Source organism: Ursus arctos, unplaced genomic scaffold (assembly GCF_023065955.2).
Source record: "Ursus arctos isolate Adak ecotype North America unplaced genomic scaffold, UrsArc2.0 scaffold_24, whole genome shotgun sequence".
Taxonomy (NCBI): domain Eukaryota; kingdom Metazoa; phylum Chordata; class Mammalia; order Carnivora; family Ursidae; genus Ursus; species Ursus arctos.
In genome coordinates, this window is record NW_026622919.1 from 22,150,834 (window position 1) to 22,269,290 (window position 118,457).

The window sequence follows — 118,457 nt, forward strand, 5'->3', positions numbered from 1 at the left end:
TTGTAGTTGTGATTTTTTTCTTCGTCTTTCTACAGTCATTTTGTATCTTTCGCTTCATTTTCTTTCGGTCCTGGATCTGTGTCCTGTACACCAGGCACCTAATGAGTACTTGTCCAATGCAGAGTGCATATTTTAAAAGGCTTATTTAAAGGACAGCAGCGTGGGAGGGGCACTTGGCCAGGATGCAGTTCTAGAGCTGTCCACTAGATGCTGCTGTCTGCTAGTGCCAGAGGATGATGCCAGGCTGGAGAAGGGTGGGTGGGGGAAGGAAGTCTTCCAAGCAATTGAGCACCTCCCAGTGCTGGGGCCTGGGGAGAGGGATGTGTTGGACATGGTCTCCACACACAAGGAACTAAGTCACGTGCTTTGTGTACATTATCTTGCTTTCATAACAATAGATGGGCATTATTATCTTTGTTTAGTAGTTGAGAAAATGAAGGCTCAGAGAGCTTAATTAATTTTCCTGAGGTCACACAGCCAGTGGAGGTGCAGTTTAACTCTGGTCTGTCGATTGGGTTTTCCCCTCATAGCAATTGTCATAGCAAACACATGGCACTTGCTTGGAGCCGGGCACTGTTCTAAGGGCTTTATGCCTAGTCACTCATCTAATCTGCAGAACAACACTAACAGGGAGGTACTATTATTATTAATTTTTTAAAGATTTTATTTATTTGACAGAGAGAGATACAGCAAGAGAAGGAACGCAAGCAGGTGGAGTGGGAGAGGGAGAAGCAGGCTCCCCACTGAGCAGGGAGCCCGATGCGGGGCTCGATCCCAGGACCCTGGGATCAGGACCCGAGCCGAAGGCAGACGCTTAACGACTGAGCCACCCAGGCACCCCAGGGAGGTACTATTATTATCCCCATTTCACAGCTGGGGAAACTGAGGTATAGAGAGGTTAAGCCGACACAGAATTGTGCCGTTCGAGTTTGTGATTTTTTTTTAATTTTAATTTTTTATTTATTTACTTTTTAAAGATTTTATTTATTTATTCATGACAAAGAAGCAGGCAGAGGGAGAGGGAGAAGGAGAAGCAGGCTCCCCTTAGCACAGGGAGCCCAATGAGGGACTCCATCCCATGACCCTGGAATCATGACCTGAGCTGAAGGCAGATGCTTAACCAACTGAGCCACCCAGGCATCCCTGTGCTCTCCTTTTTTTTTTTTTTTTTTAAGATTTTTAAAATTTTTATTTAGCAAGAGAGAGAGCATGCGCGCGCACGCACACACAGGCAAGTGGGGGGCGGGGCAGAGGGAGAGGGAGAGAGACAATATCAAGCAGACTCCACCCTGAGCTGGGAGCCCGATGCGGGGCGATCCCACTACCCCAAGACTATGACCAGAGCCGAAACCAAGGCTTGGATGCTTCACTGACTGAGCCACCCAGGCGCCCCCGAGTTTGGGCTCCTAATGACCGCACGGCGGCCATGTTTCACCACCTCAGCGGCAACCAGCTACAGACCAGAGGTAGCCTCCTGCCGGTATCTGGAAGTCACGGAGCTCTGTGCCAGAGACACAAGGACACAGGACCACAGAGACCCTGAGCAGCCTAAAGGCGCATGGAGAAAGGAGGCCGTGCAGCCTCCTCTGTGGGGTGTGGGCTCTGCACAGACGTGCTGTCTACCCCAGCTCAGTGGTTTATCCTTTCTGGGCTTGGGGAGCGGGATGTGTCCTATCACCACCTAAAACCAGGGGACTCTCTAGCAGGAAGTGACTCAGACACAGAAGGTGTGTGATCCCTGATGATTGATTGCAAAATTCTAGCACTTTAAAAAAATAGAGGGAAATGTAGCTACGTTAAAATGCATGAAAATCCGGCCTGATGAATGTTTACACATGTACACACCCGTGTGATGACCACCCGTTCCTCGTCTCGGCTTCTGGGAAGCTCCGTCAGGCTCACTCCCAGTCAGTCCCCTGACCCGGGCGGAACCCCCTCGCTGGCCTCTATCAGCTTCACTCGGAATGGTTTTAACCTTCACCAAAGTGACAGGTACTTTTTTGGTCCTGGCTTCTTTTATGCAACATTCGTATTCCTTGTGCTGTTTTATGCGGCATTTATTCTTTTCATTGCCATGTTGTATTTCTATTGTATGAGTAGTCTACAATTCCTAGATTCTGTTCATAGATCTGTGGGTCATTTCCTGTTTTCAGCTTTGTGTATAAAGTCGTGTGGCCCAATGTTAAAGGAACTGGGAGGGGCAGCAAAGAAGCGAAGGGCATTAACACTGACTCAAGCATTAACTGGACAGTGGGCTAAAGGTTGGAGACGAGAAATAGCTAAAACCTTGTATTTCTCTCCCCAGAGCTTGCAGCTTGGTAAGGGAGAAAGACAAGTGAGCAAACGGCCACAGTGTGGCAGGACAAGATAGAGATTCTTCGTGAGGCTGAAGGAACAATGGAGCTTGTAGGAGCCCTGGGAGATCAGGGAGGACTTCCCAGAGGAGGAGAAATCTGAGTTGTAGCTCAAAGGTAGATAGGAATTCATGAAGTGAAGGTCAGGGAGGTGCTGAGGACAGAGCACAGAGTGGGCAGCTTGAGTGAATGGGACTCTTAAACAGATCGCATTACCTGGAGCACGGGGTACTAATGACAAGAGATGAAGTAGGCAGAGGTCAGATCACAAAAGGTCTTGTGTATCAGGGTAAGGAGTTTATTCTGAAGGCAACAAAGAGCCCTGAAGGATGGCCCAATCAGACTGCGGTGGCCATAAACTCTCCTTTACTTACTTTTTGTTCCACAAATATTAATCGAGGCCCTACTATGTGCGGGGCATTGTGCCAGGCATTGAGAGACAGCATGAGCCAAACAGTCAGGGTCCTGGCTTTCTGGAGCTTGCGGGGTGGGGGCCAGACAGATCGTTGTAGTCAACAATCACACAGCTGAGACAAGTGCTGTGAAAGAGATGTGCATGGGGCCGCAGGCTGTGCCCCGAGGATCTGACCTAGTCCGGTAGAGCAGAGGCATCTCTGGGAAGCAGGGCTGGTGATGAGCTTGGAAAGATGACCAAGGGTTCACGCCAGGGAGAGGGGAGGGAAGTGTTCCAGGCGGCAGGGACAGCTGGATCAAGGTCTTGGGGCTGGGGGAGCCAAGTGAGCTAGGTGTATCCAAGAACGGAGTGTGGCCAGGGCCTAGAGTAGGGGGAGAGGGCCTCTGTGCAGGGGTAGGGCTGAATCTCGCAGGGTCTGTGGGCCGAGGAAAGGATTTTGGCTTGTTCTCAGAGCACTGGGGAGCCAGAGATGGGTCTAAGCAGAGCTGTGACCAACAGATTTGTGTTTGGAGAGGATCACTGTGTCCTCAGAGTGGACAGAGGGAGCGGGAGCAAAGGCAGGTGGGGGGAGGTTGGTGAGGAGACAGTTGTCACGGTCCAGGCAAGAGGTGAGGGTGGCAGGGCTGGGGATACAGACATGGAGCAACGTAGACGCACGTGCAGTACCATTGACCAGATGTGGGGAGGGTCAGGTGGGGGATGGGGGAGAGGGCAGTGATAACAGCAAGCGTCAGGGCTCTGGCCTTAGACCCTGGGTTGACAATGAGACAGGGAACACTGCGCTGGAGTGGGAGCTGGGGGAACATCCCGAGCTCGGATTTGAACACGTGCAGTCCGCGATGCCTTTGAGACATCCAAGTGGGTGTTTGGGTCTGATGTTCAGTGAAGAGGAGAGGGCTAGAGATACACTCGTGTGAGTCACGTGTGTGTCCGTGGGAATGGAGGTTGGGGGGCTGGATGTGGGATTCAGCGAAAGACTGAAAAGGGAGAAGAGAAGAGGGCTTAGGGCCTTGACACATGCCCACGTTTCACTGGAGGAAGGTGCAAAGTATTGGAGGGCGTGAGGAGGCAGGGAGACCAGCTTGGAAGCTGTGAGAAACGATGAGAGAGTCAGCAGCGAGGAGGACAGCAGAGTCCTCGTTGGAGAGGCCTTTATGCCGTAGAATTGCCAGCATTGAGTGTGGGGTGAGGGAGAGGAGGAGTCTGGGAGTCTGGCTTGGATCCCAGATTTTGGCCTCTGGTGCCCAGGTGGGTCTGCTGCTCAAGAGGGAAATCTGGGCCAGAGATGGAAATGTTTGGAGTTGTCCGCATATGACTGGACAAGAATGACCAGGCAATGTGTGTCAAGACAAGAGGGCGCCGAGAAGAGAACCCTGAGGGCCATTAACCATAAAGTGAGAGGGACAGCTGGGAGGTAGGACAGAGGCCGAGGAGGCCCTGATGATCCCTGTTGGTTGGCCACTGGAATCTGTGCTCAAGGGCTGCCAGCTGACTCGCCTCCCAGCTTCCCTCAAGGTCAGGTGTGGCCATGTGATGTCATTCCCTCCAGTGGGGAGCCAGGAGGGGGTGGTGTGGCGCTTCCCCTTCTGGTCTTTGAGACCCTACATACACCTTTTCTACATTCCCTTTCCCCTTCCTGCCCCAGAGCCCAGCATGGCGGCTACCCAGGCTTGAGTCACCCATAATGCCCTAGGGGGCAGTACAGCAACACCACAGAGAGAGCCTGGGTTTCGGAATGCCTGCTCAGTGGGTCGCCACTGCCCTGGAATGCTCACTCTGAACCAGAGAAGAAAGAAACTTTACATTTTTAAGCCACCGTCTTTTTTGGATCTCTTTGTTACAGGAGTTTAGCTGAGCTAATACGACTTAGCCTAACCGAGCTAATACAATTTAAGTATAGCCCAACGAATACCATTAATTAGCCGAACAAAAATTAGCTAGGCTACTGTTTTATTATATTGCAATTTATTTTATTTTATTTTTTTAAAAAGACTTTATTTATTTGCCAGAGAGAGTGCGCGAGAGTACAAGCAGGGGGAGCAGGCAGAGGGAGAAGCCGGCTCCCCACTGAGCAAGGAGCCCAATGCAGGACTCAATCCCAGGACCCTGGGCCCATGACCTGAGCCGAAGGCAGACAGTTAACCAACTGAGCCCCCCAGGCGCACCATATTATATTGCATTCTGATCTTATATTGTGTTAGGCTACTAGCACGCTATAACTTATCCTAACTAACACAAGAACCAAGGGAGGACAGTGCATCAAGAAACAGAAAGAAGGGAACAGTGTTGAATGTTGCACACAGATTGGAGAAAACAAGGGATAAAGAAGGCCCACTGGCCTTGGCAACAAGGAGGTCACTGGTGACTCTATTGAGAGGCAAGGCAAGAGATGGAGAAGGATCTAGAGGGGGACTTGCATCAAGCATGATCATGGGGGAAAGGGGGGTTGAAGATGCTGGAAAAAGGACCAGCTCACTCAGGAGTGCGGCCTCTCTGAAGGGGCAGGGGCTGAGACCCTGAGCTCAGGTGGACTGGAGGCAGGGGAGGGGGGGCGGTGGGGTGGGGTGGGATGTGTGTTCCCAGGCGAGCTCTGACTCATGCACATATGCGCACAGATAGACACGCACACGCGAGAGACAGAAGAGCGGACGAGCGTGAAGACAGGCAAGTTGACAGCTGTGGGAGCAGGGAGGGAAAAGAACTTTCTAGAGAGCTTCCATTTTCTCTGAGAAGTAGGAGATGAGGTTGAGGAGTGCTGTGGGGGAGGGGAGAGACTTGGGTAGAGCTTGGTTGAGAGAAGGAATCTGCTAACAAGGAGGATGCAGTTGGAAACCCAGAGTTGGGAGAGCCACCAGATTTCCTGGGGGTGGGGGGCTTTTTCCAGCTGAGCTTAGCCGCTGGTGTCTAGGAGTGCAGCAGGAGGGGGATAGGCCCAGGGTGGGAATTCCTCCCATTACAGGCAGAAGACGTCAGGGGTCACGAGAATGAGGGTCTAAAGGGATGGATCCAGGGTTTGGACAGGGAAGGAAGTTGAGCCAGGGGTGGGGGGCAAGAATTCAGCAGAAAATGGAGAAGCATGGAGGGTGTTGGGGAGGGCACAGAGCCGCTGCATGGAAAGAAGGAGGCTTGGAACAGGGTGGGGGGTGGGGGTGAAGGCGGTTGGCTAGTGGAGGCTGCTTACCTTGCCAGCTTTGCAGGGACCCCCAAGGCCACGCACGATGACAGCAGGACTTGGGTTGCAGAGGCATTCTGGGAGTTAAGAGCCAGAGTCTTTAAAATATGAGGGTGTGGGTGGGGCAGATAGTGGCAGGAGCCTGCCCTCTGCCTACCCTGTCTTCCCCGGGCCTCAGTCCACATTTCCTCCTGGGCTGAGTGACTTCCTGTAACACAGGACAGGGCTGTCAGGAGGCAGATATGGGAGATCCCCTCTGCCCCCACACAGGCACTGCCAGGCAGAATAAATAATGATCTCTTACATTTATGTGGCAGATCTTAGCCATTTACAAAGACTTTCGCATGCCCTACCTGTGCAATCAAGTCTTTGTTTTAGCAGAGGAACAGCTGAGGGGTTAAGATGCTCAAGGACCCATCTTCGGGGTTGCTTTGCCCCACCTCCTCTGATGTCCGTAGACCATGGCCTCTCCACCTTAATGACCCTTGATCCCTTTCATGGAGGTACAGGGTCTTGTCATGGGGAAATAAGGCACCTGCCGCTTCACAGGGCGGGCACAGTGGAGGGAAGAGGGGATCCATTCCTGGGTTTGGAGTGCTTCCCGATCCCGTGGCTGTGGCAGCATGGCAGCAGGGCTGCCGTGGGGAGCCATGTACTTCCTGTGGTGCTTTCCTGGACTAGAGGATGAGGATCTGGAAGCCGGAGCTGGAGAGGGAGTGGGGGAGCCCCTGTGGGGAACTGCGTCTATGGCTTATCAGTGCCTCGATGTTTGTCCACTTGAGTTCCTTGGCCCTGTGAACAAGGGAGCCTTGTGAACATGCCCATGAAGTGGTCCCTGACATGTTCCTGAACTGGGGATGTGTCTCCGGCCATGCACACACGTGTGCACGAGCCTGAGTGTGTCTGGGGATGCACTCCTGCATCTGTTGATCCCAAGTGCACTGAGCGTGCGTCCATCTCTTGGCTGTGCAGCGCTCTGCGTCTAGGAGCGTGTAAGGACGTGTCCCCTCTGCACTGAGGCAGAAACTAGGTCAGCGTGCGGGCGGGAGTGAAGTTAGGGATCGATTCTCCGGCAGTAACAAGCTGAATGGGGAAAGATGGCAGGGGCGGAGGAGGGGGAGGACCCAGGGAAAGGTATCCTTGGGCTCCTGGGAGCCCCCAGCCTTTTCCTGACACCTGCCCTGGGGGGAGGGGGACAAAGAAAGGAGTGGAAGTAGGGGAGAAACTTACCACACAGGGACTGGGACTGGGGGTGGGTGGGGGGAGAAAGGCAGAGGCCGAGATATGGGGGGTGTCCTGGCCTGGGGATCGTGGGGTGGGGGAGCCAGATGTCGCATGAAATGGATGTCTGCGGCTTTGGTCAAGAAAAATGTCTCTTTGGGGCGCCTGGGTGGCACAGCGGTTGAGCGTCTGCCTCCGGCTCAGGGCGTGATCCCGGTGTTATGGGATCGGGCCCCACATCAGGCTCCTCTGCTGTGAGCCTGCTTCTTCCTCTCCCACTCCCCCTGCCTGTGTTCCCTCTCTCGCTGGCTGTCTCTATCTCTGTCAAATAAATAAATAAAATCTTTAAAAAAAAAAAAAAAGAAAAATGTCTCTTTTTCCCTTGCAAAAAAGGCTGGTGTCCCTCTTGCCTGATACCCCCAGACCTGCCACAGCAAGAATCTGTAGCGACAGCCCCCCCTCCATCCCTTCCTTCTCTCCCTTAACCTGGAGGCGAAGAGAAGCTGCAAGTAGGCCCTGAATAGCGTCTTGCCTGGGTGGGGAAGAGGATCGAGGGCTGTCTGGTCAGATGGGGGAGTGAGGGCTAGATTTAATTAAGAAAAAGATGGAGAGGGGCGCCTGGGTGGCTCAGGTCATGGTCCTAGGGTCCTGAGATCAAGCCCTGCATCGGACTCTTTGCTCAGTGGGAAGCCTGCTTCTCCCTCTCCCACTCCCCCTGCTTGTGTTCCCTCTCTTGCTGTCTCTCTGTCAAATAAATAAATAAAGTCTTTTAAAAAAAAGAAAAAGAAAAAGATAGAGGGTGGAGGGTGTCCATGTCCAGATACTGATGCGGGGTCTTTGCCAAGGATCTGGGGAGGGGAAACCTCCATTAATTCTTTTCTTGTCCCTGGGGAAGGACCCAACAAAGTCAGGGCACGCTGCCCAGGAACCTGGCTTCACGGGAAGGGTCTCCTATCCCAGGGAGCGAGAATCCTTACTCCACTGGGCCCTACGCCCCCCAACCAGGGAGACACTAGTTTGTCTCTCCCCACCCCTAAGCCCTAACCCCACAACCCTGCATGTCCCTGTGTGTGCTGGGAGCAGGGAATCAGGATGCCAGGGGCCCCGGATAGAGCAAGGGGCCCTCCCCAATGGCCGGGCCTCCCTGGATAGGACACGCTGTCTCCATGCCAGGGCCCTGCACCGCCCTGGCCCTGCCTCCACCTTCCTGTCTCCTCCTCCATCTGAGCTGTTGGGGCGGCAGCAGCACCTTCTCTCTCAACACCTTCCCCCTGGGGCCCAGCCAAGTACCACTCAGCCCGAGGCCTGCAGGCTCACGGCAGCACCAGAGCTGGCTGCTCGGCTCCTACCACTCCCTTCCCCGCTGCAGAATCCCTCCCGTCCCTTCCTGGCTTCCTCCTCCCAGGAGTCCACTGAGATCCCCTGCCATGGCTGGGGCCCACACTGCGGGCCTTTAAGTCAGGGGCTCTGTTTCAGGCCAAACGCTTGTGCGCTCCATGTCACTCTGAGCCAATGTGTCAGCTTAGTCTTTCGTGGGTTCTAAGTCAGCCCAGACCCCTGTAGCCATGGTGGGCTCCACTTCAGTCTAATTCCTCACGGGCCCCATGAAACTCCAAAGCCACTTAGGGCCCGTATTCGTTAGTTGAAGCCCCCTTAGATGCCGTGTCACTCTTGGCCCTGTGAGCTCCGGTACGTCTGGAACCCTGTGGACTCCTTCTCAGGGTGGGCTGCTGTGGGCTCCCAGACACTCCAGGCTGCGAGTTCCATGTCAGGGCTGTACGGCTGTCATTCCTTGTGTACCGCTGGCCACCGTGGATAGACTCCATCTGCATCAGCACCCTGGGCGCCTAGGGACTTGTGTGGGTTCTAGGTCCATCTAAACAAAGTGACCTTCATGTCGTTCTGATTCCTCGCAGACCCTTGCCGCTCAATTGGAGTTTAAGGGCCAGCAGCTCTGGCATCACCTGGAACTTGCTGGAAACACAGCATCTCAGGTCCCACCCAGACCTTCTGAATGGGAGGCTGCATGGGTCACGGGACCACTGTGATTCGTAGAGTTAATGACAAACGGCATCCATGTCAACCTCACGTCAGTTCGGATCAAGGCAGAATCACCCTGACCCAATGCCACTGGAGCTCTGGGACGCCCAGACCAGTGTGGGTGCCATATTCAAGAGCCCCCCGGGCCCCCTGAGAGTTGAGGTGCTCTCCCTGTGACTCCCGACACTTCTGCCTCCTGGGTCTCCCACCTTTCTCTTCTTCCTTCCTGAGGCCCCGCCTCTAATCAATTTCCTTCTCCAAAACCAAATGCCCGCTCCCCTGCCCTGCATCTCTGGTCCCCTCCGCAAGGAGTCCAAGCACAAAGGGCTTTTGTCATCCCCACTCTGAGCTTGGCTTCGGGATCGTCCTGACCCTCCCTCCCCCCCAGCCACCCGCAGACCTCAGGCCACCCCAGCTGGAGGCTGCTGTGGTAGTTTTCCACGCCTGCTGTTCTCTGCCTCATACACACGTTGCACAGATAGATCCAAAGTCTCTATCTATATATACTTCTCGCTCCCCCGCCCCCACACAGCGTGCGTCTCGTTTGCCAGGCTGTGGTCGTGCAGTCTGTCGCTCGCTCGGGAAGGCACTGTCTCAGATTTGCATGTTTCATATTTTATCCAGGAAGCGCTCCTGGCTGGGGCCCTGGGAGGTGGTGTGAAGCTGACAGAATGTCAGGCCCCGGAACGATTGCTCACGGGTGGTGGCGGTGGGACGAGTGTCTGGGGGACTGGAGAATGGTGACGCCAGTTCCTGGCTGCTTGTCTGGCTTTGGCATGGGGGTGGGGGGTGGGGAGAACATCTCAGAGATCAGCACCCCCCTCTCCGGCCTGTATACAGGGAGCCTCCCTTCCTTGGGCGCTTGGCCGGTGGTTGGAAGGGTGAACCCTGATGTGAACTTGCTATTTTAGGTTCCAAAGCTCCTCCGGGTCATTTCAGTGTCTGGGGATTTTCCAGGGGATAGAGAAGCCCTTTGGTTTCACGGAGAAGTGGCAAGTCAGTCCAGAGCCAGGGCAAACCACGGAGGCAGACAGAGTGGGTGGGAGGAGACAGGCAGGAGAGCAGTGAGTCTGGCCGGTGCTGTGTGACCTTCAGGTGTCATTGAGCTCTCTGGGCTCCTGTGAGTGACAGGAGAGGACCATCAGCATCTTCACTCCCTCCCGGGCATGCCGCATGTCAGAGACCTGAGTTAGTGGAAGGCAGTACAGGGCATTGAGGGTAATCTTTTCTGTTCCCAGATATTTGTAAAGAACTTAGTGGGCAGGAGGGGGAAAGGCAGGGGAAGATGAGGCTGTGCCCCAGGGGCAGATGGAAAAATCTGAAGATGGAAGGCGGGGGGAGGGGAGTGCAGACAGACACAGGCCTTTCATTCTGACCCTTGGGAGGCATGAAATGCCTGATTGTGCCTGTGTCCAGAGGCTCAGTGGGGCCTGGAGGTCGGGAGGAGAAGGGAGAGCCTGCTCCATCCCCCAAGTCCCTTGGGAACAAGATCTCCACACATTCTGCTGTCGTCTGGCAAGGCCCCTATAGAAAGGCCTTCTTACAGAGGGCAGGATGGGGCCTGGCCCCAGACCCTGCTCACCAACCCCCTCCTCTGCCCTGGCCCTGGAGGTTTATCAGTGCGGGACTTAGCCCTGGTTGGGAGCCGGGGCCAGGACGGGGTGTTGGGGGGGGGAGGATGTGTGTGATTAGCTCTCAGCCTGCCACTGGGACACCCTCCTGCCCCAGAGCTGCCTGAGCCACAGCTGTTCCCATCGCTCCCTCCCAGGTACCAAGTTGGGAAGTTCTTTCCGGTGTCTCGCCTCTGCTCTTTCTGCTGCCACTTCAGTGCAGAGACTCTGTTCTGCCACCTTGGGGGATTAGGGCCCCTCATGCCCTGGGGTTGCTGCTTCCTCCTCCCAGGAAAAGGCATCGTGGTTTGATATGGAAGCTTGGAAGCCTGGTCTGCTTCTCTGGCCCATTGCTCTGCCCACACACATAGAGGGCTTGGCCTCTCCGTCAAGTGATACCCTCCTGTCTGCATCCCCACCATCTACCCAATAACAAGGAACAGGGAAGGAGGCTTTCAGGACTTCCAAACAGCCACAATGGACTCCATCGAGCTGTGCACCAAAGCACAGACATGGGCATGCTGGGGAGCCCTCTGCTCCTCGCAATGCCCCCCATCTGGGTCAGTGGTTTGCAAAAGCCTTTCACGCTTGGGACTTGTTGTCCAAAGCGTATCATGCAGAAGCAGAGAGAAACAAAACCAGGAAAAGTCCAACTGCTGTGAAGGAACCACTGGTGGGGAGCTGGTGAGGCTTGCCTGCTCTACACCTCCACCCTTCTGGAAGCCTCTCCTGCCCCTCCCGCCACCCCCTGGGGGCTTCTGAGAGGCCCCGCAGGACTCCCAGTGCTTGGCAGAGCACAGCCAGAAAAACACTGATGTGCAAAATCTTGTTTCTTAACTTTGGAAGCTGCCAATCAAAAGGAATGGGGGCCGGCAGAGATAGGAGCGTGACAGTCCCACAGGTGACAACTCGATGACAAGGGAAAGAGAGGCAGAATGATGCTAAAAAGCAGACATGCAAACCTGAAGGGCTCAAGGCGAGGGCCATTTAGTTCGGGGGTGACCTTGAATGTTCCTCAGGAATCTCTGGGGGCTGGAACTGAGTAACAGCTCCTGCTCAGAGTGGGGGCCTGGGGGGGTCAAGGGAGGGTCATGTTTGGTGGAAAGGAATGAGATGTGAAATTGGAGAAACACAGTCCTCTACAACGGTTCAAGTACAAAAACATGGCACAAGCTGGGTCCTTGAAGGTGAACTCTAAGCTCACTGAATACATCGACTCACCCAAGGAGCACAGACCTGAGGGTTTTGAGCAGGTGTTCGCAGCTAGTGGGGTGATCTTGGTCACCCCCATCCACCCCCCCCGGGGGACATTTGGTAATGTCTGGAGATATTTTTGGTTGTCACAACTGGGAGGGGGGTGCTAGTGGCATCTAATGGCTAGAGAGTGACCAGGGATGCTGTTGGGCATCTGGTGAGGCACAGGGAAACCCCCTTCAACAAACAAGCCAGCCCCAAATGTCCACATGCTAAGTCGAGAAGCCTTAGTCCAGACACTAGATGATCCCGAGGTCTTTCCTGTATTCGTTTATTTCCCCCATTAGAGTACGTTCCCGCAAGTTAGAAATAATGAGTCTTCTACTTGTCTACGGCATCTGCCTCTGCACCCAGTAGGCACTTTACTGGTACTTGTCAGATGAACGCATGAACGACCAACTCACCTGGAAAGGACGGGAAGCACTCTCCTGTGGGTCCAGAGCCCAGTTAGCCTTGGGGGAGGTGCCTGCTACTTCTCCAGTTTAGATCATAGACCCTGCAAGGGATCCTGACCCTGGACAACCCTGGGAGAAAGCCGGGGAGGGCTCACCCAAAAGTGCTTGAGCTGTTGACTCAAAAAGAACAGATGCTCATTCAAAAATCAATTTGCATATCATTTGCATATCGCTTTGAATATCATTTGCATGCTGCTCCTTTAAAGTCAAAAGGCACAGATCTCCCGCCCTGTCCTGCCTTTCCCACTTTTGCAGAGGCCTCTGTCTGCCCCTCCTCCCTTTCTTTGCATGCTCTCTGGGGAACACCCACCTGTTGGGCTCACATTTGCTTAGGTTCCCAGGACCCAGCACAAAAAACAGGAAATTTGCAGTGTGAGATGCCAAAAAAAAAAAAAGAAAGAAAAAAAAAAAAGGTCCCTTGCGTTCTGCCCAAACTTTATGGTCAAGGTTGTGGCCTTTGGTGTCCCACATGCTTGAGTTTCAATCTGGCCTCTGCCATTTCACAAACCGTGTGATCTTGAACAAGTTATTTAATCTCTCTGCCCCTCAGTCCCTTCATCTGTGTAATGGGGGCAATTTACCTCATAGACTTTACCTCATAGACCTTTACATCATAGTCCTTCACCTCACAGACTTACTGTGATGATTCAACAGGAAAATCCACTGAAGTGCTAGGCGTTTGGGAGACGCTCAAGAGCTGGCAAGTACTTGCTGTTAATGTCTGGCTTCTTTGAAGTAGCTGTCACCAGGGCGGAGCTGCTCCTCGGAACTTCTTGCTCTGCAGCCAGGCCCTTCTCTGATCTCTCTTTCTTCTCTTGGCTTTGAGTTGCCACTGTCTTCCGGATTTCCTCTCACCCTGCTGGCCTCTCCTTCATCTGATTCCTTCTCTCCATCCTACTGCTAAAGTTTGGAGGGCCCCAGGGCTTGGTCCAGGACCCCTCATCTTCTCTCCCTGGATGTCCATGGCTTTAGCTATGAGCCCCATTCCAGGGACCCTCAATGATCTCTTCAGCCCGGAGACCAATAGTCAACATCTACCTGATGCGTCTACTCCCGATGTCTAAAAGGCATTTCAAGATCCACATCGTGATTCCTCGTCCTTTTCCTCTCCCAGGCTTCCCTACTTTCAGTCAATGGTCCTGTCCCCTACCCAGTTGCTCAAGCCCCAAACCCAAATAAGACTTTGATTTCTCTCTCCCTCACCCCCTGTGTTAGTTAGTTAGTTATGTATTGCTGTGTAACAGATGACTTCCCAAAACATAGAGGCTTAAAATAATAAGCATTTATTATCTCACACAACATATGCTTCTTTTGGTTCAGGAATCCGGAAGTGACTTAGCGGGGCTTCCGCGTCTCTCATGAGGCTGTAGTCAAGATGCCAGTGAGGGTGTAGACACTTAGAAGCCTTGCCTGGGCTGGAGGATCTGCTTCCAGAGGGGCTCATTCACATGTCTGTTAAGTTAGTGCCAATGGTTGGCCGGAAGCCTACATTCCTTGTCATGTGGACCTTATAGAACTCTTGAGTGTCCTTATAACATGGCAGCTGGCTTTCTCTGGAGTGAGTGACCTGAGAGAGAGAGAGCGAAGAGGAAGCCACAATGTCTTTTCTGATCTTGTGTCCAAAGTCACACACTGTTAATTCTGCTGTAGTTGATTTGTTAGAATGAGTCACTAAGGCCAGCCTGCATTCCCGGGGAGGAGAATGAAGTTCCATCTCGTGGAGGGAGGCATCACAAAGAATTTGTGGATGTCTTTTAAAACCACTGTCTAAATATGTCTTGAATTTTCTACTTGTCTGCATCTCCACGGCCCCCCATCCCAGGCCCACTCACGCTCATCGCTCACTTCTACTGTGGCAATGGCCTCCTGACTGATCTTCTTGCTTCCGGCCCATCTACAGTCCCTTCTCCGCAAAGCAGCCAGGAAGTCAGTGGGGCAATGTAAGTCAGATGTGGGGGCCTCCTGTTAATGGTGATGAACTGTATCTCCTTTCCCTTTTAAGGGTTCACTCAAATGGTCGTGAAGAAAGAGGGAAGACATAATTCCACAAGGACAGAGAAAATATCTCAGCAGACAGAAGATTTCAGCAAAGTTGTGGATGCTTTGAAGAGGGTTGGGGAAAAGTCACAGATGTAGCAACGAGGACAGAGGGAGATAGAAGATGAGAGGGGAAAAGGGGCTCTGGAGGCCCCAGACCGCACAGAGGGGCAGAGGTGGAAAAACTGTTGACCTCCTCCACCTCGGCCCTGCACAGAAAGGCAGAAACAAGTTCCCACCTCCAGACAAAACCAGAAATTTCTTATTTAGAGAAAAGGAAGGCTCCAAAGAAAAATTCCCTATACTAACATTTGGAGCATTCTCGCTGAAACGCTGGCGCTTTGCCCAATCACTAAAAAGAAAATCACCAGTTAAAAAAGCCTCCCTTGTCCCCATGGGACGTCCAGTTCACTTTTTAGTGCTCTTCTCTTAAATACACATGGCTGAGCAAGGATCATCTGACAGATGAAGAAAACTCCTGTGTCAGTTCAGCTCCTCGGGGAAACAGATACCGAATGGACTTAGAAGTGCACGAGATTTACTGAGATTTACAGAGATTTACCGAGATTTATGGAAATTTACCTGGGGCAATGCTTGGGGAGAGCACAGAGAAGAGGGGGCAGAAGTCAACGGGGAAAGTTTTCAGACTGGAATGCAGGACTGGCCTGTGAGAAAGAAGAGAGGGAAGGAAGGAGGACTGAGGAGAGAGAGTTTCACACCCTGGTGTAGTTGAGAGGGTCTCAGCCAGAGCTTCAGAGCAAAGACTGCCCACGAGAGGAGCCTGCGGGGTGGAATGGCCTCGGGGCTAGTACCCCCATCGTGCTCAGTAATTGGCTGGAGTTGCCTGAGGAAAGTGTGTCCCCAGTTCAAACACTGCGGTTCATCCAGGAGTTGTCCCAGCTGAAGTTTGTCAGTTGACGGTACACCTCGTGGCAAATGCTCTCTTGGAGTGAGAGCTGGGTGGTGCATTTCCATGGCTGCTACGCCCCCACCATAAGAGAGAAAGACAAAATGATAAAAGAAAATGGAAAGCTAAGGAAAGAGAAAAACGAAACAAAGCAATCAACTAACTTAGGGGCGCCTGGCTGGCTCAGTGAGAAGAGCATGTGACTCTTGATCTTGGGTTCCTGAGTTCGAGCCCCACAGTGGGTGTAGAGATTACTTAAGTAAGTTTAAACAAATGTTTAAAAAACCCCCCAAACCAATTTAAACTTACCCCTCCCGATAATTAATATCTTCTAGTACTTAATTAAAAAAAAAAAGAATAGAATGCAGTGAAAAAAGAGCCATAGAGAATACGAAAAGTTTCTTGGAAATTAAATATACTGTAGAGGGTTGGAAAGGTAACACAAAAATTGTCATTCAGAGGGTAGCACAGAAAGACAAAGAGATGAAATTTGTTGAGGGCCTAGTATATATTGTTCTACTGTCTGATGAAAAGCTACAGACAAAATTCACAAAGCCCTTGCTCTTAAGGGTCTCCCAAGAAGAGAAATATGTGGGTGGACCAGTCCAGTAAGCACAACACCTGACTAAAAGGAGTTCCAGAAAGAGAAGACAGCAATGAAGAGGACAGGAAATTGACAAAAAATTAATACAAGAAAATTGTGCAGGATTGAGGTGCATGCCTCTCCAAAATACATGATCTGAACTTCTGCTTTGGCTCAAGATGGAGCAACAGGGAGTGGATTTACCCTCCTGCGTGAAACAACTGGAAAGCTGGACAAAACCTGCAACAGTGGGGTTCGGACTTTGGAAATTGGGCAGCAGATGACGGTGATCTCTGAGAGAAGAGAAGCGTAGCTGGAAGTTCTGCAGTTGTCCCCACCTGCATCCTGGAAGGAGTTTCCAGGCCACAGCACAAGAAGCGATAACTCAGGCAGAGCCTCGTGGTTGACTGGAGTTTGAGGACATTTATACAGTTGTGCAACCAAGATGGGAGACTTAACCCCAACCACATCAATAATCACAATTGGTATACGTGGTCTAGACAACCCAATTAAGAGGCAGATAAAAAAGGACGACCCAACTCTACGCTGTCTACAGGAAACCCACTTTATTTTTTATTTATCTTTTTAAATTTAAATTCAATTAGCAAACATAGTGTACAGACTTAGTTCCGGAGGTAGTGTTCAATAATTTATCAGTTGCACATAATACCCAGTGCTCATCCCATCACGTGCCCTCCTTCATGCCCATTACCCCGTTACCCCATCCCCCCACGCACCTGGAAACCCAGTTTAAAAACAAAGACACAAGTAGGTGAAAAGTAAAAAATACACCATGCTAACACTAACCAAAAGGATGCCGGAGTGCCTATATTACTACAGGCTATGCCATACAGACACTAACTGAAAAGTCTATATTAAGGGGCACCTGGTGGCTCAGTCGGTTAGGCGTCTGCCTTCAGCTCAGGTCATGATCTCAGGGTCCTGGAATCAAGCCCCACATCGGGCTCCTTACTCAGTGGGGAGCCTGCTTCTCCTTCTCCCTCTTCCTCTGCCACTCCCCCCACTCGTGCTCTCTCTCTCTCTCAAGTAAATAAAATCTTTAAAAGACCACGAGAAAAGTCTATAATAATACCTGACAAAATCAGTGATAGAGCAAAGATTATAACCAAAGGATGAAGAGGGCCATTTCATGATAAGAGGGTCATTTCCACAAGAGGACACAATTCTAAAGGTTTATTCATCTGGCAACAAAGCTTCAAAATATGTAAAACTGATAGAACTATAAGGAGAAATAGATATTTTCTCAAGTATAGTCAGAGATTTTAATGCCCCCTTCTCAATAACTGATAAAACAAGTAGACAGAAAATCAGTAAGAATATAGAACATTTCACCAATACTATTAACTAATTTAGAATTCGTATTTGTATTATATAGATTTTTCCATGTACGCTGGTAGATTGTGTGTGAATAACAATGATTATATCTTCCTTTTTAATTTCTTGTAGAATTTTCTAGTATGGTTACAGAGGGGTGATAGAGACATCCTGTCTTGTTTCCTATCTCAGAGGAACACTTCTGATATTTTGGCATTTATCAGATTAAGGAAATTTTCTTCTCTTCTTACTTCGCTAAGAGTTTTCCTTTTTAAAAAAATCATGACTGGGTGTTGAATTTTTTCAAATTCTTCTTCTGCCTCTATTAAGATAATCTATGGGTTTTGCGTGTTATTCTGGTAAGGAGATGAACAACGTTGGTTTCTAATATTAAATGAATCTTGCGTTCCTAGAATAAACCCAACTGGTAGTTCTGTATTATTCTTTTTATATATTACTGTATTAGATTTAGCTAATATTTTGTTTAGATTTTTTCCCATTTCTGCTCATGAGAAAGACAGACCTATAATTTTCTTTTCTTTGTAATATCCTTATGACATTTTAAAGTCAAGGTTATAATGGCCTCATAAGTGAATTGGGAAGTTCTTTTTTTCTTTCTAATCATGGAAGAGTTTGTTGTAAGTTTTATATCTCTTCCTTAAACATTTAGAAGATGGCTGGTGAAGCCATCTGGGCCTGGAGCTTAATTTGTGACTAGGCTTTCAAATACTGATTAAATTTTCTTAATGGATGTGGGACTAGTCAGATTTTTTATTCTTGTTTCAGTTTTCATAAGCTGTGCTTTTTAAAGAATTTTTCCAGTTCTAAACTTACAAATTTAGCAGCATAATCAATAACATCTTACTATTACCTTTTTTTTAAAGGATTTTAAAAATTTATTTGAGAGAGAGACGGAGAGAGCACCAGCAGGGGGAAGGGGCAGAAGGGGAGGGAGAAGCAGACTCCCCGCTGAGCAGGGAGCCCCACGCACGGGGTTCCGACCCAGGACCCTGAGACCATGAACAGAGCTGAAGGCAGACACTTAACCGACTGAGCCACCCAGGAGCCCCTTACTACTACCTTTTAAAAACTTTATATTTTTTAATGTTTTTAAAAAGATTTTATTTATTTATTTGTCAGAGAGAGAGGGAGAGCACAAGCAGCGGAAGGGTCAGGAAGAGAGAGAAGGAGGCTCCGGGCGGAGCAGGGAGCCCGATGTGGGACTTGGTCTGGGATCATGACCTGAGCTGAAGGTAGATGCTTAACCAGCAGAGCCACCCAGTTGTCCCTAAAAACGTTTATTTTTATTTATTTATTTATTTATTTATTTATTTATTTATTTTAAAGATTTTATTTATTTATTTGTCAGAGAGAGAGAGGGCACAAGCAGGGGGAGCAGCAGGCAGAGACAGAAGCAGGCTCCCCGCTGAGCAAGGAGCCCGATGTGGGGGCTCAGAACCCTGGGATCATGACTTGGGCTGAAGACAGACGATTAACTAACTGAGCCAACCAGGCACCCCCCTAAAAACTTTTAAATGGAGATATAACATGCACATAGTAAAGTGCATACATCTTACACTAATTTAATCAGTAATAGATGGGTTTTTTTCCATAGGTACGTGGTGTAACCACTCCCAGATCCAGATACGGAACATTGCAAATCCCCATAAGCACCCTCCAGAGGCCCCCTCTTCACATGTAGCCATGTTTCTGATTTTTATTACCATAGATTTGTCTCTTTTGGGGGGCCTATCATTGAACTTCATATTAATGGAATTATATAGCCCATATTCTTTTTTTTTTTTTTAAGTAATCTCTATACCCAACGTGGGGCTCGAACCCACAACCCTGAGATCAAGAGTTGCACGCTCTTCCAGCTGAGCCAACCAGGCACCCCCGGTCCATATTTTCTTGTGTCTGGTTTCTTTCACTCAACATTATGTCTGTGAGATGCATCCCCGTTGTTGTAGTAGCGGTATTTCATTCATTTTTATGCATAGAATGTCACTGTATGACTCTAACACAATTTAGCTGTTCCACTGTTGATGGATATCTGGTTTGTTCCCGTTTTTGGCTATACTTTTTTTTTTTTTTTTTTTTGCTGAAAATAAACATTCATATTTCTTGTCTACGTACCTAGGAGTTGAGTTGCTAGATCATAAGATAGACTGTCTATCTTGCATAGAAGCTGTCGAACAGTTTCCCGGAGTGATTATGCCGATTTACACTGCATCATAAATTTTCAGCTTTTAAAATGTTAGCCCTACTTGTAGATGGGCATTTGTATCTCATTGTGGTTATAATTTGCATTTTCCTGATGCCTAGCAATTCGAGCACTTTTTCATGTGTGTATTTATTTATTCACCCTTTGTAATTATTGGATATTTGGACATCCTCTTTTGGGAAGTGATTTCCAATGTTTGGGCTGTTTTTAAAAACTTGGATTGTGTGATTTTTTAATTAATTAGTAGGAGTTTTTTTTTATGTATTCTGTGGTTTTGCTTTTTCAACTTTCTTTTCTTATTAAGTTTTAAAATTTTAATTCCAGTTAGCACACAGTGTTATATTAGTTTCAGGTGTACGATATAGTGAGCGATTTGACACTTCCATACATCACAGTGCTCATCGTGACAAGTGTCCTCCTTAAACCCCATCTCCTATTTTACCATCCCCCACCCAGCTCCCCTCTGGTAACCATCAGTTTGTTCTCTATAGTTAAGAGTCTCTTTCTTGGTTTGCCTCTCTTTTCTGTGCTATGTTCATTTGTTTCTTAAATTCCACACGAGTGACATCATGTAGTATTGGCCTTTCTCTGACTGACTTATTTCACTTAACATAATACTTCTCTAGCTCCATCCACATCATTGCAAATGGCAAGATTTCATTCTTTTTTATGCCTGAATAATATTCCAGTGTGTATCACATCTTCTTTTTTTTTTTTTTTAAAGATTTTATTTATTCATTCGACAGAGAGAGAGACATCCAGCGAAAGAGGGAACGCAAGCAGGGGGAGTGGGAGAGGAAGAAGCAGGCTCATAGCGGAAGAGCCTGATGTGGGGCTCGATCCCGTAACACCGGGATCACGCCCTGAGACAAAGGCAGACGCCCAACCGCTATGCCACCCAGGCGCCCCTGTATCACATCTTCTTTATCAACTTTCTTTATAGTATCTCTCAATGAATAGAGTTTTATAATCTTAATAAGTCAAATACATTAATCCTTCATGTTTAACGCTTATTGTGCCCTGATAAAGACATCTTCGTCTAGTCCAAGACCATGAAAATATCCATGATTTTTTTTCTATAAGCTTTATTGTTTTTATTTTTCCCACTTAAGTCTATGATCCATCTCAAATGAATTTTGGGGGTATGTTTGAGATAGGAGCCAAGATTCCATTTTTTTTCTGTGAGACTATTCCATTACTCTAGCACCATTTATTGAAAAGCACCCTCATTTCTCCACTGAATTGTAGTTCTATCTTTGTTGTAAATTAGGTGGTGATACATGTGTAGGTCTCTTTCTGTTTAATTACCAAACTGTTTTCCAAAGTGGTTGTATTATTTTACATGTAGGAGTGTTCTGGTTGCCCACGTGTTGCCAGTACGTAATATTTTCAGACTTTGATTGTAGTCATTCTGATGTGCATTCTGTTGTGGTTTTCATTTGAATTTCACTGGTGACTGATGATGTTGAACATCTTTTCATTTGCTTATTTCCTTTTTTGTGTGTGTGAAGATTTTATTATTATTTTTTAAAGATTTATTATTATTTTATTTATTATTTGCACCCGACGTGGGGCTTGAACCCACAACCCTGAGATCAAGAGTCGTATGCTCTACTGACTGAGCCAGCCAGGTGTGCCTCATTTGCTTATTTCCATTCCAATATCTTTTGTAAAATGTCTCTTCAAGTCTTTTGCCTATCAAAGAGTATTGGATTGCTCGTCTTTCTATTACTGGGTTATAGAAGTTATTTACTTATTCTGTATATAAGTTCTGTATCAGGTATATGCATTAAGGTTATTTTCTCTCACTCGGTCGTTTACTTTTTCACTTTGTAAGGGTATTATTTGATGTGCAGAAATTTTTAATTTTAATTAAGTCCACTTTATCATTTTTTTCTTTTATGGCTAGTACATTTTTGTCCTAAGATATTTTTGCCTACCACAAGACTGCAAAGATATTTGTGTCTAATATAGGCGGAAAGCACTCGATATTGCAGTATTAAATATGATGTCAACTATAAGTTTTTGTTTTATAAGAGAGAGAGATGGATGGGGAAGGGACAGAGGGAGAGGGAGAGAGAGAATCTTAAGCAGGCTCCACACCCAGCATGGAACCCAATGTGGGGCTGGATCTCATGACCCTGAGATCATGACCTGAGCTGAAATCAAGAGTTAGACACTTAACTGACTGAGCCATCCAGGCATCCCAACTGTAAGGGTTTTTTTGAGAGATCCTTTATCAAATTGAGGAAATTCCTTTTAATTCTAGTTTTCTCAGTTTTAAAAATTATGAACGAGTATTCAGTTTTATCAAAAGCTTTTTCTGTATCCATTAAAATGGTCAGATAGTTTGTCTACTTAATTTTGTTAACATGGGTAGTTACATTGGTTGATTTTGGAACATTAAATCAACCTTCATTGCTGGACAAAACTGCATCTGATCTTTACTATGTATTGCCTTTTAAAAAATTACTAAATTTGATTTGGCATTTTTGTATTGGATTTTGCATCTATATTCATGAGAAATATTGGCTGTAATTCTCCTTTCTTGTAATATCCTTGCCAGGTTTTGGTATCAAGGTTAGTCAAGTCTCATAAAATGAGTTGGAAAATGTTCTCTCTCTCTTTTTTTCCCTCTATTTGCTGAATTTGTGTAAGATGGTATTATTTCTTCCTTAAATGTTTGGAAGAATTCCCCAGTGAAGCCATCTGGGCCTGGAGTTTTTTTGTGGAAGATTTTAAATTAAAGATTCAATTTCTTTTAACAGATATATTGGCCTATTGTGATCTCAAAAATCAGAATATTTTTGTGACATTTTTGGATGTTCCTGTGACATTTTTGGTGAGTCGTGTTTTAAAGGAATTTCTCACATTATCTAAATCTTCAGATGTTGACGTGAAGCTGCTCGTAATACCCTCTTACTATCTTTTTATCATCTATAGGATCTGTAGTAATGCTTCCATTTGTATTCCTAATAGTAGTTATATGTTTCCTCTCTCTCCCTCATCTTTCTTGCTACATTTTTTTAAATCGATTTTAATGGTCTTTCCAAAGAACCAATTTTTGGCTTTGTAGATTTTTTTGAATGTTTGTTTTGTATTTCTTTGGCCCTCATCTTCTCAGTTGTGTGCTCTTCCCTAGTGATACTCAGAAGCCTGGATGCAGGCACACTGAAAGCAGAGTTGGATTAATTAACTTTTTAAAAGATTTTATTTATTTATTTGAGAGAGAGACAGAAAAATCATGAGCAGGAGGAGGAGCAGAGGGAGAGGGGGAAGTAGACTCCCCACTGAGCAGGGAGCCCTATGTGGGGCTCGATCCCAGGACTCTGAGATCACGACCTGAGCTGAAGGCAGATGCTTAACCGACTGAGCCACCCAGGCACCCCTGGATTAATTAATTTTTAAGATATTGTTTAAAAAAATAATGATGCTTCTCCCTACCACAAAAGCAAGGGTTTTATTTGTTTTATTTAATGCTATGCCCCCAGCCTAGAACAGTGACTGGTCAGAATAGGTACTTAATAAATATTTGTTGATTGAATGATTCAATGCTCTTTGGAAAAATGCAAATCATAAAGGTCATGTGTAGGGTTAAAATTGCATTCCCTCGGCCTCCGTTGCCACTTGCCTAGGTATTAAGACTGCTAATAGTGTGTGTGTGTATGTGTCTTTCCAGAACTTCTTATATGCATAGACATATATATTTAAAATTAAAAACAGAATAAGGACACCTGGCTGGTTCAGTTGGTAGAGCATACAACTCTTGATCACAGGTCATGAGTTCAAGTCCCACACTGGGTATGGAGCCTACTTAAAACTTAAAAAAAAATTAAAAACAGAATAACATATATAGTTCTGAAAATTTTTTGACCTTAACAACAATTGAGTAAATATTTTTAAGGATAAATTAAATATTAGAATTGCTCTGGTTTGCATAGGACAGAAATAGAATTCAAATTGGCTTTGGTGAAAAAAGAAGGCGGGACGGCTTTATTGGCTCACGTAACTAAACTCGTAGGGGCAGCTGACTTCAGGCACAACTAGGTCCAGGTGCCCAGACTTCGTCTTCATAATTCTTTCACCAGTACATGGCTTTGATTTTCTTTGTTTTGGCTTTATTCTCAGTTCAATTCTTCCATGTGAAGTCAAGATGGCCCTATATAGAAATTCCAGACACACTCCACTTGCTCTTCTCTTCTGAGAGGTTGGAAAAGTCACAGTGTATTCTCTAATTTGACCCTCATTTAGATCACACACCCTGCCCTAAACCAATCAATTTGCTTGAGGGAGGATGGACTACACTGACTGGTCAAGCCTAGGTCATATGCTTCATCCCGCAACTGGGAGACGGGCCAGCCCCATCAAACCACATGCCATAGAGTAGGCGAGGAGTGGTTCTCTAGGGGATATGGGTTGGGGGAGGACGGTTGCTAGAAGAAAAGATAATGGATATTGGATAATGGGGATAGTAATTAACCTCATCCATGTCTTAAATGTTGCAAATACGTCCCACTTAGCATTCAGTTTTTAACTTTGTGGTGCTTTTCACTATAACCAAATCTGTTGCTGTTTTTCTTTGTGGTTTATGACTTCCATGTCTTATAAAAAGTCCTTCCCATCCCTAAATTATAAAGAGCGTCCTTGTTTATTTCTTTCAAGTGTTTTCTTTTCTTTTTTTAAGTTAATTCTACACACAGTGTGTGGCTTGAACTCACAACCTTGAGATCAAGAGTCTCATAGTCCACCAACTGAGCCAGCCAGGTGCCCCCCCTTTTTTTTTTCATGTTTTATAGTTTAACTCTTTATACTTGGATATCTAATCCATCTGGAATTCACTTTTATATATGGATTTAATTTAAGTATTTCTTTTCCATAGATAGCCACTTGTTCCAACACTGTGTCCCTTCCTTGCTGTTTTTATCATGTGCTAAATTCCTCTGTGGTGGGAGGTGGAGACCGATATCTTAGAAAGTAAAACTGAATGAGAGCGTGAGGGGGAGAAGGGGATCCAAGGTGACCACTTTTCCTGTTTGAGTGATTTGGCAAAGTAGGAGGAGGAGCAGGAATAGAGATGTGGAGCTTGGAGAGGGAAGAAATGTGGTTAGGTCAATCTAGGGCATGTTGACTTTGAGGTGCTCATGGACATCAAGGACATATTTAATAGAGATACATGATAAATGTTTATATTACAATATTCACTGTATGAAAAAGGGTTTTTGATATTATTTCTGGACTCTTTGTTCTGTTGATCTGTTAGCTTATTGATTTACATTTTACAAATGTTTGTGAAGTACCTACTATGTGGAAGACAAATCCTATTCTTACTATAATATCTACTATTTTATGGTACATTTGGATTGATGGTAATGCAAGCAATTCCTATTCAGCCCATTTTTCTTATTTATCTTTTTTTTTCTCTTGGTACTCATTTACCCTTCCAGATGAATTTTAGAATTACCTTTTCTAGTTTCAGTTAAAAAATTCTGTTGGAATTTCAAACTCAAGTTGCATTGGATTTATAGAGTAATTTGGAGGAAATCGACAACCTTACAAAGTATTCTTCCATTGTGAGAAAATCACATACATCTTTCCATTTACTCAAGTCTTCTAGTATGTTCCTGGTAAAATTTATTCCTACGTATTTCATAGTTGTAATTGCTGTTATGAATAAAATCATTTAAAAAAACATTTTAAAATTGTTTTTTGTTGGTAAAAAAGAAAACTATTGATTTTTCTATATTTTTCTTTTAACTGGCTATTTTACTGAACTTCCTGTTAAGATTTATAAGGCTTCAGTGGAATCTTTGACTTTTCTAAGCAGATAATAATATAATCTGTATGTAGAGATGATTTTGCTTTTCCCAATATCTATATCTCATTTCTTTTTTGGGGGGGTTAACTCTTTTGTTTTATCTGATTATTGCTTCTTTTTATTTACCTTTTTATAGCTCTATTGAAGAATAATTGACAATACAATAAACTACGCATATTTAAAAAGTACTGTTTAAGTTTTCACATATGAGTACACCTGTGAAACCATCACTAAGTCAAGATAATGAACATACCCATCACCCTCAAAAGTTTCCCTGTGTCACTTTTTAATCTGTTACTCCCACCCCTCTCCACCCCATCCCCTCATCTCTAGGTAACCATTGATGTGTTTATCTGTCACTATAGATTAGTTAGTTTGCATTTTCTAGATTTGATATCTCTGTGGAATCAAACAGTGTAAGTATCTGTTTTGTCTGCCTCCTTTGACTTTGCATAATCATTTTGGGATTCATCTGTGTTATTATGTGTATCAGTTGTTCATTGCTTTTTATTGCTGGGTAATAGTCCTTGTATGAACAATTTTTTTTTTAAGATTCTATTAATTCACTTTAGAGATAGATGGAGAGAGAGAGTGAGAGACTGAGAGAGGGAGCATGAGCAGGGGGAGGAGCAGAGGGACAGAGACAAGCAGACTCTGTGCTGAGCACAGAGCCCCCCCGCCCCCCCCCCACGGGGCTCCATCCCAGGACCTTATGATCATGACCTGAGCTGAAACCAAGAGTCAGATGTTTAACTGACTGAGCCACCCAAGCACCCCATGTATGAACATGTTCTAATTTGTTTATTCATTCACTCTAAAAAAAATAAAGCTTATTTATTTAGTTTTTAGTTATCTCTACACCCAACATGGAGCTCAAACTCATGACCCCAAGATCAAGAGTCACATGTTCTTCCAACTGAGCCAGTCTTGCGCCCGTATTCATTCATTTTTTGATGGACATTTGGGTTTCCAGCTCTTGGCTATTACAAATAAAGCTTGCTACATACAAGTCTTTGTATGATTATATGCTTTCATTTCTCTTGGGGAAATAGTTTGTGGAGTAGACTAGCTGGTCATGGGGTAATGTCTGTTTAATATTTTAAGATCCTGGCAAACTGATTTCCAAAGTGGTTGTACCATTTTACCTTTCCCCTGGCTGTGTATGAAAGCTCCGCTTGCTCCACATTCTCACCAACACTTAGTATTGTCATTAAAGAAAAATTTTTTAGCTATTCTAATAGTGATATCTCATTGTAGTTTTAAGCTTAATTTCCCTAATGACTGATAATGAGCGTCTTCCTGTATGCTTATTTGCCATGCATAGATCTCCTTGTTGAAGTGTCTATTCAAATCTTTCTCCCATTTAAAAAATTGGGTTGTTTTCTTATTGAGTTTTGAAACTTCTTTATATATTCTGGGTAAAAGCCTTTTGTTGATATAAACGCTTTGCAAATACTCTCTCCCTGTCTGTAGCTTGTCTTTTTGTTCCTTTAACAGTATCTTTGAGATAGCAAAAATCCTTAGTTCTGATGAAGTCCAATTTTTCAATTTTTTCTTTTATGGTGTTCTTATCTAAGAAATCTTTGCCTAACCCAAGATCACAAAGATTTTCTCCTGTGGTTTCTTCTAGAAATTTTATACTTTTAGGCTTATGTTTAGGTCTAGGATCCACTTTGTGTTAATTTTTGTATACAGTGTAAGTTATTTTGTTTTGAACATAGAGATTCATTTGCTCCAGGATGTTTGTTGAAAAGACTATCCTTGTCCCACTAGACTGCCTTAGCATCTTTGTTGAAAAGCAATTGACCATATATGCATGGGTCTATTTATAGACTTTCTATTCTCTTCCTTGGTCTATTTGTCTGTCTTGATAGACAACAGGATACTTACTGCCTTGATTACTGCAGCTTTCCAATAATCTTGAAATTAACTAGTGCAAGTTCTTCAGCTTGTTTTTATTTTAATTCCACAAATTAAACAACTTATTAACCCAGCATTTGTTCTAATGCTTCTTGTTGGTGGTTGCCATCTGTCCAGAGATTCTGTCCAGACCTCTCTGTCCCCAAGGTGTCAGTTTGTGGTCCCTGTCTTGGTCCTTGTCTGTAACTTTCAGCCCCTCCAGGACTTGGAGGACCCTGTGGGCCACATTCTTGGAGCCTTGACTGAAGTGGCTGGGTGTGATACTATTTCTCTGATGTCCCCCACAGATCTTGGTCAAGGCGCCAACCTGGTGCCTGAGAGATACAGGCACTGCTCTGTGGAAGTGAGTCATCCTAGAACCGGTTCTTATCACAGAGAACAAGCTCTTTATGCTCAGCTTGACAGTGTCCACCCATTTAGGAAATTTCAGCTTCCCAAACTTTTTGAGGAAAGCTACTGGAGCTCTGATGAACCCATGCTGTTTCATGTCTTTTACTGTAACTCCAGCCAGGGGTGGCTTCAGTGCTGCCACCCAGGGGAAAGCGCTCTTCAACTTCCCCCACCTTCTTTTTCAAAGTTGTTTTGGCTATCCTAAGTCCATTGCATTTCCATAAGAATTTTAGAATCAATTTTTCAATTTCTACAAAAAAAGGCTGCTGGGAATTTAACTGGGATTGTGTTGAATTTATCTGTCAGTTTGGGGAGAACTGACATCTTGACAGTATTGAGTTTTCTGATCCATGAGCATAGTATAGCTCCTCATTTACTGAGGTCTCTGAGCAAAGTTTTGTAGTTTCTAGTGTGTAGGTCTTGAATATTCTTTATCAGTCTTTTCCCTAAGTACTTAATATTTTTTGATGCTACTGGACATGGTATTATATTTTTTATTTCCATTTCCAGTTGTTCATTGCCAGTATAGAAATACAATTGATTTATATGTTGATCTCATCCTTAAAATCTTGCTAAACACACATATTGTTCTAATAGCTATGTTTTAGATGCCCCAGATTTTCCACGTGGAAATCCATGCCATCTTGGATAGTTTTACTTCTTCCTTTCAATTCTGGATGCCCTTTGACTCTTGCCTGAGAACACTGGCTAGAACCTCAGCACAATGTTGAACAGGGATGATGAGAGTGACAATCTTGCCTTGTTCCTGACATTAGCAGGAAATCTAGGGTTCTTTCATGAGAGATTCACACTTTTAGTGAATTCCTCTATGGGATCATGGATTCCTCTTCTCTGTTGGGTTTTGCATTAGTATAATCTAACCTGCTTTAAAACTCCAGTATAATTTTTCTGTCATTTTAAAGGGATTTTTGAGTATGGAGTAGTAAACATATGCCCAGGGTGCACTAGGAATTGGGAGGCCAAAAGGCTTCAACAAGTGAGAAACAGTGCTGGGAGGTCAGTGGACAACACTCAGGAGAGGGGGCTGGCACAGGTGGGTGGAGCAGGGGCTTTTGCAAGAAAGTGGCAGAGTGATATTCTGGAAGCAGCAATGGGGAGCTAGGAAGGACCTGGCCCCATCTCCTGACACGTTGGCACGGCCCCAAGAAGGGGCAACGAAAGCAGCAATGACCCAGGGGAGGTGCAAGAAAGAGTCTCTTCCCCCAATTCTTCTGCCTCTGGTTGCACTTGGGGATTGCAGTCGAGCCCGGGCTTATAGCTCAGGCACTGCAGGTAGAGAAGAGGAGGGGCTCTGGATTCCTTGGGCAAGTCACTTTGCTTTTCTGAGCCTCAGTTTTATCAGCTCTAAAATGGGATTTTAGGGGTGCCTGGGTGGCGCAGTCGTTAAACGTCTGCCTTCGGCTCAGGGTGTGATCCCCACGTTCTGGGATCGAGCCCCACATCAGGCTCCTCTGCTAGGAGCGTGCTTCTTCCTCTCCCACTCCCCTTGCTTGTGTTCCCTCTCTCGCTGGCTGTCTCTCTCTGTCAAATAAATAAATAAAATCTTTTAAAAAAATGGGATTTTACACCCGCAGAGGATCAAATTAAATAAAATAATGTCCTAACTGCTTAAGAATGGCTCCAACTGTGATTCTTTTGTGTTTGTAGAGTTAGAGGCTGATTTTCCTGTCCCTCTGTGAGGAACTCCCTGATTTTGACCAGAAGCCCACCCACCCAGAGAAGCGAATCTCTCCATCCTCTTGAACATGAACAGCTGGGGCTCTACCCCTCAGGGCTGCGTCAGGACCTCCAAAGCGTTCCCCGACCCTCAGGTTCTTATGACCCCCGAGAGTCTTGCATCAGATTCAGGGTTGTATGGGGAGGGGAGGCTGGGCAGCTGGCAGTCTGCAACAGAACAAGGAGCGCCGGCTGTAGGTCCCGGGAAGAGAGGGAACAGGAAGCCAAGTGTGCGCCCATCGCAGCCCGCGGGGGGGGGGGGGGGGGGGCAGGGGAGGAAAGGCTTCGATGGTGTCATGGGAGGTGGAGGAGGGCTGCTCACCTGGGAGGCTGGCCTCTTTCTGTGTTCCTCCCGTTGGCTAGATCCAGATGCAGAGAGCCCCAGAACCCAAGCTCCTACAACCAGTAGGGAGGACTTAAGTGGGTGCGACTGCGGAGCGCTTTCTCTGTGTCTTTAGCCCGTTCTCCTCCTAACCCTCGTCTCAGTATCCTCCTCGGGAGAGCAGGGGCTGGTTTCTGTTACCTGTTGCCTCCCAAAAGCTTCAAGAGGGTCCTGTTCCTAGTAGGTGCTCAGCGAATATTTGTTGAAGTTTGAGTGAGGTTGGGTACTGTGCCAAGTGGCTTTTATCTGTGCGTTCTCTCCCTAACGCTACCCTCCCTGCCGGGCCCATTTTACAGATGAGGAAACTGGAGAAGAAGCTAAGTGCTCAGGGAGAAATGAGGCAGAGTGATTTGGTGGGAGAAGGTCTCTGGATCTGAATCCCACCTCTGTCACTAATTAGCTTTGTGTCCTTGGCAAGTCACTAACGTCTCTGAGGCTCCGTTTGCTCCTCTGAGTGTGGCTCTCTCACGGGTTGCTGTGGGGCCCTGGAGGCCTGGTCCAGGGTGGAGACTGAGAGAGGGGTGAGGCCTGAGTTATTGCTCTGGGAGGGAGCCTTGGCTCTCATCTGGGAGGTGGCGAGAGATGAAGGGGATGGACTCTGGCGACAGACAGACCTGGATTCTTCCCCACTTATAAGCTGTGAGACCTTCGGGAAGGGACTTATACTTCCCTTTGCTTCTTGACCCCTGAAACCCAAACTTCAGTTTCTGTGTCGATCAAAAGGCTCAAAGCAGGCCTACGTCTGGGGCTTGCTGCAAGGGTGAGGTGAGGCGGTGCTGCCAAGTGCCCACAGTAGGTGCTTCCTAAACACAGCGTGCAGACGTCTCCTTTACCGGCCTTTCCCGCAGAGTGGCTTGATGTGCAATCCCCACCCCGACCTAGCCCCTTGGAGCTCGCAGACCTCTAACTCCTGCAAGGAATTCACTTCTCACCTTAGTCTCCCCTCCCCCAGTCAGGAGCGGTGCCCCTGCCAGCACACCGGAGAATGACTTGGTCAGGGTAGCTGATGGCTCTAAGAGAACCCTCCCTGGTTCCCCGCACCTCTGCCCCTCCCACCGTGACCCCTCCCTGCTGACAGCTGCATGTTCTTTCTGAATCCTGTAACTTAAAAGCCTCCATGGGCACTTGCAGGTGAACCAGAAGCTTCCTCGCTGGGCAGTCACCGTAACAGCTCCTTCTCCAGGGCCACCCGACCCCTGCCCAGTCTCTCTTGCTGGGCCTCCATGGTTGGCCCTCTCCCCCCAGACAAAATGGCTGAAGCACACCCCAAACACACCCCTTGGCGGGGAACACCCTCCGCATCTTCTTCTTCTTCTTTTTTAAAGATTTTATTTATTTATTTATTTATTTATTTATTTATTTATTTATTTATTTGAGATAGAGTGAGAGAGCGAGAGAGAGTGCGTGCTTGAGCTGGGGGGAGGGGCAAAGGGAGAGGGAGGAGCAGGTTCCCCCCTGAGCAGGGAGCCCAATGCGGCACTCGATTCCAAGACCCTGGGATCATGACCTGAGCTGAAGGCAGACGCTTAACTGACTGAGCCACCCAGGCGCCCCAACCCTCTGCATCTTCACCCAGCAAAGTTTGGTCCCCTTTCAAGGCCCAGCTCAAATATCAGTCACCTCTTCCCTAAAGCTTCCCTAGACCCCTTTCCCCGCAGGACTAATTGCTCCCTCCTCAGTGCTCCACCCCCAGGCTAGCCCTGCACACCACTCACAGGGCAGCGCGATGGTGTCCACAGATCACACAGCTGTTCTGCTTCTGCTCCCCTGGGAAGAGCGCAGATACGGCTGGTCTTTTGCCCCGCCCGGTCTAGGCTGCTGGACACGTGCCCTGTGCCCTTCAGGGTCCCCTGGGCGTGTTCGTCTCCCCCATCTGGGCTCTGAGCCCCAGAGGTAGCAGGTGTACCCCTCATCCGGCACGGAGGTTCTGGCTCCGCCCCACTTGGCTGCATGCGAAGCTGTAGTACAGATGGGGATGTCGAAAATATCTGTGACATATTCCAAACTGGCCTACTTTCCTATCACGAGAGAGTCTGGGACCGAGACGGGCGAGGACACGTGAGATGGGAGTTTGGGACCTGTTCCCACCTCTGTCTTCCTCTCTCAGCTCAGCTGTTAGACAGGAGAGGGATTTGCAGCCTCGCCCTGCCGTCCCCACCCTGCTCTGCAGCTGCGTGGTTGGGGTGTTGGTGGGGAGGGTGGCATGGAGGAGTGAGGGCGCAAAGGACCTAGAGAAGTTGGTGGCAGAACCAAGGCCGGAGACCTGGGACCTGTCTTGGGAAGCTTCCAGCCCCAGGAAGGCAGTGGAGGCCATTGGACTTGGGGGCTGAAGGCTTGGGTTCAAGTCCTGCTTCATCTGTGAAGCCTTGGGCAAATGTCTTAACCTCTCTGGGCTTTGGTTTTCTCATCAGCAAAGTGGGCTCCTCATCATGCTTGGTTGGCCTCCTTGGAGGCTGGATTACGGGATTGCTGTGAGGACTGTCAAGCTCGGGGCCCTGCCGTACTAATCCGGTTCCCGGGCTGTTCCCCTAGGCCAGGCCGTGTCCTTGCATGGCAGCTCAAGCGGTCACCTGCTCTAGCCCTCTGCCTCGCAGCAGGCCTGGCCGGGCCACCACCCTTAATCCTGGGGTAATGCTCTCTGAGTAAGGGTCACTGCAGTCCTTGCTGGAGCCAGGCCCTTGTCACCCCTCCTGCACTGGCAGAAAGTTCACCCTGGGAGCTAATCTCAGTCTCTCTTGCTGACATGGAGCCCCTTCAGCGTTCGGCTTAGCTCCTCTTTCACATGAGAAGTGATCATTAGCTTAGTTTCTCCCCTTTCAGGCTAACACCTCATGCTTCCCTCTGCTTCTCAAGGAGCGCAGATCCTTGGGACACTTCCTGACCAATGAAGCTGGATTTCTTCTGCTTTCAGGTCCCAATTTGGGATGCTGTGCGTGTGTGTCGGGGGCTGGGGGGAGCAGGGGAGATAGTCTCTGCCTTGGTTTCCCCAGCAGGCACACAACTAGAGAAGTCAGTGGCCAAGTGGGGAAAGATTGGCTGCTATGGATCCACACACCAGGGCGAAAACAGGAATAATGGTTCGTATCTAAAACACTTATTATGTGCATACCCTTTATCCAGCTGTTCCGCTTCCAGGAATTTATTCTACAGATATGCTCTTATTGTGTGAACTAAAGTAATTACCAGGATATCTCCTGCCTTAGACATGGCCTAAATATCCCTCGGCGGGTCGCCTTTATTTTATTTTTAAAAAGACTTTATTTTTAAATAATCTCTACACCCAACGCAGGGCTCGAACTTACAACCCCGAGGTCAAGAGTGTATGTTGTACCAACTGAGCCAGCCAGGGGCCCCAACAGGGTACCTTTATAGGTGCTGATGCAGAACAATGTCCAGTTTATTTCTATTTTTTTAAAAAGATTTTATTTATTTATTTATTTGACAGAGAGAGAGCGCGAGCACAAGCAGGGGGAGCGGTAGGCAGAGGAAGAGGGAGAGGGAGAGGGAGAAGCAGGCTTCCCCCTGAGTGGGGAGCTGGACTCAGGGCTAGGGGATCCCAGGACCCTGGGATCATGGCCTGAGCCAAAGGCGGATGATCAACCAACTGAGCCACCCAGGTGCCTCGAACAATGTCCAGTTTATAATTGTCGAGTGTGTATCCTACCCTGCCGTCTGGGTAAGAGAACACAAAGGAAATGTGAGCACATGGGCAAGCCCCGAAAAGCCAAAGAAACAGGGAATGGTGTTTGCTTCTGATGCTGGACCCTGGTGGTTGGGGTGGCAGCAGTGGTGGGGATTTAATAGGATTTCCTATTCAAAAAATAAGTCAAATTAACTTTTTCCCAGTCCTGGAAATCTTGGATGTCACTGGTTTTTGGCCCCCCTCATATACCAGTGGTTATTGCTGTAGGCCGACCCCCGGGGAAGGAGGGTGAAGCCAGGGGTGGGGCAGGGAGTGGTACGGAGGCCCAGGTCCTATCTTGGGAAGGAGCTCGGGGCTCAGAAGGCCCAGCATGGAACAGGTGGACTGGGAGAGCAGCCACAGGAGAGACCCGGGAGAGTCAGGGAGGCAGGATTCTCAGAATCCACACAGCATGGATACTCTGGAAGGTGGAGAAGACAGAGGGAACCAAGGGGACCAAAGCTCTGCCCTGGGAGGAGGAGACGGACGGCCACAAATAAAGCTAAGTGGGTGTTACGAAAGCCCAGGGGAGAGGGAATTGCAGCTAGAATGTGTTCGCGTGTGTGGAGGGCAGGGGTAGAGTTTGGGAAGGCTTTACATTGAGGAAGTGGGATGTGAGCCGCACCTGGCATCGGGAGTCAGGTGCCAACAGGTGCAGAGGAAGGAAAGGATAACCCCATGGTGGGGAACAGTACGGGCAAAGGCTGAAGTGCGAGGGGAAGATACAGAGCACACATGCACACAAGCCCGCACGGGTGTGTGTGTGTATGTGCGTACGTGTGTGTGTGTGTGTGTGTGTGTGTGGTATTGCAGGAGGTGGCCAGAGATAAGGCTGGAAAGATTTAGGGGACAGATTTGGAGGGCCTTGAATGCCAGGCTAAGAAATGTATCGACATTCTCAGGCATGAGAATGAATGGAGGTGAATGGATGCTTAGCGCAGTGCTTTTCAAACTCTCTGGGGTGAGAGACATTTTCATTGTTCAATTTCCAATTGACTGTGAACCCACACTTAAAAAAATATAGTAAAAATGATCATGTGCTTGGACTTATGGCAATGTCAAATCCCTGTGGTTTGCTCAACATTTACCCTCTATTTCTGTACTCATCTTGTGAACCTGTGGCCGCACTGGTCTGTGGTTTGAGTAGCTCTGCCCCAGGGGACCTGGGAGGGGCTGCAGAGGTCGGGGAGGGCCCCAGGTTTGTTTGTTTGTTTGTTTGTTTTGTGGTGGGCATGGATGCTCATTTATCTAGGGAGAGGGTGCAGAACTTTTGTCAGGACCTCAAAGGGTGAAGGGACCTCAAAGGGCACAATCCCCTGTGTAGGGAGTAGTCATTGAAGGTCTTTGAGTGGAAGGATCTAGAGGGGGGCTTTAGAGCAGTGGGAGCAGCAGATGTGCCTGATTCATCCCGGGACCCCGCCCTGCCTCACCTGCACCCAGAGCAGCCCGTCCAGGACCCAGCCATGGAGAAGGGATGGGGAAGAGTGAGGTTCTAGAGAGCAGGGGGCTCATTTAGAGGGTGATTAAAATCATCTATGGGAGAGCTTTTAAAGCAAGGTTTAGAGCAAGAAGATCAGGGAGGGATGGGTCTGCCTCTGGGGCGGATGGCACAATGTTAGCTGGTGACACGCATGGGAAGCGAGCTCCTCAGCCCCAACCCAGCCATCCTGCACCTGCCGCCTGCTGAGGAAGCGAGAAGGTGAAAGGGAGCCTCTCTTGGGGTGCGAGCCAGGCAAGGGGGAGGCTTCAGGGAGAGGCAGCGTGGGGCCAGAAAACAGCATCCTGCCCCCCCCCCCCGCCCCCGAAAGCATCTTCTGAGTCTTCCGAGCAGACGCCCAGGGCCCAGGGCATCAGAAAGGCTGTGACTCCAGGGCACAAGCCCCTGTTTCGAGAGCAGGTAGACCCTGCAGGTGGATCGACTTAATGAACTCCCTGGAAAACTCCCACTTCCATTACTACTTTTTCTTTTTTGAGGTGAAATTCACATCACATGAAATTAAAGTGAACAACTCGGTGGCATTTAGCGCATTCACGGTGTTGTGCGGTTACCACGTCCTCTAAGCGGGAGGCATTTCGTCACGTGGTCGCTCTCCATTTTCTTCTTCCTCCTCCTACAGGCAGATCTCAATGGACTTGCCTGTTCCGAATATTTCACATACACAGGATACTACAATACATGACCTCCCGTGTCTGGATTCTTTCACTTAGCACGTGTTCAGGGTTCATCCGAGTTGGAGCGAGTATTATTAGTACTTGGGTCCTTTCTAGGGACAGATAATATTCCATTATAGGCAGAGCTCACGACTTGTTTATCCATTCATCTGCTAAAGGACATTTAGGCTGTTGGGTCATGTGGTATTTCTGTGTGTAGCTTTTTGAGGAATTGCCAAACTGTTTTCCATAGTTGCTGAGCCATTTTTCATTCCCACCAGCAAAGTGCGAGAGGGTTCCACCTGCTTTCGTTATTCAACAGGTGATTGCTGTCCCCCGGGAAGGCAAGGCGATGGTTACGGGGGGCTAGCATGGGTAAAATAGGTCAGGATGATCCCTGCTCCTTTGCCCTACCGCCCACCATAGGCTTCTAAGGCTACTTGGCAGGCCTGGGAGGCTGCTGGCTGGAGTGGGGGTGTGGGAGGGTGCCTTTCCCTTTTTCACCAAGGCATGTAGGTCAGATGGTGAAATCTAAAGCCTCAAAGCCAAGCGGGGTGTGGTCTTTCAGGAGTTGGGCTTGTGGTCCTCCTGGACCCTGTGGCTTGAAATTCGTCCTCTCAAGGATAGATACAGACTCCGTTCCTCCCCTTCCCTGCTCTGGTCCCTCCTCATCTTTCTTCTCTCTTCCCTTCACCTTTCCTGAGCTTCTTTATATTCCTGGTCCAATCTCCTCCCCGGTCCCCCACCCCAACCTGCACTTCTTATGCCTCGGGAACTGAGTGGGAAGGAAGGGGGTGGGGAACCGCATGCACTTTCATGTTCATGGACTATATCCATGAGCCCTTCCCCCACTTAGGCCCCAGTAAGCCGCAAAGTGAGGTGGGGTGCTGGGAACCCTCTCTTTCATTTTATTCCTTCCTCATCCCAGAAGACCCACTGACACCAGTGGCACAGAGCACGGCGGCACGAAGCTGGGGATCAAGGGATCCAGTTCTGGTCATCTCTGTCCCTCAGTACGAAAGGTCAAAGTCTGGGGAGAAAGGAGTCTCCAGGGGTGCTTATGTGGCAGGAATTGGCCTTGGTTTGAGGGGAGGTGGTTTGGGAGGAGAAGAGCCATCATCGTGCCACAAAGTTCTCCAGGACTGTCCATGGGCCAGGCCCTGTGGTGACCTGCCAGTCAAGCTGCATCAGCAGCCCAAGCTCTAAGCTGGGAAAACAAGAAGAAAGTCCCCCCCGCCCCCCCATTGGTTCTCAAAGTGGGGCCCAGAGCAGCAAAAGCAGCAGTATTTGAAAACTTGTTAGAAATGCAAATTCCCAGGCCCTTCTTCAAACTTACTGAATCAGAAACTTCAGGAGCAGGCCCAGCAGTCCCTGTTTTGACAGGCCCTCCAGTGATTCTGACCCTCGCTCTAGTGTAAGAACCACTGCACGCCCCTGAGGGGGGCCCTAGTTAACGAGGGTGACTCAGCGCTCCCAGTCTGATGGCGGAGGTAGGACCCTTGCCTGCCATCTGACAGGGAAGACAGAGACTTGGGCTCAGAAAACTGCTAATCAGAGGGACATCTAGGCTTCCTGCTGAAAGTCCCTCAACCTGGGGTCCCTCTCTGCTGGAAGCACCAGGATGAATTTCTTTCACTGGAGGTGGCTACAGTCAGGACCCCAGAGAACCCCCCTCCCACATTCTCTCTCCATTCTTCAGAAAGTGGGTTTGATGTGCTAATGAGGGCATCAATTACGGAGGATCATTAGCATTCACTACAATAAGAAGCCGGAGAGGGAGGACCGCAGGGAATGAGGGACGGTCTTTTGAAATTGACTGCTATTCACTCCTCTCCTATAGGGTGGGAGGGGGAATGGGAGGGCCAGGAATTCAAGAGGAGACCTTGTAGGGGCTCTTGGGCGCTCTTCTGTGGTCAGAAGGTGCAGGCCTGGGGCAGAGGGAAGACCGTCCTCCTCCTCACCTCCCCCACCCCTGCCAGTTTCTGCCCCAGATGCCAGGTCACCGTCCCTCCCGCCCCCATCACTCTCTCCAGAACAGGGCCTCATCACAGTTCCCTCACTGCCTGGGGGCCACCCTTGCTGGAGTGTGGATGGTCTAAAGCGGGCTCCTGAAATGCGCTGGCTGGAAAGAGCCCCGCTGGCGGGTGGGGGGGTGGGGCTTTCTCTAGGATCTGGGTGGGGGGGAAGGGTTCCACTGTGGCAGAGTGAGCAGTCCAGCTTATCCCAGCCATCGTTTCCACGTCATCGTTTTCCTGTGCCTTTCCCTAGAGGCCCCGTGCCCCTCTCTGCCCACCCCCCCATGTCCCTTTTCCTACCCAGATGTTTGTCCAGGTGCACTCCGTGTTCTGACTGTACCTTGGGGAAGGAGAGGCCGAGAATTCTCACCTCTAGCGTGCTCCCCCATAACTTCCCTCCTGCAGGCTCCCAGGAAGAGGCAAGGGGGCCGCGGGTTGGTGTGTGAGAAGCTCGCTTAAACTCTGCCCTTGTGGATCCCTCAAACACGCCAGCTGCCCCCTCCGGACCAAGAGCAAGGCCAGAGAGGCAGGGGAGGAGGGCCAGAGGGAAGTCACCTGTTGGGGAATGAGAGTGGGGGTGGGGTGGCACCTGAGGCATCTCAGGTGGAGGCAGCTGGCACACGGCTTGTGCCTGGGCACCATGCCAGCTTCCAGAAGCAATTCTCTCGTCTCTGGGCTGGAGGAATAATACCTGCATTGCTCTGCCCCTGATCAGTGGTGATGGCTTCCCGGCCTTTTTCCTACCACAGGAGACTCTGCTTTGGAGATGTGATGGGGGCCGGGAACCTGTGTTCCCTGGGGGTGGGCCAGAGAATCTCGTGCGGTCAATGCCATCCGCCCTCTGGCTCACTGTGGGGTCTCAGGGTCTTTGTTCTGTTGAGAAGCTGTATCTCTTCTCACCCCTCTATGGCACCCCGCTGTCCTGGGTTGGGCGGGTGTGGTTGAAGTAGTTGAAGGGAATAGGGGGTCAAATGAAATCACGGCTATGCAGATGTTGAGAAATGTCAAGGGTTCATCTTTAAGAAGTGAGCTGCAGGGGCGCCTGGGTGGCTCAGTGGTCAAGCGTCTGCCTTCTGCTCAGGTCAGGATCCTGGAGCCCTCCTAATGCAGGAGGTCACCTCGGAGTGGGGAAAGATGGAAGCATTGTCCTGCTGACACCTTTGGAACTGTTCCCACTTTCTGGGGACTGATTGACAGAGCCTCTCCCCCCAGTCTCCGAACCAGGGGCTTCTTGGCATTTATCGTAAGCGCAGAAAAATCTCCACGTCACTGGGCAAGCATCTTTCTGGTCCTCATCCAGGGCTAATGCCCAGTTCCTTAACCTTGACATAACCGCATGTCTTAACCCCCAGCCACGCTCCTGAGCCCGGCTCTCTTCCAGCCACAGAGGCTGGCCCCGGCTTCCCGCAGTGCGCGAGGTTGGGAGGTGCTTCTGGTGCTGGGAAAGGGGCTGGGAGCTCTGGAGTCAGGCAGATCTGGGTTTGGATTTCAGCCGTGCTACCCTTAGGTGGGCACAAAGTGGGGCAGGGAAGAGACCCCATCTTAGGGGGAACCTGACAGGGAGAGGAAAGGGGAGAGTCTGTGTAGTTGAATCAGACTTCTGAATGGAGGAGCAGAAGCTTGAGTCCCCAGCCTGTAGGCTCTGAGAGGTGTGGGAGGCGGTGTCCCAGCAGCTGGGGGGAAGCCACCCCTCCCCACGCCGCCCCCTCCTCTACACAGGGCCTGCTGCCTCCCATGCCCATCCTGGGCAGACAGCCAGGCAGGGAGCTGGAAGAGTGCCCGCTGTGTGCTTAGAGGCCAAAAGATGGGCACCGTCCAGTTGGCAGAAGGAGAGGCAGCTGGCCCAGGACAGGAGAAGTCAGGGTGCCGACTGCTGGGGTCGTGTGCCCAGACGGTGTGTCTGAGACATGGCTCTTGGCTGCCCTCCGGAGCTATCCTGCTGGAGCTGGGAAAGGCCCCCTCCCCCTCCTGCCCTGGCCCTACCACCTAAGTTACTGCAATTGGAGATCAATCTCAAGGGGCATCTGGGACTTGCCCCCAGCGGGGCATGTGCCTGGCTCAGGGGCAGGCCTGGGGGCGGGCAGGAAAATGGGAGAGCCTAGATTAAGGCTGCAACCTGGTCGACCAGGAAGTGGGGAAACCGGTTTGTCATTTGGGGTGGGGTCTTCTCTCCTGCCTGGCTGCCTGCCTGCCACTCTGCCTTGTGTCCTATATTGAAGAGAGGTCCTGTGCCCCTTTCCTGCTCCATCTAAAGTAGCTTTGGGAATGCCAGGAGTAAACAAAAGGGGCAGGGGACTCAGTCCACCTTCTCCTCCCCGAGAGCAGCTTGGGAGAGGAGGGACAGGACAGAGAAGCGGAGGGAGAGAGGAAGCAAGCCACCAGCACAGGACGAGGGGTCGGGGTCAGTGCTGGTCAGAGCCGGAGCAGTCCGGGGAGCCAACAGGTGGGCCAGGGTGGGACAAGGAGGGGGTGGGAATAAAGCGGGGGCGGGGCAGAGCTGGCGCCTGCATGCTGCCTTGGAGGTGGCCGCGGCAGAGCCAAGCGAGGTGTGAGAACGGGCTGGAGCGCGCCCCTTTGGGGTCCTACTTGACAGAGGAGCTGACTCCCCTCACTCCGAACACGGCCCTCTGCAGTTCCAGCAGACGCCTGCAGGAGGGGCCGCAACCGGAGCTGGGGGCAAGGACACAGCCCAGCAGGGGGCGCCGGGGGACTGGATCCCTGAGGCTGAGCCGAGTCTAAGGAGCGGGGGAGTGGGGGCGTCCCGACAGAGGCAGAGGAGGGTCCAGACTCTCCTTGCATAGGGTGGCTGTGGCTTTCGGAGGTCACCTTGGCTGAAAAGTGGGTCCCCGGTCCCGCCGCTCCGCTTGCCTCCCCGCCCGGTTCCTCTCCGAACGCTTCCCATCCCCTGGCGCTCCGGGGCTTGGAGACCGAGAAGTCCCCCACCCTAGAGGTGCACCCCCCGCCTCCTCCTCCGAGGCCGGTCCCGGGCCTTAGGTATTTGTCTCGGTGGTGGTGGTGCGAGGATTGCTTGGGGTGGGAGAAGCAGGTGGAGTGTGGAGGGGAGCGTGAGCGCGCCCCGCACCCCTGGCCCGGCCGCGCGCCGCGGGATCCCGCCGTGCAGCTGGAGGGCGCGAGGCGCAGCGCCCCCTCCGCGCCTCCGCTCCCCGCCACCCCGGGCGGCCCTTTGTACGTTCCGGCCACACGCGGGTGCCCGCGCCGCGCGCGCTCCCGCCCGCAGTGACACACCCGCGCCAGCCCGCGCGCGCGCCCACACACACACACACACACACACACACACACATAGACACACACACACACTCGCTCTCGCACACTCGGTGACACGCCCGCGCGCGCGCGCACCCACACGCCCGGCCGCCGGCGCCCTCCCAGCTGGTCCACCCCGGCGGGGCCCGCGCCCCCGGCCCGCCCGCCTGGCACCGCGCCCCGGGGCTGGGGCCGAGCGAGGAGCCCGCGAGGCGGCGAGAGGGCGAGCGCCAGGCAGGCCGGCCCGGGGCCCCCGCCCCCCGCGCCCCCGCCCGATGGGGAACGCTCCGTCCCAAGGCATGTCCCTGTCTCTCTCCTCCCTAATGTGCCTCCATGCTTAAGTGGAAGGTATTTCTGTTTTCTTTGTGTGTTTTCCCCTCGGCCGGGGGCGGGGGCGGCGGCCGGGCCGGGGAGGCGGCGGCCGGTGGGGCTAGGGATGCTTGGGGCGCAGGTGTTGGGGGGGCAGGGGACCGCGGCGTGCAGTCTTGGGAGACGGACCCGGGCGACGAGAGTCCTGGGACCAGAGGGGGTCTGGAATTGGCAAGGCTGGAGACCGAGCGGGGAGGGCCTCGTGATGCCCGGGGGAGGGGGCCCGAGGGGTGAAAATTTAAAGGGGTACGTGTGGAGGGAGGAGGGGTGGGGAGAAGAGGAAGGGGGATGGATGGGAGGGGAGTGGGGGAGGGGAGTGGTCCATCCGTGGTGGAGGAAGAGGAGGATGCGGGGGGTGGGGGGAGGCAAGGGGGATGGAGAAGTGGTGGTGGTGGTGGGGAGCCTCAAAGGCCTCTCTTTCCCCCAGGTCCCAGAATGGGGTGAATGCACTTGGACGGTGGTGGCAGGCGCTTTGCGCCAGCCCCCCAGGGAAGAAGGGGGTGAGTGCATTCTGGGGTTGGCTGTGTTGCCAGGATACGATCCTGTATTTCTCCCCCCCCCGCCCCCCTCACCTCGAGGCCCTAGCCCTAGAGACCTCAGAGCCTAGGCAGCAGTTGCAGAAACTGGGGACCAGCTCCCCGCTCAGCTGGCGGGTGGGGAGGGCCCATAAGAGGGAGGGGTTGGGGGAGGGGCTATTTGATCTTAAGCCCTCCCCCTGCGGAGGCCAGAGGGCAGGGGAGGGCGCCCCCAGCTGAGGAGAGCATCCAGGGTGAGTGAGGAGGTAGGGACCGCTGGAAGCCGAGGGGCAGAGGGCGGGGCTGGGGAGGGGACGCGCCATAGCCCCCCCTCCCCTCCCACGCACCCCCCTGCTACGTCAGAAGCTCCGGGGCCAGCTCCGAGTCCTGTCGGTGGGGGCAGCAGGATGCTGGTGGAAGCAGAGGGGGCCGGCCGGGTGCCTCCGCAGCTCGGCTGGCAGGGCCCGGCGGGGCGTGTGCGGCTGCTAGTGCTAGCCCCCCCGCCCCACCCCTCCCCATGCAGCCCTGGCAGTGCCTCCGGCGCTTTGCCCTGGCCTGGTGGGAGAGGACAGCTGAGGGCAGCGCCCGATCTCCTAGGGAGGAGTCTGGACCGAGGGACCCCGGGGGCCGAGGGGAACCAGGTGAGCAGAAACAAGGATCCTGCAAGGAGGAGATCCCGGACTGTTTTTCCCTCTCTCTAAATACTATGGAAGCTGCAGGTCCTGCAGCCCCCAACTTTAAGGGAAGTGTCCCCCCACCCCTCGCTTGGTGCTGTCGGAGGGCTCCTGGATGAAGCCTTCTCAGGAGATATCAGAGCTACTGTTGTTTGGGGGAAGGGGAAACAGATGAGGACTGGGAGTGGAGGATAGCTAACCAGACTTTGGACTTGTAGGTCTGAACGCTCCTTGGTGTGGGGTTTGAGCACTTTGTGGGGGGTGGGAGGGGGATACCTTCTTCCTGACTCTGGATATCTTGGTCTGGGTGACCTTGAGCCAACTGCTTTGCTGTCTAACTTCATGCCTCAGTTTCTCTCATTCCCTTCCCTATCCCTCTTGCTGGTTTTAAAGAATTGATGATGCATTTGATGGAGGCTGTCACTATGAAAATGTGAAGCTCTGTCATTCTTGGTGGCAGCTGTCGTGGTGGTTTCTCTGGCGTGGTTGCGCGTGTGTGTATGTATGTGGGGGACAGTTTGGGTTTATGCATGAGGGTTTTTGCTGGTTCTGGTTGGTGTTGGGGCCACTGCGAGCAAGTGTCAGGGCCTGGCATTCACACAGGAAGGAGGGCTCCAGGCGAGCTAAGAGTTGTTGGGGCAGAGACTTAGCTGGTGGCCTGGTGGAGAAGCAAGGCTTCAGGGTGAGGGCTCGGGGCGTAAGGGGAGGGGGTTGCAAGAATAAGATCCCCCCCCACCCTCCACCCAGATTGCCTGGCACCCAGGCACCATTGGCAACGAGTGCAAAGGCTTTGCCCTGGCTTCTTGCCACTGTGCCTTGGGGACAAGAGGGTCTTTGTCCAGTGCCCCCCCCACCGCCGCTCTGTTCCTTCCGCCCTTACCATGATGGCCGATTCTCTTTGATGACCCTCAGGGCTGGGATGGAGATGTGGGTCCCCCGTGTGCTCTGGGGATCTGGAAGAAGCAACTGTGGTCCTTAGGCAGGGCTGAGTGGAGAGGGGGAGCTCTCCTAGGGGAAGGATCCCTGGGAATGAGCCATCAGGAGGCCTGCCCCCACCCCAGGCCTTCTGCTTGCCTCCTCATCTAATGGGGCGGAGCGGGGGGTGTCTGGGGTCTTTGTGGCCTGATTACTGCTGAGCTCCAGGTTTCTTAAAGATGTACAGGGTACAGCGTTGGGTGCTGGGATGCAGAGCCTCAGACGCTCTCTCTTTCTCTCTCTGTCTCTGGCCAAGGACCCACCCTGGAAAAAGGGTTTAATTAGAACCATTGATTCCTTCTTTGGCTGCGGGCATCGATCTCAACGGTGTGGTCAGAGCTGGGAGGTGGGGGTGGCATGGCTACTGTCTGCACAGTGCCAACCTTGGCTTTTTCTGACAAAACCCAAGCTTAGGAGGGAGGGGGCTGGGCTCTTTTAAAGTACCAGGTCTCTTTTGGCCCCACCCCCACTCCAGGTTAGGTCTTGGGGAAAGAAGGGAGCGGGGTTGAGGATCTGGATGGAGGGAGGGGTGTTTGGGGTTCAGGAGCATACTGAATGGTGGGCCTGGGGCTCTGGAATGGAGGGGCAGTTGTGGTTGGGTGGGTCCTGCAAAGGGGAGTCAGGAGGCAGCAGAGGGGGCCTGTGGGTGTGGGGCAGGCGGAGAGTTCAGGGGAAAGACCTAGGGCTCGCCTTAAAAGCTTCTCTTTCGAGGAATCCCAAGCACTTATCTCCTCTAGCCCTGGCAAGGAGATCCAGTTTCTTCCTTCGCTTGTGTCCTCAAGGCCCAGAGAGGGACAGAGACTGCTTCAGAGGCCCAGCAGGCCTGGGTGTGGCCTTTGAGCCTTGGCTGCCTGAGCCAGTGGCCCCTGCCTAGGCACAGAGAGCGGAGAGTGAGGCTCCTGGCAGCCTCGAATCTGGTCTCTGGGCTTGGTGGGAGTTGGGGGACAGCTTGTGCCCCCCAAGCCCCGACTGCCTGTTGTGGGTGGGCTGGTGCAGGTGCAGGCTTCAATGAGCCACTCAGATGCTCTTTGAAGAATCCCTTGTTGGCTTCCTAGGGCCCATTCGAGCAAAGATAATAAAAATCTGGCCGTCAGCGGGTTTGAGGGCTGCACTCGCTTCCCCTTCTTTCATTCCCAGCTCTGAAAAGCAGAGATGAAGGCTTCGGATTTGGCGGCTGCCCCAAGGGAGAGAGGGAGGGAGGGAGGCAGAGGAGGAGGGACTGATTTCCTGGCAGCCCCGGAATTGCTGAGGAGGTGGGCAGAGGGGCAAGGGCTTGGTCCCCATCTCCTGCCAGACAGTGTCGAGGGCTCTTATGCCTGATACCCAGGCTCCAGCTTTCCTTCAGTCCCAGAAGCTGGGAGCCCTCTCTCTCTGCTCCGCTGCTCCCACCATCGCCCCCCCCCCCCCCGCGCCCCGTCCACCCCATGCCCCTCAGTCTTCCCCACTTCTTCCCCCTGGCCTCCCTTCTCTCCGCCCCTCAGTTTCTCCTGCTCTGCACTTCATTCTCTCTCTCTCCCCACCTTGTCTCCCCTTTTCTCACTCTGTCTGCCCCCTCCCATCTGTCTATCTCCCTCCCCCCAGCATTGGTCCTGCTTTCTAGGACTGTCTGGAAGGTTGAGAAGCCAAGTGGGGAGGTGGAGGGTGGAGGGCAGCTGCAGCCACTGAAGGGATGGGTCTGGCTTGACTATTACGGTCTGTCAGGTGCCATAGTTATCAGAGTCCAAGCGGAAGGGGGCTGCTGAGCACTTGGAGATGTGTGTGTGGCGAGGGCACCATCCCCCTCCCCGCACCACAGCAGGCTCCTTGCCCTGACATTGGGCTTCAGACACTCCCGTTCTCCTGCTGCCTTCTGCTGCTTGGCTGCCGGAAACCAGCGCCTCTGGCCTCGGCCCCTCCACCCCTCTGGTCCCCCACAGTCTCAGGCGTTGCTGCTGCCCTGTGCACTCTTCCCCTCACACCCACACCGTTTCCAGGCTCAGAGGTGGGAAGGGAGGGGCCCTATCCCCGGCCCTCACCCCTGGTCTCTAGTAGGCCTTCCTCAATCCCCATCCAGGCCCCCCCCCCCACCTGCTCCGTGCCCTCTTGGCCATCTTGTCAACCTCCCAGATAAAAGACAGGACCGTCGTGGAAAGAGCACCAGACTCTGAGTAAAGGGACCTCGTTCCCATTCTTCCTCAGCACCCAAATGTCCAAGTGACCTTGAGCAAGTCCCTGCCTGATTCGGGCCTCTTTCCTCACCTGTGAAATGAGGGGGCGTGGGCTGGATCATCTCCAAGGTCTCTTCTGACATTCCGTGGATGTTGTGTCTCTCTTCTGGGTGATTTGCATATGCTTTGCATATATTAATGGTGCCTGCTTGAAGGGGGAAGGTGCCACCCACAAGGACCAGAGTCCCACCCACCATTCTGACTTCCCTTGCCCATTGGCCCATGCTTTCACTGCTAGAATCTCCTAGGTGGGGGTGGCAGCTGAGGCCTGAGCATTTCCTGGGGAGGTGGGTCTGGTCCCTGAGTTCCGGACATGCTGGAGGCCGGATGGGGGGTAGCCCCAATGGAGGGGATCCCTACCCTCACCACCCCTGCTACAGAAGGTCCAAACAGGGAAGCCAAGTGCTGTGTGAATTTACTGAAGTTGCCTGTGGCTACCATGGGGTGTATGAAACCCCACCACCGAGGCTGGCCTGGGGGTTTCCCTCCTCCATTCCCAGAGCCTGAGTACCCTCTAGATGCCAAGGAGCTTAGCCAGGTGTAAGAGTCCCTCCTCCGGTGTCAGCTCCTCCCCACAGCCCAGGACAGGTCACACTGTCTTGTAGCCCTGCCCACTTCTGCTCAGGCCCCTGGGCTCTGGGTATCTGTGGGTTGAAACTCGGACCCGAGAGCTGGTCACAGAGAGGGCTAGCTCATTGCCTCTCTGGTCCCTGCCTAGTTACCACATAGAACGTGAAGCCCCATACTCCCTATAAGGGTCACAGACATCATCAGGGAGAGAGAATCTGCTGCCCCTGGTTCTGTCCCCACCTCCATCAGCCCAGTGTCTTGCGGGGACTGCCCCCAGAGCCTCCTCCCCGGCCTCCTGGTCTGAGCTCTGTCTGGCACGGGCCAGTGTCATGGAGCCCAGCCCCCAGTCCTGTCTCTGCTGTTTTCACCCCTATAATGCCCAGCACGTGGGGCAAGGCCAAGAAGATAATGTGGGGCCCCTGAGTCATGGCGAGAATATCTGAAGACAGAAGCAGACATGGCCTCCACTGCCAAGGAGGACTGGGCCAGAGTAGATGACACAAGAGAGATCAAGGTTAGATTTAGTCTTAGAGGCGGACCGTCCCAGGGGGCAGATTCGTTTCTGACCGTGGGATTGCTGCGAAGATGAAATGTAATCGTAGATGAAAATGTCCAGCGCATTGCTTGATATGTATTAAACATTCAATAAATGGTGTGGCAGAGAGAACAGATGTCTCTGAAACCAGAAAAGACCTCCCTTAACCTCCAGACTTAGGATTTTGCAGGGGATGGGGACTTGGAGGGACAGTTCCCAGAAGAGCTGTTTCTCCCACACTCAGGCTGCTGTTCCCCCAGCGCACTCCTCATGCCTCACGCAGGCACTGGGCTCAGGGCCCAGCCACCCCGGGGACACCCTGCCCTCATCCGCTCTGTTGCGGGTGGGCAAACAGAAGGGTTTGAGGGTGAGGAAATATTCTTCTCCCCTCCCCCCTGTCTTTGCCTGGGACAGCTTGAAAGGAAACAGGCCCATGTTGCAGAAGGAGAAATAGAGGTTAGATAGGAAAGAAAACCTCCCAGGGGGTGGGGAGGGGGAAACGCTCTAAGGTGGGGAGCTCTGGTGGCCTTTGACCTCAGTGATAGGTGTGTGTGAGCGTGAGTAGGCTGGTGTACCTAAGGGCAGGGGACTGGTTGGCATGACCTTTGAGATGACCTTTGGGCTATCCTGAGGAGCTTGACAGATCCAGTTTAACCTCGTGGGGCTGTTGTGGTTGGCTGAGTACAGGGTACAGGGGTCCATGAGAGAGCGTTGCAGCCCTGCTGGGGAGGAGAAGGGAACCAGGTAGTCACTCTTCGAGCCCCCAGGGCAGAGAGGTGGAGTGCAGTGGGAAGAGCAAGCCCTGGACCAGGATCAGGTGGCCTGCCTTCCCTCCTGCTGTGTGACCTTGGGCAAGTTAGTTGTCTGCTCTGGTCTTCAGCATCCTTGGTGTGAGAAGAGAGGGTGGAACTAGAGAATCTCTAAGTTCTTTTCCAGCTGTCACAAGTTCTACCCCCCTCCTCTCCCCTGAGATAAAACATGCCTCTCCACAGGGGGGGGGGAATATTTCCAAGTTCCAGCTAAACCTGGAAAAATGGAGATTTGGCCCAAGAGAATATTGGCACATGCGTTCGAAGGTAGTCAGACACACACACGCGCGCGCGCGCGCACACACACACACACACACACACACACTCATACCCCTTGCAAGCAGTCCCTCGTGCTCCAAAGGCCCGTTTTGCCTAAGTCTACCCTCTCAACCCAGAGGGTGGATAAGGGAGTGGCCCTAGGATTCAGCCATCTGAATCAGGAACTCGCTGTTTTCCTCCCGTCATGGCAGCCTTGGCTTTGCTACATTCCATTCCATTCAGGGACTAGAATCCAGTCCGTATTTTCTTCCTCGGAGGCTCTGCCCGAGGGTGGCTCTTCTCCCCCACAACCTTTTTCTGGCTCCCCGTAGCCTCAACCACCTGGCCCAGTTGACTGCATGTCCCGGCATGGAGTCCTGTAAGACTGGGAAGGAGCTGGGTTTTTCCCAAGCCTGCCTTCCTCACCTCTGCGCACCTCCCCATCCCAGCACACTGGCTTCTTTTCCACCCCAGCCACAGAACTTGCTGGAGACCCCCAACCCAGGGGCCCCGTAGGGAACCCTCAGACCCAGAGACCCCATAGAGCAACCTAAACCCAGAGACTGCTCTGGAGAGGCCTAGCAAGAGCTGTCCGTGCAGGGCCTAGGAGGTGGTTGTGGGAGGGTATCCTGCCAGCTCCCCCCCCCCCCAGGGCTTGTGATAATTGCAGACACAGCGGGCATCTGTGGCGTCACCCTAGGCACCAGCATCTGCCTCATTGGGGAAGAATTAACGATCCCATCTCATTTGGGAAGGCATTCCACGGCTCACTGAAGCCCTTTCAGAGAAAGACTCGGCCCTTCTGCAGGCTCTCCAGGGCTGCCCTCTGCCCACTCCGCCCCCACGGGGGGGGGGGGGCTGGGCTGGCCTGATGCGTCCCGTTCTCGTCCCAGCTGCTTTCTAAGACAGAAGGCTCTGAGGAAGAGTGAGGGCTGGTTAGGACTGACATAGACTCTCACTTTGCTGGCCCCTGACTTTTTTTTTTAAAGATTTTATTTAATTATTTGACAGAGAGAGAGATAGCCAGCAAGAGAGGGAACACAGGCAGGGGGAGTGGGAGAGGAAGAAGCAGGCTCCCAGCAGAGGAGCCTGATGTGGGGCTCGATTCCAGGACTCTGGGATCGCGCCCTGAGCCGAAGGCAGACACTTAACGACTGAGCCACCCAGGCGCCCCTGGCCCCCTGACTTTTAAGACTCTCTCTAGCCTGGGTGCTTGGGGTTTTCTGGAAGTTAAAAAGGAGAAGGGGACTGTGAGTGGCTTCCTGGAGGAGATGGGAGAACAGGAAAGGAGCCCCCGGAGGGGCCAAACCTCACTTACAGATGAAACTCAGGGGGTCCTAGTCCTGCTGCTCCTGAACCCAACAGCTCGTCCCCTCCCCTGGTCCCTGGTCCCTCCGCAGCCCAGAGTTACAATCTGCTGCCTCCCACCCCTAGGATGAGGCAGAAGGAGACAGAAGCAAAGCCTTTTCTTCCACTTACTGTCCTTCAGAAATTCCGTATCCTGGAGCAAGGGCTGGAAAGAGGGGAGACAGCCGAGGCCTGAAGAGGCTGGATGGGTGACAGCTTTGCTCAGTGGTCAAGAGCTCGGGCTCTGGAGTCAGACAGAGGTTTGTGGTTTGGGGCAAGTCACTTGGCCTCTGAAACTCATTTTCCTCCTCTGTAAATTGGGGCCAATAATAGTGTTTTCCTCACAGGGTGGGTACCAGGATTAAATGAGGTAATTTAGGTAGAGTTCCTAGCTCACTGGAAACCTTCGAGAAATAGTCATGTCTTTGTCTTTGTCTTACTATCTAAGGAATGACTGAATAGGGGAAGCCGTTTTGTCTTCCTGGAGGAAGGGGCATACGTGAGAAAACATCTTTAGTTTTTGTTTTGTTTTTTTGAACCCAGATCCTCACCTCACTTTATCTGGGGCTGGGTCCCCAGAGCTGCCACTCAGGGCTGGTGGTGGGAAGGAAGGTAGGCCTCCTGAGTCTTCACTACCCTGGCCTCTGTGCCCCTGTCCATCTGCCCCTTCCACCTCCCACCCCAAACTGCACTGCCTTGTCCAGGAAGCCCTCTGGGGCTAGAGCCCTTAGCGAGCGTTCTTGATTTCTTCCCTCAGTCAGTGTCCGCACATCTGGGTACAACAGCTGCTTCTCCCTGGGACGCCTGCGTCTTGGGTAATCGGTGGGAAAATTGGAACCATGAGATTGGCAGGGGGCTCTGAGAACTCTTGCAGCCAGACATGATGTGCGTTTGGATGGGTCTGAGCCAGCCAAGGGAAGGCTGTGCCCGAGAGGGCCCCGGCCGCCGTGTCTCCAGGCAGGAAGGGGCTTCAGGCTGCACGCCCCAGGATGAAAGGCAATAGACCCCAGGATGAAAGGCAATAGACGAGGGATACTGCGGCAGGAGGGGCAAAGGGTACAGTTAGAAGGACTTCCCTGCAGGGTGGGAGGGCTGCAGCCCTGCGGCACAGCTGAGAGGGGGCCCTGTCCTGGCAGGCTGAGGGTTGGGTGGGTGTGGAGGTCAGGCAATTCGGGGCAGGGGTGTCCTTTTCCTGCACAGCGTGAGTGTGTGAGTGAGCGCCTGTTGGGTGTGAAATGCCTCTGATTCCTCCGTTACAGGCAGGGGAGGGGGGCCTTCCTCAGGGTTAGGGGGTGAGTGGAGCAGATGGGGGTCTTGGGCTGGGAGAGGGCAGGTCTGACCCCACCAGCCTTCCAATGTGGGGTGACCTTGGTTGGGCGATGCAGATGGGCCCTCCAAGGTGCTATCATTTGGGATCTTCTGTGGGCACTCCAGTAAAGGGCCTGTCCCCGTTTCTGGGAGGAGAATCAGGCCTGGCTTGTTGGCTGTCTGTCCTGGGGACCTCATTCTGGGGACCCCATGTTTTCTGTGTCGTCCTGCTGTCTGTCCTCCTGTCTGTCTCCCACCAGTGTCTCTGCCCCTTCGGCCCCTGCTCTTCCCCCAATACCCAATCTCCATCCCTCCTGGCCCCCCAGCCCCCCAGTGACCCCTAAAGGGACGGCTCCTAAGGCTCTGCCTTGCCCTGTCCCTGCGCCCCCTCCAACCCCGTGGCCCAAGGCCCCTGCCTGGACCCATCCCACTTTGGGAGCCCCACCCTGGGTCCCTTGCTCTCTCCAACTCCTCTCCTCTGGCTCTGGGCATTCATTCACGACTTTCCTCCTTTCCTGTCCCTTACCCAGGGCTCCAGCGTGCAGCGGGAGGGAAGGCTCCAGGACTCTGTTCCCTCTGTTTAAAGTCTCCAGGTTAGTAAGCCAGGAGGGAGGCCTCCCCCCAGCACCCTGCCTCGCACTGCTCCTTAGCCAAATGCCTCTGCCCAGCCTAGGGGGCCAGAAATGGGGGCGGGGGGCTATCCCCGGTGGGCCCGGGCCTTTGCCAGGGGAGGGGACAGCAGAGACTCGACTCTGGGGAGGACAGCTTGCCTGGCGGAGAACGTGTCTATGTGTGCATGTGAGTTCGTGTGCGCGTGCATGTATGTAGGAGTGCTGGCTGCAAAGCCTCCGTGTGGTCGGGGCTGGGAACGGGGGAAGGAGGCAGGGGCTCTCTGCTGAGGGGCCTGGGGGCCTGGGGAGAGGGGATCAGGAGAAGGCGGCCCTTCTTATGGAGGGAAGCCCGTGTTCCAGCGGAGGCCAGAGGGTGGGGGATGGGACACGGACCACATCCCACCTCAGTACAGCTCTGTTTAGTTTATAGGCACTTGCAAACCTGTGATCTTATTTCATTTATTCAATGATTCCATCATTCATTCATTCATTTGTCCATTCGTTCATTCATTCATTAAAGATTTATCGACTCCCTTCTCCGTGCCAGGCACTGGGCTAAGGTCTGAGTCCAACAGTGACCAAGACAGATAAGAGTCCTGCCATTGCTTAAGTGCTGAGAACACGGAGGGTAAGGAGTTGGCTGAATTCACCGGCTGTGGAGCCTGGGCTGTGGCTCAGCCAGCTGACTGTAGAGTAGCTGCTCCCACTCCAGGACCGTGACTCCGTGCCCCCCTGATGCCCCTGTCCACCCCTGCTCCCCTGCCAGCAACTGCTCTGTACTTTATATCCCTGTAGAATGTCCCCTGACCTGATGGCAGTCCTCATATAGTGTGCCCCTGCAAAGTCAGTGGCAAGTGAGGCCTCAGGTCCCTGGGGACTTGGGCAGCCTCGCTGGACCAGTGCCGAGGCCACTTCAGAGGGCCTCAGGGAGCCAACCTCCTACTTCTGTGCCCGGGATCAGCAGCCAGGGGCAATGGACTCGAGAGGCAGCCTGACCTGGGTTCAAATCCTCACTTAAGCCATTTCCTAGCTCTGGGGGCCTGGGTAAGCCACTTTTCCTCTCTGAGCCTCAGTGTTCCTGTCTGTAAAATGGCAGGGTTGTCGGGCACCTGGCTGGCTCAGTCAGGAGAGCATGGGATTCTTGATCTCAAGCTCGTGAGTTCGGGCCCCACACTGGGTGTACAGCTTACTTAAAAAAAAAAAAGAAAAAAGAAAAGAGGATAAATTAAGGACTGCCCCATGGCTGGCTCCCTTTCTGCCCACGCCCCTCCCATCCCGGGGCAGCCTGAGCCCCAGTGTTTTCTGGCTGCTGCCCTGTCCCCCCACCAGGGGAGCGGGGCTGCAGGATCCCGGTCTTGGCTGTTTGCAGACTCACGTCCTCCAGTCCTCCCTCTCTCTGAAGGATGCTTCAGCCCCAATCTGGGTGGGCAGCTGGGAGAGGCAGCCCTTCTTGCCACTGTGGCTGCTGCCGACGCCTTGATGGCTTTTTAATAACTTTGCTCCGAGACAATCTGCAGAGCGCTCGTTTGTCTGCCTCTTAATTAAAATTACCGTTTTCCTAAAAGAGCAACGAGGCTGCTCCCCCCTCCCCCACCCGTGGCTGCTGCCTGAAGGAGGCAGGAGCACTTGAGACTGCCCCCCTTCCCCTCCACCCAACGCCCCCACCCCATCCCAGTCCTGGTCACAGGGACCACCAAGCCCCCTCCCCACACCCACAGCAGAGGGGCCACGGCTCAGCCTCCCTGGTGGGCTTGGGGAGCAGGGAACCAGGACGAGGGGCCTGAATGCTCTCCTCTCTCACCCACCCTGTTCTGGAATACTCCCTGAGGCAGGGAGCTCAATACTTTCCACGACTTCCTACATCTGTAAAGACAGGAAACAACCCGGTTTCCTACCCTCCCAGAGCGGAATAAGATGTGGATGGGTTCTGGAAAAGTGCTGTGAAGGATTCTTAGGGGTGGGGAGGGGTGGGGACGTCCACGGAGGTCAGTGCCTCACCATTGACTCTGGTTTCAGTTCCAAGAGACCTCTGAGCTCCCTTTGTGGGCTCCGAGTCAGCAAGGGAGTGGGGGCCTAGCGAGGTGGGGGGCTCATTTAGTCCTTGCTGAGTTTGGGGGGGAAATCATCCCCAGTAATAATGAAAATACTAATGACCAATATTTGTTGAACGTTTACTTGATAATACGTGAGTCATATGCTGAGTTAAGCTCCGTTTATTCCACCCTCGCGACCCACCGGCCTGTAGCCTCAGTGCTATCTCCGGTCTCTGTTTTACTGTTTTACGGGGGAGGAGACAGACCAGAGAGTTTAAGTAACATGCCCAAGGTCACACAGATAATCCATTCTGACATCCTCAGCCCTACTCCCCTTCCGCCTGAAGCGCTCTAGCCTCTTAGGTCTGACCTCAGTCTCTCATGCTGTAGGCGGAGCGGTACACCTCTGTCTCTCTCTGCAGTCCTGCGAGCAGGGTTCCTCCAGAGTTCATGCCACTGAGAACTGAGTCTGATGTTCATCTGTACCTTCCTCCCCCAACCCCATTCCTGGCTCCAGACCCTGGAGTGGGGGAAGGTGGAGGAGGGGGACTGGAGGTTAGGGCGTTCCCATTTCCAGACCTCCTTTCTATTGGGGCAGAGTTCCTTTCCATGTAGGGAAAAGACCACAGGGCCAGGGAAGGGACTCGGTGACTTGGTTGTGACAGCAGATGCCGCTTGGTTGTGACAGCAGATGCTGCTTGGTTGTGGCTTCCTCGGTGAGGTCCACTGAATAAACCATTCTGGAGGAGGGGGACACATCTGGGGCCTTGAGATCCAACATCAGGAAGGACCTCCTTACGTGTCTTGTGTCTCCAGCAGCTCCCGGGGCGCCTAGCCTGTCTCCTGTGAACCTTTGCCTCTGTGACTCCTCTTCCGGGAGGCCCTCCTTGGTCACCTCCATTTCTGCTTCTCCCTGAAGTGCCCATCCCCGACCACCTCCAGGCTTGCCCCTCCGATTTCCCGTGGCATTGTCAAATCTCTCGCAGCCATTGGCTCTGGACCCAACGGAACCTCCTAGTCCACGGTGGCTCTCAGGGCAGCAAACGCAGTGCCTTCAAGGGCAGGAGATGCGGGAAGCCGAGGACAACAGGCTCCGTGGGAACTGTGGTGAGGGACAGTGCAGTGCTCCTTAAAGACAGGAAAATTCAAAGACACAAAACAGGATACCACCAGCCAGACAAAATAACTGTGCCCCAGTGTGGTCCCAGTGCGATCCTTGCCAAGCCGTGATTAACACTGCTCATGGTGACAGAGTAGGTGTGTACTAACTGTTTGTTGAATGAATACATGATCGTACACAGGCTAAGCGAGGTGCTAGATACTTTACGTGTTTGATTCTTCCCATCCTCCCAAGGTAGGCACTGTTTCCCCACTTTGCCATTGCGGAAACTGATATCCAGAGAAGTAAAATGACTTAGTCAAGATCACACATATGTGAAAGGGCCCAGGCAAGATTTGAGCCTTGGCTTGCTGTGTCATTCCTGCTCTGTTTGGTCGGGGACATGTGTACACACGCGTTTGGTCCCTGCCCTGAGTGGTCAGTGGCCGCCTGGGCGACATGTACCGTGTGCTTTGTGGGGTAGGTTGAAGGAGGTGAGGGCTGCAGAGGCAGGGAGGGAGCAGATGCCCCTCACCCCAGCACACCCCTCCTCCCTCAGCTTCCGGTCCCATCCCAGCAGCCTGGGGATGGTGGCGTGGTGACAGGTGCCGAGCTGCAGAGATGACAGCACTGCTGATTCCCCCATAATTACCGTCTGATGAGACGCCAGAATTAGCCACTGCACGAGCATGGGATGCAGATATGGGGCACAGTGCAGGGAAGCAGTGGGGGGTGAAGGAGCCTCTCCTTCCAAGCCTGGGGCCCTCTGGCAGTAGGGCAGGGTCAGCACTGGGGAGGAGGAAGTAGAATAGAAAGGAGGAAGCACTGTGTGGTTAATATGGATCAGCTATTATTATGTGGGCTGTGGTTTTCCAGTCCTCAAAGTGGCTAGGCGTACCCCTGAGATGGCTGGCTGCCGGACACGGCATCAAGGGCCTCAGGCCCCTAACCAGAGACAGAGGCAGAGCGGCCACCCAAGCAGACCCCTGAGGACACCTGTTGCAGCCTAGACTTTGGCTCTGCCTCGCTGGGGCTGTGGGGGATATAGTTGCTGGGAAGGGGTGAACCCCAGAGCAGACTCCTTGAATCACATGAGCAAGGCCAGGCACCAGAGGACAGGTGGAAGTGCCTGGAAGGAGCAGGCAGGTTCAGCTGACCTTGCCAGAAGAGTCATCCAGCCCAGGCAGGAGGAGTCAAGTTGGCCCCCAAAGTTCGAGGTCAGGGGAGGCCTGAGAATTAGCAGCAGGAGGCAAGGGAGGGACATTCTGGTCCCAGAGCAGGGCTGGGTATGTCCTGGGTGCTTGTCACCCTGGCCCACATGCTGGGGGCTGGCAGAGGGCTGGTGAGGGCAGAAGCAGAGAGGGGTCTCCTGGGCTGCTCAGACCTTGTCACACCATTGGAGCAGTTTTGAAGGCCACTAACTAGGAGAGTGGTGACAACATGGGGCTCACTCAGCAGAAGGCAGTGCAGACGGCTGGGGGCTGAAACCAGGCCATAGAAGGAAGGACCGGAAGTGTTGGGCCCAGAAGAGGAGATTCAGATTCTGAAGCCCCCATCCTGCTCTGAAAGGAGAGGTCATAACCTGCCCCTGGATCTCTCTGAGGGCCGTAGGCATAGACGCTGGCTCATTTTAGGGAAGGAGGAAGCCCACATGATGATGGATGACTTTAGAGGTAATGAGTTCTCTATTCCTGGAGGTATCCAAGCCCTGGCTGGATGGCGTTCCTGAGGTCGGGAGCGCTTCCAGCTCCCCTGTGGTAGGCGTTGGGAGGACTCTGTACCCAGCTGACATGTGAGACCGTAGGGCCGCTGGAGGTTCTTTCAGGACTGTGGGACCCCTGCCCAGCCTGGGCGTCTGTGGCGCTGGGGCGGCTCGGCTCCCTGCCACTCCTCCCTCCCTCCGGCCCCACCCTGGGGAAGAGCCCCCTTTAGATCTTCGGCTGTGAGGCCTCCCCCGGGGGGATGGTGCCAAGGGGCTCTGTGCCTCATGCAGGCAGAGGCCTGCTCTAGTGTTCCCCGCCTGGGGACTTGGGGGGACAAGGGGCCCTGGCCCACCGGCTGGACAGACCCACGGATGCCTTGGTGGCAGAGTCGGCACCTCCCTCAGGGCAGCGGGTGTACAGAAAAGAAGGGGGTCTGGGCTGAGAGCCCCCACCGTTGGGGTGAGGGTCTTCCACTTGTCAGCTCTGATCCTGGACAAGGTACTCTCCCCGAACCTCCTCTTGTCGCCTGTAAAGTGAGAGAGGGCAGCCTCACGAGGGGACCCTGAGACCCGAGAGAGCACTGGCCACAGAGCCCTTGCAGACTGTCCCGAGTATGCGCGGTTGTGGGCGGGGGGGCTGGAGGGGGGGGTCCCTCGGGCTGCTCGGGGTCTCCCGCAGCTCCCAGTGGGCCTGGTGCTGAGCTTGGCCCTCATCACGTCCGAGGGACGGGCGGTTCACTTGAGAAGAGAAGGCTGGAGTCTCCGAGTCTTGCAGGTGGACCGGGAGACTGTTCATTGCTTCCTTCCAGCCTGTGCTCCGCCTCCCTGGCTCTGCTCTGGTGGGGGGTCCGGGGAAGATAACAGGGACAACTTCCCCAAGATGACCCTGGTATCTGATCTGCCGCCTTCTCCAGGCCTCCACCCTCCAGAGTCTCTCAGGTACTAGCCTGGTGTCCCCAGGGAGGTGAAGGACGGGATGAGATCTGACTGTTTGTTCTCTGTTGGCTTGCAAGGCAGTAGAGCGATTAACCCAATTAACCCGTGAGGTGAGGGCTGAGCCTTGGAGGCCCCCCCCCCCATCCTGGGCTTCACCTGGGGCAGCAGGTGGAGGCGGGTCAAAGGCACACAGGCCCCTCCCCCTGGGGGGGGCTGAGTACCTGCAGAGGCAGAGCAAAGGCTGAGGCTGCCCCGCCCTTGGCGTTGCCTTGTTGGTTCAACACCAGTCCCAGGGGAGCGGCCTTGAGATTTTGGAAGCATCTCTCAAGTATGTGAACACTTTAGCAAGGAAGCCCTGAACTTGGCAAAGCAGGAGGGGGGCCAAGCAAGTCGCCTTCCTGAGGCGTAGCTGGATTCAGGAGAGACAAATGGGGTCCCCACTGTCTTGCACCCCAGGCTGGAGATGGATTGACCTGGCGGTTGAGGGAGCTCCGGGTGCACTGCGATCTCTCCGGGGATCTTGAGTGTATTGTGTGTACGCGGGCATGGGGTGCTCTCTGTCCATACAGCAGCTGAGATGGCAGATGGGGGAGTCAAGGTGGTGTCTGTGTGCGAACCCCGGTCCTGGCCGGACCTGGGCGTGCCCCTCTGCACGTGGGTGCCTGTGGGGGGCGCAGGTGAGGCGGGCTGTGACTGGGCACTGCTGGTGACAGGTACTGGGCGTGTGGGCGGGTGCCAGCGTGCACAGGTGTGATGCCAGAAGGGTGAGCGAGCAGCTGAGCGCGCGCTTGGCATCTGGAGGTACCAGGACCCTGGTTGCTCTGGAGGCGGAGGGAGCTGTCTGGGTGCTGGCAGAGAAGGGACCTCCTAGGGAGAGCCTGAGCCCAGGCAGAATGGTGTCTCTGAGGAGGCTATGGGGGGATCTGGCCTGTCTGGGGCTCCTGCCCCACATCGATGAGGCGCTCCCTGAACACTGGGTACTGACAACTTCCCCGTGGGAAGACGGGAGTGATGGATGGGGCTTCTGCCCCTCGCTTCCAACGGATTGGGGTCTCAACCCCTGGGACCAGGAGGTCCCCCTCTGGGCATGCTTTCAGCCTGAGGCAACTTTAGGGCTGTGGTCCCTTTGTCCCTGCTCCTGCCCTGGCCAGAGCACCCCGAGGCTCGAGGCCCCCTTGGGAGAGCAGGAGCTCTGGCAGCCTCTTCAGAGTGGCGGCAGAGCTGGGGGCCAGGTGCCTGCCTCCCTTCCTTCCCCCTCTCTTGTGTTCGCTCCTTCCCTTCCCCTCAGCCTGTGTTCCTCTCGGCTGCCTCTCCAAGGAGATGTGGAGCTAACAGGACACCTGCCCTGGGCGCGTGATGGTGGAGATGCCACGCAGGAGTTAGCTCGTTAGTGCGGCACCACGTGGGCCCACGCCAGGGCTGGTCCCAGCTTTTCCAGCAACAGCTTCAGACGGAGGGTGACATGCTCCCCTCTGCGTCTACGCCCCCTCCCTTCCCGGGGAAGTCAATTAGCCAGATCTTCATTAGTTGCTAAAAATCAAAACCGTACAGTGCTGGGTCGGATAAAACTCTGACAGTGGAATGAAAGGAAATCAGGCGATCGGGCAAGACCAGGAGGGAACTGTCCCCCACTTGCCCCCTAGGCTGGTGCCTTTGTTCAGTGCACAACCTGCTTGCCTGTCTACTGGGTGTTATTAGCTTGGTTTTTTTTTTTTTTTTTTTAAACAAATGAGAGGACTGAGGCTCAGGGAGGCTGCTAACCTGCTCAAGGTCACACAACTAGTCAGTGGCAGAGCTAGGTTTGAACAGAGCTTTCTCATCCCCGAATTCAGTGACTTGTGGTAATGTCATAGTTTTGCCTGCTTGGGGGAGCGCGGGTGCGGGGAAAAGAGGGAGGGTTGTATATCTGACCTTCTGGGCAAGCAGCTGGCTTGGGGCCCTTTTGCAGGGAGAGTTTCGTTTGAGGAGTGTGGTCAGGGTGCCGCGTGGGCCCCTGATTTCTGTGGGTGAGCATCCCCCAGGGCTGGGGTGGGCGCCTGGGGATGTGGCCAGCCATGACCCGCGGCTCTTCTCTCTGGGGCTCAGGGTGCTGGGCCATGTTTTCCACCTTGCTGCCGATTCCTCCTAAGGAGATTGTTAGTTTGTGTCCTCCTGGGGCCTGGGGGTGCTCCCCTGGCAGTGGCTTTCTGGGAAGTGGGATAGTGGAATGGAAAAATCCTTGTCCCTGGGGGCCAGGGTGCCTGGGTTCCATTTCTGACTCTGTCTCCAGCTCCGGCATGATGGGGTCCGGTCCACTCTCTGGGCCTTGGTTTCCTTCCTGTGAAAGGCATTTGGCTGGAGGAAGAGCAGAGAGTGGTTTTCAAGATGCAGGCAGGGGTACACAGAACAGTCTGGAGATGCCACTCCTGCCTGCTGTGGGGAGAGGGCTCCACCACCACACAGAGCCAAGGCACTGAGTCAGTCACAGGCACTGAGTGAGAGCAGCCTGGCATCTTTGATGGCCCCCGGGCCCCCATCCCACTCCTGAGGTGGCCCAATGGTCTCCCCCCTCCCCCCACCTGGATGGAATGGCAACTCTACCGTCACGGAAGCCTCCAGTCTGAGGGAGAAGGCAAAGTCCTTGCACCCAGGCAGCTTCCAACCTACTGAGATAAACAGGGCCCTTCTTGAGTGCCCCTGGAGAGGAGGGGCAGGCCCTGCCCTGAGCCTGAGCGAGGGGACAGGATCAGCAGGGAAGAGTCAAGTGAGGGATGGGTGAGAAGGGAGAGCTGGCAGAGGAAGCCTCTGGCTGGGGCACAAACCCTACCCTCAGGGAGCCCAACACCCGTTCCCTCTCAAATTCTCACTCCCCGGGGAAGGCCCTAGAAGCTCTACTGGGAGCAGCCAGGACCCAGGCTCCCCCACCACGGCTCCTCCTGGACAGGTGAGCTCTCCTTCCCCCAGCCCCGAGGAGGTCCTTTAATTTGATTCCAACTCGTTTACCAACTAAGTAGCCTTCCGTGGGTTTTAAATCTACGCAAATTGCTTTGTGTTTTTCTGCCAGCATGACGCTGTGACTGGCAGTGCCCTGCACCCTCCCCTGCCTCCGGGCTCCCTCTGGGGCTCTGTTGTTCCCTGCCCCACACCCCTCCTGAGTCTCCATGCCCCCCTTCCCTGGGGGCTGGGGGAGCAGAGCTCCCTGGGCATGGGGGTGGAAGGGCTCTGTGGGCACAGGAATGGGCCACAGTCCTAGTCCCGCTCTTCCCTGTGCCACTCCCCCACCCCGCCCCAGCCCAGGGGAAGGTAGTCTGCGTGGTGACTCCGGTAAAATCACTCAACCTGCCTGATCCTCAGTTTCCCTGGCGGTACTACCAGGAGAATCCACCTGCCCCAGGCCCTTCCCCAAGTGGCTCTGTAGAGCAGTGTAGGGGGTTGGGGAGGAGGCATCAGCCAAGGACCATCCTGCCTCTGACGCCTTCTTGCCCTGCCCACCTTCTCCCCACTACTTTAGTGTCCAAGCAGGAGTCCATCTAGAGGGGGATGGGCTCCACCTGGCCTCCTCCCACTTCTCCGTCCTCCCTCTGATACCTGGGGGTGGGGGTGGGGAGGAGAGCTGACCTTCCCCGGGGACCCAGGAATGACAGCTTGCCGGCCTTGCCCCTGCCTCCCTAGTGTCCCTGCTCCTAGGCACCAGGAAGTCACCTTTATTGTCTAACCATCTGCCCCATGCTTTCAAGACAGCTCCCTTCCCTCCCAGGCCTCCCTCTCATGGGTTCCGCTCCCCCATCCTCTCTGACCTCTCTGAGGCTGTCCTGAGGTGGCCTGACACTCAGGATGGTGCTGCTGAGTAGGTGGGGAATGGGGAAACACAGGGGGCAGGTGTGGGGTTTCCGGCCCCGCTCTGGGCCAGGAACCGGACATGAAGCCCTGTCCCTCATCCTTAGTCCAGCTCCCTCCTCCCCTCCAATCGCCCTTCCTCCTGTGGCCCGCCCCCACCTCCAAGGCTCTGGTTGGAGTGACAGGGAGACTCAACAGGGCGCTGGGCATTAGCAATTTGGGGGGATATTACACAGGAATGTTTACAGAAAGGCAATTGCCCGGAAAATGACTTTGGTTGCTGTGGTATAGGGCGGAAAAGATGGTTTTAGAAAACAGACACAGATGGGCTTCTGCTCCAGGGACCCACAGACAGACAGCAGGGGCTGAGGGCCACGGGCACGTGAGGAACACAGAGCCAGGGGCGCCCAAAGACAGAGAGGCCGCTTCCTTCAAGGGGAGGGGGAGGGGGAGGATGGGGTAAGATGATCGCCTCACCTGGGCCAGGTTCCCTAGGCCCTCTGCAAGCTTAACCTTTGTCCTCTGGCCTCTGACCTCCCAGCACAGTGTGGCAGGATGGAGCTGTCATGCTCAATGGAAGGTGGCAGCCGCCTCGGGGCTCCTCCTTGGTGACTTGGGCTCCTCTTGTTTGGCTGTAGATGGGGGGTGCTGGGGGAGCCTCGAGCTGCATGTGCTCGTGTGTGTGTGTGTGTGTGTGTGTGTGTGTGTGTGTAAAGCACTTTAGGGTCTGAGCCAGGCCCTCCAGTCTTCCAGCAATCTCCATGCACCCCTCCTCTTGCCCTGCCTACAGGCCTCACAGGATCTAGTCCCGGGGATTTGTGAAGTCCGTGAGCCAGTGCCCAGCCCCCATCTCTGCCCAGGCCATGGACGGGGCACACCTGGGAGCCCTCTCAGGCCTCATCCAGCCTCCTGATCTCTGGGGACAGGAAGACAGGGACCTGAACTCTGGGGTCTTGAGCTTGGGTTCCTCACAGCAGGGGCCCTAGAGAGAGACCTCTCCTTTCTGGATCTTGTAGCTTCCCTCTTCCTTCTACTTCCTCCCCATCCTTGCTCTTCTTCCCTCTCCCTCCCCCCCTTCCTCTTCTTCACATTCCCTTCCTCTGAAGATGATGTCATGTGTGAATGTTGCCCAGTGGCAGCCAGAGGACAGAGTAGTGACATCTGGGGTAAAGACACGAGGTGGGGGTGGGCTTGGTGGCTCATGAGATGGTGTCACTAAGACTTGGGGATCTTAATTCTCATCATGAGTTACAGTGATCTCATGTCAAAGAATGCAGAGGAGGATAAAAATAAATCAGGCTCATAAATAAAGGTGGAATTTGGAACTGATGGAACAAACAATGTGGCCGTCTTCCCAAGCGCCTGCGCCTTTATTCTCGGCCGGCCACTGGGGGGCGCCCACCTCCTCCTGTCACCCCAGCCCCAGGTGTGTGTGTCCCTTCCCTCCCCCCCAAGCCCCCTCCCCTCTGGCCCAGGCTGGGAAGGCTGAGCTGAAGGTGACAGAACCCACCTTCCCCGCTTTTCCTCCCCCTCATTCCGAGCTGGATCGCACCAGTCTCGGGCATCTTCTCTGGGGCTTGGATCTCCGACTCAGCAATTACGATAGGCCACACCTGCGGGTCCTTGGACAGATGGCAACTCCTCTGACCCCCACTTCTCTCTCCGGCTCCCCCAACCTCCATCCCTCAGGGGCCTTCAGTCCCAACCTCCCTTCCCCAGTGTATCCCACCTCTGTTCCTCCCTGCGGCCTCCCCACCCTTCCCTTTCCCTCTGAGCCCCCTGCCCTTCCTTTACACCTTCAACTCCCATATCCCTGCTTACCCCCTCAAGGCCTCTCTGTCCCATCTGTCCCCTCTGCCACCCCCTCAAGACCCCTGCCTATACGGATCCCTCGCTTCCCTCCCCGCCCCCTGAACGGGAAGCATTGGTCTGCTCATGGCCAGGGTGCCCTGAGCCCGCTGCTTGCTAGATTGGAATCGATCTTCAGCACTTTTCACTGGACTGCTCAGTCTGGGGAGGGTCAGGGCCGCTCTGGGGACTCGGTGGTGGCTGGACCAGGTGCGGGGCTACCGGGAAGGCTGTCTTGCTGGGGCCCAGGAACCGATGTGCCAGGAATGTCTTTAATTCAAAACAACACACTTTCTCCTCCATCGTCTTGCCAGCTTCTTAGGGCCGGGGAGACAGGGGCAGGGTTTAGAGGGGAACATCCCCATTTTACAGATTAGTGCCCTCAGTCTCCGAGAGGGAAGAGACTTGTTGACTGAATGAATAACTAAATGAATGGCTACTCCGGGGTCCCTCGGGGAAGGAGCTGACTTGAAACCCAGGGTGTCTCTGGCCTGCGGTTCTCTTCCTCCCAGTGCCCTGACCTCGAGTGCCTGGTCTGACTCAAAGACTCGGGCTCATGCCCAAGTCGTTTGAGCCCCACAAGCCTCCTTCTCCTAAGGGTAACAGGATGGCCCCACAGCCCAGAAGCCCAGGTCAGTCCTCCCAGTCCCCTGGGGCCCTGCAGAAAGGAGTGAAATAAGCACAGAGCGGGAGCCTCACCTCTCCTCCCCCCACCCCAGCTAGTTTCAGTCTTTGTTAAATAAAGCTGAGGATCTCGAAGGTTCTTAAAGAGAAGCTTCTTTGCAAATCAAAGCCCCTCCTTCACACTGCCCCTCAGAGTTAACAGATTGTCTCTCCTGCCCCTGCTTGCCCCTCTCTCTGCCACTCCCCAGAATCCAGCTCCTGCCTCACCCCTGACTCCTCCCTTCACCAATGTCTAGGCACCTGAGGGTGGAGCCCTGACCTCAAGAAGGCAGGGACAGTCCTTGATCTGCTCATTCAGCCTGCTGGCAGACCTCCCCCCTCCCCCACCGCCCACAGTGAGATTTATGGGACTGCAGTCATAAATAGGGCTGCAAGAACATGTCCATAGTCCACAGCTGCTCCCCTCCACTGCCCGCTCCAGCAGCCCGGACCCTCCTTGCCAGCCCCACCTTGCCCCTTTAGCCAACGTGACCCCTGGACCTCCCCCAGTCCCTGCCGGTCTCCATTTGCCTCAGCCCAGACTTGCTGAGATCTCCCCCTAGGAGCCAGGGAAGGAGGCGCAGGCACGGAGGGTGGGAATGTGATGAGCAGCTCTTCTGGGTCAGAGGGCCGAAGGGCAGGGGGGGAGATGAGAACTGGAGACTTGTCCCCTGCACCTGTGTGTGTCCAGGGCCCTCAGAGGCACTGTGAGCCTGGCTGTCGGGCACAAGGAGAGAGGTCCCTCTGGCTCAGGCGAGGCTGGGCCAGACTCTAGACCTGGGGTTCCAGCAGCAAGGCCCCTGGGCAGAATCCACCCCTGCCTGGGCAAAGATAGGACTATGGCCATGGAGGCTCTTCTCCTGCCCAGTTGTACCCAATACAAGTCTCCACGGGTGCTGAGGGGAAGTGGAAGAGAGAGGATAAGGGTCATGAGGGGCAGCCCCCTGACTCTGGTTGGGGCTATTTCTCCGGTGCCTAGAGCACCCCCACCCTGGCCTCTCCTTCTCTAGGAGGGCTAGACCTTCATTAAGATGGTCCCAGGGTTCCCAGCCCCACTCAATCAAAGGCCATCTTTGAGAATTTCCTCCAGATCAGGGACCCTCTGCGCCGTATTAACTCAGTATGTTTTTCCTCAACTCCCTTTGAACTTAAATACGTTTACTTAAAAGGAAACCTTATCGCTTTACCATCCCAAGGAATGAGATCCATGAAATCAGTGGTTGGATCTCCTATTTGGGGTTTTCCTAATCCTTATGAAAATAAAGGTGTAAGTATTAAACTGTGAAACAGCGCTCTTCCCAAGGTCAGCTCTCGCGTATCTGGACCTCACTTTTGGGAGCATGCCAGGAGGTGATGACTGCAGTGACAGGGACAGGTGCCTGGGAGGGGAGGCAGGAGGGACCTCAGACCCAGTGCCAGGCTGGGGAGGGGAAAGAGGAACAGAGAGGAGCACCTAGTGCCACGTGGCGTCGCCGTTGTTCTGCCAATAGATGTCGAGGAAGTGCGGTGGGAGGGGATGAGGCCAACCTAATAGACAGTGGGGCCAAATCCAGCCTCTACCTCTCACTGTGGCTTTGGGCGTGTCACTGGCCTTCTCGAACCTCGGCAGCCCCATCTCTGAAATGGGGCCACAATGATACCCCCCCCCAATAGGGTGTTGCTGGCCATGATGACGGCGGTCAGTCAGGCCTTGGGAAGCCATGGAACTCTGTCTGTGGAAGCCATTCTTTCCTTAATTTTGGTGGGAGGTGCTGGATCCTGGGTCCTCAAAGGCTCTGTCCCCCAGATCTACATGCTTCAACCACAGCCCAGGAGGTGTGTGTGTGTGTGTGTGTGTGTGTGTGTGTGTGTGTGCTGATGTTGGGTGAGGGGTGGCTTTTCCTGAAATGTGGCTGAAAGTCTTCTTTCCTCCTGTGGCTGAGCAGGAGGTGACTGGGGCCTGGCAGTGGGCCTAATGCACGGTGGATACGGTGGATATGTGGAGGAAGGGGGCCAAGGAGGCGTGGCAACTGGATGGAACCTGGCTGGGTCCCAGAATCCCCAGCCTCCTCCTCTTTGCCCCATTTGGCCCCCCTATGTGGGGGTGCATTTGTCTGCTGCAGTACCAGACACCCCTGGACCTAGGCTATACTTAGGGGGTGCGGCTATGAGACGGGTGGATGGTGGGGCTGGGGGTATGCTGGGGAGACTGCGTTTGTCTCCCAGTGGGGAGACACCTGGCAGCTGGTGTGGGTGGCACTCTGGAACCGCTGTCTTCTGCTGGGCAGTGGAAATGCAACTTTGAGGCTGGAGGGTGGGAGACAGCAGAGCTGGGCCTGGTGAGGCCAGGGGCTCAGGGATGGTGGGCATATGGGAAAAGGATTCAGAATTCTGCGTGGGGACCTCAACCCCCGGCCTTCTCTTTTTTTTCTGCTTCTGTACTGTTCTTTGTCCCCTGTGCATCCCTTAAAGGTCTTGAACTTGTGTGTGCGTGTGTGTGTGTGTGTGTGTGTGTGTGTGTGTGTTGGGAGGGGAGACTGAAGAAAGGGAGAGCAGGGGGAGGGAAGGGTGCCAGGGGGAGGGCTTGAGCTGTTCTGTCTGCTTTCTTTCTCCTTTGAGTTTGTCCCAAATCCATCTCTCTCTCACTGTCCTCTCTGTGCCCAGCCTCCCCTGTCTGTCCATCTGTCTGTCTCTGGGGAAGGAGGGAAAAGGGAGGGGGTCCCATGCCCCAGACCCTGGGGCTCCATCTCCTTGCCGTCATTACTCCTTCCCCCAGTATCCTAGTCCTGGCCCCTTTCCAAACCAACCCCCAGCCTTTAGGACAAGTGTGTCCTGGACATGCTAGTCTGAAGAAGGAGGCTAGGGTCCTCCCCACACTGTCCCGCCCCCCCCCCCCTCCTTAGAGGCTGCTCATGAAAAGAAGACTCCGCAGACTCCTTTCCATATCTTTCAGGAACCATCTAAAGGAAGCACCCCTTCCCTCACCTGTTCATACCCGCAGTAGGAAGGAGGAAGGGGATGCATGGTTAGAGATGTCCAGGACCCCTGCTTCCAACCCCTCCTTGGCCTCAAAAACCAGTACCTCGCCTGCAGTCATTACCCTTCCAAACCCACCCGAAGAAGAGCAGGAAGCCAGACCCTGCCCTTGCCCCCCAACTTCCTTGGAGCCCTCCCCCTGCTGCCTCTTCGGTCCCCTAGTTGGGGGGGGGGCAGTCCCGGTCTGATCTCAGCCCGGTGCCTCTTGCCCCGCCTCAGGCCTGCCAGTCCCTGCAGCGACCCCCGGTGAGGGCTGGGCGGCCCCAGGCCGGGCGCCCCGTGACCCCCCGCCGCGCCCCCTCTCCCCTCTCGCAGATCCGGAGCGGAGCAGCCCCCCCATGCTGTCTGCCGACGATGCCGAGTACCCGCGGGAGTACCGGACCCTGGGGGGCGGGGGCGGCGCGGGCGGCGGGGGCCGGCGCTTCTCCAACGTGGGGCTGGTGCACACGTCCGAGCGGCGGCACACGGTGATCGCCGCCCAGAGCCTGGAGGCGCTCAGCGGGCTCCAGAAGGCGGACGCGGACCGCAAGCGCGATGCCTTCATGGACCACCTGAAGAACAAGTACCCTCAGCACGCCCTGGCCCTGCGAGGTCAGCAGGACAGGATGCGAGAGCAGGTGAGTGGGGGCTGGCTGTGGGCTGGGGAGGGGTCTGACCCCGTGCTCCCCTGCCCCCGAGCTCTGATTCTGTGGGGCAACTGAGGAGAGAGCCGGAAAGGGGGGGGGGCGACAGGGAGTCACCCTGGTTGGCCTTTTCTGGAGCCTGGGGAGGAAGGGGATGGGGGCTCCGCGTCCAGACTTCTGTCTGCAGTCCTGGAGTTGGGAGCGCTGGGTGGAGCAGACAGCCAGAGAGGAGGCTGGACTGGGCTGACTGACGGGCAGGAAGGTTGTCTTGGAGGCCAAAGCAGTGGTGGGGAGGAAGGGGGGGACAGTCTTGGGGACTGACTGTTCTGGGCCTGGAGTTCCGTCCCGCCTGGAGTTGGGACTCCTGGGGTGGCCCCTCGGTGACATGGCCCCTTGGGAGCTTCAGTAAGCTGGATCTGCTGTGCCCCCAGCCCCTGTAAGAGCAGAAGCCAGAACTCCTGGGGCCTTTTGCCTCCTCCCTACCTGCCCCCCCGCCCCGCAAAAGACTCGCTGTGTGACTTTGAGCTAGAGGATGCCTCGGTTTCTCTCCTGCCATCAGAAAGGCTTACAGAGGAGTCAGGGTGCCTGCTTCTGGACCAGGGCCTGCCTCTTTCTAGCTGGGATGGGAAGCTTCCCTTGTAAACCTCTCCCAGATCCTTGGGTTCCTGGATGCACCTCTCCATCCAAGTATGACTTTCTTGTCTGTAGGAAAGTTCTTTCTTGGGACAAGCCTTCTGCCTCCAGTCCCACATTGGCGAGATACCTTGATGGCCGCGGAGACCCAGGCCTTGTCCACTCCAGGAGAAGCGGAGGAGGGGAGGGTGGGACATCCCATCCACAGTATTTCAGTCAGGCCTGGGGGGGGGGGTCCCTGCTCCCACACCTGTCTTGCTCTGTCCCCCTTTCCAGGAGATGCTGGGTGTGGTTGGGAAAGGGGAAGAGTGTCCCCACTCCTTTTGTCACAGCAGGCAACCAGGACACATTGGTGCACCTGCCCCCTGATGTCACCTCCAGTTCTGACTTGCTTTTGCCTTTTCTCAGCTTCAGAGTCCCTCTGGGAGCAGAGTTCTGATTGGAATAAGGGAGACTTGCAGATGGAGATCTGGCCCTCACCCTCAGGGAGCCCCTCTCCGTGGGGTCCTTCCGTGTGCTCTGGCTTGGGAGGAGGTGACAGGGGCATTTGTGATCTGGAGGGGGTGAAAGGATGGTTACACTTAAGTAGGAGGGGCACAGTCAGTTGGGAAGGGGGTTTAGAGAAGGGGAGAGCAGATAGGCAGGCCTGGTTAGGAAAGGCTTCCTGGAGGAAGAGGTACCTAAACTAGGCTTAGAAGGGTGAAAAGGGTCTGAATGGGCATCAAGGAAAAGAATGATGTTTTAGAAGCTGGGATGATGGGAGGTGAGCATAGTCCTGAGTCGGGTTGGGGACAGGTACAGCGACCCACCTGGCTGGTGCTGAAGGCTCAGGGCGGGAGGCAGAGGGAGATGTGGGGGCAGACTGGAGAAGTGGGGCCAGATGGTGGTGGCTAGGAGCGCTGTGGTTGTTTCTGGATGGTGGGCAAAGAGGGGCTGGAGGCAGGGGAAAGAGAGGAGGAAGAGTGTGTTAGGGAGGACGAAGCGAAAGGGATGGGGAGCTGGAGGGAAGACTGAGCAAGGCTTGTTTGCTGCTTGGACCCAGGAGCTGAAGACAGAAAACCTGGGTAGCAGGGAGATGTTGGTGCCTTGGGAAGAAATAAGAGGGTGGGAGGGAAATGTCTGGAGGATAGGAGACAGGAATTGGGAGGTGAGTTTGCAGAGCAGAGAGAGCATTCACGAGGATGTCCATTAGGCACGCCATAGGTACCGTCCAGGACTCTGAAGGGACAACAGCTTCAGGAGGAGCTGGAACGTGCTGATCGAGGCAGAATGGCAGTGGGACCCAGGGCATAAGCATGGCCACCAGGGCAGCATGGAGTCTGAGAGGGGCGAGGGCCATGACAGTGGGAAGGAGGAGCCAGGAACGTTCTCTTCATCATGAGGAAGAGGAGAAAGGCCCCCCAGGAGGACCACCTGCCCTTCAGAAATCCGTGGGGGGTGAGGGGGAGAGAGAGAAACAGCCATCAGGACTGGCTGGGATCTGTGGGTGCAGAGGGTATCCCTTGGCTCTCGTGGTGTGGTGAGGTAATGGCCGGTTTCAGGGGTTGTGGACATTGGAGGTGGCGAGAGAGCACAACCTGGGGTGCAAGATGGGTCTGGGGGTTCAGCCATAGAAAGATGAAGACAGCGGGGGTGACAGCCTCAAGGGGCAGCGGGCCTGAGAGGGCAGGTGTGGGTGCGTTGGAGGGCCTCAGGCGTGTCTGGCACGCTCGCCAGCAAACACTTAGTAGACCAGTCAAATCACAGCAACTCGCTCACAAATTCATTCCTTTGCTCACTCACTCATTCGTTCCCTCCGGTAGAATGTGAATGGGCCGGACCTACAGTCAGGTCCCTGGCGGGGGAGGACCCGGCGCCTAAGGGTGGTGGCTGCTGGGTGAACGGCAGTAGAATGAATGAAGAGGAATGAATTTGGGAATGCCGAGGGGGGAGAGCGCTGTGGGGAAAAGGTCCTGGGGGAATCAGGAGGTGATGGGTTTCAAACCTCAGGTGTGGTGTGGCCCAGGGCTGGGAGATGGCAGGGAAGAAGGCGGTGCTGTCAGTGCAGAGGCACATGGGGGTGAGGACCCCTGCGGAATGGTTCCCCATCTCTGTGAGGTAGGAAGTGACATCTTCAGTGCGGAGGGAATAAAGAGCTGGAGGCGTGGACAGGTGAGGAGCGGCTCCCTGGCAGAGTATACAGTCAAGAAAAAGTATCTGATGGAGGAGGCCTTCCCCTGGGCTCAGGAAGCCCCCATTCGGACAGAAGAGAAACATCCAGAAACAGACCAGGGGCTCTAGTTAGAGACCCAGCCTCGGGAAGGGACTAGCCAGTGTCGCAGGTCCCTCTGGGCTGTGAGCTCTGTGCCAAAGCTTGTCCCAGGAACGTCCCTCCCCGCCCCGTCACAGTCCTCCAGCGGCTTCTGCCCGCTCCCCCTAATGGGGTGTCCCCCCCTTCGCACACACAGGTTGGCGGCTGGACCGTGGACCCTGTGTGCCTCCTCAGCTCCCTCTGCTCCCACCTCCATGGCGACTCCGCCCCCTCCGGGGCTGGCCAGCCGGCCCAGGTGAGTCACCCACCGCTCCCATGCCCCCCAAACCCCTGGCGGAGTTTGGCTTTGAGGAAGACTTTTTTTTTTGGAGGGGGGATATCTAGGATTTTAATTTTGCATCCCTTTCTCTTATGTTGGAGCCCCTGTGGAGTCAGGAGACTCCCATGCCCTGTACTCTCCCTGACTGTCTACTTCCTACCACTACCTCCCCAAAGGCTTGGCTTTGGGGAAGGAATTTTTTGAGGGGGAATACTCAGGTTTTGAAAAAAAAAAATTTGGATTCTTTTCTCCTTTAAACAGGAGTACCTGCCCCACCCTCATCCCATCGGTTTTCAGGAGACTCTTATGCTCTGTTCTCCAATCCCACCCCCACCGCAGACCACCTCACTCCCATATCCCCCCGCCCCCCACGCTACCTTTCCATCTCTGAGTGGACCCAGCCTTCCCCTGAGGTCTTACCACCAGGAAGTTCTTCACAATGTCTGTCACCCTTCTTAGTATGTTCAAGGCTTAGTTTCCATTTTTTAAGAGGTCTTTGGCATCTAGCCATTTGTTCTGAACTTGTTCCCTGATTCCTCATCAAGCCTCAGTTTCCCCTGATGGGAAGGTGGATCTCAGCTTAGACAGGGGCACACTTAGGCAGGGCTTGGGCTCCCAGCTCAGGCCTGGACATTGCCATGGGAGGAAAATAGCCATCTGGGGCCCCAGCAGGGAGGAAGGGCCAAGGAGTCTGAGTTGCAGCCGGGGAGGGGGCACACCCTCAGGGGGGCCTTGGCTTGGGGGCGTTTAGCTGTAGGAGGCAGAGGAGACATAGAAACGTAGAAACGGGGAACCCAAGGGGGGCAGGGGTACTGACTTCACTTCCTCACACACCCTGCTGCCCCTGGGGACAGGCAGCAAGGCTTGACTTTTTCAAGGAGAATTAGAAGGAAAGATGTGACAGCCGAGGAGAGGACAAGGCTCCAGAGCACGGACGGAGGGTTTAGCGCAGTGTAACTCAAGTCTGGCAACAGATTGGCGTGTTTGGCATCCCCCACGGGGCATTCTGCCCACTTCCCTTCCTGGCTTTCGGCCCCATCTTGACTGAACTTCAGGGAACAAAGATGTGTCTGCCCCTTGAGGCTGGATGGCAAATGGGACAGACTTGTCCTGAGTGGTTAAGTGCACGTGGAGACCAAAACAGGGCTGGGACAGGAATGGTGATGGGGCGGCGGACAGGTGTGGTGGGTCTGGGGCAGATGGAGGCCCTCTCCAGATGACATCTTGGCACTAGTTATGGTTGGGGTGACAGAAAGGCTTGAGGATGAGCTTGGTGAGCTCAGGTCACGGGGCTCTAGGCCTGTCTGCATGTGGGATTTGCTCTGATGGAGGAAATTCCATCCGAGTTTGATGGATGACCCTAGGGCTTTGTGATTACAGAGGAAAGCGGCCATTCATAGGATCTTGTCATCACTGGATGCTCGGTGCTTATCACACTTCTCCATGGCTCAGTCTGAGGCTCCTTTAGGGCAAGTGCAGGATCAGAGAGAGTCAGCCAATGCCAGAGTTGCACAGCAGAGCAGGATCAGAGGCCATAAGGGAAGCTCAGGCATCCTAGGCCTCGGGAATTGAGTCACAGGAGAGCTGAGGAGGGCAGCCGTGCCCCCTGAGACCCTGATGGGGAGAGGCCATGATCTCGAGGGTGACAGGTCCGGAGACAGGACACCCTCCTCCCTCCAACCTTAGGTCAGACCTTTGGGAGTGCGAGGCTGAAGAGGACCCTGGGAGAGGACCAGAGGCTAGACTCCAAGCCGCAGCCCCTCCCCCGCTTCCACTAGGCTGCCTAACCTCCCTCCCTCCTTCTGCAACCCGAGTCCCGGGCGGCGGGCCGGCGTATCGGGTGACCGCGGCGACGCAGCCACCAGCCTCCGCCGATCCTCGGCGGGGCTGCGCCGGCGGGGCCGCGCCGGGAGAGGGGGCAGGAGAGAGGATGTGCTCGGCGGCGCGCCGCGCAGCGCCAGGTGGAGTCGCGGTTACCGGGGCGACCGGGGCCCGGGCCGGCTCGGCGGCGGCGGCTCTCGCACTGCAGCAAAGGGCACCGGCGGCGGCGGTGGCTGCGGAGGCGGCCGGGGGAGGGGAGAGCCCGTGCGGGTGGGAGTAAGGGGCCGCCCTCCCTCCCCCGCCCGACGCGGGACCTGGGGCTGGGGGCCCCGCTCATACACCTGTGGCCGCAGGTAAGGAGGAGCGGCTGCGGGGGCCCGGGGCCGCCGCCTGGGGTTCCGCGGGCGGCGGGGCACGGAGATGGAGGCCAGCTCCGCGGCTCCGAGGGGCGGTCGGGGGGTGGGAGGCGCGCAGGCCGTTGCGGTTCTCGGTCCCCGAGAAACGCCCCCTCCCCTCCCCCACCGCGTTCACCGCCTTCCGCGTGTGCCGGCCCCCCCAAATGCGGCTGGCGCCCCCTCCCCCAATCTCGGAAAGTCATGACCTTCCTGGGGTGCGCCCTTGCCCCCGGCGCCGCACAGGTCCCGCAGCGCCACCCCCCCCTTTGCATCGGGGAGGGGTAGGAGGTGAGGGTGTCGCTGGACACCCCTGGGGGGAAGGTCGTGCATGTGCGTTGTGGTGGGAGGCTGGCCACGCGGGGGGCACGTTAGGTAGCCCCAGCCTGGGGGACGGCTGTTTATGTGGACGCGTGTTCACAGGAGTTGAGAGGTGGGTGTGTGCACCGGTGCACGCGGAGCCAGGGGATTCAGGAGCCGGAGGTGTGACCCATTTGGTTGTTCTCCCTCCCTGGAGGATGCGTCGTCGGGGCTCGAGGTCAAGGAGGGGTCACGCCGCTCACCTAGCCTATCGGGGACAGAGGAGGGGAGAGACCTCCGCTGGCTGCGCTCGGATTCGGGGCGGAGGGGGGGGGGCACGGCCCCGCCCCTCCCAGGGCTCCGCGGGGAGAAAAGGATCAGCTGCAGGGGGAGGGAAGAACCCCACGGAGGGCGCTTAGGGTGGGGAAGGGCGGGGGTTAACTCCTCAGCCCCTGAGGGAAGAAGCTATTTCCTCTTCTTACCAGGGAGTTTGAGGACTCCCTGGCCTTGCTTTCTTGGGTCTCCCGGAAGCTCCCCCTCCCTCATTTCTGAAAGCCTGGTCCTTAGAGAGTGAATGGTTGGCCTCCCAATGGAATCCTTTAGAACACCTCTCATTTTGCCCCCTGCTCCTGTAAGAGTCTTTCCTCCAAGTGATTACCCTTGGCAAGGGTTCTCCCACTCAAACCTTTTTTCCACCTTCTCACAGTCCTCTAGGAAGGGGAGACCCCTCCCTGAGTCTGGGGGAGGGTGTTGGAAGTGTTTGCTGGGGGTGAGGGGCCAGACCTCTCTTGGGCCCTTCCTGCCCTTTGCCTTCCTTCCAGGGGGTTTCTGGTGCTGGGAAACTCCCAGGGAAAAGGCCCAGAAGGCTGAGCGGCGCTGGGTGCCAGGAGATGGCGGGAGCAGTGCCAGACAGGAGTACTCAGACACATCCCCCTCCTCCTATGGGCTCGTCCTATTTTCTTTGCATTCATTCATGGTCAAATATTTGTGGAGGGCCTACCACATACCCAGGCATTTTGTTAGGTACACAGGAGGTATAGACAACCAGGGAAAGGGTGAGGAGGTCGGATGGGGAGAGCCTCATCTTAGCAAACCGGGAGGAGCCCTCTGCTCTCAGTGACCCAAGGCTGTCCCTTGGGTTTAACACCCTGGAAAGAGACAGAGACAGAGGACGGAAGGCATTCCTAATGACTTCTCCCCGCTATTGTCTCCCCCTCTCCCCCAAGGACACGGAGTTGCCAGGAGACTATGTGTCTTATTCCTGGTGGGGCTAACATAAAAGAGGATCTTTCCTCCCACCTTCCAGAGAGGCCGGAGGGGCTAGGGTCTACTGAGGGTGCTCTTCGGGCCAGAGCCCGAAGTCTCAGAAGTCTGCTCTCAGCCTCAGCCCAAGTTTGCCAAGCACAAACGAGCAACTCTTCCACTGTTACCCTCTAGGGGGATTTGCCTGGCTTTCCTGTGGCACTGAGGCTACCCAGGCCTCTCCCCTGTCCCCAGCTAGTGACCCCTCCCTTCCGGAGCTCACCGCCCCATGAACGTGCCCAGCCTCGGGGGTCTGAGGCAGGCCCAGGCTCAGGGCACAGCTAGTGTGGCTGTGGCCAGGCCCCAGAGGCCCCTGAGTCAGATGTGTTGACATTGGGGGCTGGGTGGGGGTGGGGGATCTTCCGCTTTTTGAATCAGGAGTTAAACCTCACGCCTGATGTCTGGGGTATCATGGGCATGGGACAGTCGCTGTCACGGAGGTGGCCAGAGGGACTATGACCTGGCTAGTGGGGGGAAGGAGGGATGAGTCTCTCTGTGTGCATACCGTGTGGGTACTGTTTTGTGTATGCCTGTGGCTGGGGTGTGTGTGTGTGTACATATGAGTGAATGGTATCCACGTCTGTGTTTCTGTGACTCTGGGGGAGACTGGGGGGGTGTGAGTGGTACTTGCGTTCCTGCGAGAGGAGCGGAGTGTACGTGAGCCAATGAGGGTCTGGGGGGGGATGTGTGTGTGTGAGCCACGCTGGTCTCTATATGAACATCTCTGTCTCTGGGTTTCCGGGGTTGTTTCCGACCATGGAGGCCTTCTCTCCCAGGTCTTGTGTCCCTTTGTGAGTGTGTTTTTGTTGCTCTGGGTGGTATCTCCGGCGATGTCCTTATCTGAGGCTGAGAGTCTGTGCTTGGCTCGGCGTGGGGCCTGCGCATTCGGGCCCTGTGCGTAGCCTGAGTGTGCACTGCGTAATGGTGGTGGAAGGTGAGGGACGGCGGCCTTCTCTGCAGAGCCGTCCATCACTGCCGGGGCTGCAGACACGGCTCTCATCATAAACGTTCCTGTGCCCTCTGCCTGGCTCTGTCTGCCCCTGGCGTGTCCACTCCCTCTGCTACCCCTCCCCTGCCCAAGGCCACGGGCAGCTGTGGCTAGGGCCTGCTACTCCAGCCTCTTGCCTCCCCTCCCCTCGGCACCTGTGGGCATCCCCTGGCACCCAGGGGGGTGGCATGTGTCCATAGATTGTTCTAGGCATTGGCTGGGGTGCAGACATTGCTGTCGCCTTCACTTGCCTGACATGTGACTATCTTTTGTGTCTCTTGGAGCCAATGCTTGGGGGGGGGGGCGTGGAGAGGTGGGAATTGTAGCTCAGATGGGGCTGGCCCTAGTGAGTGAACCTCTTCATCCCAACCCAAGCCTGTCATCATCCCCGCCCTAAAGGTTTAACTCCAGTAAAGCCTCCATCCCAGCAGGGCCCCTCGGCTCAGCCCCCGGCCGGCTCCTCTCTGCCGTGAAAGCCTTTAGGCGGCACAGGGTACCCCTCTGTGATGTCCCTCCCCTCGCAGGGACCCTCGGTGTCCCTCTTCTCTGCCAGTGCCTCTGAGGCCTGGGAATTTTGTCTGCTTGTGCCAGGCACCCCAGTGCCAGGCCATCTGTGGCCTCTGTCTTCCTGCTGAGGCATTGGTCAGCAGGGCGCCCTCAGCTTTGCCAAGAACCAGCCCGGCCTCTGGGCCTCCTTCCTCGTCCTTAGCCATCTGCAAGGGCCTTCTGGTCTCTAGGGAAGACAGGGTGACCCTAGGTTAGTGTGAATGAGGAGGAACCTGAGGTCCCCTACTCTAGGGGTACAAGGAGTCTCCCTCTCTAACTATCTGGCTCTAGGACATTGCCCACACTCCCAGTCTCTACAACACCCCCCACCCCCAGCCCGCTTGCTTCCCATGGCTCCCCATTCATTGCCCAGTACTGTGAAGTGACTGGTACCTGTCCACTTGGCTCTGTTCATTCTGGGCCATTGTGGTACACAGGCCTCCCTGCCCTGGCCTTGGCTGCCAGCTTCCCTCTTCCACCCCCTCCCACATCAACCCCCCCGGACTCCAGTTCTGACCCCACTGTGCTTGATTCAGATACTTTCTGCCTGTCCGCCTCATTAAGTCTACATCGAAGCCCACCCAGCTGGCCCCAGCCCCCCTTTGCGCCCCAATCTGCTACTTTCCCAGACCCGGCACCCCAGCCAGACTGGACTAGCGACTATTCCCTCAACACGCTCTCTGCCTGCCTGCCCCTGGGCACTCACCCATACTGACCCTCTGCTCAGCTCACCTTTCCTCCCAATCTCCAGCTGCTCATTTTTCAAGCCCAGCTCAAATGTCACCTCTTCCGGGAAGTTTCCCCTGGCCCATCACAACCAGACGCCACTTCTCTGACCCCGCAGCTCTGCTTCATCTCTGCCAGTGTCTCGTGGGTTCCCTATATCATGGTCTTCAGCACCTTTCCTACCTGTGATTCTCTGAGTTACTGTGACTAGAATGCGTGGCTTGTGAACATCTGGAATGGCTATCCCTTGTCCCCGCCAGCGAGCTTGGAGCCTGCCCAGGGCTGGCCTGCGTCTCAGTGGAGGACGGGATGTACCAGGAGTGGCTTCCTTGCTGTTCCTGGGAGGGCAGAGGGCCCTCCTCTCAGGGCTGAGTGCTGAGCTCAGAGGGTCTCTAACCCGCCTCCGCCCCTGCTCTCCCCTCCCAGCCCCCCACGTAACCATGTCTTCTCTTATTTCCATCAGCAGCCAAACTACTGGAGTTTCAAGGTCAGTGCGTGTGCTTCTGCTTCCGTGACAGCTGCATGTGCCCTCCTGCCCCCGGCCCTCCCTGCACATGCTTTGCACAGGGGTGTGCGTCTGCACGGGACCTTCTGGTGTGGGTGGCGGGCTTGGGGGCTGCAGGCTGTGGCTGCTGCTTGGAGAGAGTCTGGGCTCGCCTGCCAGGGGCTCGTGGATCCAGAGTGGGAGTTTGGGCCACCCCGGCTGGAGATCTGGGCAGGGGGTACATAGGCTTTCCCACGCTGGGAGGGGCATTCTGGAAGGAGGGAGGCTGCCTGACATTTACCCCCACCTGAGACACTGCTGGCTCGGAGGCAGGGACCTGAATCCTGTGATCTGGTTGAGGGCCCTCTTCTCTGAACTCAGCCTTCATCTGCCACGGAGGTCTTGTGACCCTGATGGGCCCCTCATCCCTTTCTTACTGGGCACGGGGTGGGGGGGAGGTGGTCAGTGCCTGGCAAGAGACTAACAGCCCTGCACTCCAAAGCCGTTGCCCAAGTGGGGGGCTAAGCTCAGGGATGAGCACCTTCCTGCCTCCCCTGGCCAGTTTGGACTAGCCACAGCTGGAGAGCTCTCTGCCCCCTCCAAGGGCATCCTGCTGAGTCCTGGGGGAGAACCGTCAGGGACCTCCTCCACCGTCTCTGGCCCCCGGGCCCAGAACCGAGCCAAATCAGGCTGCCGCTTGTGTCCCAGAGTCTCCAGCCCTCCGATTCCCAGGCATCGTGACAGGGGGTGGGAGGCATTCCTCCCTATCGCCCCAGGTGTCGTCTTGCTCCAGGTGTCATATCTGCAAGCACGCTCCCAGAGAGAAGTCCTTGCATCAGAGAAATCACAGAATCATAGACTCATGATGTCAGGCACACAACCTTTTTGGAGGAAGCAGTAGAATGTAATGCTTCAGTGCATGGGCCTGAGAGCCTGGTGGTGAACTCCAGTCCGCTACTAACTAGCTGGGGGACCTGGGGCAAATTGCATAAGCCCCTGGGCCTCAGTTTCTCCTCTGTGAAGTGGAACAACAATATCTGCATCATAGAGTTGTTGTAAAGATAGAAGAGAGGTACTGCACGTCCTGGCTCACGACAAGCCTTACCTGGTAGCTTACCTCAGTAGCTGTTCGAGTCCCAGCCACTGACTTGATTCCCAAATCAGAATCACCTTGGGAACTTGTCAGAAATCTTGAACCTCAGGCCCAACCCCCAGAGATTTGGATTCAGTGAATGTGGGGTCCTGGAAAGAATGTTTTTAAAAGCTCCCTAGTGATTCTGTCCCATGCTATGGACCACCTTTGGGAACCTCAGATCCTCGCCTGACTGTCCCCACTCATGGTTCCCTCTGCCTGATCTCTGGCCACGAGTCATGGGCTCCTTGCTGGAATACCTCTGGGGCCAGGCGTGCCCCACCTCCCACAGCAGCCCCCTCCTAGCTTTGGAGAGCTCTGCTTGAATTACCGTTTTAGTCCCTGCCATCTCCCTCACAGACAGGAAGTCCTGGATGTCTCACTTTTTTCTGCCCTGTTGACTCAACCCAGGACTGGAGAGAAGTGCTAATGGGCTTTCTCTCTTCTCAAGAGGGTTTTCTACAAAGGCTGTGAGAATGGCAAGTTGCGCAGAGGGCCAGGATGGAGAGCGAAACTAGCAGGGCAGGGAATGTGGGCATCTCTTCTCCCCGGGGTGGCCTGGACAGGGTCTTGCCTTCTCTGCAGTCAGCAGCCCCGAGGATCCCTGCCCCCACACCATTCTGGCCCCTGTTTCTGCACCTCACTTGTGTCCCCCAGTACGGTGGCCACCCCCTTCATTCCCGGCTAGCTGCCTCATTCTGCCAGAATCCTGTGCCCCTCACCCACATCAGCCTGGCAACCACTGGCGTTCTGGTTGCCTGGCAACCTCATTGACCACCACACCAGACCTGCTTCCCCACGCCGCTCCAGGGCTGAAGGTGAGAGGCTGGTGCTGGTGCTAGAGCTCAGCCACAGGGTCCAAAGTCTGGGCACAGGCATCCCCCAAGTGGGCCTCGTTCCTACGCCGTCTCCCTCATCCCCAGACCCATACCCACTCACTGGTCAAGGCATTGTGCTTGAGACTGGATGCCCCCTGAGGTCTCCGAATCTGGCCTTCCGCACCCCCAAGCCTTCAAGACCACACTGGGGACAGCTGGGCACATCGCCCATCAGAGGAAGATGCTCTCTCGTTTCGAGTGCTAATCCAATTGGAACATTAAATTGAGCTAATATGAAGATGGAGATTAATTAGGGGTTAATCAGGATTTGGGGAAGGAGGGAGCTAAGGAGAATAAATGATTCCTTTATAGAGATACTTTCACTTTTTTTTAATTATAGAAGTGATATATTCTGATTGTGCAAAATTCACCCAGCAGAGAAATGTATAAAAGAGAAAGCTCTGTCTCAACCCCGACTTAACCAATGTTAATAATGGTTTTCAGTGATTTGTTGTTAAAAATAGGCAACTTGTTTTATAGAAAAGTACAATTGGGCAACATTATTTTTTTTCTTGGAAAAAAAATATATAATCCATATATGTATCCATGGTACATAACATGGAAGGTACATAACACAGATCCTACTTGTTATCTTCTCCCCTGAATAAAAGAGTTTCTGACAGCACCCAGGTTTAAGGGCAGGGGCTGGGGCAGGATGGCAGGAACTGTGGCCCTGAGTGACAGCCCCAGCTTTCAGCCAAAAGTAGGCTCTTCTATAACTGAAATCATGGCAACCCCTCCCTCAAGGAGAGATCGACTGAGCTGTCCCTGGGGCAGGGAACAGTCACTGGACGACACCCTTCCCTAGCCCCAGCGGGATACCAGCCCCAGCTATAGCTTCAGGGCAAGGGGCTGCCACACTAGGTCCTGGGGGAGGCTGTTCCCAGAGGCCAGCCGGGCTGGCGGGCGGCGTGGCAGCATGTGCCTTGCAGGGAGGGGCTGAGGTCAGGCACATGCACTGTGTGTGCACGTGAATTGCATGTAGTAGGCAGAGTCTGTATGAAACTAGCTTCGGGATGATTCTCCCAAGCACCCAAGTCAAGGACATTGTGCTCCTCTCCCAGCTACCTCCCAGAGCTGGGATCCTGGGGCCCCTGGTTCTCTTTGCTTCCTCCCTGGGCCCTGCTTCCTGCCCCCACCCAACCCTCTGAACTCCAGGAAGGATAAATTCGCCGCTCACAAACCCGCCGCTTAATTAATGTCTGGAACTAATGCCCCAATTTGCTCAACGATTCTGCTGCTCACCTCAGTGACAAATTTGTGTTGTTGTTGTTCTTTGGAAGCTTAAAATAGCAGGCGTGCCCTGGCTCCCGCTCAGATGGTTTCTTGTCTGGCTTCCCAGGGCGCCTGAGTCCTTTGCCCACTGCTTACCTGCTGGGTGTCCCAGGGAGGCCAAGGCCCTAAGGGGGTGGGGAACTCTCCTGTAGCCACACAGCGAGTCTGGAATGCAGGAGACCCTTGTGTGTGTGTGTGTGTGTGTGTGTGTGTGTGTGTGTGTGTGCCTGTGTGTGTCACTGGCTGGCAGGGGCTCCCTGGGCCCTGGATGGGGGAAATGCGCGGAGCAAAGGGGCTCATGTTTGATTCCTCTCATCCTGCCCTGCCCCTGCAGACCCGCAGCTCGCGCCACACTCAGGGAGCCCAGCCGGGGCTGGCAGACCAGGCAGCCAAGCTGTCATACGCCTCGGCTGAGTCGCTGGAGACCATGTCGGAGGCGGAGCTGCCCCTGGGCTTCAGTAGGATGAACCGCTTCCGACAGAGCCTGCCCCTCTCCCGTTCTGCCAGCCAGACCAAGCTGCGCTCGCCAGGTACTGCTCGCCCGGCCCACCCCCCTCCTGGCCGCTAGCTCCTCCCTCTGCTCTGCTCACCCTGGAACCCTCTTCACCCCCTTCACCGCTCCAGCTCTCCTCAACCAAACCCCTGGTTCCCTTCGCCACATTCCCACCTCCCTGCCCCTCAGCAGTCTCCTCCCTCTGGGCCTCTCCCTCCTCAGCTTCTCTCCCACCCCTCCCCTTCCTCACCAGCCCCTGCCCTATCCTTTTCTCTCCCAGCCTCCTCTCTCCTTCACCCCTTTCAGCAGCCCTCCTTTCCTTCATCCCCCTCTTGCTCATCTCTCTCCCCCTCAGCAACGACTCCCTGTTTCTGCCATACCTGCTCCCGCCCCCAATTCCATTTCCTCGTCCAGGCTCCTACCTGCCTGGGGTTGAGGCGCCGTGAGGGGACGGCAGCATGAGGAGCGCCTGGGTGCACCTGCACTCCGGGGCCGCGTCGGGCCTCAGACCCTGCCTCTGCGGGACCAGCGCGGCTCCCGAAGGCCCCCCTCGCTCTCCTGGCCGGCGTGGCGGTGGCGGTGGCGGCAGCGGCTCTGACAGCGAATGTGGCATGTCCTTCGCAGGGGTGCTGTTCCTGCAGTTCGGGGAGGAGACCCGGCGCGTGCACATCACGCACGAGGTCAGCAGCCTGGACACGCTGCACGCACTCATCGCGCACATGTTCCCGCAGAAGCTCACCATGGGCATGCTTAAGTCGCCCAACACCGCCATCCTCATCAAAGACGAGGCCCGCAACGTCTTCTACGAGCTGGAGGACGTCCGGTGGGCGTGGCCCCGGGGGAGGAGGGGTGGGCTTCCCCAGGCTCCTCCTCTGAGGGGGCTCGACTCCGCGGGCCTTTCCCTTCCCAGCGCCTTCCTGACCCAACCTCAGCCCTTCTCCTCTCCTTCCTCGGCCGTCCCCTCTAAGTCATCCAGCCCTGTTGGCTCGTTTTGGCTTGAGCTAACCTGGCAACAGCGCATGAGCCCGGCGAGGTGGTTGGGGTGGAGGCTGCGGCGTGTGTGTTGGTGGCAGGCAATCTGAGGCACTGAGCAAGAAGCTGGAAAGAGGTTGGGGCTCTTGGCCCCTCTTGCCACCCCACTTCCCTCTTCCTGTAGTAGCTACCGCTCCTTATCGCAGGGCTGAAGGATGGTGACCCGTTGCACCTTCCCCTTCCCCTCAGGGACATCCAGGACCGAAGTATTATCAAGATCTATAGGAAGGAGCCTCTTTACGCTGCTTTCCCTGGCTCACACCTTACCAACGGGGACCTCCGGGTATGGCTGGGGATCCCCAGGGAGTTGGGGAGGCTGGGCAGATAGGGTCCAGGAGCACAGAGTCTAGTTACTTATCAACAGGGATCAGGGCCAGTTTTTGGAGTAGGTAACATAGAGGCTGAAGCAGAGGGTGGCTCCCACTAATTGTGGTCATGGATGGGTTCTTCCCCTCATCTGCCGTGTCCCCCTCCCCTCCATTCAGGATTTTTCCAACAGGCCTCTAGGTATTGTAGGAGGCCTCTATCAGGAACCACTGCTTCCCTTCTTGCTTCCCCAACCCTCACCGCAGGGTGGGCCGCGGGTTGCCCTTCTAATGTCTCTCCATCTGCCACTTCTTCTGTGCTGGGAGCCCCTGATGGGAAAGGGGCCGAAATGCAGCAGGAGCGAGGGAAGGCAGAGAACAGAAGGGACTTCCTAAGGGTCAGGGGGAAGGTGCTGTCTCCTTAAGCAAGGCGCAAGGGACCCCCTTTGTGACCAACCCTGTGGGGTTCGGGGACTGTCTTCTGCGCAGAGAGAGATGGTGTATGCCTCGCGGGAGTCGTCGCCTACACGGCGTCTCAACAACCTGTCGCCGGCGCCGCACTTGGCCTCCAGCTCTCCGCCCCCGGGGCTGCCGTCGGGGCTGCCGTCCGGGCTCCCGTCGGGGCTGCAGTCAGGCTCGCCATCGCGCTCGCGCCTCTCCTACGCCGGGGGGCGCCCGCCCTCCTACGCGGGCAGCCCGGTGCACCACGCGGCGGAGCGGCTGGGGGGCGCCCCAGCCGCCCAGGGCGTTAGCCCCAGCCCCAGCGCCATCCTGGAGCGGCGCGACGTGAAGCCGGACGAGGACCTGGCAGGCAAGGCGGGCGGCATGGTGCTGGTGAAGGGCGAGGGCCTCTACGCCGACCCCTACGGGTTGCTCCACGAGGGCCGCCTGAGCCTGGCCGCGGCCGCCGGCGACCCGTTCGCCTACCCGGGCGCCAGCGGCCTCTACAAGCGGGGCTCGGTGCGCTCGCTCAGCACCTATTCGGCCGCGGCGTTGCAGTCCGACCTGGAGGACTCGCTGTACAAGGCGGCGGGCGGTGGCCCGCTCTACGGCGACGGCTACGGCTTCCGACTGCCGCCCTCGTCGCCGCAGAAGCTGGCCGATGTGGCGGCACCCCCCGGAGGCCCCCAGCCTCCGCACAGCCCCTACTCGGGGCCGCCCAGCCGCGGCTCGCCCGTGCGCCAATCTTTCCGCAAAGACTCGGGCTCCTCGTCGGTCTTCGCAGAGAGCCCCGGAGGCAAGACCCGCAGCACGGGGGGCTCCTCGACGGCCGGAGCTCCCCCTCCCGAGCTCTTCCCCGGGCCTGGGGAGCGCCCGCTTGTTGGGTTTGGTCCGCCGGTGCCAGCCAAGGACACGGAGACCAGGTGAGAGCCGCTCGCGAGGCCTCAGGGCACTTGGGGGTGGGGTGGGGAGAGGGGATGCGGCAGTTTGTGGCAGGATTGTGTCCTGGACTGTGAGGCCCCAGAGTCCTTTGTAGACCCCGGAGTAGACTTGAGGGTTCGCCGGAATAATTTGGATGTGGCAGGGAGGGCACTGGAGAGATGGACATGCCATTTTCCTTCCTTCTGCAAGAGCTGGGGGTTAGATGAAAAGGCCCCAGACAAGGTCTCTGGAAACCTGGGTTTGCATCCGTTCCCTGAGCCTCAGTTTCCCCAACTAAAATGGAGGCTGAACCAGCAATCTAGTGCCTTTCCTGCTCAGGCAGAGTTTTGCCGCCACGAGAGCTGTCCAGCACGCGGTCGGCTGAAGTCCACTGGGGAGGGGGTGCTGCTAAGAAATAGGGATGGGGAGAGAGGCACATTCCGGTAGGTAGCCTCCAAGCTGGGGAACCCTTGCCCCATTATTCAGCTCCATCCTAAGGGTGCAGGGCTGGAGGAGGTAACCAGAGCGTTGACCTGTCCCCTTCTGTCCTCAGGCAGTGCTGCTGAGAGATGAGGAGAAGCAATTCACATTCACACAGCTGTCTTGTGGCTTGTGTGCTGGGCACTGCACTGGGCACTGTGGATGCCAAGTTGGGCAAACCTGGTTCCTGCCTTGTCTAGTGGGGGTGACACATTAAAAAATACTTGCCCTTCCCTTGGGAGGGTATATAGGTGGTCTGGGAGGAGGGACTCCTTAAATCTGCTGGGGCTCTGGGATGGCTTCAGGGAGGAGGTAGGGAGGAGGGCATTCCAGGAAAGGGGAAAACATGTACAGAGGCACAGAGAGGCCTGGGTGGGGCCCATTAGGGAGCCAGTAGTGAGAGATGGGGCTGGCAAGGGAGGGGATGACTATCAGATGGAAAGGGACCTTACCAATGTTAGGTGGGGGACTGTGGGCTTGAACCTTTGGCACTGGGGCCCTTTGAATTGTCTGTGTGCTGGTGGCTGGGGAGGGAATGATATTTCCTCTAATTATCAATCTGAAGAATGAGGGGCTGGGCAAGAGAGACCCTCAAGCCTAGAGAAGGGGTCGCTTAAAGCCACCGTCCTCTCCAGAGAGCGCATGGAGGCCATGGAGAAGCAGATTGCCAGCCTCACGGGCCTGGTACAGAGCGCCCTACTACGAGGCTCCGAGCCTGAGACCCCCAGGTAAGGTCTTTCAACACCACTGCCAGGGCTTATGGTTGGGGCAAGAGGAAGGGAAAGTGGGCAGCAGCAGCGCTGGGCCCAGCTCTGCCAATGTCTCAGTGTGTGACTCTGGGTGACCCCTTTTCCTTCTCTGGGACTCCATCCCAACATCAGGGGACTGGAGGAGATTATGTTAAAGTCTCACACAGCTTTGACGGTCTGGGATCAGCCTGGACCCTCTGATGACCATCTTTTCCCTGTGCCACAGTGAGAAGATAGAAGGCTCCAATGGAGCAGGCACCCCCTCAGCAGGTGAGTGGCCCCTTGCCCCTCCCCCACAGGTACTTGCCCTCTCCGAGCCTGAGATTCTGAATCAGTAAAGTGGGAATTAAACCATCAGCTACGTCACTGGGCTTCAGTGGCTCAATGAGCAGTCACCTTAACCCAAGATGGCTTTGCCCTGGTGCTTTGCTCCCCACAGAAGGTCTGACCCACTAGTTGGGGCAGGGAGTCAGAGCCACGTGCTTCTCTGGCTACTGTGAGGAACAGGGGTGGGAAGGACCTTGTCCTGGACCCTTGCAGGCTCAAGGTTTGTTGCCTTTCTCCCATCCTCCTGGTCCCTCTCTGTAGCCTGTGGGTCAGGCAGCCGGAGCAGCGGCGCCACCCCAGTGTCCGGCCCTCCCCCGCCCTCAGCCGGTAGCACTCCTGCGGGACAGCCCACGGCCATCAGCCGTTTGCAGATGCAGCTGCACCTGCGTGGCCTGCAGAACAGCACCAGTGACCTGCGCAGCCAACTTCAGCAATTGCGAAAGCTCCAGGTATTGCCAGCTCCGGGGCCTCGCCCCGGCCCCGCCCCCTCAAGCCCCTCCCCCACAGGCCCCAACCACTCGCGCAGAAAACCCTTCCCACAAGCCTTGCCCGATCCCCTAGGCCCTCACCCGAGTCCATTGCGGTTCACTGGGCCCCTCTGCGATCTCTTTCTCCCCTTACCCTTCCTCGAGCTCCCGCTCGCTCGCTGAATCTCTGCTCCCTCGCCAAGCCCCACCGCTCGCCCTTGTTCCCCTCACTGCGCCCTCCTTCCCCTTGCCTGAATACTCACCGTTCTCCTGGAACCCCAGTCCACCCCACTGAGGCCCCTTCCCCTGTTAGTATCCCTCAGGACAGTCCCAATTCCTTCGTGCCCAGCATTCTTTCTCCCCTCCACTCCCTTGGGCGGAAGCCCTCCCCCTAGATCCCCTTCGCTACCCCTTCCCGAGTCCGCACAGTCTTCACCGCCCTGCCCCGCCTAGCAGATGGTCCCACCAGTCAGGAGCCTGGCATCGCTGTGCCCGCTCCTCGAGAGGGCCTTGGGGCCCATCAGGTGAGAATAATGAGCAGAGACAGGCTGGAGAGGGGGCAGAGAGTTGCCATCTGGGCAACGGATAAGATCTCACCCACCCCCGTCATTGCCCCAACTCGGCCTTAGAACTGGGTTCGAGCGTTAAGTTAATCTTGCTCTAGCCACGGAAGCCCTATCAAACTCCAGGGCTCGAGACTTTCATCGAAGCCACAGCCATACAGCCGCACAGTCGGCACGGCCCTACACAGGGCTACCTCTTGCCCCCCAAATATACCCATCCCGTTCTCCTGCCTCTATATTTCCCCAGCCCGTAACCTTGTTCTCCGCCCCCTACCATTACAGCCCTTCGCTGCTGCTCACGGCCACTGCCACGCAGCCGCACGTTCTGCATGCCTTAATCTAGCACTTCTCCCTCCACTACCCGCGTGCGGTTCTCCTCCTGCCTCTATTCTTCCCCAGAATTTAGCCCTGGGCCTCTGCTTTCTCCAATCCCGCCCTTTAACTGCTGCTCACGGCCGCAGCCGAGCAGCCGCTTCTTCTGTGAAGCCCGCCCAGCATCAGGCTGTCCTCTGCCCGCCTCCTCCCGGCTCTTCCCCTGCTGAGCACCTCCATCCCCTCCCACCCGGGTCCATTGGTCCCTCTGCGTCCCGCAGCTACAGAACCTGGAGTCGCTGCGCGCGCTGCTGAAGGGCACAGAGGCGGAGCTGAGCATGCGCGTGTCGGAGGCGGCGCGGCGGCAGGAGGACCCGCTGCAGCGGCAGCGCACCCTGGTGGAGGAGGAGCGGCTGCGCTACCTCAACGACGAGGAGCTCATTACCCAGCAGCTCAAGTGAGGCTGGGCTCCCTGGCGGAGGAGGGAGGGCTGGGGGTGCGGCCTCGGCGCGCAGCCTGGTTTCCCGGGGAGGCGAAGCTGCCTTCCTCCTGAATCACAGGTGACGTTGGTCTGGTCTGAAGCCTGATTTCCTTCTCCTCTGTGGCCTGATTTCTTTGTGACCCACAAACCTTTGCCCATCTGGCACAATTCCTGATTTCCTTTCTTTTTCTTTTCTTTTCTTTTCTTTTCTTTTCTTTTCTTTTCTTTTCTTTTCTCTTTTCTTTTTCTTTCTTTCTTTCTCTTTCTTTCTTCTTTCTTTCTTTCTTTCTTTCTCTCTTTCTTTCTTTCTTTCTTTTTTTTCCTGGCTTGATGCCCTGCTTTTGCTGTTTTTGCTTCCTCATGGTCCACAGTCTGGCTTCCCCCTGACCTGCGGCCTTCCTTTCATGTGGCCAGCTGCAGGGTTCTTCTCTGTCTGCTTTCTTTCTGGCTTGTGACCTGTACAAAGTGACCCTTGGGTAGCCACAACTGTCACCACTCCAAGTCCCTGATCTCTGAGACCAGGTCTCGCTAAGGAAAACCTTCCTCCCGTCCTGGTGCTGCTGAAACGAGGCTCTAGCTTTTTCAGAAAGAGTGAGGAATAGAGAACACCCAGCTCCCAAATGCTTAGACATGGAATGGTTAACAGGAGACCGTCCTCTGATCCAAATTTAGCAAATGGCTGTCTGGCCAAGATCCCATTGTCTGGCACTGTTGAAGGGAGAAGCTGCATTTTGCTGTCCATCCACTGAGCGAGCACCCCCTACTCCACAGCAGCCTTCTCTTGTCAGTCACTGGAGTCTGAGACAGAGGCCCTGCTCCTTTCTCTGGCCTCCCTCTTGGTGGCACAGCGCACAAAGGGACCTGAAGTCCAGCTCCAGCATTGAGAGACGATGTGATCGGGGCAGTTTCTGCCCTCCTCTACACTTCAGCTTCCTTCTCTGTGCCCAGGATTGAGATTTTTGTCATTCTTTCGAGGGAGGGCTTGGGTTCTACTGTCCAGTGACTTGGGGAGCTGGGAGAGGCCCCTCCGAGGAGCCCAGCTTGCAAGGGGCTCCTTGAGAAGGGTCCCTACTTCTCAGGCTTGGGCCCACACAGCCTGTGTGATTCAGTGGGGCACAAGGCAAAGTTTTCCGTGACCTCTTGTGGCTGAGATGAAGTAAGGGGCCATCTCACTTGGAAATAAGCTGGCAGCAGGCGCCCCATCATTTCAGGTGTGAAAACTGAGTGACAATCTCAGTCAGATCTCCAAGTAGACTGGCAGCTCTCACGGCCCCCCCCACCTTGAGAATTCCATTTACCCAACTTTTCTGTCCTCTCCTTGCCCCTTTTCACGCAGCACAGCGGAGCTGGGTTGGGATTTTTAAAAGGAACTTTACTGAGACATTAAAGGAAAATAAAAGAAAATATAAAAGCACAGAGGCAGAAGAGATGAAAGGACAGATTTAAGCTTCTGTCATAGGAGCATCTGGTCCTCCCCCACTGGGGGCCTTAGTTCTCTGGGAACACACAGACTCCCTACCCTCTGTCCTGTTATCAAACCCCTTGTTCAGACTGCTCACTTGAGAGAGCTTGGGGGCTGATCCATTGCTTCTGGTAGGATTCTCCAACCACTTTGAAGGGGGTTCCTGCCTTTTTGGGGGCTACCTGGGCTGGGCTGGACATCAGCCCTGCAGTGGCTCTGGCTTGGCTATGAGAGCGCCATCCCCCCCCCCCCCAGCTCCCATAGCCTCCCTGGGCACTAGGTTGACCAGCAGGCCCATCCTTACCCCTACTCTGGCTGTAGCTCCTGTATGCTTTGCTCTTACTCTGCTTTGCTCTGCCCCTTCCTCTTGCCCCAGCATCTTGCTGGAAGTTAAGGCCAATTCCATGCTTCATTCAGCGTGGCTCTCTCACCTCTTTTTCACCTGTTTTTCTAGCCAAGCACTTGAGCTCTGTCTAGACATTGCCCTGAGGGGTCACCTTCTGCTGACTTGAGACCTTCTGGCCTCTGGAGCCTAACTTGGACTAAGCGAGCATGGGCTTTGTAGGCCTGCTAACTGCACAGCTACACAGGGCCCCACGCTCCTAATGGCCCCATGCTCTGCTGTTGTTACCTTGAAATTCTTAATAATTTTTAAACTAGGGACAAAATCTTCGTTTTTCACTGGGCCCCATAAATTATAGAACTGACTCTCTCCTGACCCTGTACTCTCCTCTCCAGGGCTGAACTTGGGTTGGGAAAGCCCAGCCACTTTCTGCTACTAATGTCTAAACTCGGACCAGTCTGGGGCTCACTTGCAGAGCCTGTCCAAATCAGCCCTCCCAAAACTTTGGCAGGTTTCATGATCAGAAAATCGAGGTGCTAATTGAGCCTAAGGAGGACCCAGTCCCTTCTGCCTGAGAGTTGCAGTGTTGTGTCCTCCTGAAGGCTTACCTGAGTCCTCCTTGAAATGAGGGTCTCTCTCCCCCCTTAGAGTGATGCTCGGGAGTGACCATTTTACAAAACCGGCACACCCTGAGCCAGGCAGGTGTCACACACAGCAGGGAAGAATGGCGGCTCTTTCCCACGTGGCAGAGCAAGAGCTGGGCGGGACAGGGACAGGGACAGGGACAGGTATGGCGTGATCCAGTGGCTGACGTCAGACATGAGTAGATTCTGCTGTGCCACGAAATAGTCGTATAACCTTCAACAAGCCACTTCATCTCCTTGAGCCTCTTTTTTTAATGCCAAAGCTCATTGTGTTAGTTAGGGTAACTGCTATAACTAATTGTATAATGGTTCAAAAGTAACGAACGTGTCCTTTTTTTCCTCGTGGAACAGGACTGGGTGGGCTGGTGGAATGACCCTCCTCCATGCAATCGTTCAGGGACCCAGGCTAGTGGAGGTTTGGCCATCTTCAGTATGTGCCTTCTGAGATCATGCACAGGGTCATTGCCTTTCAACCCAAGGGAAAGGGAAAGGAGCATGGAGGAGCTTCCATGGGAGGTTTTTTGTTTTTTAAAGATCTTTTATTTATTTATTTGACACAGAGAGGGGGAACACAAGCAGGGGGAGTGGAAGAGGGAGAAGCAGGCTTCCCACTGAGCAGGGAGCCTGATGTGGGGCTCCATATGGGGCTCGATATGGGACTCGATATGGGGCTCGATCCCAGGACCCTGGGATCATGACCTGAGCCGAAGGCAGACGCTTAACAGCTAAGCCACCCAGGCGCCCCACATGGGAGGTTTTTATGGGACAGCCCAGGGACAGCATGTCCCCCTTCAACTCACATTGTATTGGCTGGACCTGAGCCGCGGCCATGTCTAACCGCAAGGGAGGCTGGGAAATGTAGTCTGGTGTCTGAGCTCCTGTTTGTGTGTGAACTGGAGGTAATAATGGCTTCCATGCCCGGGAGTTTTGGTGAGGATTAAATAAGGTAATGAAAGTGGAGGGCTGCCCGTGGCACCTGGCGTACAGTAAGCGCTCAGTACAAGAGAATGCTTCAGCTGGCGGTGCTGAGTCACAGGATTCTGTCCTTGCTCCAGCGTGGTCTGTCTTCTCATCCACTAGTTGGATGAAGATGTATAGGCCTGCTGATAAGATTTGCTAGTGACACAGCGCTTTGAGGGGGAGCAAATCTGTTGGATGGTAGAACCGTGATTCTAAAGTTGTTTCCACCTGGACTGTTGAGCTGAAATCCAGCAGATGGGATTTGACAAAGATGTATGGAAACTCCTGCATGTGGGTCAGGAATGTCAGTGACTCAAGTCACAGAATCGAGATCACTTACCAGGGCAGCCATACCTTCTTTTGCTTATCCATTCATTCACTCCACAATTATTTACCAGACATCTACTCTGCTCCAGGCACCGGGCCAGGTGCCGGCACTTGGAGACAAATCCAGAAGACATGGTCCCTGCCTGCCAGAAGCTACACAGCCCAGCTTGCAAGAGCTCTGAGGGTTTGTGAGGCAGGAAGCAGACCCCCAACCCCAAGTGTAGGGAGTTCCCATTGAGACCTGAGGGAGGAGTGGGAATTAGTCACCCATGTGCGGGTATGTGTGCAGGTGTGTGAGTGTGTGTGTGTAAATGGAGTGTTCTAGGCAGAGGAAGTGGCGTTATAAAGGCCCAGAGAGGGCAGCACACACAAGGACCTTGGAGAAGTGGACATTTCTAAACAGAAGCAAGCCAGATGAGCACAGGGGATGTGGCTGGAGGGAAATGAAGAGCAGCCCCCAGGGACTGACCCTTTACCACCCTTTTCCCATCTGCATTGGCTCATTTATTTATTTATTTTTAAGATTTTATTTATTTATTTGTGTGTGAGAGAGAGCGAGAGAGAGAGAGCACGAGCAGGGACAGAGGCAGATGGAGAGGGAGAAGCAGGCTCCTCTCTGAGCAGGGAGCCCAACGGGGAGCTCGATCCCAGGACCCTAGGATCATGACCTGAGCCGAAGGCAGACACTTAACCATCTGAGCCACCCAGGCGCCCCTGCATTGGCTCATTTAATCATCACCATGGCCCCTGGAGGGAGGAGCTCTTACTACTCCCATTTTTTGGGTGAGGAGGTTGCAGCCCAGACATAGTAGGTAACTTGTCCAAGAGCTCTCTGCTGGGAGGGGCAGAGCTGGGATTGGAATTTGGATCTGTCTGACTCTAGAGCCAAAGTTTCACCCACTACCCTCATGCCCTTCTTCGCTTGGAGTTTAGCCTCAGGGTTAGGGTTCAACACAGGGGCTGGGGGATGACTTGGTGTGACTTACCTTTTAGAAAGATGTGGGGTTTAAAACGGCACAAGCTCAGCATAAACCCTCTGACAATCAAAAGCAGTTTTGTCCTCAAGGAAAGAGGCTGAGTGTCTGGATAGTTGAGAAAGGGAAGAGACCTTGGAGGGGCTCAGGCAGCTGCCTGCAGTTCCCTGAAAGACCCGCCAGGTTCTCTGCTGCTTCCTTGGCAGAATGAGAACCGGAGAATGCAAGTTACAGGGAAAGAGAGTTGGGAGGATGTTGCTGAGGACCAGAACTTCGATGGTGCCGGGGAGGGTGACGCGGGGGGGGGGGGGGGGGGGGGGGCGGGGGCAGACCCAGGGCACCTGTGAGGGAACGCGTCGGAAGTCTCATCTCTGGGGCTTGGCATTTCTGATTTCATTTGGGCAGGTAGCCTGGTGGATGGCTTTTAATTTTGATCTGACCGGTGGCCTGATTTCTTGCCATTTGCCCAATTTCAGGGGGCTGGGCTGGGGCCAGAGAGGCTGAGAGGGTGTCTCTCTCGTTGCAGTGACCTGGAGAAGTCGGTGGAGAAGATCCAGCGGGATGTGTCGCACAACCACCGGCTGGTGCCCGGACCAGAGCTGGAGGAGAAGGCGCTGGTGCTGAAGCAGCTTGGGGAGACGCTGACCGAGCTCAAGGGTGAGCCCCGAGGCGAGGAGGCGAGCGTGTGGCACGTGGTCCAGGGTGGGAGTCCCTGCTGCACGCCCACCGCCACCGCCAGGCGGTGCCCTCCCTGCTGCCCCTCCTCCCTAATCCTTGGAGCTGCTCCCTCCACAGCTCACTCCTTCTGGTCCCCCTCAGCTCACTTCCCAGGCCTGCAGAGCAAGATGAGGGTGGTGCTGCGTGTGGAGGTGGAGGCCGTGAAGTTCCTGAAGGAGGAGCCGCAGCGCCTGGACGGGCTCCTCAAACGCTGCCGCGGGGTCACAGACATGCTGGCCCAGATCCGAAGGTCTCTCCCTCCCTGACCGCTTCTCTCCTCCCTCCGCTTTCCCAGGAGGTCACCCGCTGGGCATAGATCGATAGATCAGCCCGACCCCTTACCCTCTAGAGGTCACTGATGTACCAACCGGATCTGTACTTCCGCTCTGGCCTGTGACCCCTGGCACGGTGTAGGCTTGGCTCTCCCTTACGCTGGATGCAGTCACTGCTCCCCAGACCCCCTCCATCTGTCCTGCCAGATCCCCGAGCCCTCGTCACACCCCTGCCTCCCCCAGGCCAGGCTTGCCTTGCATGGGGCCGCCACCGGGTGGGCCTCACAGCTCCTCCTTACTCTCCCAACCCCAGGCAAGTGGACGAGGGGGTGTGGCCACCCCCCCAACAACCTCCTGACTCAGTCCCCCAAGAAGGTGACGGCTGAGACGGACTTCAACAAGAGCCTGGACTTCGAGATGCCACCCCCCAGCCCTCCACTGAACCTCCACGAGCTGAGTGGGCCGGCCGAGGGAGCGCCTCCTACTCCCAAGGGGGGTAACCCCACCAAAGGCCCGGATGCCGCTGGCAAGAGAAGCGCGGACAAGGCTGTGTCTGTTGAGGTGCTGGGCCTGGGACGGGGGTGCATGAGCTCGGCTCGCACGTTTTTACCGCCATCCCAGACTGGGAAGTGCCAACACGTGGGTACTTCTTCCTGGGGGAGGAGGAAGTCTGAGAGACGCGTTGATGGTACCATGAGTTCTGCCAGACAGAAAAACATTTTATAAAACGATAACAATCAAGGCAGTGTGATGCTGGCCTAAGAATAGACTATGTGGTCAATGAAACAGAATAGAATGTTCCAAAACAGGACTAAGTATTATCAAGAGAGTAGTATACAATGATGATGGCATTCCGGACTCACAGGGAAAGCGTGGAACACTCAAGAAGTCTGGGGGTGCCCTGGGGGCTGGGCCAAACTTCCTTCTCCATTCCTGGCATATGTGGCTGGGGGAAGGGGCCGTGGCCGCTGCTTGCGTGCTGACTCCCATTCCTCCTCTCCAGGCTGCCGAGCGGGACTGGGAGGAGAAGCGGGCAGCCCTGACCCAGTACAGCACCAAGGACATCAACCGGTTGCTGGAGGAGACGCAGGCGGAGCTGCTGAAGGCCATCCCTGACCTGGACTGTGCGAGCAAGGCCCACCCAGGCCTGGCCCCCACCCCTGACCACAAGCCTCCCAAGGTCCCTCACGGCCAGAAGGCAGCCCCTCGAACCGAGCCCAGTGGAAGGAGGGGCTCAGGTATGGGGGCGGGTAGGGGACTGGTGAAGGGCCCAGGGGAGGGGAGCCCCATCTTCAGGAGCTCTCAGGTTGATGGTGGAGGCACCCGGGCATGAGAATCTCTGCGGTCGAACAGCTGGGGAGGGGAGGTCCTGGGACGTCAGCAGCCTGACCCTCAGCTGCTGTAGGGAGACCCAGAGGACAGGGTGGAGCTGGACTCCACCCGGGGCTTTTCCCACTGCCCTGACTGCGGCTGAGAGGCCCACACAGGAGGAGGAGCAAGCCCCGGCCAAGAGTCGCCACCTGCTCGGTGTGACCAGGCATGCGCTCTGACCCAGGCCGTGCGAGACGGGTGTGGGTGCTGGTCCTCATGGACATGGTTTTTGGAACCCCCCGCACCCACAAGCCTGTGAGCTCATAGGGGAGGCAGAAATACGGCCAGAAATAGCAGTCATCATTCCTTCATTGATTCATTTCTGCCATCTAGGTTTGTTAAGCACCTGCTGGGTGCTGGGTGCTAGGTGCTGGGGAAAAGAAGACAAGACACTACTTGTTTTCAAGGAGCTTAAAATTTAGCGGGGGTGTCATACTAGCAGTTTTGCTTACCAAGCACATGTTATGTGACAGGAACTACTCCAGATGCTTTCTGCACGTTCATCCTTACCATTCTGCAGCAACCCCAGGGCTCAGATACAGTCGTTATTCCCATTTTGCAGAGGAGGACGCTGAGGCTCAGCATAGCGAAGGGATCCGTGCCAGGCCCTGCTCAGTGTGTAAACCGGACACGGGATGCGGGGGCTAACCAGCGGTGGGCTGCAGTCCTACAGGAGGCCCTGGGAGGGCGGGGAGGGCTTCCCACGACAGGTCACTTCCCCTTGGAGTCTTGAAAACAAGGAGGCCCTTTCCCTGGACAGTGAGAGAGGGCATCTCAGGGAGAGGCAAGGGCACAGGCACACACCTGCAGGGGTGTGGAGGCCAGGAAGGAGCAAATGGAGCTCGAGCTGAAACGCTGGCAGGCGTGGAACATGCTGGACCAAGGGGCTCGGACATGGCTTGGGCTCATGGGAAGCCACTGGGGCTCAAAGGCAGAGGGCTGTCGGGTGTGAGTGACTTTCCTGTAGGTTGCCCTGGAAACCGCCCCTGCCCCTGGAGAAACAGGGGCAGGGAGAACCTGGTGGGTGGCGTCAGGCTCTGGCAAGTGTAACCGCTGTCTCTTGCTGGAGAAGAGAGGAAGACGGGTGCGGAGCCGCAGCTGAGGGGCAGGGTGGGAAGAGATGGATGGATTAGGGCAGCGCTTCTCAAGCTTGAATGTGTGCGTGAAATCACTGGGAGATCTGTCGAAATGTGGGTTCTGGTTCAGCAGCGTGGGGAGGCCTAAGCTGCCGCATTTCTAACAAGCTCCCAGATGCTGCCGGGGCTGCTGTACCCACACTTTGGGTACACTAAGAGGGGTGCTGGGCCAGTGTTCCGTGGGGAGGTGAGAGAGACGGACGAGGGGCCTGGGTCTTCTCCCTGAGCTTTCCTCACCCCTCCTCCCCGGAGGAGGAAGCAGGGTTTCTCCCCCGGGTGCTGGGGCTCCAAGGTTAAGGGTCCGCTGAGCCCCAGTCCCTTGGCCGCCCACAGATGAGCTGACAGTGCCTCGGTACCGCACGGAGAAGCCCTCCAAGTCGCCCCCACCACCCCCGCCCCGCCGGAGCTTCCCCTCTTCCCACGGCCTCACCACCACGCGCACCGGAGAGGTGGTGGTCACCAGCAAGAAGGATTCGGCCTTCATCAAGGTACTGACCCCACCTTGGGCAGCGGGGTACCCGATGTGACCTCTGAAGACCCTCTGGGGCGGAAGAAGAGAAGGAGGCTGGGGAAGGGTGACTCTTACTGGGGCTTGGGCTTCCGCCGTGGGAAGGGGGCTGCCTCGCAGGGGACGGAAGAAGTGCAAGATGAGGAGCCGAGGCAGAAAGCGGCCTGGCGCTGATGGGGCGTAGGAGGTGAGCTGGTGCTGCAGGGGGACAGAGCCTGGTCTTGATGGGGGCCTGGGCCTTGCAGAAGGCCGAGTCCGAGGAGCTGGAGGTACAGAAGCCCCAGGTGAAGCTGCGCCGCACCGTGTCCGAGGTGGCCCGGCCGGCCTCCACACCACCCATCATGGCCTCGGCCATCAAAGATGAGGACGACGAGGACCGCATCATCGCCGAGCTAGAGGTGGGTCAGGGGCATGTCTGGTCCCTGAGTCCTCAGCCAGGCCCCTCCGTTTCCCCAGCAAACTGACCCTGGGGTGTGGGGTGGTGGGGAGCAGTGACTGGGCTCCTGGGCTCCTGCCGAGGGCTGGTCTGTACTGGAACCCGTCCTTCTGGCCTCGATTTCTCCACCACTGTAAAATGGGGGGAGGAGGTCTAAAGTCCCTCTTTGCAGGGTTGAGTGTTTTTTATTGTAGTCTCTGAGACCCCCACAGGGTCTGCCCCGAGACGCCCTAGGCTCTGACAAACCCGTCCCTGAATTCTGAGAACAGAGTGCTTTAACACCCTGATCCCCAAGTACCCTGAGCTCCCCGCCCCGTGCTGTGAGTCACCCGTACTCAAGTGTTCGCACCCCCCCCCCCCAAGTGGCTGGAGACCCTGACTACCTAGGCCTCTGGAGGAGGAGACAAGACGGAGGGCAGAGTGGCCAGTAAGCGTGGTGAGGGGCCAAGGAGTAAGGCTGGGGTCCCTCCCTGTGGGCCATAGGCCAGCACCCCTGTCTTCCCTGTGCCCCCTTCTCCAAACCTGCCCCCACCTTCTGCTCCCCAGGTGTTTGAGAGAAGTTCAGTGTCTTCCCTCCCCCCCACGCCCCGTCGCCAGCCGATCCCCACCTTGCTGGCACCCCAGGACCTGGGGCCCCCTGGGGGCTCAGCCCAGGGCCCCACATGGAAGGTAACGGGCTGCCCCCACCTCTCACGGCTCTCTCTCTGCCTGTGCCTCCACACCTTCCTCTCCTCACCTCTCACGCTAACCCACTAACACGCCAGTCACCTCCCCAAGTCCCACCACTGCCACAGCCTCGCCTGCCTGGACTCACCCCCTCCCCGGCTCCAAGGACAGGCGCATAACCCTTCCGGCCTTCTGGAGATTCTAGCAATCTGGTACCCGGCGGCCTCCCCCCCGTGGCCGCATTTTTCTTACAGGCTTGATTGTGAGCTGGGCAGTTGTTCCAGGCTGCGGCCAGAGTTTAGGTCTGACCCAGAGCCTGGGTTTTGTCTCGGTCCAAGACCAGAGCTTGGACCCTGATCACTACATGACTTGAGGTCCAACTCAAAACCGGACTTCGTCCTGAGCTCTTGCCCAGTCCCTGCTCTCCAACCCCCTCCTCTGCCACTGGGGCCTGGTGGGGCTCTCCCACTAGAATCTATGCCTTGCACTGGGGGCCAGGACACCCCAGGAGAAAGGCTCATTTACAGCCTCCTTCTCTCCCATGGCCCCAGTGGTCAGGGAACTTGGAGTAGAAGAAAGCCATGCCCTTCCTTGGCTGCTGGTTCTGTCTTTCAGCACTGGGAAGTTCTGCCTTCTCTCTAACTTCAGTCCTTGCTGCTGTCCTGCTGCACTTATTTTCTCTTTATCTTTCCTTGGGAATGTTGGGGTGGACCTGCTGTCTGCACCCCCAGGGGACTGCACTCGGGGAGGGGAAGCTGGGGGAGGTGGTCTGGGAAACTTTCCCTCTTCCCAGTCAGGTTGGGTCAGGAGAACCTCTGCTCTGGGGAGGGCAGCCTCCCACACTCACGTGCTCACCGCTTCGTCTGGTTCTCTTTGGCCCACCGTGGGCTCGGTGCTGGCCGCCACCTAATTTCTGGCCTGCTCGTGGCTTGTGGCGCTTTGATTCCTTGGCCAGGGCCGGGGAGCAGACAGGTGGACAAAACCATCTGCTGGGCCAAGGATGGGCACAGAGCAGTCCGAGGAGCCGTCTGGGGATGAGCAGTGTGCAAGGGGTGCCCCCCAGGCTGGCCGTGCCCTTGGCATTTTGGCCCACTGCACCCAGCCCCTGCCTCTCTCTGGCCTCTGGGAGCCAGTCCTGGAGGGGTCCAGTGGGCAAAGCCTCTCTGCTGGCCTTCTGGGCTGGCTTACGCCCTGCATCCTGAGATGCCATCGGGCCGCGGAGCCGGGCAGGCGTGGGTCGCCTCTCTGCTTTCCCAGTCTGCACCCCCCACCTCCATCCAGGTAAGCAGGTGGCAGGGCGGGGTGGGCTGCCTTGGGAGAGGGGCTTGAGGTCCCTGGAATATTCCCCCATGGCTCCTTTTAGTGGAAAGAGCACTGGACTTGGAGTCAGACTGCCTGGGTTCAAATCCTGGCTCTGCCACTAGCTAGCTGTGGGTAAGTGACCTTGGGAGAAGCACATGACACCCCCCTGGATTTGCTCATCTGTCAAGTGGGGACCATAGGAGCAGTCGCCATGTCGTGGGTGATAGTAAGGACTCACGATGAAAGCGTATATGACAGAGCTTGGCACGAGACTCTGCTGGTCTGAATTAGACCGGAATTCACTCGAGCTGGGGGGCTGTGAGTGGGGGCCCCCCAAAGCCGGACCAGGCGATGCTCACACAGAAGCCAAACTCTAGCAGCCGAGGGACGTGAGCCCCTCCCCTCGAGGCTGTGAAGCCCTTGGGTAAGCTCCAGAAGGAGGGGCGAGGGGGCCTGGAGTCTCTGGCCTGAGAAGAGCATGACAGCCCCAGCGTCTGAGGCCAGAGACCACTCAGGTCAGTTCGACAAAGAGCTGATATTGGCTGAGTGCTTAGAATGTGCCCACGCCTGCGTAAGCGCACTGAATTCTCCACCAACTCCGTGCTATTGTTACCTCATTGCACAGATGGGCAGACTCCTGGGAGTGCCCATGGCCCTGCTCCCAGAGCTTAACGCGGGCAGTGGGAGGCAGACCTATGTCTGTGCTTCCCGGGAAACCGGTGTCTCTGCCAGAAAGTGGGGGACCATAGTGTGGGGTGGGAAGGGGCCTGAGTTCTAGTCCCAGCTGTGCCTCTGACTTGCTGAATAAACTCAGTCACCCCCCGCCTCAGTTTCCCCATCTGTGCAAGGAAGCGGCTGGGCTCACCTGTGTCTAAACCCCCATCCCAGCTCAGGGCATTCGGTTTGCAGGGATCAGACTCTCCCTCACCTCTCTTCTCCCCGCAGGCTGCCCCAAGCCCCAGGGCCTTCTGTGTCCCCCGGATCATCTTGACAGAGTGTACCCCCAACCCTCCCTCCCCACCAGAGGCCAGGCCTGAGGAAGCCAGTCCCAGGACAACCCCCACCCCGCGCCCCTGGAGCCTGGCTGGCGGTGGGAGGGGCTGCGATGGTGCCTGGGCCCCACCAGAGGTAATGGCCAAGGCTTCCCAGCCCAGGAGCAGCTTGGCGCCCGAGAAGGAAGGGACAGCTCTGAAGAGACTGGGGATGGAGAGCAGGACCCCAGCGGAAGGAAGACCGGGGGCCCCCTGCCCTTGGGGACCAGCCCCCGATGGGACTCAGGAGTCCCCCACTGTGGAGACCCACCCAGAGAAGACCCCCAAGGACACCGGACAGGATGCCCAACCCCGCAGCCGGGAGCCCAGGGGCCAGTCTGCCGCAGGCCCAGGCTGCACAGTGAGAGGCGCCGCTGCCCAGCGGAGGGACAGCCTGGAGGAGACACTCCGGGAGCTGGAGGCCACCCTGAGCCAGATGGGCACGGCCCTCACCGCGGGACCCTCTGGCAGCCCCCCACCCCTGCCACCCAGTCCCCAGGTGGCTGCCTCCTCCCCTGGCTCGTTCTCCTGCCTTTGTGCTCCAGTCTCTTGGTCCTCAGAGCTGGAGGGAGCTGGGGGGCTGCAGGCGCACCTCGCCAGCCCCCTCCTTCCAATGGCCTTCTCTCAGCTCCTGCCAGCCTCCTGGGAGCCGGCGCCGGGTGAGGTTTGCAGGCAGAGCCCCGGGAGGCTGGGAAGCTGGCCTACCCAGGGATCAGCCCAAGCAGCCCTGGCAGGGACCGGTCCTCTCCCCTCTGCTCTGTATCTGTAAACCAACCAATAAAGTTCTGTCCTCCTTTTCCGTCCCCACACTCCCCTCCCCCTCTCCTGTCTGAGTCTCTTTGCCTCTGTTGTTTCTCTGTCTGCACCTCTGAATCCCCAGAGTCCTTCTGGGCAGGATGGTACCTGGGTGGTTCAGAGGAGCTGGGCTTGTCCGTCTCTAGGGAGACTTCACCCCCATCCTGCCATTCAGAGGAAGATGCGGGTCCCACTCTGCCATTTTAAAGATCCTCCTCAAATCTCAGGCATGCTCTGGGAGACTCAGAAAAGGGTACCTCAGCAGGAGTGGGGGTGATGGCAGCCACTCTCTCTTTAGAAGTGGCTCCCCCAGGAGGGTACCTGCTGCCCCTGGGCTACTCAAGGGAACCACCAAAGAGCTCTCGCTGGGGAACTGCTGGGAACCTGGCCGGGGGACCCCTTAACCCTGGCCTCAGAGAGCGGACCTGGGTCCTGGCTAGGGATGTGGCGGCAGGGAGGTGCAAAGGTCTCCGGGTCTCACAGAGCCCCCTGAGGCGGTCCCACGCCCAGAGACCCCACCCAGCGCCTGGGATGCCTGTGGGATCCCACCTCCAATCCCCACCCTGTTCCTCTTCCTGCAGAGCGGCGGTGGCAGCGTGCCACCCATGAAGGTGGTGACTCCAGGGGCCTCCCGGCTGAAGGCGGTCCAGGGCCAGGCGGGCAGCCCCGACAAAGGCAAGCACGGCAAGCAGAGGGCGGAGTACATGAGGATCCAGGCCCAGCAGCAGGTAGGTGTGGCCCCGTGGGGGGCGGGGCTCGGCCCCTCCAGGCCCCTCCCCTTCCCTTTCCCCGGGGTTCTGAGTGCTCCGCGGCGAGCGGGGCGTCTCCTGCCAGCACTCCCGAGGCCACCTTCCTGCCAGCTGCCCAGAGGCCTCGTCCCCGCCAGGAAGGCCCCAGCGGCCCCCTGAGCCATCTTTTCCCTCCTCCTTCCAACCCCAGCACTCTGGATCTGGTTTAGAACATCTATTTTCAATCAGGCCACTCCCTCACCTGGCAGAGAAGGCCCTCTCCCCAGCTGCTCCTGGGAGCCCTCAGGTCCCCCCAAGGCCCGGCCTGCCCTGGGGTGAGGGAGGGGCTTCGATGTCCGTTTGTCTTCCTGCCTCAGCTCTGCTCTGCTTCCTCTCCCTGCTCTCAGCCCCCTGCTATCTTGGGGGGGGGTACCCCATTGTCATCAATCCTCCCTCTTGGTCCTCAGGCCATTTCCCAGCTGAGGGAGAAACCAATTTTGCATCTGCTTTTCAGTGTTTGGGCTTTGGTGGGTTCCACTGATGTCACTGGGGAGAGGGAGAAGTACTGTGGCCCCCAGGGGGGTGGGGACGGCAGGGGTGCTGTACCCTCTTTCAGATGTCGTCATCGGGCCTGGGGCCGGTCTGTAGAATTGACAGCCCCACCCGTGGGTGTTTCTGTCCTGTGACCCACTGTGTGGCCTGGTCAGAAGGTGCAGGGTGGTCCCTGGGCCTAGATACTGAGAGAGAACTTCCGCGCCCTCATTTGGTTCAGGAAGTATTTCTGAGCAGCTCCTGCGTGCCAGGCCTGTTGGGGGTGCTGGGGTGGGCGTGGGCACTGTGAAATGTCTAGATGCTGTGACCTGAAGAAGGTTCTAGGTTCTGAGGCAGGAGGTTACAGATGGCAAGTCCAGCTCCCTTCTTTACAGAGGAAGGGACAGTTCAGAGAAGGGAAGGGGCTTCCCGAAGGCACACAGCAAGGTGACATCAGAGCCAGGACAGGACCTGGGAATCATAGAGCCCTTCCCACCCCACAGTCCTGCGACAACCCTGGGCTGCTGGTTTCCTGGAGGGACCCGTGGAGGCGGGCCATCCAGGACTCACCTGCCCCTGACCAGCCTTCCTTCCCAGCTCCCCGCGGGCCCACCATCTTCCTCATGAGGCCCCAGACACAGCATGCAAATCCCACCCCAGCTCCTTGTCCTGCCTCCACAGTGCCCGAGTTCCCCTCGTCCTGTCCAGACTGGTCTGTCCTTCGTCTCCAGAATAGCGGCTGACATGCGCGGGGCGCTCCCTTGTGCAGGACACACACGTTCTCCCGTTTCCCCTTCACCACAGCACTCTGAGGAATCCCCACTCGACAGATGGGGAAACTGAGGCTTTACCCACGGTCATGCAGCTGGCAAGGGGTGCGGCAGGGTTGGCCTCCAGACTGCCCGATCCCCCTCCCCCCTACACACCTTGCCTTCAGCCTCTCCAGTAACTGCTCTGCTGTCTGTCACCCTGACTGCCCGTCCTGGGGCACCCAGCGCCCCTGTCACCTCTGTGGCCTCCGTGCCCCCCCCCACCATTCGGTCCCCAGCCCACTTGGTCTTTCCTCCATCCTCCCGCCAGGGCTAGGCCTCCCTCAGGCCCCCAGCGCGCACGTGTGCGCGCGTGCGCGTGCACACACACACACACACACACACACACACACACAGGCATGCTGTGTAGGCCCTCCCTTCCTCTCCTCCCTGGCCAGCCCTCACCCTGACCCTCCTGACTCCTTGCTGGGCGTCTCTCCTCTGCACGCCTCCTCACCTCGCTGTGACCGCTGTGACCGCTTCCTCCCGGGCCTCTCTGCTCCCCATACCACACACTCCTCTCCCAGGGCACCAGGTGCCATCTACCCCTGCCCCGGGGCTCTGTTCTGAGCCCAAGCCTGCCCCTCAGAAAATGTCACCCACCCCAGGGGCCTCCACCCACACTGGGGGGTCTCCCTCACCACCTACGGTACACAGTACTCCCCCCGCCCCGCCCCCCCCCCCAGGCCCACAGGCCTGGCTGTGCCTCTCGCTTTCACTTTCTGGTAGCCTTTCATTACAAAGCACCTTGTCCCTAACAAAGGAATGTCTGTTCCTTGTGGACCTTTCTAAAGATGCAGGATGAAAACCACCCGATGCCTCATTACCTAAATGCATGCCCTTCTAGGATCTCCCTGTCACTTCTGTCACCTCTAACCTATTTTCCCAGACCTGTGGGCTGGGGACAGATGTGAGGAAATTGCAGATTTGATTATGTCATTCCCCCAACTTCAAACCCATGCCCACGGCTCTCCGCCAGGGGAGAAAATCCAAAGTCCTTCACCTGCTGCCCAAGGCACTTCCACGACCAGCTTGGGCTCCTTCCTCCCGGTTCTCCTGGCGCCCTCTGTCCCACACCCTCCGTTGGCTGCAGCCACTCTGGGTCACCCGGCCCTCTGTCCTCTGGGCCTGAACACCGCTCCCTGTCAGCTCAGGCTGGGAACTTGGTTAAGTCCTCTGCCTTCTGCTGCCTCTTCCCTCATCTGTACGATAGAGACAAAAACCCAGCAGCAGGTTTCGGAGGTCACATCACACCAGGTGTGGGAAGGAACTGGGAACGCCCCCAAGTGCCCTGTGAAGGACGGTCCCCTTCGTCCTTGGTCGTTGTCCTTTGGTATGCTTGTCAGCGCCGAGGGCTGGCCTTTCTCTCATCACGTGGTTCTAACACTTGGGGCTCCAAGCTGCCTTTGACAATGACTGGGAAGGAGCATGAAAGTGCCAGGGCCAGAGACACCAAAAAGGGGGAGAAAAGAGTTCTGAGATGGGGCTGCAACAGTGCCTTATACTCCAGAGAAATCAGAGGAAACAATTGAACAAAAGCCCGTGGATGTCATGCTCAAGACCCAGGGCTGGGATGGTAGCCAGATTCCCAGGGGTGCAAGGACCCGGGGCCTGCTGCAGATGGGAAACCACGGACCCCTCCTCTTCTACTAGGGCTAGGAAATCTGGTCCATCTCCTCAGAGGGTCCTGCGGTCCCGTCATCCCACCTCCCCGCCCCCCGCATGGCTGCCTTCCCTCCCGGGGGTCCCAGGCCCACAGATCGGGTTAGGAGCAGGAGAACCTTTCCCAGAGGCCCCTAACTGCTCTCCCCTCTCTTCCTGTTGCCCCATTCCTGAATCAGTCACTGGCAAGGAGAACGGAATTGCTCGAATTGGTTAGATTGCTGGAGACCCAGCCCACCCTTGGGCTGGGGGAAAGGCCCACCTCTCCTGACAGACCAGGGCTGATTCAGGCAGGATTTTGGTTGGAAGGAGGGCGTGTGGGCAGCAGAGGAAGTGGCCCTGGGAGTGGCCCTGGAAGAGGCACCAACAGGGTCTGCCACAACAGGGTGACCTGTCCCTGTGTGGAGATGTGTGTCACAGTGGGGAGGGGCGGGGCAGTGTGCTCCGGGCTCCAGGCGTCAAGCCACTGCCAGACCCTGACCTGCAGGAAGAGTAGGGGTGCAGGGCTTAGCCGGCTAGGCCCCGCTAACCGTTCCAGGCCCCCTGCCCGGCTGAAAGTTGGAGGTTTCTGCCTTGCTGCAAAGGGGACGGGTCTGCTTCTCTGGACGTACTTGGAAGTGACAGGAGAGGGCTGGTGGGTGAAACGAAGTGACAGAAAGCTCCAGAGACGGCAGTTGTGTTACCTGAGAACTTCCGCATCACGAGACAGGGCACTGGGCACGGTGGGCGTGTGCTCCCTCAGCTTCAGGAGAGGGGACTTTACCTGTTGCTTCGGCCAGTCCTGGGAGGGAAGGGGGCTGAGGGGGCAAACAGGGGCTCACAGAGCAGCCACAAGCCGTCTGGGTCTCCGTGAGGAAGGAGTGGGGCCGGGGGTCCACGCAGGCCGCTGGCCGCTTCAGCAGCTGCTATGGAAAGGCCCTGCACTGGCTGTGGGAGAAAGGGGCCATCGCCTGGGTGAGGACAAGTCACCTGAGTGAATACAGGAGTCAGGTGGCCGCACAAGCTGGGAGGCGGTTGTTCCAAAGACTAAAGCTCAGAATAGACTGGGGCTCTTGACAAACACTAAAGGGGAGGAAGACAAAAAGCTTTTAACTAGAGAGATGGGTCGAGAACAAAGAGGACAGCCAGGAGGGAATCAGCAGCGGGCTTGGGTCGGGGTGAGATGTAAGGAGACAAGCAGGGGCTCCCCCCCCCCCCCCCGCCCCCGCCTTTGGGAGCAAGAACTTTGAATGGAAAGGCTGGGAGGGGAGGGGCAGGCCAAGCCCAGGGCTAGTGCCTGGGAGGAAGTGAGGAGGCTGTCTCTGGGCCCAGGTACCGCCCCTCCCCCCGGGAGCAGCGTCCCCCCCCCCCCCCTGCCTGGCACATGCCCCTGGGCAAAGGACTGAGTGAGAATCCAAGGACCTTGTGGCCCCAGCCCTGGAGCCTCTGTGTGTGAACAGCTGCAGGAAAGAGGGGAGGGGTTAGAAGACCCACACGGGGAACTCTTGCCTTGATTTTCATAGAGGGAAAGGGTGGACTGTGCTAGATGAGTCCCTGCGCGTGTGGAAGACGACGTGGGGGCCGTGAACTGCAGCGGCGAGTTCACGGTCAGCCCGTCAGGCTGCCCGAGGTCTCCTTGTTGCCCTCGCTGGCTGCTGGAGGAGGCGCCGCGTGCCTTCCCCACTGCGAGGCTTCCAATAGAGCCCAGCGAGCCCCCGGCCAGCCGCGGGGGGGGGGGGGGGGCTCGCTGGGCAGTGGGAAGGGGAGCCACCCTACGCAGACCCTGCTGCGGGAGGTGGTGTGATGAGCCCGGCGCAGTTTCCAGCCACCCCCTTCGTTCCTTTCTTTTTTTATCAAGCCCGATCCCTTATCCCCCTAGTAGCTTTGCAAGGAAGGGGGGGGGGCAGTGGCTGCGACAGAGAGAAACCCAGTCCGTGCAGCCCAACCCAGTGGCGCTCAAAGCGAAGTGTGCAGCCGGGTCGCCTAGGGTGCCTGCCCAAAACGCAGCTGCCTGAGCCTGAGCCAGAGAGAGATTCTGGAGCAGGGCCCTGGACTCCGCATTTGCGACACCTCCTCCTCTCGCTCGAGGTGAGGCAGATGGCTCTGGAACCCGTATGGACACAGCGAGTCTGCTGGGGGTGGGAGCAGGCGCGGCTATTTCTAACTAGCAGGGCTGCCCCGTGCGTGCGTGCGTGCGTGCGTGTGGCGCGCGTCAGGAGGGAGTAACCCGCATCGCCCACGACCCCCACACAAGGAGCAGCTGGAAGCTGGGAGAACACTTGTGGGGGAGGCAGCGGGGCTTCCTGCCTTGGGCCAGGGGCTGGATGCAGTGAGTGCCTTTTCCTCCAGCTTGGGGGTGGGGCGGGGTGCGGGGGGGGGGGGGTTTCTTTAGAGAAGTGCCCCCCACCCCCCCAGGACCAGCTTGCCCCACATGGTCCCCATAAGCCCTTCTGCTTAGGATCAGCCTCCTGTAGAGGTCAGAAGAGGCCCTGGCCACCTCCCAGCTGGGGCCACGCCCCGCCCCGCACTCCTGTGGCAGCTAATCTCTTACTTCTCCCTCCCCTCCCCTGTCCTCCCCACTCCCATCTTCCTGTCCACCTGTCCTGGGTGGGGCCTCCCTTGTGCTTCTCTGGTCTCTCTCCTCCACCTGCTCTCTTTCCTGTCAGTAACCCAGGTCCCCAAGGCTTTGGGTCCAGCCCAATACCCACCCCCCTGCCCCATCCTGCACCCCCACTGTGGCCCCCTCCTCCCCATCTCGGGGGATCACTCTCTCCAGATGCCCCTCTAGCTTCTTCCTTTTGCAGTTAATTTTCTCTTGGATTTGTGGAGGTTTTCCATTTTTTAAACTTCGGCTGGGGGCCTGCATGAAGGTTCTCCCTTCCTCTCTCTGATCCCTGACTCCTGTTTTTGTTCCAGGCCACTAAACCATCTAAAGAGATGAGCGGGTCAAATGAGACCTCGAGCCCAGTCTCAGAAAAGCCCTCGGCTTCCAGAACCTCTATCCCTGTATTGACTTCCTTTGGGGCGAGGAATTCTTCCATCTCCTTCTAGAAGCCCCCTCCCACCTCCACCTCAGCCTGTCCCCCCTTCTCACCCCCCCCCATTTCTCTCCCTGCTCTTCTTCCCTTCATCTCTGCCCTACCCCCACCCTATTTTCTGGGCCCTCCAAAGGGTTTGCCACAGGTGTGGCCCTCCTCAGCTCTCCACACCCATCCCTTGTTGGTGTTTTTGGTTTTTTTAAATGATTTACTTTTAATTGTCTTTTTTTTTAAACGACACTGTAAAACTAAAAACCAAAACACACCACCTTCCCTTGATGTCCTGTTCCCAAATGGCCCACCTCCTGTCCTCCTCCCTCCCTCTTCTCTTTACCCACGCTTCCTCCCACATCCATCCCAAAGCCCCTGCACCCTATGCTCCCCTCCCGAGAGCACTCCAAACAAACTCTGAGCCACGGAGACTTGGAGCGGCAAGACACCCCTCTCCCCTTCCTCGGAAACCTTCCTGGAGGACAATCGGACGTTGGAGCCACCCCACTGTCAGGCCGGCAGGGAGACTCTGGCCCTGGAGGCGCCCCAGTGGCGCAGCCTCGCGGAGACTGAAGTCTGCTGCTCCTCTCCCTTCTGCTCATGCCCCTGCGGGCCTGGAGTCCAGACAGATGGGTCGGGGAGGGAGGCCAGGGTTGGGGGGGGGCCTGGGAGCAGGTGTCAGGCCTTGCAATCTGTGGGTCCTGGAGAGGAGTTGGCTTCCCGGGATGCCCTTCTTGTGCTGAAAGCCGCCTGGCCTGTGCCGAGCGAGGAGCGGGCCCTTCTGGACGCTGGGGCTGTGGGCAGTGGGCTGGTCAGCCAGCCCGACGCCGGGATCACTTCTCCAGAAGCAGCCCCGAGGAGGGCTATTTGGTACTTTCGGTTTCCTAATTTAGCACTTTAAATGATATTAACTTATTTAATGGGGGTAGGGTGGGCAAGAATGAAGGGCCTAGAAAACTAGATTTGGGGGCCTGGAGGGTGGGAAGGGTCTGGTTGTGAGGGAATTGGGGGGAACAGAGAGGAACTGATGGGGGGCAGTGAGGACAGCTCTGATCCAAAGGTCAAGCGACTTGACCTTTAAGCATCGTCTTTGAAATTTGAGGTTTTTCAGGGAAGGGGTGAGATGATTTTTAAATGGGGAGCTGGTGACCTCTGGTGAGGTCCTCGAGGGTCCCTGAGGCCTGACTGGCCAGCCAGCGCCCCTAGACCCGACCTGCGGACAACTGCCTTACAGAGGCTGTGGCAGCCATGCCTTTGACCAGGTCCCGAGAAGGGGAGGAAGACCAGTTTTGGTTCTCAGCCCCGGCCCCCCCAAGGGCACAGTGAGGGGCTGGCAGGGGGTTATGTGGGTGGGGGGCTGAGGAGGCAGATAGAGGAGGGCCCCTGGGGAGCAGGATTCCTATTTGGAGCACAAAGTGGGATAAGCACGGGGGAGGGTTTGGGAGTGGTCTCCCTGCGTAAGCACAGAAAGAGGGCGCCGTGGAAGGGGAAGAACCTAGTCCCTGGGGCCTGGCTGGAAGGTCAGTGTTTGGGGAGAGCCAGGGGAGCTGTTGAGGGTTGGGGAGGGAAGGGAGACTGGGGTTGTGTTTCTTCATTTCTTTTTGTTTTGTTTTGTTTTGTTTTTGTTGGTTCATCCTTGTTTTCTAGCTTTGGATCATTTTTGTACAAAGGCAAGCAGGCCTTTTTGAAAAATAACAAAAGAAGAGGAAAAAAAAAATCCCTCCTGAAAAAAAAAAAAACCCTTGGAAAATAAGAAAAAAAAAAAGGACCTCATAAATGATGCAATTACTTTTAATTGCAGGCAACTCTTTACATTTAAGTGAAGTGTCTTAACATTTTATATTGTTTTAAAAATATATTTACATATTATATATATATAATATACGTAATATAAATATATATAAATATTTAAAAAAGAAAAAAAAAAAAAAACCACGGCACTCTCTCCCTGGCCGCTGTTTGGCGGGGGAGGGGGGCTGGAGGATGGGCACATCGGCCTGGCTTCTGTGGTCCAGTGAAATGGTTTGGTTTGATTTGGCTGTACAGAGACCCCCTGATTGGGAGGGGAGGGGGGAGTGGTGCCCCCTCCTCCCTCCACTCCATTACTCTTTGCTTGCTACTTTTCGCTTGCCCCCACCCTCAGCCCTGTGACCTGAATGTGTGCCCCGCCGTCTTTGTCCTGAGTTGAATGTCCCTTTGTGGGGGGAGGAGGAGGAGTCTGTCCACGCGGGGCAGACGGAGGGAGCCGTGGGCCGCACCCTACCCGCCCACGTAGCGCCCAGTGGGATTTGCATCTTTCTTTCCCTTTGGTTCCTGCACATTTCCGGGCTGAGAGGCGTTCGTGTGGCGTTGTGCGCAGCCGGTGTGCGTGTGCGCGCTGGCCCGGGTCCACCTGCCCGCGTGTGGACGGAAGCGTGTGCGTGCACAGGCGCGACCTTCCACACGCGCGTGCGGGGAGGCCTGCGCACCCGGTGCCTGCTGCGTGCTGGGGCCCGGGCGCGTGCCCGCCCGCATGCCGGTACCGAGGCGCTGTGCGCGTGAGAAGGTGTGTCCTGTGTGTGCGTGCAGACGTGCGTGGCTGCGAGAGGCTGGTATGCGTGCAAGCTGCATATGCGTGGACAGAGGGCGGTACGTGGAGGTGCATGTGACCTGTGTGTGCGGGTGTGTGCGTGTGCACAGGTGTGTAGACCCAGGCGTGTGGGAGTGCCTGCGTGTGCGTTCCATCGACCCTGCACCCCTGGCTTTGGCTCCCCTCCCGCGTTCCCGCCCCCGGCCGCCTCAAAGCCCGCAGCACGTCAGTGCCCCCCAGCTGCATGCCCCTCGCTGCTCTGTCCACCAGTGTGTGCTTGACCAAGAGAAAACTAAGCCGTCGGGGGATCCCTGTCCCTGGTCCCCCCGCCCCCGCCCACTGTGCTGTGTTACTCGCATGGGGGGTTCCTCTCCCGCCCCTTCCACAATAGGCCGTTTCCCCAGGAGCCTCTGGGCCCAAGGCTCGGAGAGGGGGCCTAGGTGGGGGCTCCCCCGGGCTGAGCCCCGGCTCCGCACCCCGCCCCGTCCACCCCGTAGGGCCCGTGTTGGTGTAGCAGTGATGGCTTCTGTGGATATTCTGTGACCTCTGTCAGTGTAACTTGACAATTTCTAAATGGAAAAGGGTTGCTGTGTTTTCTCTGTCTCTCTTTTTTAATGTCCTTTTTCTTCTCACTTCCCTGCTCTCTTTCCTTTCTGGTTTTTCTAGCCGAGTGTTTGGGGCTTAAATAAAACTTGTTTCTTTTTCCTCTCCTGGATCTCCTTTCCATAGGCTGCTGTCTCATTATTTCTCCCTTCACCCTGGCAGGGGCTGGGTTGGACGGGGCGGAGACGGGGAATCTCTGGCGGGTAACTGCCCTGCAGCTTCACGGGCAGGGCCTGGAAGAAGAGGGGCAGGAACAGGGACCCCTCGGGCTGCTGCGGCCCCAAGGGCCCAAGAGAACCCACATCATCCAGGACCCTGGAGAGGAACAGCACGGACTCGCCCCCCACTAGGCGCGTGAGGTCGCTGTGAGCAGTACTTACAGGACGTTAGTGTTAGGTGTCGTGCTCCGCGTCCTACAACTAGTAAGATGCAGAGTCCGGACCGGAATCCAGCTCGGCCTCACCCCAAACCCAGTGCTTTCCCCCCAAACCAAGGAAGGTCTGAAAACCCCGTGTCAGCCTTCCCCTACAGGCCAGTAACCTCTCTAGAGACAGAGGCCGAGGACGGCTCACTGTCGGGGAGGAATGTGCCCTCCAAGGGCCTCCCACTCCTGCCCGTCGCCGTGCAGCCCTTCAGACCCTCCACCCGCCAGACCTCATCCCTACGTTCTTTTTAAAATGGGGGCGGGTCTTGCCTTCTCGCATCCTAGTCCCAGAAAGCAGGGAAAGTGGCCAAAACCCCCTGCATCTTCTAGAACCACCCCATTCACTGACAGTTCAAGATCAAGTAACAAATGGGACCATCAGCTGCATGCCGGGAATTACGCCAGGCCCTCCATTCACCCTTCAAATGCTGCCCGCATGTCTACTTGACCTCCCTGGGCCTGAGGCTCAGCATGTGGCGGGAGGGCCAGCCAGCACACAACCGGGACACCTGAGCCACATCGTGACCGATGGTGAACCCCAGGGACGCAGGTTGTGACTGTCATGTGGGCCCCTCAGAGGGGGTGACCAGTCCTGAGGTCACGTTCGAGTGGCCACGTGGCGGCTGGTGGCTGAGTGTTGCAGGCAGAAGGCCCTGAGGTGGGTTCTGGAAGATGGATGAAATCCACACAGAGTGAGGAGGGGAAGGGGTGCGGGCCACGAGGCCAGCGGGGCGGGCAGAAGCCCCGTCATAGGCGCCCCATCTGGCGGGCTGTGGTAAGGAAGGTGGATTTCTTCTCGGAGCCGTGGAAGTCGATCGGAGGCCTTTAAGTAAGAGAGCGACGTGACCGGACACTATTTCAGAAGTGACCTCGGGCTGCGCTATGGAGAAAAGATGGGGGGCAAGGGGCAGGAGGGCAGGGCCGTCAGTTAGAGGCGGGTGCAGGTGCTACCGGCCTGGACTCACGCAAGCTGACCATCCTCTGGCTGAGGGAGGGGAAACTGAGTCTCAGCGTCTTTGTGGGTCTGAGCTGACAGAGCCAGAATTCAAACCCAAGACTTACCCCTCCCAAAAGCCACGCTTTCTTAGTGCTTTACGATACTCCTCACTTCCACTAAGTGTCTCTTGAACCCTGACGACGTGGCCTGTGGGGATCATCAGCTCCCTTTCACTGATGGGGCAGACTGGGCCAAGCAAGGGTTTGACTGGCCGGCCTCAGAGTCCGATCCTCACTGGGAAGAGGGAAGAGACTGCTTCACCCACAGAAACCTGGGGAAGCCCTCGTCTTCTCCCTCACTGTCTGCACATCTCTGAGCCCCCAGGCATTTTCTTCCTCTCTGGTCTCCGAGTGGCTTAAGCATTCCAGAGTTCACGACTCTTGGTGCGGGGCCTTGGGCTCGAGGCCACCATGCCCACTGGTGGACGACAGGCTCCCTTGACACCCACTGATGCGGACTGATGGACAGTACACATAATGACACCTGGCGGGAAGCTCCATCCCATATCCCCCTGGTCACCATCCCAGAAATTTAACTGAAAATCCCCAGATTTTCTCTGCTTTAGCTCAGGCCGCTATCATGGTGGTTCTACCTGCCCAGGCCAGAACGGCAAGGAAAAAATCCCCATTCCTCTTAGTTCAACTCGAATAGATGGGGAGTTTTCTCAAAGAAATGTTTTTCACATGGGGCGCTTGTCTGGCTGCCGGTAGAGCATGTGACTCTTGATCTCGGGGTTGTAAGTTCGAGCCCCACACTGAGTATAGAGATTATTTAAAAATAAAATCTTAAAAAAAAAAGACATGTTTCTCATGAAAGAAATGTCTATCCTTATGCCAGCACTGCTCTGTTTTGACTGGTAGTTAAGTTTTAAACCTGGGAGCTTGTAATCCTGTCTTCTTCTTCAAAACTGTTTGGCTGTTCTGGGTTCCTTGCGTTTCCATAGGAATTTTTAGATAAGCTTGTCAATTTTGCCAAAAAGACAAAAAATCAGATTTTAACACAAATTGTGTTGAGGGGCTCCTGGGTGGCTTAGTCGTTAAGCGTCTGCCTTCGGCTCAGGGCGTGATCCCGGCGTTCCGGGATCGAGCCCCACATCAGGCTCCTTCGCTATGAGCCTGCTTCTTCCTCTCCCACTCCCCCTGCCTGTGGTCCCTCTCTCGCTGGCTGTCTCTCTCTCCGTCAAATAAATAAATAAAATCTTAAAAAAAAAAAAAAGAAATCATGTTGAATCTGTAGTTCAACTTAAAGAATATTGCCATCTTAACAACATTAAATCCTCTGAAACACAGGTGATCTTTCCATGTATTTAGATCTTGAATCTCTTTCAGCAATATTTTATAGTTCTGTCTCTACAAGCTTTGCACTTCTTTTGTTGTTTATTCCTAGGTGGTTCATTATTTTTGATGCTATTATAAATAGGATGATTCTCTTTTTTCAATGGAGGTGTAATTGACATCCATTTTTTGCATTGCAGGTGTGTGACATGAGTCCACGTGTGCGTCCATGTTGACACGGTCACCATGGTAGCTAACATCCATCCCCATACATCGTTACAGAATCGTTTTCATAGGATAACTTTTTAAGATCTACTCTCTTAGTAACTTTCAAAGATGCAACACACTATTATTAACGATAGTCATCGTGCCCTATGTGATTCCCCATGACTTATTTTGTAATGGAATTTTGTACCTGTTGGCCCCCTTTACCCATTTTACCCACCCCCGATCCCCCACCGCTGGCAACCAGCCATCTGTGCTCTGTATCTATGAGCTTATGTTTTGTTTGTCTGTTTGGTTGGGGTTTTTTGTTGTTGAGATTTCACATATAAATGCAATCATATGGTATTTGTCTTTCTCTAACTTATTTCACTTAACGCCCTTGAGATCCATCCGTGTTGTTGGGAATGGCGAGACGTCCTTCATTTTCATGGCTGAGTACTGTTCCGTTGTAGATACAATACCACATCTTCTTCGAAGCTGGAATTGTTGCAGTGGGCATGGGGGAGCATGTATCTTTCTGAATCAGTGTTTTCCTTTCCTTGGGATAAATACCCAGAAGAAGAATTACTGGGTCATATGATATTTCTATTTCTAATTTTTTGAGAAGCCTCCACCCTGCTTTCCATAGTGGCTGCACCAATTTACATCCCCACCAAGATTTTCTTTTCTTAAAAAAAAAAAAATCTGGGGCACCTGGGTGGCTCAGTTGGACACTTAAGCCTCCAACTCTTGATTTCAGCTCAGGTCATGACCTCAGGGTCCTAGGATTGGGCTCCCCACTCAGTGGGCAGTCTGCTTGTCTCTCTCTCTCTCCCTCTGCCCCTCCTCCTGCTCGCACACTCTCTCTCTCAATAGATAAATAAGTCTTAAAAAAAATCTTCCAAAATTATTCTGAATTTAGTGTTTACCTCAATTCTAATATAATCATATTTATGAATATCCTGAAGTTAAATTTAAAATAGACTAAACGCACATCACATACAATTAATTCACTTTTTTAACGTACAGTTCAGTGGTATTTAGTGTGTGTGTCCACAATGTTGTCCAGCCACCAGCTCTCTCTAGTTTCAAAACCTTTTCATCACCCCATAAAACAGCGCATACCCATTAAGCAGTCTCTCCCAATCCCCACCGCGCCCCATTCCCTAGTAACCTCTAATCTGTCCCTATGGGTTTGTTCACTCTAGATATAGAGAACACAAAAGAAATCGTGGAATTTGTGACCTTTTGTGTCTGTTTTCCCTTGGTATAATTTTTTCAAGGTTTATCCAAGTTGTAATACATACCAATACTTTGTTCCTTTTTTATGGCCGAGTAGTACAGCATTTCAGAGTATATATATACAATGATTTGTTTATCTGTTATTCATTTATGGACAATTGCCCTGTTTCCTCCTTTTGGCTAAGATGAATAATACTGCTATAGACATTCATGTACCGGTTTCTGTGGGGACGTATGCTTTCATTTCCCTTGGGGATATACGTAGGCATGGGATCGCCAGGTTCTATGGTAATTCTAGGTTTACTTTTTTGAGGAACCACCGAACTGTTTTCTATAGCGACCGTGCTAGTTTACATTCTCACTAGCAATTAACCAGGTTCCCTGTTTCTCCACATCCATACCAACACGTGCTGTGTCCTATTTTCTCGATTTAAGGCATCCTAGTGGGTGTGAAGTGGTATCGCACTGTGGTTATAATTTGCATTTCCTTAATGAGCCACAAAAATAGAAAAATAGAGAAAATTAATTTAAAAATGATAACATTAATAAAACTAAAGGCTGGTTCTTGGAAAAGAAATAAAACTGGCAGGGATTTCATTCTCTCTTTTTCTCTTGGCCAGTCTAGCTAAATATTTGTCAATTTTGATGAGCTTTTCCAAGAACCAACTTGTAGTCTTATTGATTTTCTCCATTTTTTTTCCTATTTTTTATTTCATATATTTCCATGCTTCTCTTTATTACATCCTTCCCTTGGTCTGCTTTGGGTTTAGTTTGTGCTTCCCTTTCTAGTTTCTTAAGGTGAAAGCTTAGATTATTGACTTGAAATCTTTCTTCTTTTCTAATAGAGACATTAACAGCTATAAATTTCCCTCAAAGCACAGCTTTGGCAGCATCCCATACACTTACATATGTTGTGTTTTTGCTTTCATTCATTTTAAGGTATTTCTAATTTCCCCTATGACTTCTCCTTTGACCCACTGATTATTCAAGAGTGAACTTTTCTATTTCTACATATTTGTGAACTTCCCAACATTTCTACCGTTACTAATTTTTTTAAAAGATTTATTTATTTATTTATTATGGGGGGGGAGGGAGAGGGTTAGAGAGAATCCCAAGCAGACTCCCCCGCTGAGCATGGAGCCTGACGCAGGGCTTGATCTCACAACCCTGAGATCATGACCTGAGCTGAAATCAAGAGTCAGATGCTTAACCGACCAAGCCACCCAGGTGCCCCTTCTGTTGTTAATTTCTAATTTAATTCTGTGGTTGCAGAACAAACTTCATGTGATTTCAATCCTCTTCAATTTATTGAGGCTTGTTTTATGGCCTAGCATACGGCCTCTATCCTGGAGAATGTTCCATGTGCACTTGAGAAAGACGTGTATTCTGTGGCTGGGTGGTGTCTTCCGTAGATATCTGTTAGGTCTGGTTGGTTTACGATGTTACTGATCTTCTGCTTAGTTGTTCTATTATTGAAAGTGGGTATTGAAGTCTCCAACTATTATTTTGACTTGTCTAGTTTCCCTTCAATTGCTAGTTTTAGCTCCAAATTTTGTTGTTAGCAGCACATATAATTACAATAGTTTTATCTTCTTGACAGACCCTCTTGTCATTATAAATGTCCTTCTTGTCTCAAGCAATGGTTTTTGTCTCCTTAATAACTGTTTTGTCTCAAACTTGCACAGCTACTCCAGCTCTCTGGTGGTAACTCTGTATGGCATCTATTTCTATCCTTTTACTTTAAACTTTTTTTGTGTCTTTGAATCTAAAGTAAATTTCTTATAAACAGCATGTAGTTCGATCATGTGTTCACATCCATTCTGCCACTCCCTGCCTTTGATTGGGCTGTTTGCCCCATTTACATCCGATATAATCACTGAGAAGGTAACATTTATGTCTGCCATTTTGCTATGTTTTTTCACATATTACAGGTTTTTTTTTTATTTTCTATTTCTTGATTCCTGCCTTCTTTTGTTAAGATAGATATTTTCTAGTGTATGTTTTTAAGTCCCTGTTTCATTTACAATATTTTTTGGAATGATCTTCTTAGTGGTTGCCTGGCCGTTACAATCAGCAGCATCTTCACTTAACACAATGTAGTTTGGGGGCGCCTGGGTGGCTCAGTCATTAAGCATCTGCCTTCGGCTCAGGGCGTGAACCCAGAGTCCTGGAATCGAGCCCCACATCGGGCTTCTTGCTCCGCTATGAGCCTGCTTCTCCCTCTCCCACTCCCCCTGCTTGTGTTCCCTCTCTCGCTGGCTGTCTCTCTCTCTCTGTCAAATAAATAAATACAATCTTAAAAAAACACACAACACACAATATAGTTTGGATTTGGAGCACCTGGCTGGCTCGGTCGGTAGAGCAATGTGACTCTTGGTCTCAGGGTCATGAGTTTGAGCCTCACGTTGGGTGTAGCGATTACGTAAAAAATAAATAAACCTAAAAAAATAAACAATGTAGTTTGGATAAATACTAAGTTATTTTTAATAGTCTATAACACCTTTGCTTCAGTCTAGCTCCAGCCCCCCCACACCTTTGTACAGTTGTTGTCATACAGATCTCCTCTGCACAGGTCATGAGCCTGCCGACCCAGTTTTGTAATTATTGCTTTTATGCAGTTGCCTTTTATATTTTTAAGTAATGGACTTGAAATTTCATTTTATTTTAAAGTAGGCTCCGTGCCCAACGTGCGGCTTGAACCTATGACCCCAAGATCAAGAGTGGGACACTTTGCCGACTGAGCCAGCCAGGAGCCCCTATGCAGTTGCATTTGAAGACAAAAAAGAAAAGCATTACAAATAAAAATGTTTATACTTTCATAGTATCTATGACGTTACCCTTGCTGACGCTCTTCATTTCTTTGTGCACGTTCGAGTACCCCTCGAGTGTACTTTCATTTCAGCTCCTGGGTCTCCTGAAACATTTCTCACAGGCGAAGCCTGCTAATGACCAATCGCCATTCCTTCCTGGAGGCGTTCCCTTTGTTTTGGGGGAGCACAGGGGTTTGACCCTTTCTCACCCAAAGTCTCCTACAGCCTGGTGATGGTGGCCCGATGGGCAGGTAACCTTAGTCCTTTTTCTGGGCTTAGATTTATCCCGGCTCCACCAGCTTACTTTCTGTGTGACCTTGGACAGGTCATGTCACTTCTCGGTGCCTTAGTTTCCTCCTCTATACAATGGAGCTAACCATGATGGGGCGCTCAAAAGTGTTGCAGGACTGAGTTAGGACTTGGGGCCGTGAGCTCATTTGCCAAACAAAAACACCCTGGGGGTGGGGGAGGGTAGAGAAAGGGAGGAGGATTCGTGAATGAGCTCTGCCCAGCTCCAGGGCTCTCCCCTAGGTTCTCTGGGATGAATGTCACCTGCTTCCCCTACAGGATACCAGGCTCATCAGAGGCAGCCTGGAAGCCGGCAGAGGCGCCTCTAGAACCATGACCTTGAAGGAAGCCCGTCCCACGTTGTGAACTTACACATGTGGGATAAGACAACAGGCAAAACCCATTCTCGTTCTCTTGGGATACTGCATGGGACTGCAGCGTCCCTGGTGACAGCCAGCCAGGATGGGCCTATCAGTGGCCTGGGCCTTGCCCAAGCCCCCCGTCTGCTGGGCAGCACCTCTGGAAGAATCCAGAAAGCACATGGATCTCTTGCAGCAATGCGGGTCAGCCACCCTTCCAGCTTGTATTCTACGCCCTCTGCGCCCGTGTCATTGCTCATGCGAGTCCCCAAGGAAACCTACAAAGCTAGCAGGAGGCAGAGGTGCGCCTCCCTCGGCCAGCACCCGGTGCAGGCCCTCCCCCCTTCCCCAGCCCCACTCTGGCCCTTTCCTCCGAAACAAGCAACACAGCTGACTCGCGCCTCGAGGAAGGCCATTTATTTCCAAGATAGAGACTATACTTTTAAGACAGGACTTTTCAGAAGCAGGAAATCTTAGTTGTCGCCTAGAGAGGTGTGTCAAGGACACAGTGAAAGGAGACATGCGCACGTGGGGCCAGAGGCTTATCCAACACTGTTACAACACTTTTTTCAATGAGCAAAACATCTTTAAAAATCCTTATAAATTCTTTATAATATGTTACACATTTAGAGACAATATTTACAATAAAAGGATGAGGGAAGGAGGAGAGAGAAATCTACTTTACAGCAAATCTTTGCATAAAACAAGAAGACCAATAGACGTGGCAGTGGGGTTCACAACCCCACCTGGGCTTCCCTGGAATAAGTGGGGGCGTGTGTAGGGAGGCCTGGTGGTCTGAGGTCTATTTACAAAGTGTAGGGAGAAGAGGGGGCTGGGTCCCGCCCATCCTGAAGGAACAGCCCAGCTCAGACTCCATAAATCAGGGTGTGTGTGTGTGTGTGTGTGTGTGTGTGTGTGTGTGACAGAGAATAAGAGACAGAAAGAGAGTGAGTGAGACGCCAGGGATGTTTCGTACGCCCCCTCCTAACGGGAAGAAGGTGGGGGTCTGTGTGCCTGAGTTGTGGAAGAAGCAGGCACAGCTGGAAGAAGGAAAAGACAGGCAAGGGAGGTCCGAGGTGGAGGGGGGACCCTGGACCCTCCCAAAACTCTCTGGGGAACCGGCAGCTAACTCCCCATGGTCCACACGCTCAGTGAGGGTGGTTAGAGACTGGCAAAGAATTGGTGAGGGGAGTAACCCGGGTAAGAGTCTTGGTCCTGCCTCTGCCGAGGGGCCCTAACTTCCTTCCCCGGCTCTGATTGGCAGCAGGGGGCAGGATCCCTGGACGCAGCAAAGGCCAGGAGCCCTGGTGGGGCGGGCGGGGGGGGGGGGGGGGAGGGATGAAGGGGGCAGGAGTGGCCGAAGTTGCTACTGAAACACCTTCTGACAGTGACTAGCACACTGGCACACCGGTCCCCCTCCCCTGTGGACACCCCCTCATCTGCTCTCCTCCGACACACATACCCCTCCTTGCCCTTAGCGAGGGGCAGAGGAAAGAAGAGCCAGCCAGCAT

General features: G+C 54.9%; 2 protein-coding genes across 2 annotated transcripts; one reads left to right on the top strand and one right to left on the bottom strand.

Moving 5' to 3' along the window:
* Positions 1-27,424: 27,424 nt before the first annotated feature.
* On the bottom strand, positions 27,425-34,165 carry LOC130544755 (40S ribosomal protein S19-like). The gene is made up of 2 exons (XM_057318218.1): positions 34,159-34,165; positions 27,425-27,867 (listed from the first exon to the last, which is right to left on the bottom strand). Exons 1-2 carry the CDS (start codon positions 34,163-34,165, stop codon positions 27,425-27,427), a joined length of 450 nt encoding a protein of 149 aa, XP_057174201.1.
* An 8,199-nt stretch (positions 34,166-42,364) lies between these two features.
* Positions 42,365-107,092, top strand: SRCIN1 (SRC kinase signaling inhibitor 1). Its single transcript, XM_057318196.1, is given in 23 exon segments — positions 42,365-42,488; positions 66,569-66,870; positions 69,957-70,055; positions 76,618-76,641; positions 80,258-80,453; positions 81,041-81,239; positions 81,638-81,731; positions 82,243-82,662; positions 82,664-82,795; positions 82,798-83,117; positions 84,231-84,323; positions 84,571-84,614; positions 84,933-85,120; positions 86,295-86,470; positions 91,731-91,861; positions 92,024-92,171; positions 92,507-92,531; positions 92,533-92,754; positions 93,197-93,431; positions 95,034-95,188; positions 95,454-95,606; positions 100,020-100,166; positions 106,064-107,092. Coding segments are annotated over 23 exon segments (3,762 nt in total). The 3' UTR covers positions 106,199-107,092.
* The last annotated feature ends 11,365 nt before the right edge of the window (positions 107,093-118,457 follow it).